This window comes from Salvelinus namaycush, chromosome 31 (genome assembly GCF_016432855.1).
Source record: "Salvelinus namaycush isolate Seneca chromosome 31, SaNama_1.0, whole genome shotgun sequence".
In the NCBI taxonomy this organism is placed as follows: domain Eukaryota; kingdom Metazoa; phylum Chordata; class Actinopteri; order Salmoniformes; family Salmonidae; genus Salvelinus; species Salvelinus namaycush.
In genome coordinates this window covers 9,445,293-9,589,471 of record NC_052337.1, presented here as the reverse complement: position 1 = coordinate 9,589,471, position 144,179 = coordinate 9,445,293, and the positions used below count along the sequence as shown (strand labels likewise).

The window sequence follows — 144,179 nt, the reverse complement described above, 5'->3', positions numbered from 1 at the left end:
GGTAGTTAATTTAAACCGTTTTATAGCAATTTATATCCGTTTAGTGCGATTTTGAGGCAGTTCTATGTGATGCTCTTTGAAGCTTTGGGCACGTTTCGGGGTCCCGGTCGAACGTTAGTGGGCATTTCGACGGACAGAGGACATCTTTCGACCAAAAGAAGATTAGACCCAAGAAAGGATACATTGCCCAAGATTCTGATGGAAGATCACCTCACAGTAAGAAATATTTAATATGATAAATCGTTGTTCTGTCGAAAAATTTTAAACGCATATTCCGCCATTTTGTTTGGTATAGCTTCGCTTGGCGAACCCTGTATTGCACAGTAAGGATAATTTTAGAAATGTAATTCAGCGATTGCATTAAGAACTAATTTGTCTTTCGATTCCTGTCAACCCTGTATTTTTTAGTCAAGTATATGATTAGCTATTGATTAAACTAGATCACTCTGAAAGATGGCGACTGACATTTTCAGACTTGTTTTGCTACTATTTTCATTGTATAACCACGTTTTTTTATGGCTAAATATGCACATTTTCGAACAAACTCTATATGTATGTTGTAATATGATGTTACAGGAGTGTCATCGGAAGAATTCTGAGAAGGTTAGTGAAAAAATTAATATATTTTGGCGATGATAACGATATCGCTCTCTTTGGCTTGAATTCATGCTGGGGTAACGTTTGCATATGTGGTATGCTAATATAACGATTTATTGTGTTTTCGCTGTAAAACACTTAGAACATCTGAAATATTGTCTGAATTCACAAGATCTGTGTCTTTCCATTGCTGTGAGCTGTATATTTTTATGAAATGTTTTATGATGAGTAAATTGGTAAAACACGTTGCTCTCTGTAGTAATTCTAGTCGAGTTGTGATGGTGGGTGCAATTGTAAACTATGATTTCTACCTGAAATATGCACATTTTTCTAACAAAACCTATCCTATACAATAAATATGTTATCAGACTGTCATCTGATGAGGTTTTTTCTTGGTTAGTGGCTATCAATATCTTTATTTGGCCGAATTGGTGATAGCTAGTGGTGGAGAGAAAAAATGGTGGACAAAGAAAAATGGTGTATTTTGCTAACGTGGTTAGCTAATAGATTTACATATTGTGTCTTCCCTGTAAAACATTTTAAAAAACAGAAATGATGGGTTTATTCACAAGATCTGTATCTTTCATCTGGTGTCTTGGACTTGTGATTTAATGATATTTAGATGCTACTATTTAATTGTGACGCTATGCTAGCGATGCTAATCAGTGTGGGGGGGGGGGGGTGGGGGGATGTTGTCATAGGTGTACCGATATCGGGCTTGCAGCCATAACAGGTTAACTTTCTTTGCTTTGGTTCCGTCCAGCCCCTTTTCGCCAAATTACCGTGTGAAGGAAATAAATTCCCTGTTAATGGTAAAATTCACCTTACCCGCACCTGCAGTCATATACCTCTTTCACTCCACGGGGAGTTGAGTGTAGCAGGGTGTTGCGTTCCCTCCTCCAAAAGGTGTGCGTAACAGGCTAGCTCATTTCAGTGAATTTCAAGTAACAGACACATCTCAACATCAGCTGTTCAGAGGAGACTGCGTGAATCAGGCCTTCTTGGTCAAATTGCTGCAAAGAAACCACTACTAAAGCACACCAATAATAAGAAGAGACTTGCTTGGGCCAAGAAATACGAGCAATGGACATTAAACTGCTGGAAAAGTCCACATTTTAGATTTTTGGTTCCAACCAAAAATCTTTGTGAGACGCAGATAGAACAGTCTATGACTTGGGTGGCTGGAGTCTTTGGGAAAAATGTAGGGCCTCTGACACCGCCTGATATAGAGGTCCTGGGTGGCAGGGAGCTTGGCCCCAGTAATGTACTGGGCTGTAGGCACTACCCTCATTAGCGCCTTGCGGTCAGATGCCAAGCAGTTGACATACCAAGTGGAGATGTAGCCAGTCAAATTGCTTTCAATGGTGCAGCTGTAGAACTTTTTGAGGATCTGACAGCCCATGACAAATCTTTTCAGCCTCCTGTGGGGGAAGAGGCGTTGTCGTGCCCTCTTCACTACTCTGTTGGTAACACCTGCAAATCTGTGTACGCAACCAATAAATGTTGATTTGATTTGTAATCAGTGATGACTGACCATCAAGTTGGTTAATTTAGATAAGGGTCTTCTCAACATGAAACATAGGCCTCCGAGTATCATGTATCACCGTCAAGTAGTACAGGCAGTAGATTCATGTGAGATGTTACAGAAATCAGCCAAAACATGGTCACTACTGTATCAGCAAGATATTTATGAGGCCATCAGACAATTATGAGGCCATCTCTCTGGTCATCCCCAAAACCAATTCCTCCTTTGGCCGCCTCTCCTTCCAGTTCTCTGCTGCCAATGACTGGAACGAACTACAAAAATCTCTGAAACTGGAAACGCTTATCTCCCTCACGAGCTCACTGCACCTGTACATAGCCCATCTATAATTTAGCCCAAACAACTACCTCTTTGTCACACCCTGGCCTTATCTTTGTTTTCATTATTATTTTAGTTAGGTCAGGGTGTGACATGGTGAAGTATGTGTTTTTGTATTGTCTAGGGTGTTGTTTGGTTTAGGGGGTTAAGTAGAGTAGATGGTTTAGTGTTCAGTGTAGGTGTCTAGGAAAGTCTATGGTTGCCTGAATTGGTTCTCAATTAGAGACAGCTGGTTATTGTTGTCTCTGATTGGGAGCCATATTTAAGGCAGCCATAGGCTTTAGCTGGTTGTGGGTAATTATCTATGTGTAGTGTTTGTGTCAGCACTATTTATATGTATAGCTTCACGGTCGTCAGTTTGTTATTTTGTTAGTTTTTGTATAGTTGTTCGTTTCTTGTTTTTTCTCTCTTCTTTAATAAAAGAAGATGTATTTTGCACACGCTGCGCCTTGGTCCTCTCTCTCACCCAAAGACGATCGTGACAGAATTACCCACCAAACCAGGACCAAGCAGCGTGAAAGGATGGAACAGCGCTTAGTGGAGGAATGGACCCGGGAAAAGGATGAGTGGAGAACAACCTGGGAAGAGATAGACAGGTGGGCGTGCGATCCAGAGAAAGTGCCGGAGCCTGCCTGGGATTCGCTGGAGCAGTGCGAGGAGGGTTACAGGATTATGGAGCTGGAGAAAGGAGCACGAAGGCGCGGTAGGAAGCCCTCGAGGAAACGCCAAATATTTCTTGGGGAGGGGCTCATGGGGAGTGTGGCGAGTCCAGATAGGAGATCTGCGTCAACTTCCCATGCTACCCGTGAGGACCCTAAGAGGGAACCTGAGCCAGTCGGGCTGATATTGGAGGTGAGCAATGGGAATGATACAGAGACTGTTAAGGATTTATTGGGGAGGTTGGAGGAGAGTGAAATGAGGGAGCTGCTGTGTTGGTGCGTGAGGCACAAAATCCACCCGACAGAGCGTGTGCGGGAAGTGATGTTACCTGAGTCAGCTCTCCATGCTCGTCCTGAGGTGCGTGCTAACCGTCTGGGAATGACAGTCCCCCGAACCAGGCCTCCTGTACGCCTCCCTAGTCCTGCACCTCCTGTAGCAGTTCCACGTGCTAACTCTCCTGTGGCAGCCCCTCGTACCAGTCCTCCAGTTCCGGCACCACGCACCAAGCCTTTTGTGCGTCTCCAGAGTCCAGTACGTCTTGTTTCTCCTCCCCGCACTAGCCCTGAGATGCGTGTCCCCAGCCCGGTACCACCAGTTCCGGCACCACGCACTAGGCCTAATGTGCGTCTCCAGGGTCCAGTATGCCCTGTTCCTCCTCCCCGCACTAGCCCTGAGATGCGTGTCCCCAGCCCGGTACCACCAGTTCCGGCACCACGCACTAGGCCTAATGTGCGTCTCCAGGGTCCAGTATGCCCTGTTCCTCCTCCCCGCACTAGCCCTGAGATGCGTGTCCCCAGCCCGGTACCACCAGTTCCGGCACCACGCACTAGGCCAAATGTGCGTCTCCAGGGTCCAGTATGCACTGTTCCTTCTCCCCGTACTCGCCCTGATGTGAGTGCCCTCAGCCCGGTACCACCAGTGCCGGTACCACGCACCAGGCCTATAGTACGCTTTGAGAGTTCAGTGTGCCCTGTTGTTGTTCCCCGCACTAGCCTGAAGGTGCGTGTCCTTAGCCCGGTACCTCCAGTTCCGGCACCACGCACCAGGCCTACAGTGCGTCTCAGCCGGCCAGAGTCTGCCGTCTGCCCAGCGGCGTCTGAACTGCCCGTCTGCCCAACGGCGCCTGAACTGCCCGTCTGCCCAACGGCGCCTGAACTGCCCGTCTGCCCAACGGCGCCTGAACTGCCCGTCTGCCAAGCGGCGCCTGAACTGCCCGTCTGCCAAGCGGCGCCTGAACTGCCCGTCTGCCAAGCGGCGCCTGAACTGCCCGTCTGCCAAGCGGCGCCTGAACTGCCCGTCTGCCAAGCGGCGCCTGAACTGCCCGTCTGCCCAACGCCGTCTGAACTGTCCGTCTGCCAAGCGCCGCATGAACTGCCCGTCTGTATTGAGCCTTCAAAGCCGCCCGTCTGCCATGAGCCTGCAAAGCCGCCCGTCTGCCATGAGCCTACAGAGCCGTCCGCCAGACAGGAGCCGCTAGAGCCTTCCGCCAGACAGGAGCCGCTAGAGCCTTCCGCCAGACAGGAGCCGCCAGAGCCTTCCGCCAGACCGGATCAGCCAGAGCCTTCCGCCAGACCGGATCAGCCAGAGCCTTCCGCCAGACCGGATCAGCCAGAGCCTTCCGCCAGACCGGATCAGCCAGATCCGTCAGCCAGCCATGAGCAGCCAGATCCGTCAGCCAGCCATGAGCAGCCAGATCCGTCAGCCAGCCATGAGCAGCCAGATCCGTCAGCCAGCCATGAGCAGCCAGATCCGTCAGCCAGCCATGAGCAGCCAGATCCGTCAGCCAGCCATGAGCAGCCAGATCCGTCAGCCAGCCATGAGCAGCCAGATCCGTCAGCCAGCCATGAGCAGCCAGATCCGTCAGCCAGCCAGGATCCGCCAGAGCCGTCCAGCCAGGATCCGCCAGAGCCGTCATCCAGCCAGGATCCGCCAGAGCCGTCATCCAGCCAGGATCCGCCAGAGCCAGCCAGCCAGGATCCGCCAGCCAGCCAGGATCTACCAGAGCCAGCCAGCCAGGATCCGCCATCCAACCAGGATCCGTCCCTCAGTCCGGAGCTGCCGTCCCTCAGTCCGGAGCTGCCCCTTATCCTGGTGCTGCCCCTTATCCTGGTGCTGCCCCTTATCCTGGTGCTGCCCCTTATCCTGGTGCTGCCCCTCAGTCCGGTGCTGCCCCTCAGTCCGGTGCTGCCCCTCAGTCCGGTGCTGCCCCTCAGTCCGGTGCTGCCCCTCAGTCCGGTGCTGCCCCTCAGTCCGGTGCTGCCCCTCAGTCCGGTGCTGCCCCTCAGTCCGGTGCTGCCCCTCAGTCCGGTGCTGCCCCTCAGTCCGGTGCTGCCCCTCAGTCCGGTGCTGCCCCTTAGTCCGGTGCTGCCCCTTAGTCCGGTGCTGCCCCTTAATCCAGTGGGGTTAAGTTGGAGGGTGGTCATTTGGAGGAGGCTACGAAAGCGGGTAGTGACTATGGTGGGGTGGGGACCACGACCAGTGCCAGAGCCGCCACCGTGGACAGACGCCCACCCAGACCCTCCCCTAGACTTTATGCTGGTGCGCCCGGAGTTCGCACCTTAAGGGGGGGGTTATGTCACACCCTGGCCTTAGTTATCTTTGTTTTCATTATTATTTTAGTTAGGTCAGGGTGTGACATGGTGAAGTATGTGTTTTTGTATTGTCTAGGGTGTTTGGTTTAGGGGGTTAAGTAGAGTAGATGGTTTAGTGTTCAGTGTAGGTGTCTAGGAAAGTCTATGGTTGCCTGAATTGGTTCTCAATTAGAGACAGCTGGTTATTGTTGTCTCTGATTGGGAGCCATATTTAAGGCAGCCATAGGCTTTAGCTGGTTGTGGGTAATTATCTATGTGTAGTGTTTGTGTCAGCACTATTTATATGTATAGCTTCACGGTCGTCAGTTTGTTATTTTGTTAGTTTTTGTATAGTTGTTCGTTTCTTGTTTTTTCTCTCTTCTTTAATAAAAGATGTATTTTGCACACGCTGTGCCTTGGTCCTCTCTCTCACCCAAAGACGATCGTGACACTCTTCCCCTACTGTATTTATTTATTTTGCTCCTTTGCACCCCATTATTTCGATTTCTACTTTGCACATTCTTCCACTGCAAATCTACCATTCCAGTGTTTTACTTGCTACATTGTATTTACTTTGCCACCATGGCCTTTTTTTGCCTTTACCTCCCTTATCTCACCTCATTTGCTCACATTGTATATAGACTTATTTTTCTACTGTATTATTGACTGTTTGTTTTACTCCATGTGTAACTCTTTGTTGTTGTATGTGTTGAACTGCTTTGCTTTATCTTGGCCAGGTCGCAATTGTAAATGAGAACTTGTTATCAACTTGCCTACCTGGTTAAATAAAGGTGAAATACATTTATTTTAAACAAGCAGCTTGTATTGATACACTTTTACTCTAATGGAGTAGACAAGATAGATTGGTACTTTCCATGTACCCTTTCCCCCCCCCTTCCCTCCAACAGTTAAACTTTACATATCTGGTGTTCTTTGCCTCTGTTTTCATATCTATCACTATTCACCTCTGTCCCTCTCTTCTTCTCATCTCTCCGGGAAAGGAATATAAATGTGCAAACTGTCCCACCGAGTAGATCCTATGTTTTATTGCTGTTCTTGAATTTCATTTTCTCCTTCATACATATAAAGTAAACATCTACAACACTTGCAAAATGTGTCCATATAAATAATGCATATGTTTGATGCCCCACAAGGTCTATTGTTAGTGTGGAGTGGCTGAAGAAAGAGCATGTAGGAAGTTAGCTACACCCCTTAGCAAAAGCAACAGATTTAACCCAAATAAAAGCCACCCCACGATGAAACAACATCTCTACATGGTTTCTTGAGACTGAGTCACAGTCACGCGTGATGATGACACAGTTACTGTAGTCTGTAACAACCAAGACAGACATCTTATCACTCCACTATTATTATCATCCTTCTCCTTAAAGGAAAAATCCACTCATAAACTCTTTTAGTATTTTTTTTCCATTAGTCCACTGTTGATAAAGTGTGGATTTTTTCTTTAAATGTGTAACCATGGCAACTCAGGCTTAAGCTCCCTCCCTTCTCTGCATGGTCTTTCTTCATGAGATAATGAAACCCCGATTAGAATTATTCTATGTGAATGCCCATATTAAATAGTTCAATGCTCTCCAATGGCAGAGCGGACACAGGAAGGCAACCCATCTGAGGTATTCAGACTAGTCGACCACTCAGGCAGACACATGCTCACATGTTGAGAGAACATATGTTCATGTTCATCTATAAAGGAATTGCAGTTGCGTCACAAATCACATAGCAACCGCACCAAGCGCCATGTTGGAAGACCAAACTCAGTCTGTTGGAAGTCCTCCAATTGTCCACATGGCGGGCTATGTTTTGCTACCACCGGAAACTTCGGGAAGATTGCCCATTATTTCGTTTTTCTAAGGACCCAGAAAAGTGAGAGAACCTATTTAACTTCTTATGGCTGGGGGCAGTATTGAGTAGCTTGGATGAATAAGGTGCCCAGAGTAAACTGCCTGTTACTCAGGCCCAGTTGCTAATATATGCATATATATGCGTATTAGTAGATTTGGATAGAAAACACTCTGAAGTTTCTTAAACTGTTTGAATGATGTCTGTGAGTATAACAGAACTCATATGGCAGGCAAAAACCTGAGAAGAAATCCAACCAGGAAGTGGGAAATCTGAGGTTTGTAGTTTCTCAACTCATCGCCTATCGAATATACAGTGGGATATTGGTCATATTGCTCTTCCTACGGCTTCCACTAGATGTCAACAGTCTTTAGAACCTTGTTTGATGCTTCTACTGTGAAGGAGGGTGGAATGAGGGCTCTTTGTGTCATGGGTCTGGCAGAGTGCCATGAGCTGACCACGCGCGTTCACGTGAGAGTTAAGTGTTTAAACATGTTTTAATTGTTAACTTAACTATTATTCAAGATTAACTAGTGTTGATGTTGATTAATTACAGATCACAATCCTGCAATAAAGAGGGGAAGGGAATCTGAAGGGAATGTTTGTGTTGTATTCTCAAATGAACTGGCCTATAGTATGATGGCATTAGCCTTATGTGCAATTGTAATGCACCCCTTGACATTGTGGTGGCAGTTAGCCTAGTGGTTGGAGCGTTGGGCCAGTAACCAAAAGGTTGCTTGATCGAATCCCCGAGCTGACAAGGTACAAATATGTCATTCTGCCCCTGAACAAGGCAGTTAACCCACTGATCCTAGGCTGTCATTGTAATTAAGAATTTGTTCATAACTGACTTGCCTAGTTAAATTTAAAAAAGTTGTGCATCTGAAGCAGAGAATAGCTTAACTTACATGTTGTTCAGCTATATGTTCTCAATTTAAAAACAATACCAGTAGACAATGTATATGAGGCTAATCATTATGTTGTACATGCCTTGTGCTGACATTAAATTTTTTGGTGCAAATCCATCCCTTGTAATCTAGGTGGTGAAATGTCTGAAAGTAGGAGATGGGATCTTTCCTTTAAAACATACACACATCTAGTACTATCAAGTTCAATGCCAGATACTTTTCTCCAAGAAGGTCTGAGTGGCACTTGGAGGTGCCACTGTGATAATGAAAATAGTTTGCTTAAGACTACCACAAACAATAGTCTTTTACATGTTCCAAATGACATTTTCTATATTTATACAGTTTAAAGGGGCACTTTTGTCATCACGACAAAGCGAAGGTGCTCTTCTCAAATGGCACAACAGAATCGTTCAGACTGCACATCATATAATAACAAACTCATTTAATTGAGGGATTCTGTAATGTCCATACATTTTTCTCTCCTCTTATGAATAAAGTATTCAACAAATTATCATTGGGTTGATAACCATTGGAGTTTTTTGGGACAATAATGTCCTCTAGGCTGTATGGACTTCATATTGTACAATTTTCATCTCCCCTTTTCATGGTCATGGCTAGAAGGGATCCAGCTTTTGTCAAATTAACATCATATTTGACATTTCATAACAGATTAGGAGAATTAGCTTCAGGTTAGGAAAAGGATTAGGGTTAACTAAAATGCATTTTTTTATATATTTTTTTTTAAAACTTTTGACAAAAGATGGGTCCCATTTAGCCAGGACCCCTTTTGCATAGGACTAGATTACATGGTTGCATTCAAGAAAAGGCTGTTTTTATTGATCTGTTGTCAGTGTCAGTAGAGTAGGCCTAGGCTACCCCCGTATTAAAACATATTCTGCTAATTTATCCAGTCATATAAAATGTCGTTGAAATGCATGAAATGTTTATCAAAGGCCACATTTTTCCTGTGCAAAGGAAACGTTATAGCCTAAATTATCACTATCCAATCTACTCATCACATTAGGAATAGAAGCTTACATTTGTCTGCAAATGCGATGATAGAGGCATGCAATCCTCTGTTTTAAAGGTGCATTTTTATGGTGAAAAATAGCTTCCCCAAAACTCACGTGACATATGCTAATTGCTAGACAACAAGCTATCTAGCTAGCTAATATAGCCTAACTTAGTGTTGCTGTTAACACCTGTTTGGCATAACATCGAAACTAAACTCGAAATCGATCACACTTAACTTACCAGTGATGAAATGATCGTAGCAGACCCGTTACTGACAGCTGTCTGGGCTCAGGTCTTAACGGGCAAAAACGTTTCTTCGCTTTTCTGCCAGTTCTTGAGTCTTACCTTGGTGTCACCAATGGTGTGTCATGATTGCAGGAAATCTGTAAACATATTTTTTTCCAGTTGTCTTTCCTTGTTAGAGCAGCCAAATACTCTACAGAAAATGACCGTGGTGATCAATCAACTATTTGTATGCACTTATCATGCAGTTTGGGGGTAGGCACCTGGCTGTTGTTGTCAGAAGAATTCATGTGGTGGTCTTCCAACATGGCCGTTAGAAGGCGTCGTTCGTCAACTGCAAGTCCTCTATAGGCACGGCTGGGTTCTAATTTTCATCACCACCATCCGGAGCAAAGTGCTGTCTGACATTTAGAACGACAACCTCACACTGGAATCGTGTGTGTGTGTGTGTGTGTGTGTGTGTGTGTGTGTGTGTGTGTGTGTGTGTGTGTGTGTGTGTGTGTGTGTGTGTGTGTGTGTGTGAGTGATGGATTAATGGATGTCTAACATAGAAAACCCAGCAAAAACACATGAGAAAGAATAACATGTCAGCATGTCAGCAACTAGGTTACACAGTTATAGTCTACAGATTGAGAAAACAAGCATTAGTGTTGCAACCAAATGTATTGGATGTAAACCTTGATTTTAAAAGCAGCATGCGCAGTCATTTTGGACTTTGGATCCAAGATTTTGGAAAACATTTGCCATAAGAAATAAGCAATAAAGCTTAAAGCCAACAGCCAGAAAGCTTGAGAATAACAAGCATTGTTGTTGCATCCAAATGTTTAAGTAATGTAAGCCGTTTTAGTCTAAACATTTTGCCCAAGGTTTTTGCTCATCCTCTTGAACGTCAAATAAAGTAATATCAGTAAGAGACCACAATTAAAACTCACTGCTTTAGGTTACCAAGGGTGAGTCACAATTTTTCTTTCTTTTCACTACTTCCCAATAATCTAAATGCATTGATTGGTGGAGACGGGCTAAAGCGAGTTTCCACCATATTTCTTATACCAAACATTTTCTTTCAAATCACTGGAGGGAAGTCAACAAGTTCACACTTTGGGAGGAGGAGAAATACAGTATTTTGGCTGTAGCCTTGGTAACCTGAAGCAGTGCATTTGGAGAAAGACTTTAACAACAAGAAGTGAAGTAGTAGAGAGTTCCTTGAAAACAAACATATTCCCTCTGCTGATTAATCCCACAAATGTACATGCATCCCTGGATCTGTGTCCTTATGAATCTAATTTCTTAAAGTCGCTAAAGCTTTTTCCTGAGGATGTGACTCATGTGATCCCTGCTTAGTGAACAGGACTAATTTGTTGCATCCCAAATGGCACCAGTCTGGTCAAAAGTAGTCCACTATGTAGATAATAGGGCATCATTTGGGATGCTGCCACTGTCAAGTAGTTGTGATTTCAAGGGTTGTCTTCAGCACAAGGGTTGTCTTCAGCACACATGTTTATGTCGGTAGGCCTATAGGTTTTAATCCGGCCTACTGCCCTTTGACACAATCTCTATATATCTTTCTCCACTGTCATGCTCTCTCTCTATTGGTTCAATATATACAGTGGGGAGAACAAGTATTTGATACACTGCCGATTTTGCAGGTTTTCCTACTTACAAAGCATGTAGAGGTCTGTAATTTTTATCATAGGTACACTTCAACTGTGAGACGGAATCTAAAACAAAAATCCAGAAAATCACATTGTATGATTTTTTAGTAATTAATTTGCATTCACACTTGCCAGTTGGTCAGCGCATGCTCGGAGTACACATCCTGGTAATCCGTCTGGTCCTGCGGCCTTGTGAATGTTGACCTATTTAAAGGTCTTACTCATATCGGCTGCGGAGAACGTGATCACACAGTTGTCCGGAACAGCTGGTGCTCTCATGCATGTTTCAGTGTTATTTGCCTCGAAGCGAGCATAGAAGTAGTTTAGCTCGTCTGGTAGGCTCGTGCCACTGGGCAGCTCTCGGCTGTGCTTTCGTTTGTAGTTTGTAATGGTTTGCAAGCCCTCCCACATCCGATGAGCGTCGGAGCCGGTGTAGTACGATTCGATCTTAGTCCTGTATTGACGCTTTTCCTGTTTGATGGTTCGTCGGAGGGCATAGGAGGATTTCTTATAAGCTTCTACGTTAACTTCTTGACGCTAGGAGGCAGAATTTTTATGTTTGGAAAAATAACATTCCCAATGTAAACGGCCTATTTCTCAGGCCCAGATGCTAGAATATGCATATAATTGACAGATTAGGATAGAAAACACTCTAAAGTTTCCAAAACTGTCAAAATATTGTCTGTGAGTATAACAGAACTGATTTTGCAGGCGAAAACCTGAGGAAATCCAACCCGGAAGTGCCTCTTATTTTGAAAAATCCCTGTTCCATTGCCTGCCTATCATCCATTTAAAGGGATATCAACCAGATTTCTTTTCCAATGGCTTCCACAGGTTGTGAACAGGCTTTAGACATAGTTTCAAGCTTTTATTCTGAAAAATGAGCGAGATTTATCAAAACGCGTCAGTGGATGGCCAGGTGTCCTTTGATTAGTTCATGCGCGCGAAAGTTGTATCTCAACATTTTATTTCTCTCTAGTATTGAATAGTTTACCGTCCGGTTGAAATATGATCGATTATTTATGTTAAAACAACCTGAGGATTGATTATAAAAAACGTTTGACATGTTTCTAAGAACTTTACGGATACTATTTGGAATTTTCGTCTTCCCTTCATGACTGCTGGAGCCTGTTGATTTCTGAACATAACGCACCAACCAAATGGAGGTTTTTGGATATAAAAATAATATTTATCGAACAAAAGGAACATTTATTGTGTAACTGGGAGTCTCGCAAACATCCGAAGATCATCAAAGGTAAGCGATTAATTTTATTGCTTTTCGGACTTTTGTGACCAATCTACATTGCTGCTAGCTGTTCGTAATGTTTTGTCTAGTGATCGATAAACTCACAAACGCTTGGATTGCTTTCGCTGTAAAGCATATTTTCAACATCTGACACGATAGGTGGATTAACATCAAGCTAAGCTGTGTTTTGGTATATTTCACTTGTGATTTCATGAAAATAAATATATATATTTTTTTTAATTTGGCGCTCTGCAATTCAGCAGAGCAGAGTCATCATTCAGAGGTTAACTTCTCTAGGATAGGGGGCAGCATTTTCACGTTTGGATGAAAAGCATACCCAAATTCAACTGCCAGCTACTCATCCGCAGAAGATAAGATATGCATATTATTAGTAGATGTGGATAGAAAACACTATAACAGAACTTATTTAGCAGGCGAAACCCCCGAGGACAAACCATTCAGATTATTTTTTTTTGAGGTCACTCTCTTTTCAATGTGTTTTCATTGGGAATCCAGATTTCTAATTGACCTTCTTGCAGTTCCTACCACTTCCACTGGATGTCAACAGTCTTTACAAATTGATTGAGGTTTTTTCCTTTGTGTAATGAAGAAGTACGGCCATCTTGAACGAGAGTCACTTGAAGTGTACTGTTAGATAGAGGCGCGTTACCAGAAAGCTAGCTACAGTTTGTATTAATCCTGTATTGAACACAGATCATCCCATCTTCAATTTTATCGATTATTTACGTTAAAAAATACCTAAATCAAATCAAATTTATTTATATAGCCCTTCGTACATCAGCTGATATCTCAAAGTGCTGTACAGAAACCCAGCCTAAAACCCCAAACAGCAAGCAATGCAGGTGTAGAAGCACGGTGGCTAGGAAAAACTCCCTAGAAAGGCCAAAACCTAGGAAGAAACCTAGAGAGGAACCAGGCTATGAGGGTGGCCAGTCCTCTTCTGGCTGTGCCGGGTGGAGATTATAACAGAACATGGCCAAGATGTTCAAATGTTCATAAATGACCAGCATGGCCAAATAATAATAACCACAGTAGTTGTCGAGGGTGCAGCAAGTCAGCACCTCAGTAGTAAATGTCAGTTGGCTTTTCATAGCCAATCATTAAGAGTATCTCTACCGCTCCTGCGGTCTCTAGAGAGTTGAAAACAGCAGCTCTGGGACAGGTAGCACATCCGGTGAACAGGTCAGGGTTCCATAGCCGCAGGCAGAACAGTTGAAACTGGATCAGCAGCATGGCCAGGTGGACTGGGGACAGCAAGGAGTCATCATGCCAGGTCGTCCTGAGCCATGGTCCTAGGGCTCGGGTCCTCCGAGAGAGAGAAAGCGAGAAAGAGAGAATTAGAGACAGCATACTTAAATTCACACAGGACACCGGATAAGACAGGAGAAGTACTCCAGATATAACAAACTGACCCTAGCCCCCCGACACATAAACTACTGCAGCATAAATACTGGATGTTGAGACAGGAGGGGTCAGGAGACACTGTGGCCCCATCCCATGATACCCCCGGACAGGGCCAAACAGGAAGGATATAACCCCACCCACTTTGCCAAAGCACAGCCCCCACACCACAAGAGGGATATCTTCAACCACCAACTTACCATCCTGAGACAAGGCAGAGTATAGCCCACAAAGATCTCCGCCACGGCACAACCCAAGGGGGGGCGCCAACCCAGGATCTACAACAACCTAAAGTTGTATTACAAAAGTAGTTTGAAATGTTTTGGCAAAGTTTACAGGTAACTTTTGAGATATTTTGTAGTCACGTTGCACAAGTTGGAACCGGTGTTTTTCTGTATCAAACGCGCCAAATAAATGGACATTTTGGATATACACTGCTCAAAAAAATAAAGGGAACACTTAAACAACACAATGTAACTCCAAGTCAATCACACTTCTGTGAAATCAAACTGTCCACTTAGGAAGCAACACTGATTGACAATAAATTTCACATGCTGTTGTGCAAATGGAATAGACAAAAGGTGGAAATGATAGGCAATTAGCAAGACACGCCCAATAAAGGAGTGATTCTGCAGGTGGTGACCACAGACCACTTCTCAGTTCCTATGCTTCCTGGCTGATGTTTTGGTCACTTTTGAATGCTGGCGGTGCTCTCACTCTAGTGGTAGCATGAGACGGAGTCTACAACCCACACAAGTGGCTCAGGTAGTGCAGCTCATCCAGGATGGCACATTAATGCGAGCTGTGGCAAGAAGGTTTGCAGTGTCTGTCAGCGTAGTGTCCAGAGCATGGAGGCGCTACCAGGAGACAGGCCAGTACATCAGGAGACGTGGAGGAGGCCGTAGGAGGGCAACAACCCAGCAGCAGGACCGCTACCTCCGCCTTTGTGCAAGGAGGATTAGGAGGAGCACTGCCAGAGCCCTGCAAAATGACCTCCAGCAGGCCACAAATGTGCATGTGTCTGCTCAAACGGTCAGAAACAGACTCCATGAGGGTGGTATGAGGGCCCGACGTTCACAGGTGAGGGTTGTGCTTACAGCCCAACACCGTCCAAGACGTTTGGCATTTGCCAGAGAACACCAAGATTGGCAAATAAATCCATTAAATTATTAAAGTGGCAAGAGATTTTAGTCTGTATGTTGGCAGCATTCACTATATGTTAGTGATAGCTGTTTAACAGTCTGATGGCCTTGAGATAGAAGCTGTTTTTCAGTCTCTTGCTCCAAGCTTTGATGCACCTGTACTGACCTTTCCTTCTGGATGATAATGGGGTGAACAGGCAGTGGTTCGGTGGTTGTTGTCCTTGATGATCTTTTTGGCCTTCCTGTGACATCGGGTGCTGTAGGTGTCCTGGAGGGCATGTAGTTTACCCTCTGGAGAGCCTTGCGGTTGTGGGCGGAGCAATTGCCGTACCAGGCGGTGATACAGCCCAACAGGACGCTCTCGATTGTGCGTCTGTAAAAGTTTGTGAGTGAGGATGTTCTCGATTGTGCATCTGTAAAAGTTTGTGAGTGCATTAGTTTCCATGCATTAAAGTCCCTGGCCACTAGGAGTGCCGCCTCTGGATGAATGTTTTCCTGTTTGCTTATGGCGGAATACAGCTCATTGAGTCAGGTCTTAGTGCCAGCATCGGTCTGTGGTGGTATGTAGACAGCTACAAAAAAATGCAGATGAAAACTCTCTAGATAGATAGCGTGGTCTACAGCTTATCATGAGATACTCCTGAAGACTTCCTTAGATATAGTGCACCAGCTGTTGTTTACAAATATGCATAAGCCGCCCCCTTGTCTTACCAGACGCCGCTGTTCTATCCTGCCGATACAGCGTATAAACAGCCAGCTGTATGTTGATAATGATGTCGTTCAGCCACGACTCCGTGAAGCATAAGATATTACCGTTTTTAATGTCCCGTTGGTAGTTTAATCTTCATGTTCTTGCATGTTGCAGGTAATCGTGCATGTTAGCTAGTATAACTGAAACCAGTGGGTTTTATTTCGATCGCCTACGAATTCTCAGAAGGCAGCCTGACCGCCGTCTTCTTTTTCTCCATCTTCTCTTCACACAAATGGTGGGGATTTGGGTGGGTTCCCAGGAAAGCAGTATGTATTTCACGTCGGGCTCATCGGACTCGTTAAAGGAAAAAAAAGATTCTGCCAGTTCGTGGTGAGTAATCTCTGTTCTGATGCCCAGAAGTTATTTTCGGTCATAAGAGACTGTAGCAGCAACATTATGTAAAGTATAAGTTAAAAAAACAAGTTACAAACAACGCAATTTTTTTTACAAAAACACATTCGGTTAGGAGCAGGTAAAACGTCAGCCATCTTCTCCGGCGCCATGATACAGTTTCTTTATCTATCCTAGATTTAGGGCAGACACTTCCAAGCATTATTTCTCATTATTTATTTTTTACTGTCTTTTTTGCCATTAATTAATGTGATATTCAATGCGTGTCTATGGGCTTTAGTAGTAAAGGCCAAAATCAATATTTATAAAAAATATATACAGTACCAGTCAAAAGCTTGGACACACCTACTCATTCCAGGGTTTTTCTTTATTTTTACTATTTTCTACATTGTAGAATAATAGTGAAGACATCAAAACTATTAAGTAATGATGTAGTAACCAAAAAAGTGTTCAACAAATCAAAATATATTTTATATTTGAGATTCTTCAAAGTAGCCACCCTTTGCCTTGATGACAGCTTTGCACAGTCTTGGCATTCTCTCAACAAGCTTCATGAGGTAGTCACCTGGAATGCATTTCAATTAACAGGTGTGCCTTGTTAAAAGTACATTTGTGGAATTTCTTTCCTTCTTAATGTGTTTGAGGAAATCAGTTGTGTTGTGACAAGGTAGGGGTGGTACACAAGTCCATATTATGGCAAGAACAGCTCAAATAACCAAAGAGAAACGACAGTCCATCATTACTTTAAGACATGAAAGTCAGTCAATCCGGAAAATGTCAAGAGCTTTAAAAGTTTCTTTAAGTGCAGTCGCAAAACCATCAAGCGCTATGATGAAACTGGCTCTCATGAGGACCGCTACAGGAATGGAAAACAGAGTTACCTCTGCTCCAGAGGATAAGTTCATTAGAGTTAACAGCCTCGGAAATTGCAACCCCAAAAAATGCTTCACAGAGTTTAAGTAACAGACACATCTCAACATCAACTGTTCAGAGGAGACTGTGTGAATCCAACCTTCATGGTTGAATTTCTGTAAAGAAACCACTACTAAAGGACACCAATAAGAAGAGACTTGCTTGGGCCAAGAAACACAAGCAATGGACATTAGACCGGTGGAGATCTGTCCTTTGGTCTGATGAGTCCAAATTTGTCATTTTTGGTTCCAAGCGCTGTGTCTTTGTGAGACGCAGAGTAGGTGAATGGATGATTGTCACGATCGTCTTGAGGACAATGAGTGGACCAAGACGCAGCGTGTGAAAAATACATCTTCTTTTATTGGAAGACGAAAACGAACGAAAACAAAACAACAAACAGACGAACGTGAAGCTATAAAAGACTAAGTGCTAACATGCAACATAGACATAGACAACTACCCACAAAAGCCTACTGCCTATGGCTGCCTTAAATATGGCTCCCAATCAGAGACAATGAATGACAGCTGTCTCTGATTGAGAACCATTCAGGCAACCATAGACATACCTAGACACCTACACTCAAACACAAACCCATCTACTCTACCTAAACCCCCTATACCATACAACCACCCAAGACGAGACAAAAACACACAAACATCCCCCCTGTCACACCCTGACCTAACCAAACTATTACAGAAAACAAAGATAACAAAGGCCAGGGCGTGACAATGATCTCCGCATGTGTGGTTCCCACCGTGAAGCATGGAGGAGGTATCATGGTGTGGGGGTGCTCTGCTAGTGACACTGTCTGTGATTTATTTAGAAGGCACACTAAAGCAGCATGACTACCACAGCATTCTGCAGCGATACTCCATCCCATCTGGTTTGCACTTAGTGGTTTGCACTATCATTTGTTTTCAACAGGACAATGACCCAACACACCTCATGGCTGTGTAAGGGCTATTTGACTAAGAAGGAGAGTGATGGAGTGATGCATCAGATGACCTGGCCTCCACAATCACCCGACCTCAACCCAAATGAGATGGTTTGGGATGAGTTGGACCGCAGTGAAGGAAAAGCAGCCAACAAGTGCTCAGAATATGTGGGAACTCATTCAAGACTGTTGGAAAAGCATTCGAGGGGAAGCTGGTTGAGAGAATACCAAGAGTGTGCAAAGCTGTCATCAAGGCAAAGGGTGGCTACTTTGAAGAATCTCAAATATAAAATATATTTTGATTTCTTTAACACTTTTTTGGTTACTACATGATTCCTTATGTGTTATTTCATCGTTTTGATGTCTTCACTATTATTCTACAAATAGTAAAAATTAAGACAAACCCTTGAATGAGTAGGCGTGTCCAAACTTTTGACTGGTACTGTGTATATAGTTGGGCTGGCAGGTAGCCTAGTGGTTAGCGCGTTGGTCCATTAACCGAAAGGTTGCTAGATCAAATCCCCGAGCTAACAAGGTAAGAATCTGTCGTTCTGCACCTGAGCAAGGCAGTTAACTCACTGTTCCTAGGCTATCATTGTAAATAAGAATTTGTTCTTAACTGACTTGCCTAGTTAAAAAAAAAAATGTATATTTGTTTTTGGATTCCTAAAGGGGTCCTGAAATCAAAACTCAAATTGATAAATGATCCATAGTATGATCATCTTAAAACAATCCCCCCTCCCCCAACATCTTAGATTGAAGAATTTGTTACGTTTTTTAATTGTATAGAACAGTGGCGGTCAGTGCTGTTTAAGATGAGGGAGGGCCATTTTTTTTACGAGCATGGTCTTATTTGTATTACAGCATATTGGTTGACTGTCATTCATATTCCATTCACCCAGCTCAATGTAACATCGATAGGTTTAGGCTACTACATGATGATATTCATGAGGTTGCTACAACCTAGCCTACGAATGAAAGTTTACAACGTAGGTGCACAGGTCGAGAGAATTTTTTTTAGTAATCAACGTGACAGACAGTGACATATTCAATACCGCCTTTCACACTCTTGCCTGCATCTGTCTGATCTAGGGTGTAAACATTAGTCCAACATTTGCAAACAAGAGTTTCAATTGGACAAATTCATGTATGTTTATCCCCGTTTCATTCAGTTTTTCTTTTTAATGTTTTTCAACAGAATCGGCAGAATGAATTCACCCCTGATCAAACACAGTTCACTTTCTTAGCAGCCACATACAAACAGAATTATAATTTGCTTGTTGTATAATTCCTTCTCGCAGTGCCAGCTTGCTGTAGCTTATGCATTCAGTGCTAGATTCATTCATGGGTCGATAACATATCAATTCATACTGCAAGAGCTCTGATAGGTTGGAGGACATCCTCCGGAAGTTGTCATAATTACTGTGTAAGTCTATAGAAGGGGGTGAGAACCACGAGCCTCCTAGGTTTTGTATTGAAGTCAATGTACCCAGAGGAGGACGGAAACTAGCTGTTCATACACCATAGTGCTACCCCAGAGATTGCTGTTGAGGGTACTGTAGACCTTCATTGCAAAACAGTGTGTTTTAATCAATTATTTGGTGATGTGAATATATTTAGTATAGTTTAATCTAAAAAGCATAACTTTTTTATCTTTTCAATATTTATATTTTTATGAAGGTCACTGAGGAGGATGGTCCTCCCCTTCCTCCTCTAAGGAGCTGCCACTGGATAGAAATGCAGTAAATTAACTACTACTTCTTTTTTTTTATCCCCCCAAGATTTTCATAAAACAGCCACGCATGTGGTTTCTTGTTTCTACATCAACACATTTTGCACGAGGCAAATGAGTAGGCTAGGTGCGCTTCAGTTAGCTCACTTGGTGCAGCGGGAGGGTGATATTTGTGGTGTGGGGGGAGGTGCTGCCCCCAAAAATTATTCATGTAGGCTACACTGTTCTGCAAAATCATCCTATTGTCCCGTATTTGGATATTTTAAATGTTTTCATCCTAGCTGTCCTAGCTGTCATTCCAAGTGTTGTCCATTCCTTCAAAAACAGGTCAGAGATGTTTTCCATGAAGTGAAAATGAGGGTTAGGCTTATTCATGCTTTTTTCTGACAACTGTGATCTCTTTTCCCTCCTTCTCTGTAGATAGGACTGAATAATGGTTCACAGCTGCCTTTTCCACAGACTGTAAGTTGCAATTATTGCCTTTCAGTTGGCAATTAGAGGTTTTAGTGTTGAGTTGCGTGTGTTGAGAGTGGTAATAAAGGTATGTCTTTGCTTCCTCCTGGGTAGAGAGAGTTCTATGAATAGAGCAGAAGAGAACAGAACATATATAACATAACATTCTCTCAGTAATTACACTCAAATACCTCCCTAACTTTCATCCAGTGGAGCACAGAGAAAACATCAAAACAGACATGCCGTACCTATAGAAAATGGACCCATCCGAAAGTGAAGTGAATTAACTGAAAAATAAGTGTTGCATGTGCATAAGGTAGATGGAGCAAAGAGAAAAGAGATACTTACTGAGAAAGCTTTCATCCAAAGGAGCACAGAGAAAATATCAAAACAGACATGCTATACCTATTGAAAATGGGCTCAACCAAAAGTGACCCGAATGAACCAAAGTGTTGCATGTGCATACTGTAGATGGAGGGCAGAAAAAAGAGCTACTGAGAAAAAAGCAATACTGAACATAGATACTGAAACAAAAATGAACCGAATGAACCGACAGTGTTACATATATGTTAGAGAAAGTTTCAGGCTGTGTAATGGCTATTTGACCAATAAGGAGAGTAATGGAGTGCTGCATCAGATGACCTGGCCTCCACAATCACCCGACCTCAACCCAATTGAGCTGGTTTTGTATTTTGTATTTGTATTTATTATGGATCCCCATTAGCTCTTCCTGGATCCAGCAAAATTTAGACAGTTATTCATTTTAAAAACATTACAATACATTCATAACAGATTTCACAACATCTTAATTAAGAGTGTGCCCAGTCTACTACCACATTTCTTTAACACAAAATCCATGTCTTCATGTGTGTATAGTGCATATGTTACCGTGTGTTTGTATGCATGTGTCTATGTTTGTGTTGCTTCACAGTCCCCGCTGTTCCAGAAGGTGTATTTTTATCCTTTCTTTTAATCAAATTTTACTGCTGAAAACATAGAAAACATAGAAATGAAGAAACTAGAATGCCCACCCTAGTCACGCCCTGGCCATAGAGAGGATTTTATTCTCTATTTTGGTTAGGCCAGGGTGTGACTAGGGTGGGCATTCTATTTTCTTCATTTCTATGTTTTCTGTTTCTATGTTTCGGCCGGGTATGGTTCTCAATCAGGGACAGCTGTCTATCGTTGTCTCTGATTGGGAATCATACTTAGGCAGCCTGTTTTTCCACCTTAGTTGTGGGTAGTTGTCTGTGTTAGTGGCCTGTATAGCCCTAGTCAGCTTCACGGTAGTTTTGTTGTTGTTTCTTGTTTTTGTTGGCAACATTCATAAATAAAGAGAAATGTACGCTTACCACGCTGCACCTTGGTCCGGTCATTAGGCTTAAATTGAAGATATGGCAAAAGGAGTGACAATATTGTCCACTATTATCCTCAGTCCTTTTGAATCCAAGTTGTCAGACTCCGGTGGCTTGTCATTTGGGATGAGTTGGACCGCAGAGTGAAGGAAAAGCAGCCAACAAGTGCTCAGCATATGTGGGAACTCCTGCAAGACGGTTGGAAAAGCATTCCAGATTAAGCTGGTTGAGAGAATGTCAAGAGTGTGCTAAGATGTCATCAAGGCAAAGGGTGGCTACTTTGAAGAATCTCAAATATAAAATATATTTTGATTTGTTTAACACTTTTTTGGTTACTACATAAATCCTATATGTGTTATTTCATAGTTGTGATGTCTTCACTATTATTCTACAATGTAGAAAATAGTACAAATTAAGAAAAACCCCGGAATGAGAAGGTGTGTCCAAACTTTTGACTGGTACTATATGTCCAGAATACAGTTATGAAATCTAGAACTTAAGCACATCATAGAATATGTATGTAGCATATATAGCAGATATATATGTATATATTGTCGCTGCACAGCTATTTTCAGGTCTCTCCAGAGATGTTCGACTGGGGCGAAGGTTCACCTTCCAACAGGACAACGACCCTAAGCAAACAGCCAAGAAAACGCAAGGATTGGCTTGTTGGGTTCTTGGTCACCTCCCTGACCAAGACCCTTCTCCCCCGATGGCTCAGTTTGGTTGAGCGGCCAGCTCTAGGAAGAGTATTGGTGGTTCCAAACTTCTTTAATTTAAGAATGATGGAGGCCACTGTCTTCTTTGGGACTTTTGCTCTGGCATGCACTGTCAACTGTGGGACCTTATATAGACAGGTGTGTGCCTTTCCAAATCATGTCCAATCAATTTAATTTACCATCTTAAGGATAATCAATTGAAACAGGATGCACCTGAGCTCAATTTCAAGTCTCATAGCAAAGGGTCTGAATACTTATGCAAGTAAGTTTTTTTAATTTTCAATCAATTTGATTTCTAAAAACCTGTTTTAGATTTGTCATTATGGGGTATGGTGTGTAGATGGATGAGGGGAAAACATGATTTAATCAATTTTAGAATAAGGCTGTAACGTAACAAAATGTGGGAAAAGTTAAGGAGTGCACTGTATGTGGCCTATTATTATAGGAAGACTTAGGAGAATGATCTGCAACAGACAGCGCATTTCAGTATCAGAAGTAGAAATACAGCCAGACTGGCCTGCTACAGTGCCTTTCTAGACCGTATAAACTGTCCAGAGTAGACCCACCACTGATCCAAATGGAATGAAACATTCTTTATCACAGGGCTTTTGCGCAGTTTTTCAAATTACATTTTCCCTGCAGTCCAGAGTAGAATTGTGTACTCACTTGAAAACAATAATGCAATTATTCATTGCATTGAGGTGTTGTAGGCTACTATAGTCTAGAGATGGATAATTGTATTGTCCCTAAACAAGCTCAATAGGGGAGCTTTTGACCTGTGTGTCTGTCTTTTTCAAGTTTAATTTTTTTATGTCACATGCACAAGTACAGTAAAATGGCTTTCTTGCAAACTCAAAACCCAACAATGCAATAATCAGTAGCAATGTATTACTAGAAAAAAACACACACAAGAAATAAGAATAGGAAATATGAATACACAATAAAGTAAGTAAGTAAGTAAGCAAACTATATACAGGAAATATTTAAAAAGTCAGTTCCAATGCCATATTTACATGTGCAGGGATACTGGAGTGATGGAGGTAGATAGGTACAGGGGTAAGGTGACCAATCAACAGGATCTAAGATAAAACAGAGTAGCAGCAGCTTGTACGTGGTTGTGTAGAGTCAATATAAATGTATGTGCATATTATGTGTGAGTGAGCAAAAGATGGGTTGAGTGTTTGTGTGTGTGTGTGTGTGTGTGTGTGTGTGTGTGTGTGTGTGTGTGTGTGTGTGTGTGTGTGTGTGTGTGTGTGTGTGTGTGTGTGTGTGTGTGTGTGTGTGTGTGTGTGTGTGTGTGTGTGGGGCCCTGTGAGTATGCATAGAGACGAGTCCGTGTAGCTATTTTGTTAGCTATTTATCAGTCGTATTGCTTGGGGATAGAAGCTGTTCTAGAGCCTGTTAGTGTCAGACTTGATGCACCGGTACCAATTGCCGTGCAGCAGCAGAGAAAATAGTATATGGTTTGGGTGGTTGGAGTCTTTGACGATTTTCCGGGCCTTCTTTTCACACCGCCTGATTTAGAGGTAATGGATGCCAGAGAGCTCGGCCCCAGTGATGTACTGGGCTGTCCACACAACCTGCTTGGTATGTTATTGCCATACCAGGCAGTGTTGCAGTGAGTCAATATGCTCTCAATGGTAAAGCTGTACAAACTTTTCAGGATTTGAGGGCACATGCCAAACCTTTTCAACCTCCTGAGGGGGAAGAGGCACTGTTGCGCCTTCTTCACAACTGTACGTGTGTGTTTCGACCATTTTAAGTCTTTCAGTCTTTAGTGATTTCTGTATAAATTGGTCATAGAATTTCCTCTGATCTTAATCTAAGTCAACAATAGACAAACAAAGTTTGCTTAAACTAATAACACTCCAATTATTGCATTTTTCTTGTCTATGTTGAATACATCATTTAAACATTCACAGTGTAGGTTGGAAAAAGTATTTGAACCCCTAGGCCAATGACTCCAAAAGCTAATTGGAGTCAGGCGTCAGCTAACCTGGAGTCCAATCAATGAGACAAGATTGGAGATGTTGGTTAGAGCTGCCCTGCCCTATAAAAAACACTCACAAAATTTGCGTTTGCTATTCACAAGAAGCATTTCCTGATGTGAACCATGCCTCAAACAAAAGAGATCTCAGAAGACCTAAAATTACGAATTGTTGACTTTCATAAAGCCGGAAAGGGTTACAAAAGTATCTCAGTCCACGGTAAGACAAATTGTCACTGTTGCTACTCTCCCTAGGAGTGGCCATCCTGAACAGATGACTGCAAGAGCACAAACGCAGAACGCTCAATGAGGTTAAGAAGAATCCAGGAGTGTCAGCTACAGACCTACAGAAATCTCTGGAACATGATAACATCTCTGTTGACGAGTCTAAGATATGTAAAACACTAAACAAGAATGGTGCTCATGGGAGGACACTACGGAAGAAGCCACTGCTGTCCAAAAAAACATGCTGGACATTTGAAGTTCACAAAAGAGCACCTGGATGTTCCACAGCGCTATTGGCAAAATATTCTGTGGAGAGATGAAACTAAAGTTGAGTTGTTTGGAAAGAACACACAACACTGTGTGTCCAGAAAAAAAAGGCACAGCACACTAACATCAAAACCTCATCCCAACTATAAAGTATGGTGGAGGGAGCATCATGGTTTGGGGCTGCTTTGCTGCCTCAGGGCCTGGACAGCTTGCTATCATTGACAGAAATGAATTCCCATGTTTATCAATACATTTTGCAGGAGAATGTAAGACTGTCTGTCCGCCAATTGAATCTCAACAGAAATTGGGTGATGCAACAGGACAACGACCCAAAACACAGAAGTAAATCAACAACAGAATGGCATCAACAGAAGAAAATACACCTTCTGGAGTGGTACAGTCAGTCCTGACTTCAAACCGATTGAGATGCTGTGGCATGACCTCAAGAGATAGGTTCACACCAGACATCCCAAGAATATTGTTGAACTGAAACAGTTTTGTAAAGAGGAATGGTCCAAAATGCTTCCTGACCGTTGTGCAGGTCTGATCCGCAACTATAGAAAACGTTTGGTTGAGGTGATTGCTGCCAAAGGAGGGTCAACCACTTATTAAATCTAAGGGTTCACATACTTTTTCCACCCTGCACTGTGAATGGTTCCACTGTGTGTTCAATAAAGACATGAAAACATATACTTGTTAGTGTGTTATTAGTTTAAGCAGACTGTGTTCTTCTATTGTTGTGACTTAGATGAAGATCAGATCAAGTTATATGACCAATTTATGCAGAAATCCAGGTAATTCCAAAGGGTTCACATACTTTTTCTTGCCACTGTAGGTATTCATCTTATCTACGTGGGCGAGGGCAGTGTGGAGAGCAATTGAGATTGTGTGCCATAACCAGCCTCTCAAGCACTTCATGATTACAGAAGTGAGTGCTACAGGGCGGTAGACATTGTGGCATGAAGGCTTAGAGTTCTCAGGAACAGGAATAATTGTGGTCATCTTAAAACATCTGGGGATTACAGACTGTGACAAGGAGAGGTTGAAAATTTAATATGCCTGCCAGCTGTCCTGCACATGCTCTGAGAATGCGCCCTGGAATACAGTCAGGGCCCGCGGCCTTGCGGGTGTTGACCTGATTAAAGACCCTTCTCACGTAGGCCTCGGAGAGCGAGATCACCCAATCCTCTGGGTCGGTGACGGCCCTCACACCCAGCACGATGTTGTTGTTGTCAAAGCGTGCATAAAATGCATTGAGTTCGTCTGGTAGAGATGCATCGTTGGGCAGATTATGGTTAGGTCTTCCCTTGTTATTCGTAATAGACTGTAGCCCCTGTGTCACGCCCTGACCGTAGAGATCCTTTTTATGTCTCTATTTTGGTTGGTCAGGGCGTGAGTTTGGGTGGGCATTCTATGTCTGGTGTTCTATGTTGTCCTTGTTTTGTATTTCTGTGTGTTTGGCCTGGTATGGTTCTCAATCAGAGGCAGCTGTCTATCGTTGTCTCTGATTGAGAATCATACTTAGGTAGCCTGTTCCCACCTGTGTTTGTGGGTGGTTGTTTTCTGTTTAGTGTATGTTCACCTGGCAGAACTGTTTCATTTTCGTTTTTCCTCGTTGTTGTTTTGTGTAGTGTTCAGTTTTAATTAAATATGACGAACACTTACCACGCTGCATTTTGGTCCTCCTCTCCTTCCACCAACGAGAATCGTTACACCCTGCCCATGCAGCGGGCGTCGGAGCATGTGTAATATGTCGTGACGTTGCTATCGTTAATGTGATGACATGCTATTTATCGAATAATTAACTTTGTTAATTATTACGTAATTAAATGTATCATGTAACAATTAACTCAGTAACCTGGATCACCACGGGAAAAGTTTGTTTAATTTCCCGAATGAACTCAAGAATAAATCAGAATCTCAATATCATAGCAGTCAAGGTCTCTGATGGGTATCTCTTTGTGGGCCGAGTTCCACTTAGTGGGATTTGTTCGGTTAACGCCTTGTTCTTTCGATGGCCGTCTCCTTCGTTATGGGGTGTAAGTTTCTGATTGTCCACAAGATGCAACAATGTCCTTTCTCTTAGTTGTCTGTTTCCTTGCACTCGTTCTGTGAGTGGTCTTCTGAGGAGGCTAATCAGCTGTGTCGACGTTCCCAGCGTGGGTAGGAGGGCTGTGTAGACAACCGGTGACTTGAAAAGAATAACCGGTTGGTCCTGCTTGAATTCACCATCTTAGATACAGTACTCAACCGTAGCATTGATTGTTAAGAGGTTTCTTTGTACTCTTCAACCTCATGTTGTGTTATAGGGTCATGACTAATCGTGGACCCTGGCTGCAGCGCGTGGTCCTCTAGTCTAGTATGTTAATCCTTAACTCACATGCTTAATACCCTCGGGTCAAAAGGGGGCATTTCTGTCTTTATAAGACGCTCTCTGTGTTCCCTGGGGCGTAGCTCGTTACGAGGCAAGGTATTAGAATTTACTATGATCTCGTTTAGACAACTAAATTCACAATTCCCCCGTGACAGAAACATTCTCTTTAATCTGGATATTTTCTACACAACAAAAAGGATGTAAACATCATATGCACATTATGAAACTCTTTGAGTTAAATGTTTTTGTTATAACGTCTTCATTTCACTTTAATGACACCGCAAAGTCATCATTCAATTTCATATTCCATCTGTCATTGTTACCACCATTTTGGCTGATGAAATATAATGTCCCAAAGTCCATTTATTGCATGTTACAGTTCTGAGGTAGTCTCTCCGTAAAGCACACACAGACATTCCAATCCTCAATACTAAAGGAAAAAGGATTTGTCTGCTGCCTTAATATTAACAATAGGCGTGAGGTGTCATCAAATCAAATCAAATTTATTTATATAGCCCTTCTTACATCAGCTGATATATCAAAGTGCTGTACAGAAACCCAGCATAAAACCCCAAACAGCAAGCAATGCAGGTGTAGAAGCACGGTGGCTAGGAAAAACTCCCTAGAAAGGCCAAAACCTAGGAAGAAACCTAGAGAGGAACCAGGCTATGAGGGGGGGCCAGTCATAACCCCCCCCCCCCCCCCATCAATCCCTCTCCCACTCTGTGGGAGGGAGAGATCTCTGTAGAGCTGATCCACTGTAAGCTGATCCTCACAGGCCAGTCATAACAAATATGATTCCACCTTATTCCTATATTGTCTTTTTGCTTGTTTCATGACTCTGCAGAGGTCATAGCGGGTCTTCTTGTACTTATTCCTGTCTTCGGCCATAGCCTCAGTGTTGTCTACGAAAGTTCTACGTGCGGTAGCCTTGTTCTTTAGTTTAGTGCCAACCTTGGTGTTAATCCAAGGCTTTTGGTTGGGGAAGCAGCGAACCGTGGGTACAATGTTGCTGATACATTTTCTAATGAAGCCAGTGACAGAGGTGGTCACTGTTTTTTAAATATTTTAATATATTTTTTTAGGGGGTACATCAGCTTTAATATTAGAGAGTGTATCTTCCATCAACGTAATTGTAATTGTGTGCATAATTTCCAGTCCCCCATATATATTTTTTGTAAATATACAGTACCAGTCAAAGGTTTGGACATATCTACTCATTCAAGGGTTTTTCTTTATTTTCACTATTTTGTATATTGTAGAATAATAGTGAAGACATCAAAACGATAAAATAAAATTTTATTGAGATTCTTTGCCTTGATGATAGCTTTGCACACTCTTGGCATTCTTCCAACCAGCTTCACGAGGAATGCTTTTCAAACAGTCTTGAATGAGTTCCCACATATGCTGAGCACTTGTTGGCTGATTTTCCTTCACTCTGCGGTCCAACTCATCCAAAACCATCTCAATTGGGTTGAAGTCGGGTGATTGTGGAGGCCAGGTCATCTGATGCATCACTCCATCACTCTCCTTGGTCAAATAGGCCTTACACAGCCTGGAGGTGTGTTTTGGGTCATTGTCCTGTTGAAAAACAAATGATAGTCCCACTAAGTGCAAACCAGATGGGATGGCGTATCGCTGCAGAATGCTATCGTAGTCATGCTGGCTAAGTGTGCCTTGAATTCTAAATAAATCACCGACAGTGTCACCAGCAGAGCACCCCCACACCATCACACCTCCTCCTCCATGCTTCACGGTGGGAACCACACATTCCACACGGAACCACACATTCCACACAGCGATTGAAACCAAAAATCTCAAATTTGGACTCATCAGACCAAAGGACAGATTTCCACTGGTCTAATTTCCATTGCTCGTGTTTCTTGTCCAAATCAAGTCTTTTCTTCTGATTGGTGTCCTTTAGTAGTGGTTTCTTTGCAGCAATTCGACCATGAAGGCCTGATTCACGCAGTCTCCTCTGAACAGTTTATGTTGAGATGTGTCTGTTACTTGAACTCTGTGAAGCATTTATTTGGGCTGCAATCTGAGGTGTAGTTAACTCTAATGAACATATCCTCTGCAGCAGAGGTAACTCTGGCTTTCCTTTCCTGTGACGGTCCTCATGAGAGACAGTTTCATTATAGCACTTGATGGTGTTTGCGACTGCACTTGAAGAAACTTTCAAAGTTCTTGAAATTTTCCAAATTGACTGACCTTCATGTCATAAAGTAATGATGGACTGTCATTTCTTTTTGCTTATTTGAGCTGTTCTTGCCATAATATGGACTTGGTATTTTACCAAATAGGGCTATCTTCTGTATACCACCCCTACCTTGTCACAACACAACTGATTGGCTCAAATGAATTAAGAAGGAAATAAATTCCACAAATTAACTTTTAACAAGGCACACCTGTTAATTCAAATTCATTCCTACGTGACTACCTCATGAAGCTGGTTGAGAGAATGCCAAGACTGTGCAAAGCTGTCATCAAGGCAAAGGGTGGCTACTTTGAAGAATCTAAAATATCAAATATATTTTGGTTACTACATGATTTCATGTGTTATTTCATAGTGTTGATGTCTTCACTATTATTATACAATGTAGAAGAACCCTGGAATGAGTAGGTGTGTACAAACTTTTGACTGGTACTATATACACAAACATATTTTTGAAATATATTTTCCGTTATTATTTTCCACTTACCCTACCACCCCTCCCCTAATTGGAGTAAACTAATGAACAACAACACTTAGGCTTATACTTCTAGCTTATACACACTATATACATTTTACGGACATAATCTATTTTAAAATAGTTATATTTTGCTTGTTTTTAGTCCTTTCCTTTCTCTACCCTCAACCTCTCCCATCTACTGTATATGTTATGTCCATCCAGTTTCTACAATCTGGACCCTCTCTTTCTAAAATGATCCGCCGCAATTGTTGCAACCCCTATTACTAGCCTGTTCAACCTCTCTTTCGTATCGTCTGCGATCCCCAAAGATTGGAAAGATTTGGTCATCCCCGTCTTCAAAGGGGGAGACACTCTAGACCCAAACTGTTACAGACCTATATCTATCCTACCCTGTCTTTCTAAGGTCTTCGAACGCCAAGTTAATAAACAGATCACCGACCATTTCGAATCCCACCGTACTATCTCCGCTATGCAATCTGGTTTCCGAGCTGGTCATGGGTGCACCTCCGCCACGCTCAAGGTCCTAAACGATATCCTAACCGCCATCGATAAAAGACAATACTGTGCAGCCGTATTCATCGACCTGGCCAAAGGCTTTCGACTCTGTCAATCACCACATTCTTATCGGTAGACTCAACAGCCTTGGTTTCTCAAATGACTGTCTCGCCTGGTTCACCAACTACTTCTCAGATAGAGTTCAGTGTGTCAAATCGGAGGGCCTGTTGTCCGGACCTCTGGCAGTCTCTATGGGGGAGCCACAGGGTTCAATTCTCGGGCTGTCTCTTCTCTGTATACATCAATGATGTCGCTCTTGCTGCTGGTGATTCTCTGAATCACCACCTTCGCAGACGACACCATTCTGTATACTTATGGCCCTTCTTTGGACACTGTGTTAACTGACCTCCACATGAGCTTCAATGCAATACAACTCCTTTCGTTGCCTCCAAATGCTCTTAAATGCTAGTAAAACTAAATGCATGCTCTTCAACCGATTTCTGCCCGCACCTGCCCGCTCGTCCAGCATCATTACTCTGGACGGTTCTGACTTAGAATATGTGGACAATTACAAATACCTAGGTGTCTGGTTAGACTGTAAACTCTCCTTCCAAACATACCCTCGTAAAACTGACTATCCTACCGATCCTTGACTTCGGCGATGTCATTTACAAAATAGCCTCCAACACTCTACTCAGCAAATTGGATGCAGTCTTTCACAGTGCCATCCATTTTGTCACTAAAGCCCCATATACTACCCACCACTGCAACCTGTATGCTCTCGTTGGCTGGCCCTCGCTTCATATGCATCGCAAAAACCCACTGGCTCCAGGTCATCTATAAGTCTTTGGTAGGTAAAGCCCCGCCTTATCTCAAGATCACTGGTCACCATAGCAGCACCCACCCATAGCACGCACTCCAGCAGGTATATTTCACTGGTCACCCCCAAAGCCTATTCCTCCTTTGGCCACCTTTCCTTCCAGTCCAAAATCACTGAAGCTGGAGCTTCACATCTCCCTCACTAGCTTTAAGCATCAGCTGTCAGAGCAGCTCACAGATCATTGCACCTGTACATAGCCCATCTGTACATACATAGCCCGTCCAACTACCCCATCCCCATATTGTTATTTCTTTTTTTGCTCCTTTGGACCCCTGTATCTCTACTTGCACATTCATCTTCTGCACATCTATCACTCCAGTGTTTAATTGCTAAAGTGTAATTACTTCGCCACCATGGCCTATTTCTTGCTTTACCTCCCTAATCGTACCTCATTTGCACACTGTATATAGATTTTTTATTTCGCGTTATTGACTGTACATTTGTTTATTCCATGTGTAACTCTGTGTTGTTGTTTGTGTCACACTGCTTTGCTTTATCTTGGACAGGTCACAGTTGTAAATGAGAACTTGCTCTCAACTGGCCTACCTGGTTAAATAAAGGTTAAAAAAAATATATATCTCTTCCCAACTATTTTGCAATCTATTTGGCACAGCTGGCAATATTTTGGTCCTTAAATGAAACTGGTATATTTTTTTTATTTTTTACAATTTTCTTTAACCAATTTTGGTCTTTAATGCAGGGCCGACAGACAAGTTCCTTACTTCTTCCCCCTTCCACTTGCGTCTTCCATTTTTGCTGTAATGCTGTCAATGTTAACTTGGGTAGCCCGAGTTCAAATAAAATCCAATAACATTTTATTGGTTGCATAGACATACAGTATTTAGCAGATGTTATAGCGGGTGTAGCAAAATCCTTGTGTTCTTAGCTCCAACAGTGCATAAATATCTAACAATTCACAACAACACACACAAATCTAAAAGTAAAAGAATGGATTTAAGAAATATAGAAATATTAGGATGAGCAATGTCGGAGTGCGGGGTATAAATATATACTGAACAAAAATATAAGCGGGACATGCAACAATTTCAATGATTTTAATAAGTTACAGTTCGTATAAAAACATCACTCAATTGAAATAAATGAATTAGGCCCTAATCTATGGATTTCACATGACTGGGCAGGAGCGCAGGCATGGGTGGGCCTGGCTCTCCAGTGGGTGGGTCTATGCCCTACCAGCCAATCAGAATGAATTTTTCCCCACAAAAGGGCTTTATTACAGACAGAAACACTCCTGTTTCATCCGTTGTTGGGTGGCTGGTCTCAGACGATCCCGCAGGTGAAGAAGCCGGACGTGGAGGTCCTGGGTTGGTGTGGTTACACGTGGTCTACGTTTGTGAGGCCGGTTGGACAGGGCGATAGTCATTTACTTCAGTTACCTTTACTTTCTGGGGTACAGGAACAATAGTGGACATCTTGAAGCAAGTGGGGACAGCAGACTGGAATAGAGAGAGATTGAATATGTATGTAAACACTCCAGCCATCTGGTCTGCGCATACTCTTTGGACACGGCTAGGGATGCCGTCTGGGCCGGCAGCCATGAGAGGGTTAACACGTTTAAATGTCTTACTCACGTCAGCCACGGAGAACGAGAGCCCACGGTCCTCGTGAGCGGCCTGCGTCGGTGGCACTGTGTTATCCTCAAAATGGGGCCGAAGAAGGTGTTTAGCTTGCCAGGGAGCAAGACGTCAGTGTCCGCTGGTTTTCCCTTTGTTTTTCCCTGGAGTCCCTGCCACATACGTCTCGTGTCTGAGCCGTTGAATTGCGACTCCACTTTTGCCTGTTTGATTTCCTTATGGAGGGCAAAACTGCACTGTTTGGATTCAACCATATTCCCAGTCACCTTACCATGGTTAAATGTGGTGGTTATCGATTTCAGTTTTGCACGAATGCTGCCACCTATCCACGTTTTTTGTTTTGGTAGGTTTTAATAGTCACAGTGGGAACAATTTCCCCCATACACTTCCTGATGAACTAAGTCACCATGTCAGTGTATACGTCAATGATATTCTCAGAGCCAACCCGGAACATATCCCAGTCCAAGAGATCAAACCAATCTTGAAGCATGGATTCCGATTGGTCTGACCGGCGTTGAATAGACCTTAGCACGGGTACTTTCTGTTGAGTTTCTGGCTATAGGAAGGGTGTAGCAGAATGGAGTTGTGATCTGATTTGCCGAAGCGAGGGCAGGAGAGGGCCTTGTAGCCATCCCGGAAGGGAGAGAAACAATGGTCGAGAGTTTTTGAAGGGCGAGTATGTGAGAGCAAAATTGCAAGATTATGTTATAATACTGTAATTGCATCAAATGGTTGTTTTATGTAACAGAATAGGGGGTTCTTATAACTCTATTGTGTCTGTGTGCACTGAAAGTGGGCCTCTGGGAGATTTAACACTGACAGGAGATTTACGATGTCTTTGGGTGATACCGCATTCCAGAGCATGAGTTAATGTTTCTGTTCTATAAGGTTCCAGGGAGAGATGGCTCGGGGCCAGAACCTGGTTTCTACACAATGAAAACAGTTTTTACAGCAGATACTGTCTGCTATCAATTATAAGTATATTTCATACAAATCTTAATCTTGTGACCCATTCCATGCATCTGTTGTTTGTCATGTAAACTGAAGGGGGTGTATCTTGGCTATAAAAGACCTTTGTACCTTTGTCTCGGGACTCTCAACGAATCATCTGAGGCTGATTCGTCGACCAGCCATCATTATTGTAGAGCGCTCAATCGATTCACTTTATATGTGTGTGTTGTATTGACCTGCTCCCTTATTAATAAGTGAATAAAGATTTAGTTTAAGTATAACTCAAACTTGTGTGATAAGTTTGTCTCTCCTCATTTGATAGTAAAGAAATTAACCACCACAAGTACTACAGGCAATGTGTTGATAGAACTTCAGTAGTTTTCCTCAGATTTGCTTTGTTAAACTGCAGCTACAATAAAGGCAGCCTCAGCATATGTGGTTTCCAGTTTGCACAAAGTCCAGTGAAGTTCTTTGAGGGCCTTTGTGGTATCGGCTTGAGTGGGAATATACACGGCTGTGACTGTAACCGAAGAGAATTCTCTTGGGAGGTATTACGGTCGACATTTGATTGTGAGGTATTTTAGGTTGGGTGAACAAAAGGATTTGAGTTCCTGTACGTTATCACAATCACACCACGAGTAGTTTATCATGAAACATACACCTCTGCCTTTCTTCTTTATTCCTGTCTGTGCAATGTACTGAGAAGCCAGCTGGCTGTATGGACGGGAACAGTACATCTGGAGAGAGGCATGATTCCGTGAAACAGAGTATGCTATAGTCTCTGATATCTCTCTGGAAGGAGATCCAGAGAGGAGATCCTAGCCCTGACCTTGTCTACTAAGTCGTATTTCTGGTCGGAATGCTGGTGAGTTACCGGCGCTCTTTCTGGCTGTATGTACAGTGTCTTGCAAAAGTATTCATCCCCCTTGGCATTTTTCCTATTTTGTTGCATTACAACCTGTAATTTAAATGGATTTTTATTTGGATTTCATGTAACTGACATACACAAAATAGTCCAAATTGGTGAAGTGAAATTTAAAAAAGGACTTGTTTCAAAAAATACTAAAACATTTAAAACGGAAAAGTGGTGCGTGCATATGTATTCACCCCCTTTGTTATGAAGCCCCTAAATAAGATCTGGTGCAACCAATTACCTTCAGAAGTCACATAATTGATTTAAATAAAGTCCACCTGTGTACAATCTAAGTGTCACATGATCTGTCACATGATCTCAGTATATATACACCTGTTCTGAAAGGCCCCATAGTCTGCAACACCACTAAGCAAGCGGTACCATGAAGACCAAGGAACTCTCCAAACAGGTCAGGGACAAAGTTGTTGAGAAGTACAGATCAGGGTTGGGTTATAAAACAATATCCAAAACTTTGAACATACCACTGAGCACCATTAAATCCATTATTAAAAAATGGAAAGAATATGAAACCACAACAAACCTGCCAAGAGAGTGCCACCCACCAAAACTCACAGACCAGGCAAGGAGGGCATTAATCAGAGAAGCAACAAAGAGACCAAAGATAACCCTGAAGGAGCTGCAATGCTCTTTGGAGTATCTGTCCATAGGACCACTTTAAGCCGTATACTCCACAGAGCTGGGCTTTACGGAAGAGTGGCCAGAAAAAAGCCATTGCTTAAAGAAAAAAATAAGTAAACATGTTCGGTGTTAGCTTAATGGCATGTGAGAGACTCCCCAGACATATGGAAGAATGTACTCTGGTGAGATGAGACAAAAATGTTGCTTTTTGGCCATCAAGGAAAACGCTATCTCTGGCGCAAACCCAACACCTTTCATCACCCCGAGAACACCATCTCCATAGTGAAGCATGGTGGTGGCAGCATCATGCGGTGGGGATGTTTTTCATCGTTAGGGACTGGGCAACTGGTCAGAATTGAAGGAATGATGGGTGGCGCTAAATACAGGGAAATTCCTGAGGGAAACCTGTTTCAGTCTTCCAGAGATTTGAGACTGGGATGGAGGTTCATCTTCCAGCAGGACAATGACCCTAAGCATACTGCTAAAGCAACACTCGAGTGGTTTACGGGGAAACATTTAAATGTCTTGGAATGGCCTAGTCAAAGCCCAGACCTCAATCCAATTGAGAATCTATGGTATGACTTAAAGATTGCTGTACACCAGCGGAACACATCCAAATTGAAGGAGCCGGAGCAGTTTTGCCTTGAAGAATGGGCATAGATCCCAGTGGCTAGATGTGCCAAGCTTATAGAGACATACCCCAAGAGACTTGCAGCTGTAATTGCTGCAGAAGGTGGCTCTACAAAGTATTGACTTTGGGGGGGGTGAATAGTTATGCACGCTCAAGTTTTCTGTTTTTTTGTCTTATTTCTTGTTTGTTTCACAATGAAAAGCATTTTGTATCTTAAAAGTGGTAGTCATGTTGTGTAAATCAAATGATACACACCTCCAAAAAAATCAATTTTAATTCCAGGTTGTAAGGCAACAAAATAGAAAAAAAGCCAAGGGGGGTGAATACTTTCGCAAGTCACTGTAATAACACAAAAAACGTTATGGGCTAATAATGTAAGAAATAAAAACACAAATATATAATAAATACTGCAAAGTTGTTTAGGAGCTAGAAGCAGAGCTGCCATGTCTGATCACGGCAGATGAGTCAAATTAGAAGCCAGAATTGGGGTAAGTAACTGCCGATCTGATGTTCAAGAGTTCTTGTCGGTTGTAAGAAATAATAGTGGATACATTTTGTGAAAATATAGTAAAAATAAACAAAAAAACAAAGTTGGGTCGGAGCTTGCAAAACGGCAGCCATCCAATACGGCGCCATCTTCACTGTTCTTTCATGCGCAATGATGCACCTGGTCTCTCCGCTGCCTATCAGCTATTCCTATTTGTTCTTGTGGACTCATATTGAAAATTGATGCAGCTTTGAATGCTTTTATGTGTGGTATGATTGACAGTTAGCTTATTGCAGATCTGGACAAACAATCCACCTACCACTATTGTCACAATGAATGGTGGATAGAGGGCAGGATTGACAGTTAGACTGGTAGATTATACTGACCTGTGGTATAGTAAATGTTAGTGCGCGGAAAAGTGTAGTGCGTAAGGAAAGTACCAAAACACCTTGATATAGGGAGTTGCATGCAAGCAGATGAGGAAATTTGGCTAGGATAGAAGAAATTATATAATAAAACCTGCAAAAAGCGAGTAATAACATTACCTTGTTACACAATCGCCTCCTCTGCAACTCTTTTAGGTCTATTATGCCTGAGTGAATGGTTGATCAATTCAGTGGTCTGCCTAAGTGCAGTTGAAAGGCCACTTGGCCCTGTTACTCTCCTGCACATTTTATAGGTCAGTTCTTTTCATTGTTATTCATATGTGTAATGGGCTTCTTTTCTGCCTTTCAAACTTTTTTTCTGGGCGTTCAAATGAAAGAAAAATTGGACTGCCAAAAAGCGCAGAAAATATTAATTCACACTACATATATTTTTATCTCAGTTCCAGTTTTATCTCAGGTTCTGAGGAGAGAGCTGTGAATGGTGAGGAACTTCAGGAAAATGACTAGCTTGTCAAAGTGACACAGCAGGTGGATTTTCAGCCAGTTTTGGCACTCACAATGGGACTGTCACTGTCCGACTGTGTTATCTACTCCCCTGCCAGTACAGAGGAATTAAGTTGTGAGTTGCTGTTTTACAGGGTCCAGATGGACATTGAGTAGGTAGTGAGTAACCTTGCATGCCAGGGGTCTTATACAGTATATCAATCATCTCAGCTTAGGAGGCAGGGCAGGGCTCACAGGTGTTTGGAGGGAGGTCAGAGTGTGTATTGAGGTTACAGAGATTGAAACTGAAAAGTTGATTTTCAGAAATGCCAAAGAGAATGTCAGAGTTGTAGAGAGAGAGAGAAATAGAAAGAGTGAGTGTGTTTGTGTGCATGGGTGGATGGGTGGGTGCCTGCCTGCCTGCCTGCCTGCCTGCCTGCCTGCCTGCCTGCCTGCCTGCCTGCCTGCCTGCCTGCCTGCGAGCATGCGTGTGTGGTTGGCTGTGCCATGCAAAGAGGAAAAACCCAAATTACTTACAGTGCATTCGAAAAGTATTCAGACCTCTTTCCTTTTTCCACATTTTGTTACGTTACAGCCTTATTCTAAAATCGATTACAAAAAATTTTTCCTCATCAATCTACACATAATACCCGACCATAATGACAAAGAAAACAAATATATATTTTTTGCAAATGTTTAGAACAAAAAACTGAAATAACACATTTACATAAGTATTCAGGCCCTTTACTCAGTACTTTGTTGAAGCACCTTTGGAAGCGATTACAGCCTCGAGTCTTCTTGGGTATGACGCTAAAAACTTGGCACACCTGTATTTGGGGAGTTTCTCCCATTCTTCTCCGCTTGAGAGGATCAGGTCTCTCCAGAGATGTTAGATCGGGTTCAAGTCCAAGCTCTGGCTGGGCCACTCAAGGACATTCAGAGACTTGTCCCGAAGCCACTCCTGCATTGTCTTGGCTGTGTGCTTAGGGTCATTGTCCTGTTGGAAGGTGAACCTTCGCCCCAGTCTGAGGTCCTGTCACGTCCTGGCCATAGCGAGCCTTTATTTTCTATGGTGTAGTAGGTCAGGGTGTGACTGGGGGGTTAGTCTAGTTTATATTTTCTATGTGGGGTTCTAGGTTGTTTTTTCTATGTTGGGGTTTTGGTATGATTCCCAATTAGAGGCAGCTGGCTATCGTTGTCTCTAATTGGGGATCATACTTAAGTAGCATTTTTTCCACCTGTGGGTTGTGGGATATTGTTTATGTTTGGAGTTAGTGCACTTTGCACCTCTGTAGTCACGGTTTGTTCGTTTATTGTTTTTTGTTTTGTCTTTGCTATAGTTTCACTTCTTTAATAAATTATGTTGAACTCAACATACGCTGCGCCTTGGTCCGTTTCTACAAATGAACGTGATAGGTCCTGAGCCCTCTGGAGCAGGTTTTCATCAAGGATCTCTCTGTACTTTGCTCTGTTCATCTTTCTCTCTTACTAGTCTCCCAGTCCCTGTCGCTAAAGAACATCCCCACAGCATGATGATGCCACCACCATGCTTCACCGTAGGGATGGTGCCATGTTTCCTCCAGACGTGATGCTTTACATTCATGCAAAAGAGTTCCATTTTTGTTTCATCAGACTAGAGAATCTTGTTTCTCATGGTCTGAGAGTCCTTTAGGTGCCTTTTGGCAAACTCCAAGCGGGCTTATCATGTGCCTTTTACTGAGGAGTGGATTTCGTCTAGCCACTCCACCATAAAGGCCTGATTGGTGGAGTGCTGCGGAGATGGTTGTCCTGAGTTCCCGAGTCACATTATCCCAGAGCATGAATAAACGGCTGTGTGAACACACATTGCCCGAATACCATTAATTCAGATTTTGGATACCATACCTTAAACCCCTTTTTTATTATGATGTATATGACATTTCTATTTCAAACCAGAAAAGGATTCCTCAACAGGTAATACAATGAAGACCATTTTCTACCAACTGAAGTAGTGACATTTGTGGACTTCAGGTGAAAGAAGTAATAGGATGATTCTAGGAAAAATATATTCTTATATCTAGAGGTCATCGCTGAACATAGAAAGAGAACAGAAAGTAATGGCATCATCTGATATCTCATAACAACCTCCTACAAACTTTAGAAATGGTGTCTCTAAACCTATTCTGAGCATATATCCAGTACTGCGAAACATTGTCTTGGTCTCTCTAATGTAAACTGAAAACATTACAGAGATTACACAGACAGCTGCTACCAACAAAGAATGCAATTAGAGATTGATTAGTCAATAACTTGTCTGGCTAATCAAATTACGACATTGCATCTGAGCATCAAATATAACCATCAGCATTTAGATACTGAGCAAATAGGTATATTTACAACAGAGCAGTACATTGGGAAGTTGGGCAAAGTTATAAATCCTTTTAATGAATGAAAGAAACCAAAAGAATTGGGCTTATTAAAATGGGCCTCAATTCCATTGTTTATTAATGTAGCTCCTTCCTGGACAGTATGATTGTGCGTGTAGAAAAACAGATGCCTATTGAAATTCCTGCATTACAAATTAATAACTCATGAATCCCTTTTAGTATTTATGGCACAATTATATTTCACAACCACATGGATATCTGGCTGGCACCCCATCTGAAATCATTAGCATTTTAATATTATACATAGATACAGTATCACAGTATATATGTGAGTGGGGTTCATGTTGACCTGTTTTAGCACACAGAGCTGAAGTAAATCAAAGAAGCTGTGTGTGTGTGTGTGTGTGTGTGTGTGTGCGTGTGTGCGTGTGCGTGTGCGTGTGTGTGTGTGTGTGTGTGTGTGTGCATTAGAGTGAGAGAATGTGTGTGTTGTTTATGCATGTTAGGTTCTCTACTGGGGAAATTCTTTTAATGGCCTCACCTTCAGTGCTTGCATGGATATTTTTCTCCAGTTGCAGTTTGGTATCCAAGTAACATTATAGCTACTACAGCACAGCTGTTATTGTTCCCTGCCACACAAACACAGAGCCATCCATCAAGGTTATTTTTTGGAACTGGGTAGAGTTCTGCAGAATAAGGTGATATAAAATTAAAAGGGCCCTTTTGCTAATGAGTTTCACAGCATTTTTTTTGGTTTACTATGGTACACAATACATAGCCTACTTTGAGATGACAGTTTCTAGTTTGATTTAAGAGCACACTACTCCTTTCCCTGGAGACCACAGTCTCTGCTGTTATTCCTCCTTTCTTTTTCCTCTGAGACCTATAGGTCCCTCTCTCCAGCCAGTAAAGACAATTACTTACATTTATGTCATTCTTATCCAGAACAACAAGGGTTGAGTCACCTAGTCGGCACGGGGATTCGAACCAGAAACCTTTCAGTCACTACCTACTGAATTACTTAATTTGTTACTGTAGTCTCAGTGAGACAGGGTAACCAGCAGCAGCAGCAGATACAGCAGGCCCAGGGGACTGAAGTTGTGATTGTGTGATGATCTGAGAGGGACATGATTGTACTGAATGGCTCGATTGCACCACCTGCTGGTAAAGAGGGGAGGGGGGGGACACAGAGAGTATGGGTGATGCATGGTTACTTCTGGTCTTTCTATAGATCCTATCCAGAAACAACCCCTAGTCTAAGCCCAAGGCACCTAAGGCTCGTCCATAGAGAAGGATAGAGGCCTCTAGTGGCAAAAAGGCAGTATTAGCATGGGAAGTGCCGTTGAGAACTTCCACAATTTTTATGTAGTTAACTGGGTGTTCTTCCAAATTCATTGGCTGATCCCTCCTGGTGACCCTGTTTGAGTCATATTGATAAAACAATCGTGAAAAAAAACAGACTACTTCAAAATGTAGATAGCCTCAATGGCGCTGCCCATGCTGTCAAAGACACTATAATGGAACTAATATAAAGATGAGTTCTCTATCTATCTCTATGCTCCCAGCCAATCAGAAAGCAAGGTGAAGCAATAATCATGCTTATACCTATCCAATCCTCCTCAATAATATAAAATATGCCATTTAGCAGACATTTTTATCCAAAGCAACTTAAAATCATGCATATATACAATCTATGTACGGGTGGACACGGGAATCATAGTAATACAGGCTAGGGGTCGATTAGTAATTCAGAACTAGAGTTTTGGTACAAACCCATTTGTTTGATGGGGAAAAGGAATTTCCCAGCAGCCATTTAAAAAATTTTTTAAAAAAAAAACTATTTTCAGGTAAATTACTCACTAAACCCATTACTTACTCAGAGAGCTGTAGTACGTGCAAAGAAAATGTGGTTTAGGATATTGAAACAAAACCACTCACTCAAATTAAATGAATTATGAATAAGTTAATTTAAGACTGAATATGTTTTAGTCCTCTTCTGATTGATTCTATGTGTATTGTACTCTGTAAACGACATTGTTGTAAACAGACTTTCATATCACAAAACCGAACAGAATACAGTCATTCAGATTCAGATTTCATACCATGTCAAAATCTACTCCTTGCATAATGAATTCATCATTGTTTCAGAGAGAAAAAGTGATGCAAGCAATTCAGACACATTTTTCATCACGTCATAAGTGGTTCTGGGAGAGAGTGGCATATAATAGATACACTTCACTTACCTTTCTCCCTTCTCCTGGCTGAGACTATACAAGTGTAGCGGATGGCTAAGTGCATCGCTACAGCATTATCCTACTTTCAAAAGAGTGATAAGCACAATAATGAGTAATGAACAATGACCTCTTTCTCCTTGTGTCTCAGCAAACCTTTCGTGTATCTAAAAAGTAAAGTAAGTGTCCAGTGTTTCCAGATTTCTATGAAATATGACCTATGATTAATTACAATATGTGACTCGTTTCAGGAAACTAGGTACATGTCGCAGGTCACTACTTCACAGGAGAGCCATTTGAGCATAAACTTTTTTGTTTCTCAAAATGCGTTTTTTTGCAGAAATGCCTTCTGGAACATGTGAACTTTCATAATAACAAACTTCTATAGCATCTGTAATATGAATAAACCTGTTCAATTACGAGCCTAGTTGGTTTAGCCACAGAACAAGACAGCAACCTTCCCGCTAGCCTTGATTGGCTGAGATAATGAGGCTGGACATGCCGAGAAATTAGTTCGGATTGGCCTGCCATGTAACACGCTTCTGTCTATTTGAGTTGGTCAGAATGTGTAGGTAATCCTGTCTAACTCATCTTTTATTAATATATATATTGTGTAGTAGAACTGCATAAGTGTTGCTCTCCACTTTCTGTAGTTTTGAAATCAGTGGAATTAGAGTTTGATAACTAAGGAGATGGAGAAGACACCTGTCTCTAGATTATTGCTCATCCATGTATTTATAAGTATATATTCTTATTCCATCCCTTTCCTTAGATGTGTGTGTATTAGGTAGTTGTTGTGGAATTGTTAGATTACTTGTTAGATATTGGTATGCTGTCGGAATAAGAAACACAAGCATTTCGCTACACTCGCAATAACATCTGCTAACCATGTGTATGTGACCAATCAATTTTGATTTGATTTTATCTTCAAATTAGGGAAACCATGGCGTCCGTGACAGAGAGAAGCGTTCATCCATGATGTATACGGGTAAGATAGTCTAGCTAGCAACATTTTCAGATATTACACATTTCTAATTTTGACAGAAAGTCAATTTCATTTCAAGTTAAAGTGTACTGTTAGCAAGCTAGCTAATGTTCGCTGGCTGGCTCGCTAGCAAAAGTTATGTGTATGATCTTATTATTTGTATTTCAGAGCCATTTGCTTTGCTAGTTATAGCCTAATGTTAGCTAGATAACATTGAACCTGGTTGATTAGCTACCTGCATATTCATGCAGGGTAGTAACGTCATGAGTTGGGATTATGGTTAAATGTTTAGCTAGCTAGCTACATGTCTTAACAAAAGACTCCACTATGCATGTATTCATTTCAATAGGGCAAGTAAAATGGACAGTGAGCTGTTCTCTCATTTGTGTTTGGAAGTAGCTAGCAAGCTATCCAACGTTAGCCAGTTAGCTTGGCTGCTTGACTGCTGTTGTTAGGTCAGCTAGCTAACGTTACATGTATGATCTGTGTAGTAATATTATTTGTTTCTCAGAGCCATTTGCTTTGCTAATTATAGCCTAATGTTAGCTAGCAAACACTGAACCTGGTTGGTTAGCTACAGTTGAAGTCAGAAGTTTACATACACTTAGGTTGGGGTCATTAAAACTCGTTTTTCAACCACTCCACAAATTTCTTGTTAACAAACTATAGTTTTGGTAAGTCGGTTAGGACATCTACTTTGTGCATGACACAAGTCATTTTCCTAATAATTGTTAACAGACATATAATTTCAATTAAAATTCACTGTATCACAATTTCAGTGAGTCAGAGTTTTGCATGCATTAAGTTGACTGTGCCTTTAAACAGCTTGAAAGATTCCAGAAAATTATGTCATGGCTTTAGAAGCTTCTGATAGGCTAATTGACATAATTTGAGTCAATTGGAGGTGTACCTGTGGATGTATTTCAAGGCCTACCTTCAAACTCAGTGCCTCTTTGCTTGACACCATGGGAAAATCAAAAGAAATCAGCCAAGACCTCAGAAAAAAAATTGTAGACCTCCATAAGTCTGGTTCATCCTTGGGAGCAATTTCCAAACGCCTGAAGGTACCACGTTCATCTGTATAAACAATAGTACGCAAGTGTAAACACCATGGGACCATGCAGCCGTCATACCGCTCAGGAAGGAGACACGTTCTGCCTCCTAGAGATTAACGTACTTCAGTGCGAAAAGTGCAAATCAATCCCAGAACAACAGCAAAGGACCTTGTGAAGATGCTGGAGGAAACAGGTACAAAAGTATCTATATCCACAGTAAAACGAGTCCTATATCGACATAACCTGAAAGGCCGCTCAGCAAGTAAGAAGCCACTGCTCCAAAACCGCCATAAAAAGCCAGACTATGGTTTGCAACTGCACATGGGGACAAAGATCATACTTTTTGGAGAAATGTCCTCTGGTCTGATGAAACAAAAATAGAACTGTTTGGCCATAATGACCATCGTTATGTTTGGAGGGAAAAGGGGGAGGCTTGCAAGCCGAAGAACACCATCCCAACCGTGAAGCATGGGGGTAGCAGCATCATGTTGTGGGGTTGCTTTGCTGCAGGAGAGACTGGTGCACTTCACAAAATAGATGGCATCATGAGGGAAGAAAATTATATGGATATATTGAAGCAACATCTCAAGACATCAGTCAGGAAGTTAAAGCTTGGTCGCAAATGGGTCTTCCAAATGGACAATGACTCCAAGCATACTTCCAAAGTTGTGGCAAAATGGCTTAAGGACAACAAAGTCAAGGTATTGGAGTGGCCATCACAAAGCCCTGACCTCAATGCTATAGAAAACGTGTGGGCAGACCTGAAAAAGCATGTGCGACCAAGTAGGCCTACAAACCTGACTCAGTTACACTTCTCCCAACTTATTGTGGGAAGCTTGTGGAAGGCTACCCGAAACATTTGACCCAAGTTAAACAATTTAAAGGCAATGCTACCAAATATTAATTGAGTGTATGTAAACTTCTGACCCACTGGGAATGTGATCAAATAAATTAAAGCTGAAATAAATCCTTCTCTCTATTATTCTGGCATTTCACTTTCTTAAAATAAAGTGGTGATCCTAACTGACCTGAGAGAGAATGTTTACTAGGATTAAATGTCAGGAATTGTGAAAAACTGAGATTAAATGTATTTGGCCCAGCTGTATGTAAACTTCCGACTTCAACTGTACCTGCAGATTCATTTAGGGTAGTAATGTATTGAGTTGGGATGATGGTTCATTGTTTACCTAGCTACCATTTCAATAGAATGTCACTGCGGCAACTGTTGAAAGCTCTGGCTATCTATTCCGATTTCAGAGCACTCTCATCTGAGTGTGCCAGAGCGCTGAATAAGTGACGAATTTACAGTTGCAGCACAGTTGCAGTCACCAACGCTGTGGATAACATAAAACAGCCTGACTAGCTCTGCTAGGGAGAGTAAAATGGTCAGTGAGCTGTTCTCTCATTTGTGTCTGGAAGTAGCTAGCAAGCTAGCCAACGTTAGCCAGTTAGCTTGGGTGCTTGACTGCTGTTGTTAGGACAGAATGCTAGGATCAACCTTTAGAGACGGGTAGGGCTAAAGCTTAAGAGTGTGTGAACGATGTGGAGACAAAGAAGAGCTCTCCAGTAGGTACCAAAATATTCAAAGGCCATTATCTCAAAAGTGAGGTTACAAGTTTATCAACTTTCAAAGCAGAATTACTTTCCCATTGTTCCTCAAATGCAGTGTATGATATACCATTCTGTAGGTCTGTGTCTCTGCTTTTATCTATTGTCAAAAACACTATTTCAAATGTTGTTACACAAGAGAGAATGAAGGCGGTCAGTCACTTGTGAGTGAAATCGTTTTCCTTCCAAAAAACGGTATGTTAAAAAGCTGCTTTTCTGCATTGGAATAGTGTGGGTGTATATTGGTCATAAAAAATATTCATGAGAGTAGACCGCTGATTGGCCAGCTCATTCTCCTAAGGAGTATGAGACCGTATTCTACCCGGAAAGACCAAGCATTTTTTTGTACAGTCTGTTTGAGATACAAGTTTGAGGTGTGTTTTCTCTAATTTATGCTTTGGCCACCAATAGGAGTATAGGATGAGTCAACAACATAATTTGGGCATGACTTAATAACAAACTATGAACTTTTAAAAGGGAGATTTTCACTGGACAGTTACTTTAAACAATACAAGAATATCCATATAATCAGTCTGTGGGCTATAGAATATGTTTCTGCTGGCTACACTGACTGATGTATTGCTTTTTTTACACAACGCATGATTAGTATAGAAGAACTGTAGCAACTTGCACACAAACTTCTTGCCAGAATTGATCGTTGGTTGTTGAAATGTTCTGCCAAGGACCGACCGTCTTTATAGGAATAGGATGACAACTTTCAGTCTTGCCAAGAGAGAGAAACACAAAATACCTCAACACAAATCCCTACAGTCTCCAGCTGGAAGATCTATTTCCTCCTTGTTTGTCACCTGGGACTTGGCAGTTGCCACTCTAAACCAAACTGAAAAAGATGAAAAATAACACAAGAAGCCCATGAGTATACAAGATAAAACGTACAGCTGAAACAGTACAACTTTATCTGTTTACATCTGCTAACTAAGTATGAAATCAATGTTGGTGGTCAGGTCATTTAGAACACACAATATTGTTCAAATACAATTCTCCTATTTGGAGTTTTATTACAGAATCATATTTCATTTTAAATCCACACATTTTGAGATTTGAAACAATCCAGTAGTGTCCATCCTAGTCATATTGAAGAACTGACCAACCATTTTCTGCCATCTGCCACACCTGTAACACAACATATATTGATGTCATCAACATGCGCCACTCTCTGAGGGCGGTCTCCGTCTTAGCAGAAATACATCATCATGCTCCAAGACATATGAAGGCATTTCACACATACAGTAATAACATTTTCAAATACAAAAACAATTCATGAAAAAAGAGGGTGGAGATATCCTCTGGTTAAGCATTAAGGATACACACAATAGCTTCCATATGAGGACCAAGAGAGCAACACCATAAAATCCCAAAAAACAAAAAGGCAAAATAATAGTAAAGAGACAAGACATTTTAAGGCTGCATGAATTACTTGAGGACCAACATCATTAGGTATGTAAATTCCTTTCTTTGAGTAGCCTTCTTGACTTGAGATGAGACAAATCTTTATCAAGGTGAGAACTAATATGCTGCAGTGACAGCGGAGAGAAAGAAAGAGGATAAATTAACTAGCATTGGTCCTCCAGGTCAACCCTCATCTTTAGCTCTATTGTCCTCCAGATCCTCATCGCTGTCTACATCACTGTAGACTGTCTTCTTGACCTTCATCTTTCTGCTCCGCTCCTCTTTCTTCATCCTCTGTTTCACCTGCTTTGTCACCGTTTTCACTGAAAAGAGAGGATTGAGAAAGGAACAACATATCGCATATCCTTTTTATAATGACAACCATATAATAGTTTGTTCTGTCATTGCTCTTTGAGAAAATAAATCCTTTCAAGCTATTCAAAAATCTAAATAATTATAATGCTTCATAAGACTCACAATGGTTTGGGTGTGTAAAAGTGAAAATTATCTTCTCATTGTTAACTGAACTGCATCATCTTGATCTTCCTATTGGGTTTTTAAAAGAATGTGTCATTCAAACAGTTTATTTTGAGATCACAAAGGTTGGATCTCTCACCTTCTGATGAACCAAACTGATTGTCTCGACCTCCATCGTCACAGATGGCAGTGCTGTCCTTTTTCTCCTCATCGTCAATGACGATCCTCTGTCGTGCACTCTCAAACACAGACTTGAGAACGATTGAGTCCTCAAATATCTAAAGCAAACACACACATATAACATAACATGAACCAAATTAGCCACCGAATCAAGAGCTGGGGGCATCATGGCATGTGGATTTCATGTAGAAACGGTAGGCAGTGGTGTGAACTCCAGCGGGCCTAGATCACATCCCCGAGGCATACCTGAGATCCCTCCAAGTTGAAGGTCTGGGCATTGTGACACAGTAGTATGATGTCCTTCTCCAGATCTCCCACACCCCGGTACTTGTGATTGCGCACACGCTCCTACAAAAAAACACACATGGACAGAAAACATGTACTCTCACATAAATACAATGCATATTATACTGAACAAAATATAAATGCAACATGCAACAATTTCTAAGATGTTACTGAGTTACAGTTCGTATAAGGAAATCAGTCAATTGAAATAAATGCATTAGGCCCTAATCTACGGATTTCAGATGACTGGGAATACAGATATGCATCTGTTGGTTACAGGTAGGGGCGTGGATCAGAAAACCAGTCAGTATCTGGTGTGACCACCATTTGCATCATGCAGCGCAACACATCTCCTTCACATAGAGTTGATCAGGCTGTTGATTGTGACCTGTGGAATGGTGTCCCTCTCTTCTTCAGTGGCTGTGCGATGCTGCTGGGTATTGGCGGGAACTGGAACACGCTGTCGTACACGTCGATCCAGAGCGTCCCAAACATGCTCAATGGGTGACATGTCTGGTGAGTATGCACGCCATTTTCAGCTTCCAGGAGTTGTGTACAGATACTTGCAACATGGGGCCGTACATTATCATGCTGAAACATGAGGTGATGGTGGCGGATGAATGGCACGACAATGGACCTCAGAATCTCGTCATGGTATTGCATTCAATTTGTCATTGATAACATGCAATTGTGTTCGTTGTCTGTAGCTTATGCCTGCACATACCATAACCCCACCGTCACCATGGGGCACTCTGTTCACAACGTTGACATTAGCAAACCACTCGCCCACACAACTCTATACACTGGTTTGTAGTAGTGAGGCCGGTTGGACGTACTGCAAAATTCTCTAAAACGAGGTTGGAGGCAGCTTATGTTAGAGAAATTAACATTAAATTCTCTGGCAACAGCTCTGGTGGTCATTCCTGCAGTTAGCATGCCAATTGCACGCTCTCTCAAAACTTAAGACATCGGTGGCATTGTGTACATTTTATAGTGGCCTTTTATTGTCCCAAGCATAAGGTGCACCTTCATACTGATCGTGCTGTTTAATCAGCTTCTTGATATGCCACTCCTGTCAGATTATCTTGGAAAATGAGAACTGTTCACTAATAAGGAAATAAACAAATTTGTGCACCAAATTTGAGAGAAATAAGCTTTTTGTGAGTATGGAACATTTTTGGGATATTTTATATCAGCTCATGATACATGGGACCAACACTTTACATATTGTGTTTCTATTTTTGTTCAGTAAAGTACCTGAAGTCAACATCAACAGAAAGGTTTGCTCAGATGCTGTATATTAATTTGTTAATGACAACCACAGGGTTGTGGAAGGACAGTTAGACAGACGAAAGGTTAATGCTGCTATCTATGACTGCGAGCCTGGGTCCAGTTGGTATGTGGGAAGATTTGGGGGAAGAGCAGATCAGTTGGTGGGTTAGTGGTGAGCCACCAGTAGGCTGAAAGGCTGAGGGTTGGTGCTGAGCTGAATCGGTATGTGGGAAGATTTGGGTGGGTTGGTGCTGTGCCTATAGATGTAGTGTAGATGGTCCGCAGAGCCTACCCTGATCCTCCTGAAGTCCACAGGCTTGCGGATCAACTCGTAGTACTCTGGCACCTCCTTCCTGGAAGGCAGCTGAACGAAGCCTTTGCTGATCTGACGGCCCAACCTGGAATTAGTATGCACAGGCACTGTTACCAACAAACAATAGTATTTATTTTGTTTCAAATGCTTCGAGCGTTTGATTGAGACTCCCTGGAGTGGCATATTGGCCAGATTTAGTTCCATTGTTCCAGGCAAGACTAATCAAGTGCAACTAAACAATTTGAAAGAAAACATGCTATTTTAGAAGTCAGGGCCAGTCCTATCTGTCTCATCATTTCTGCAACACAATGCTCACACTGTGAAATAGAGGCACAAAATATAAGTAATTCATGTCTAACCATTCCCTGCATGGTCTGACATCAAACACCATTGCCCTTCATATCTACACATCGGTAATAAGTAGTTAATTAATACTGTGTGGATATAATTGCATTACCCATTAATACATAATTACCACAGCGCCCCCAATTCTCCCTGGTAATCTCACCCGTCTCTGTAGTTGATAACCATGTCCACCAGTGTGTTAAGCTGCTTGGTGAGCTCGGGAGGGTTGGGGGGCAGTTTCTCTGCCGGAGGTCTACCTCGGCGTTTCTTGACCTTTTCACCTCCAGCCTCCTGGCCGGAGTCTCGGGACTCAGAGTCTTTGTCGCCATGGTGATCACCTTTCCGTTTCTTTAGGCTGATGTCCTCCTCCATGTCCTCCAAGGCCCCGTTCTCCTCCACATGTGGGGAGGTCAAGGAGGAGGAAGAAAAGAACGGGAGTGGATTTGTTTGTTTATTTGGATCTCAATTAGCTGTTACTTGGAACATCTACACTTCCTGGGAACCACAGAAAACAAAGGATGGATATAGGAATGCACAAGCTGCTGGAAGTGGGAAAGGGGATACCTAATCAGTTGCACTACTGAATGCATTTAACTGAAATGTTATTCCGCATTTAACCCAACCCGTCTGAATCAAACAGGTGCAGGGGGCAGCCTTAATCGATGTCATCAGTGCCCGGGGAGCTGCTGTTGTTGGGGGTTAATTGGGCAGAACAGCAGATTTCTCCACATTGCCGGCACCGGGATTTGAACCAGCAACCTTCCGGTTACTGGCCCAACGCTCTTAAGCGCTAGGCTACCTGCCGCCCACATCTAGGCTACCTGCCGCCCGGAATATACAGTACATTAACAAATATTTGAGTGGAGAGAGAATTTACACACATTAATCAGTGTTGTGTACAAGTTCTCTTCTTATTCAAGAGGAGAAAGATTGGCCCAATAAATTGTAAATGCGATAGGACCAAAGAGGGATTTGGAAATAAGTTTGGGGATGGGATAAGAAACAACTGTGCTCTTGACAGTGATTTGACCCCTGTAACTCCTGACAGCTTAGTGGTTCTTAAATAGCTGTTCAATTGATCTCCTCTCTGAAGAAAGTCTAGCAGTTAGATGACTTAACGATTTAGACAGTCAAAGTTTGACCTTGAAAAACAATTCAACAGCCTCTTCCAAAAACTACTTCAAAGAATGAACTAAATGTGCATAGATTATTGATTTCACTATTAAATTATTCATTAACCTAGAGTCGATGTCTGCACCCCACAGAAATCCCATTAGCATAATTGAAAAATCCCCATAGAACTCAATCTGTTTACGCTAGAGATATGTTTTTTTTGCATGTGCTCTTCCCCTTCAGCATTTTGCTGTGATTATTATACCAGGAGACATCCCGAAAATCGGTCTTCTCACGAAAATGTCTGTAGCCTCTGAACGGTTTGGCCTAAAAAAATATGACCCCTCTATGGAAAGATAGGACCCTTACAAGTCATTACCGAAGATCTGCTCATTTCTGTCTGGAGCGTCCGAACAGTTTGGTCTATACACTAATATGACCCAACCATGGAAAGGTGGGACTCAAACGAACACGTACATATTTTGCTCTAGGACACCCACAAGCCTCACAAGACTTGTCTGAAGGCAGCCTGGTACCAGTTTTAAAAAATTTAAGTATATATGGAAGTACTTTAGTGCCTAAAAAAAAGGGTTAAATACAGATCAATTGCTTTGTGAGAAGGTGTTAACTGTGGAAGGTGTAAACCCATGTTCGCAGTTAGCCAATGTTATGTAAATGCTGCCCGAAAAGCCCCAGCGGCCTTGCCTTGGTCCCAAGTCAAAGCAGGTCCACTGAGGCCATGGCCCAGGAACCAGGCCGTGGAGGTGGAAACACTAAAGTCTGAGGCAAAACAATGGGGTAAATCCTCAGTGGAAATGCACCGTGGTGGTGTCTATCTTATTTTAATCTCTCATAGCTGCAAATGTCTGCAGCAAGCAACTGCTGTATTTTACACAAAGGCAATTAAAACGTAGACGTATGCATGCAGTATTACTTGTCCAGGCTGGCAGGGAGAGGGAGAGAGAGAGGGAGGGAGAGAGAGAGGGAGACAGAAAGGGGGAGAGAAAGAGAGAGAGGGTGTGAATATGTGTTCACATTCAGCAGAGACTGAGGAATGCACTCCAATCTGAACGGAATATTGATGTATGAACCATACAGAAATGCAGCCAAAATAGTGCACACCCACGTCATATTATATTGTATTAGAATGTGAAAATCTACAAGGAAACAGAGATGAAAGTGCATGTAACTGTATATTTAAACAAATATGTCATCTGTGCTTATGAATGCATATACGATCAGTCAACCCCCTCCCTCTCACCATAAGCACAGACACACACAGACAAACACACCCTGGGGGACCATATCGAAAGTGGCCTAATAACCATCATCAATGACGAAGGATCTGTATGACATTACCAACGGTGGAATATGCATGTACACTTCCACACACGTACACTAATAAACACATGTACACACACACACACACACACACACACACACACACACACACGCGAGAGCGAGAAAAGCATGAACAAAAGAGAATGATCGAGCGCAACAAGAACAGTAAAAAGGACAACAAAAGACATCATGCGGATAATCGGTCAGCTTTAAGGTTATCATTATAAAGCCTTCTCTACACGGCTACAGTGGAATGCAATGGTATACAGAGTAATCCTAAAAGACGGACAAAACAGCTAAACACCCTGTGTGTGTGTGTGTGTGTGTGTGTGTGTGTGTGTGTGTGTGTGTGTGTGTGTGTGTGTGTGTGTGTGTGTGTGTGTGTGTGTGTGTGTGTGTGTGTGTGTGTGTGTGTGTGTGTGTGTGTGTGTTGCTCTATGCTTGTACCATCATCACCAAACAAGCCTGCCTCTTCCTTCCCCTCCTCGACTGGCAGACGATACCCCCTCATCTGTTACAGCTCACACCTACACACTCACTTCCTCTCCCGCTCACACAGACACTGCACACACTTACACAGACAGACAGACACTCACGCACACGCTCTCTCTCCTGTCTCCCTCTCTCCCTCTGTGCCGGTCTGTGCGATGCAGCCTGGCTGAATCCTATCCTCAGAATAAAGAGAGGAAGCGAGGGCGAATGAAGGAAGACAATGAAAGAAGGAAGGACAAAATATTTACCTGGCTGCAGTCTGCAGTCTGACTCTGTGGATCAGAATGGGTTGTAGCTGGATGGGCTGCGGCTGCAGCTGGAGGGGAGAGAATTAGCAAGCCAGCATAGCGGCGAGCTGCTAGCCTCTTCATCAGCTGATCACTCGAAAAGCAGAAACCCAGAAGGGGGGCAAGCATGCAGGAGTAAAAGAAAAGCGCTAGGTTTTCATACACAAATCAACGGGTAGCTGAGCGGGGGAAAATAACATGTGATAATAGTAGTAGTCATCTGTCTCTGACTCTGTGTGGCAGGCAGGCTGCAGTAGGCAGCTCTCCCTCTCCTCTCCCCTCTGCTGCAGTCTCATTCCTCTCAGTAAGGCCCCAAGCTCGTCTGCCTCTGCATGTTTTAATATCGACTGTTGCCAGACGCTTTTTTTCCCCCGATCCTGTTAAAGTTATCGGGCCCATTTTTTTTTCATGAACGATTTTTGCATTACGTTTCAGCATGTGGGGATTAGACTCTGTGTGGAGGCTGAGTGTGTGGTCGGGGGAGGGGTGGTCTATAATATGCATGTTACACACACACGGCTCAGTCTGAACACAAATTATTCAAGCTCAGTGCTGCCACGATGATGTCATGCTGGTGGTAATTCAAGGTTTTAGGTCATGTCGTGTGTGTGTGTGTGTGTGTAGACACAATTCATTCCAGACATTCTGAAGCTCTGATTCCTCTGCGAGACTCCACTAGGAAACCTGATGCCAACCAGAGATGGGCAGTATTTATGTTACATGTATTTCAATATGTATTTCAATTACGTCTGAGTATTTTGTAATTTGTATTGCACTGGGCTGAACTACACTCCAATGTATTTTCTAACAAGATACATTCGAGAGCTGTAATTAGTATTTTTTAAATACAAATTACTTTTCTGTAATAGATATATATATTTTTTTTGTGTGTTTCACAATTTTGTGGCCCCTTTTCACCCTTTATTGGTATCAAAAGTATGATTGAACTATGGTGTGATAAGAGCATCTGCTAAATAAACTAATATAAATGTAAACTCAGCAAAAAAAGAAACGTCCCTTGTTCAGGACCCTGTCTTTCAAAGATAATTCGTAAAAATCCCCAAAACTTCACAGACCTTCATTGTAAAGGGTTTAAACACTGTTTCTCATGCTTGTTCAATAAACCATAAACAATTAATGAACATGCACCCGTGGAACGGTCATTAAGACATGAACAGCTTACAGACGGTAGGCAATTAAGGTCACAGTTATGAAAACTTAGGACACTAAAGAGGCCTTTCTACTGACTCTAAATTACACAAAAAGAAAGATGCCCAGGGTCCCTGCTCATCTGCGTGAACGTGCCTTAGGCATGCTGCAAGGAGGCATGAAGACTGCAGATGTGGCCAGGGCAATAAATTGCCATGTCCGTACTGTGAGACGCCTAAGACAGCGCTACAGGGAGACAGGACAGACAGCTGATCGTCCTCGCAGTGGCAGACCACTTGTAACAACACCTGCACAGGATCGGTACATCTGAACATCACACCTGTGGGACAGGTACAGGATGGTAACAACAACTTCCCATGGTTGCACCAGAAACGCACAATCCCTTCATCAGTGCTCAGACTGTCCACAATAGGCTGAGAGAGGCTGGACTGAGGGCTTGTAGGCCTGTTGTAAGGCAGGTCCTCACCAGACATCACCGGCAACAGCATCGCCTATGTGCACAAACCCACCGTCGCTGGATCAGACAGGACTGGCAAAAAGTGCTCTTCACTGACGAGTCGCGGTTTTGTCTCACCAGGGGTGATGGTCGGATTTGCGTTTTTTGTCGAAGGAATGATCGTTACACCGAGGCCTGTACTCTGGAGCGGGATCAATTTAGAGGAGGAGGGTCTGTCATGGTCTGGGGCGGTGTGTCACAGCATCATCGGAATGAGCTTGTTGTAATTGCAGGCAATCTCAACACTGTGCGTTACAGGCAAGACATCCTCCTCCCTCATGTGGTACCCTTCCTGCAGGCTCATCCTGACATGACCCTCCTGCATGACAATGCCACCAGCCATACTGCTCGTTCTGTGCATGATTTCCTGCAAGACAGGAATGTCAGTGTTTTGCCATGGCCAGCGAAGAGCCCGGATCTCAATCCCATTGAGCACGTCTGGGACCTGTTGGATCGGAGGGTGAGGGCTAGGGCCATTCCCCCCAGAAATATCCAGGAACTTGCAGGTGCCTTGGTGGAAGAGTGGAGTAACATCTCACAGCAAGAACTGGCAAATCTGGTGCAGTCCATGAGGAGGAGATGCACTGCAGTACTTAATGCAGCTGGTGGCCACACCACATACTGACTGTTACTTTTTATTTTGACCCCCGTTTGTTCAGGGACACATTATTCAATTTCTGTTAGTCACATGTCTGTGGAACTTGTTCAGTTTATGTCTCAGTTGTTGAATCTTGTGTTCATACAAATATTTACACATGTTAAGTTAGCTGAAAATAAACGCAGTTGACATTAATTTTTTTGCTGAGTTTATAAGTAAAAATGGACAAATGCAAAGCATTCTGAGTATTATTGTAATGAGCTCTACACCGTAACACGGCCAATTATAATACCCAGTGTGCTTTGTGGTTCATTTTGGTATGTCCACTTTCACATTTCGGTCATTCAACTGATGTAGCTAAACAACAACATATCACAGTTATAGCACGTAAGAAGTTTTTGTAACCGTTGATGAGAATGTTGTTGCTGTTCGGGCAGACTACTTGCAAATTAATTTCTGTATTTTAAAATGCAAAATACAGTACATGCATTTTGAAATGTATTTAATTAAAATAAAATGATTTTGTAGTTTATTTTTTTAAACATTGATCTTTATGGTATTATTATATTGTAGGTTGTAATTTCTGCCCATCCTTGATGCAAAAGTATCAACAAAAAAAAAGAAAACTGGGGTTGGTGAACCATTTACATAAAACTGAAATTACCTTGTGGCCATTGGCGTAATGCTCGCAAGGTAGTAATTGATCAGAGGCTGTCCGAACAGAGGCTATGAAGCATTCTGAAAGACCTTGACCAGGGACCTGTTTATATGAATTCAGCAAAGTATTTCAGACATGTTCTAATGGAAAAATTAGTATTTGAATTGGACTTGTTTGATTACATTTTTACTTACATTTTTCAGCATGATCTTCATCCTACTCATTGTCCTCGAGTCTCCCGTCCCAGGTATTATCTGCTATTCCAGCCATGTTCAGGCATACTGTCTGTGTCTGTCCTGCATAGAACATGACATCATTCGGCCAATACGCCACTTCAGGCTAATGGTCTTATTATTGCTCCATCTTGAAATTACATTTTTTGTGGTAATAATCCCTCATGGTCCTGCCCTCACCATGGCAACAGGGGCGATTAAATAGGAAAAAGAAAAACCTCTTGGTTGGACCTTTGATGTGAGCGAGACGATCGATATCAAATCAATGTTGTGAAGAGTTGATTTTATTTGCAAATATTGATTTGGATGTATGAGTAACAGTGTCTAGACATGTTCATTCCATTGAGACAGAAATATAATTTTATTTTCATCTCCCCCAAGAACACTACTTGCTCAAAACATAATTTCTGCTGCTGTTTGTTACCATAGCAACAGCACATTTTGATGGTGGACCTCAAAGGCAGTTATGCTTCTGTATTCCATCACTGACTTGGGGAATCACACAAAAATCTAATCATCAAATCTAATTATATTTGTCACATGCGCCAAATACAACGGGTATAGACTTTACTGCTTGCTTACAAGCGTTTCCCAATGATGCAGAGTTAAAAAAATCTAATAAAAATAGCAACATGAGAGGAATAAAATACATAAGAATGGAGTTATATCCCAGTTGGCATACAATGTGAAAAATACGTATTTTACTGGTTGAAATCTGGTCGGAACGTTTTACAACCAGATTGTGGATTAAAGATGGCGCCGGAGGGGATGGCTGGCATCTTATCGGCTCTTAACCAACCATGCTATTTTGTTAGTTTTTTTCGCATTGTTCGCAACTTGTTTTGTACATAATGTTGCTGCTACTGTCTCTTATGACCGAAAACAGCTTCTGGACATCAGAACTGCGATTGCTCACCTCAGATTAGACAAAAAGTTTTCCTTCAATGAGTTGGAAGGGAGGGATATACTACAGACACCCGACCAAACCCAGATCCCCGTCATTCGCTGGAGAAGAAAACGGAGATTTGGCGGAAAAAGAACAGGGTGCCTTGTTAGGATCAGGTGACGAGTGGCTAATCTGCCTTTGCCTTCCATCCTGCTAGCTAACATTCAATCGCTGTAAAATAAATGGGACGAACTGAAAGCACCTATATCCTACCTACGGGACATTAAAAACTGTAAAATCTTATGTTTCACCGAGTCGTGGCTGAACGATGACATTAAGAACATACAGCTGGCGGGTAATGCACTCTATCGGCAGGATAGAACAGCAGCCTCTGGTAAGACACAGGGCGGGGGCCTATGCATATATGTAAACAACAGCTGGTGTACGATATCTAAGGAATTCTCTAGGTTTTGCTCGCCTGAGGTAGAGTATCTCATGATAAGCTGTAGACCACACTATCTACCTAGAGAGTTTTCATCTGTATTTTTCGTAGCTGTCTACATACCACCAAGGACCAATGCTGGCACTAAAACCACACTCAATGAGCTGTATACCGCCATAAGCAAACAGGAAAACGCTCATCCAGAGGTGGCACTCCTAGTGGCCGGGACTTTAATGCAGGGAAAGTTTAACCAGTTTTCCAAATTTCAATCAGCATGTTAATGTGCAACCAGAGGGAAAACAATTCTAGACCACCTTTACTCCACACACAGAGACATGTACAAAGCTCTTCCTCGCCCTCCATTTGGCAAATCTGACCATAATTATATCCTTCTGATTCCTGCTTACAAGCAAATATTAAAGCAGGAAGCACCAGTGACTCGGTCTATAAAAGATGGTCAGATGAAGATAATTGTAACGGTCGTCATAGTCGTTCTCCTCCTCAGACGAGGAGGAGCATGGATCGGACCAACACGCAGAGTGGGTAGTGCTCATGATAATTTATTAAATCGAAACTGAACACTAACATGAAACAAAATAACAAAATGAAACAACCGACAACAGTCCCGTGTGGCACGAATACAAACACGGAAACAAACACCCACAACACACACGTGAAACCCAGGCTGCCTAAGTATGATTCTCAATCAGGGACAACGATTGACAGCTGCCTCTGATTGAGAATCATACCCGGCCGAACAGAAACATCCCAACATAGAAAATCACACATAGAAATCACACATAGACAAACCCACCCAACTCACGCCCTGACCAACTAAATAAATACAAGACAAAAGAAAACAGGTCAGGAACGTGACAATAATGCTAAACTACAGGACTGTTTTGCTAGTACAGACTGGAATATGTTCCGGGATTCTTCCGATGGCATTGAGGAGAACACCACATCAGTCACTGGCTTTATCAATAAGTGCATTGAGGGCGTCGTCCCCACAGCGACTGTACATACAGTGGGGAGAACAAGTATTTGAAACACTGCCGATATTGCAGGTTTTCCTACTTACAAAGCATGTAGAGGTCTGTAATTTTTATCATAGGTACACTTCAACCGTGAGAGACGGAATCCATACATTTGTCTGTACATTATGCCTTGAATCTATTTTTCCACGCCCAGAAATCTGCTCCCTTTACTCTCTGTTCCCGAATGCACTAGACAACCAGTTCTTATAGCCTTTAGCCGTACCCTTATCCTACTCATCCTCTGTTTCTCTGGTGATGTATAGGTTAACCCAGGCCCTGCAGCCCCAGCACCACTCCCATTCCCCAGCCGCTCTCATTTGTTGACTTCTGTCACCGTAAAAGCCTTGGTTTCATGCATGTTAACATTAGAAGCCTCCTCCCTAAGTGTGTTTTATTCACTGCTTTAGCACACTCCGCCAACCCGGATGTCTTAGCCGTGTCTGAATCCTGGCTTAGGAATGCCAGGATTCATTTCCATCCCCAACTGCAACATTTTCCGACAAGATAGAACTGCCAAAGGGGGCGGAGTTGCAATCTACTGCAGAGATAGCTTGCAGAGTTCTGTCATACTATCCAGGTCTGTGCCCAAACAATTCGAGCTTCTACTTTTAATAATCCACCTATCGTGTGAGATCCCCAAAGATTGTAAAGCTGCCGCAGTCATCCCCCTTTTCAAAGGGGGAGACACTCTAGACTCAAACTGTTATAGACCTCTATCCATCTATCCATTTCTAAAATCTTTGAAAGCCAAGTTAACAGATCACCGACCATTTCGAATCACACCGTATCTTCTCCACTATGCATGGGTGCACCTCAGCCACGCTCAAGGTCCTAAACGATATCATAACTGCCATCGATAAAATACAATACTGTGCAGCCGTATTTATCAACCTGGCCAAGGCTTTCGACTCTGTCAATCAGCGCATTCTTATCGGCAGACTCCATAGCCTTGGTTTCTCAAATGACTGCCTCGCCTGGTTCATCAACTACTTCTCAGATAGAGTTCAGTGTGTCAAATCGGAGGGCCTGTTGTCTGGACCTCTGGCAGTCTCTATGGGGGTGCCACAGGGTTCAATTCTCTGGCCGACACTTTTCTCTGTATATATCAATGTTGTTGCTCTTGCTGCTGGTGATTCTCTGATCCACCTCTACGCAGACGACACCATTCTGTATACATCTGGCCCTTCTTTGGACACTGTGTTAACAAACCTCCAAACGAGCTTCAATGCCATACAACACTCCTTCCGTGGCCTCCAACTGCTTTTAAATGCTAGTAAAACTAAGTGCATGCTCTTCAACCGATTGCTGCCCGCACCCGCCCGCCCGACTAGCATTACTACTCTGGACAGTTCTGACTTAGAATATGTAGACAACTACAAATACCTAGGTGTCTGGTTAGACTGTAAACTCTCCTTCCAGACTCACATTAAGCATCTCCAATCCCAAATTAAATCTAGAATTGGCTTCCTATTTCGCAACAAAGCCTCTTCACTCATGCTGCCAAACATACCCTCGTAAAACTGACTATCCTACCGATCCTTGACTTCGGAGATGCCATTTACAAAATAGCCTCCAACACTCTACTCAGCAAATTGGATGTAGTCTAATTGGATGTGCCATCCTTTTTGTCACCAAAGCCCCATATACTACCCACCACTGCGACCTGTATGCTCTCATTTGCTGGCCCTTGCTACACATTCGTCGCCAAACCCACTGGCTCCTGGTCATCTACAAGTCTTTGCTAGGTAAAGCCCCTCCTTATCTCAGCTCACTGGTCACCATAGCAACACCCACCCGTAGCACACGCTCCAGCAGGTATATTTCACTGGTCATCCCCAAAGCCAACACTTCCTTTGGCCGCCTTTCCTTCCAGTTCTCTGCTGCCAATGACTGGAACGAATTGCAAAAATCACTGAAGCTGGAGACTTATATCTCCTTCTCTAACTTTAAGCATCAGCTGTCAGAGCAGCTTACTGTACCTGTACACAGCCAATCTGTAAATAGCACACCCAACTACCTCATCCCCATATTGTTATTTATTTTGTTGCTCTTTTGCACCCCAGTATCTCTACTTGCACATCATCATCTTCACATCTATCACTAGAGTGTTAATGCTAAATTGTAATTATTTCACCTTTATGGCCTTACCTCCCTACTCTTCTACATTTGCACACACTACATAGATTTTTTATATTGTGTTATTGACTGTACGTTTGTTTATGTGTAACTCTGTGTTGTTGTTTTTGTCGCACTGGTTTGCTTTATCTTGGCCAGGTCGCAGTTGTAAATGAGAACTTGTTCTCAGCTGGTCTACCTGGTTAAATAAAGGTGAAGCAAATAAAAATAGTCACTTTAATAACTCTACCTACATGTACCTCAATTACCTCGACACCGGTGCCCCCCTGCTTTTTATATAAACTGCATTGTTGGTTAAGGGCTTGTTAGTAAGAATTTCACTGTAAGGTCTACACCTGTCTACACCTGTATTAGGCGCATGTGACAAGTACAATTTGATTTGATTTTATTAAAATACGGATTTTTCATTAAGTCTTTTGACATCATGAAAAATACATCTTATTTGGGTTGATATCTAGTTTTTGGTTTAAATCTGATTGAACTACTGACCAGTTATCGAAATGCTACTCAATTAATAAACACCAATCTATATAAACATGTGCATAGTGTTTGTGGGCCATGCATCCATTGCACATAAGACATCATTGCAGTTATTAAAATTGGAGTAATGTTCTTTTTTCAGCAGGTTTTGCATGGTTCAGCTTAGCACACTTGGCAAACAACAGCTGGTAGAGTGCACCAAAGCGGCTTTGAGTCTCGTGGCATACTGTACCCAGTCAACACGCTGGGCTCGGGCCTATTCCGTTTGAGACTCGGGGGACTCAGCATGGACTCGGACTCAGAGGGGCTTCATGCCGGCCGAGCTCTTCCCAAGTCCGGCAGAATCATATTACTATGGGCTTCGGCTAATGGTACTCGTGCTGAGTCAACTTCAGCTTATCTGTCCCGATTAACTTTTTCAGGAGTAGGGTCATTTGAGGTTTTTATTCAGCAGGTGATGTAATACCAAAGAGATTTGATATATTTCACTTCCAAGTCATCGAATTTGCTAGATCATTAAAAGCAAAAATGTGTGACAGTCTCTGCGGTCCTATAGCTATCAAAGACGGTCCCTAATTTAGAGAATCTCTGATGCTATAAATGCTTTCACTTTTACTACATCTTGCTGTGTGTGTCGGCTGCACATTTTGTATGTTCCACTGAATGTTGTTTCGATGTTTGATTATGACCAACTAAATTATGACTAACTAAATAACACGTAGGCCTGTCTTTCATTTCAAAATCCTACTATAATCCACCAGGATTTACAAAACCCTATTTTTATCACATTTATTTCCATCAATAATTAGTCCAAAATTATAGCACCTGAATTTGACCCTGAAAATATGACTATTATATTTTCCCTTAAAGATTTTAAGCAATACATTTTCTTTGTCCAAAGATTACAATTTATATTGCATTCAGAATTTGGGAGACAATTGGTAAGAAACATTTATTCCAGTTCAACACAAAACACACCGCATTTCATTAAATTTCTATATTTACATACTTTAAGATTTAATCAACATACAAAAACAGTATGTGAATGTCAGACACAGCATTCTTCCAGTTCAACACAAACCTCACACTCACTCAAGTAACTTCAAAAACTGTTATTGATGCCCACTCCAAAAATACCTTTGTTTTTAGCAGATGTGCGGTAATCTTATTTTAATTTCAGTATCTAAATAAGGAGGTAGGCATATCAGTTCCAGCTAAAACTAGGATTTGAATCTGTGCTTCAGACTCAGCAATAGAACTCTGTGCACAGGCAGTCTGCTTGCTCGAGCGCATCAGTCAACACTCCGTACTGCAGTTGGGACAGAGCAGTCAACACTCCATACTGCAGTTGGAACAGAGCAGTCAACACTCCATACTGCAGTTGGGACAGAGCAGTCAACACTCCATACTGCAGTTGGGACAGAGCGGTCAACACTCCATACTGCAGTTGGGACTCAGCGGTCAACACTCCATACTGCAGTTGGGACTCAGCGGTCAACACTCCATACTGCAGTTGGGACAGAGCAGTCAACACTCCATACTGCAGTTGGGACTGAGCGGTCAACACTCCATACTGCAGTTGGGACTGAGCGGTCAACACTCCATACTGCAGTTGGGACAGAGCAGTCAACACTCCATACTGCAGTTGGGACTGAGCGGTCAACACTCCATAATGCGTTTGGGACAGAGCGGTCAACATTCCATACTGCAGTTGGGACAGAGCACTGGGTATGCTACCCAACAACACAGCTGGAAAATGTCAGTTTCTCAAAATGTACACAAAACATTTGAAAAGATTTGACTGCTAAGTGGTAGTCAGTGTTCTCCTGCACTGTTTTACTTTTGTAAGTAAGGCAGCGGTTTGTTCGGTAGAAGAATGTCAAGGAAATATTTGCTAGCTAGCTAGCTAATGTAAGCTCTATGGCTAATCCTCCAAGGACATTGTAAGTTTTCATTTTTACCTGTTGTAGCCATTGGTTGTAGCTAGGTAGCTAAGGTTTTGACATTTGTTTAGTTAATGACAGTAAATGTGTGAGAGAGAGAGAGAGAGAGAGAGAGAGAGAGAGAGAGAGAGAGAGAGAGAGAGAGAGAGAGAGAGAGAGAGAGAGAGAGAGAGAGAGAGAGAGAGAGAGAGAGAGAGAGAGAGAGAGAATAAATACACATATAGGAAACATTAATATTGTTTGTGGGTGTGTGTTTAAGAGAGACATTGTGAGCTAGCCTAATTCTTGAAACGTGTAACCCCCCCCAACATGGGTGTGAATTTGTTCTTGATTCATCAGGGATCGTTGTATTTTTGTGTATTTTGTATTTGACAGTACGATACATTTTGCCTGTCCCTGCTCCCCCTCAACACTCATTCTAACGTTACAACTCTCAACCGCCTTACTCAATTCTTGATTCTCTTCTTTTGCAGGAATCTTCTAACTTGGATGGAAGGATGGAGGATGGAACAAAAGGGAAGGAGTACAGAAGTTATCCAGCCTGCTGACTAAGAAATGTAAATAGACAGCAAAACATAGGCTCTCTCTCTCTCTCTCTCTCCGTATGTCTGCCTGACTTCCAGATTGCTGAGGGACAACATAGTCAATGACATGTTTTCATATTCCACAGAAAACAGACCATTTCCAATGCATTTTTTTAGTTTTCTGGATATGCACGTCTTTCAGACATACACAGAGTGAACAAAACATTAAGAACACCTGCTCTTTCCATGACAAAGACAGACCAGGTGAGAGCGATGATCCCTTATTAAATCCACACTCCATGCACCAACGAATTCAGGCTGTTCAGATGTTTGGTATACTCAGTGTATATGATATTGGGATTACTCCGAATATCACACATGGACATTTCTAAGGCCGGATATGGACTCATTCAATATCCTAAGACATCCTATTTTTTCTCTTCATTTTGACAAATACTCTCTGTTTACAACATCGCATATCTGTGTTTTCTCAGTATTCAATATGTTAAGCTATATTAATTCCAGATAGGCCTATGTTTGTCTTGGCTGAGGTCCATATCAGGATCTTGATATGCTTTTGGATATGGTGAAAATAAGGACGATATCAGATGCATTTGAGTTTTCCGTACATGCTCAATAATTTGACAAATATGAAATACATATTTATTTTGTGCAAAAATCTTTCCCTCAGGATATCATACATGATATGGCCGGAAATTGACTCATTAGATATCTTGAGATAGAGAAAATATGATGTCCACATAGTCCTATGACAAATACAGTAGGCCTATATAGTGTATTTTCTCAGCACATACAATTCATATGCTCTTGCCTGAGGTCCATATCAGGATCTTGATTTGCTTTTTGATATGCTAAATAAGGACAGTTTCTGATGCTTATTTGAGGACATGCTCAATAATTTGACAAATATTAAATCCATGTCATTCTTTCATACACTAGTTATAATTTTTGTATTCACTCTGCATAAAGGTGCACACAAACTAAAATCACTGTAACTGGTAGCCTAGCAACAATAATCAAGTATTTTCTGCTGTTGAGTTCCAACTGTCATTTTTTTATTTGTGCGCCACAATGAGTGTGTAAATGGTGTGTGATCAAACTGACTACTGGAGTAACAAAGTGTGAAGCTGTTATAAAATACCTCAAGGAAGTTTATAGTAAGTAGCTAATTTGAGATGTTTTATTTATCTTAGTAACTAGAATCAAGAACGTTAGCTAATCAAAAATATGAAATAACATATATGGAATCATGTAGTAACCAAAAAATTGTTTAACAAATATATTTGATATTTGAGATTCTTCAAAGTAGCCACCCTTTGCCTTGACAGCTTTGCACACTCTTGGCATTCTCTCAACCAGCTTCACCTGGAATGCTTTTTCAACAGTCTTGAAGGAGTTCCCACATATGCTGAGCACTTCTTGGCTGCTTTTCCTTCCCTCTGTGGTCCAACTCCTTCCAAACCCTCTCAATTGAGTTGAGACCAGGTCATGTGATGCAGCACTCCATCACTCTCCTTCATGGTCAAATAGCCCTTGACACATCACTGAATACCGCTCTTCATATTTTCAAGCATGGTGGTAGCTGCATCATTTTATGTGTATGCTTGTCATCGGCAAGGACTATGGAGTTTTTTAGGATTAAAATAAAATGTAATACAGCTAAGCACAGTTAAAATCCTATAGGAAAACCTGGTTCATTCTACTTGCCAACAGACACTGGGAGACAAATGCACCTTTCAGCAGGACAATAAACCTAAATCACAAGACCAAATCTACACTGGAGTTGCTAACCAAGACGACATTGAATGTTCCCAAGTGCCCTAGTTATAGTTTTGACTTAAAATCGATGAGAAAATATATGGCAAGACTTGAAAATGTCTGTCTAGCAATGATCAACAACCACCTTGACAGAGTTTGAAGAATTTAGAAAATAATAAATGGGCAAATATTGTACAATCGCTAGAGGACTGTTTTGCTAGCACAGACTGGAATATGTTGCGGGACTCATCCAATGGCATTGAGGAATATACAACCTCAGTCACCGGCGTCATCAATAAGTACATCGGCAACGTTGTCACCACAGTGACCGTACGTACATATCTCAACCAGAAGCCATGGATTACAGGCAACATCCGCATTGAGCTAAAGGCTAGAGCTGCCGCTTTCAAGGAGCGGGACACTAATCCGGACACTTATAAGAATTCCCGCTATGCCCTTAGACGAACCATCAAACAGGCAAAGCGTCAACACAGGACTAAGATTGAATCCTACTACACCAGTTCTGACGTTCGTTAGATGTGGCAGGGCTTGCAAACTATTGTGGACTACAAAGGGAAACACAGCCGCGAGCTGCCCAGTGACGCGAGCCTACCAGACAGGCTAAATGCCTTTTATGCTCGTGTCGAGGCAAGCAACACCGAAGTATGCATGAGAGCACCAGCTGTTCCGGGTGACTGTGTGATCACGCTCTCCATAGCCAATGTGAGCAAGTTCTTTAAACAGGTCGACATTCACAAGACCGCGGTGCCAGACGGATTACCAGAACGTGGACTCAGAGCATACGCTGACCAACTTGCAAGTGTCTTCACTGACATTTTCAACCTCTTCCTGACGGAGTCTGTAATACCTACATGTTTCAAGCAGACCACCATAGTCCCTGTGCCCGAGAAAGCGAAGGTAACCTGCCTAAATGATTACCGCCCCGTAGCACTTACGTCGGTAGCCATGAAGTGCTTTGAAAGGCTGGTTACGGCTCACATAATCCCGGAAACCCTAGACCCACTCCAATTAACATACCCCCCCCCCAAAAGATCCACAGAAGACGCAATCTCAATCGCACTCCACACTGCCCTTTCCCACCTGGACAAAAGGAACTCCTATGTGAGAATGCTGTTCATTGACTACAGCTCAGCGTTCAACACCATAGTGCCCACAAAGCTCATCACTAAGCTAAGGGCCCTGGGACTAAACACCTCCCTCTGCAACTGGATCATGGACTTCCTGATGGGCTGCCCCAAGGTGGTAAGGGTAGGCAACAACACATCTGCCTCACTGATCCTCAACACGGGGGCCCCCTCAGGGGTGCGGGCTTAGTCCCCTCCTGTACACCGTTCACCCATCAACTCCAACGTTAAGTTTGCTGATGACACAACGGTGGTAGGTCTGATCACCAGCAACAATGAGACAGCCTACAGTTGTGGCCAAAAGTTGAGAATGACACATATTAATTTTCAAAGTTTGCTGCTTCGGTGTCTTTAGATATTTTTGTCAGATGTTACCATGAAATACTGAAGTATAATTACAAGAATTTCATAAGTGTCAAAGGCTTTTATTGACAATTACATGAAGTTGATGCAAAGAGTCAATATTTGCAGTGTTGACCCTTCTTTTTCAAGACCTCTGCAATCCGCCCTGGCATGCTGTCAATTAACTTCTGGGCCACATCCTAACTGATGGCAGCCCATTCTTGCATAATCAATGCTTGGAGTTTGTCAGAATTTGTGGGTTTTTATTTGTCCACCCGCCTCTTTAGGATTGACCACGAGTTCTCAATGGGATTAAGGTCTGGGGAGTTTCCTGGCCATGGACCCAAAATGTCGATGTTTTGTTCCCCGAGCCACTTAGTTATCACTTTTGCCTTATGGCAAGGTGCTCCATCATGCTGAAAAAGGCATTGTTTGTCACCAAACTATTCCTGGATGGTTGGGAGAAGTTGCTCTCGGAGGATGTGTTGGTACCATTCTTTATTCATGGCTGTGTTCTTAGGCAGAATTGTGAGTGAGCCCACTCCCTTGGCTGAGAAGCAACCCCACACATGAATGGTCTCAGGCTGCTTTACTGTTGGCATGACACAGGACTGATGGTAGCGCTCACCTTGTCTTCTCCGGACAAGCTTTTTTCCGGATGCCCCAAACAATCGGAAAGGGGATTCACCAGAGAAAATGACTTTACCTCAGTCCTCAGCAGTCCAATCCCTGTACCTTTTGCAGAATATCAGTCTGTCCCTGATGTTTTTCCTGGAGAGAAGTGGCTTCTTTATACTGCCCTTCTTGACACCAGGCCATCCTCCAAAAGTCTTCGCCTCACTGTGCGTGCAGATGCACTCACACCTGCCTGCTGCCATTCCTGAGCAAGCTCTGTACTGGTGGTGCCCCGATCCCTCAGGCTGAATCAACTTTAGGAGACGGTCCTGGCGCTTGCTGGACTTTCTTGGGCGCCCTGAAGCCTTCTTCACAACAATTGAACCGCTCTCCTTGAAGTTCTTGATGATCCGATAAATGGTTGATTTAGGTGCAATCTTACTGGCAGCAATATCCTTGCCTGTGAAGCCCTTTTTGTGCACAGCAATGATGACAGCACATGTTTCCTTGCAGGTAACCATGGTTGACAGAGGAAGAACAATGATTCCAAGCACCACCCTCCTTTTGAGGCTTCCAGTCTGTTAAACGAACTAAATCAGCATGACAGAGTGATCTCCAGCCTTGTCCTTGTCAACACTCACACCTGTGTTAACGAGAGAGGGAGGTCAGAAACCTGGCAGTGTGGTGCCAGGACAACAACCTCTCCCTCAACATGAGCAAAACAAAAGAAGAAACCCGTGGACTACAGGAAAAGGAGGGTCAAACACTCCCCCATTCACCAACAATCAATCATGGTCCAAACACACCAAGAAAGTAATTAGGAGGGCATGACAACGCCTTTTCCCCCTCGGGACACTGAAAAGATTTGGCATGAGTCCCCAGATCCTCAATAGGTTCTACAGCTACACCATCAAGAGTATCCTGACCGGTTGCATCACCGCCTGGTGTGGCAACTTATCGCATCATACCATAAGGCGCCCAGTACATCACTGAGGCCAAGCTTCCTGCCATCCTGGACCTATATACTATGCAGAGTCAGAGGAAGACCCAAAACAATTGTCCAAGAGTCCAGTCACCCAAGTCATAGACTGTTCTCTTTGCTACCGCAAGACAAGCGGTACCGGAGTGCCAAGTCTAGGTCCAAAAGGTTCCTTAACTGCTTCTTCACCAAAGCCATAAGACTGCTGAACAATTAATCAAATGGCCACCCGGACTATTTGTATTGACCCCCCTCCTTTGTTTTTACACTGCTGCTACGCGCTGTTTATTATCAAAGCATAGTCACTTTACCACTACCTACATGTACAAATTACCTCAACTAACCTGTACCCCCGCACACTGACTCAGTAGCAGTACCCCTATATATAGCCTCGTTATTGTGTTACTTTTCTTTTTTACTGTAGTTAATTTCGTAAAATATTTTCTTAACCAACAATGCAGGTTTACAAAAAATAAAGTTAAGGGCTTGTAAGTAAGCATTTCAAGGTAAGGTCTGACAAATACAATTTGATTTGATCAAGGTGTGCAAAGCTCTTAGAGACTTACCCAAAAAGACTCCAAGCTGTAATCGCTGCCAATGGTGTTTCTAACATGTATCGACTCGCTAATCAAGACATTAGTCTTTTATTTTTCATTCATTTTTAATGCTCACATTTTTCTTTGACAGAGTATTTTGTGTAGATGGATAATTTAAAATTAAATCCATTTTAATCCCACTTTATAACACAACAAAATGTAGCAAAAGTCAAGGGGTGTGAATACTCACTGAAGGCACTGTACGTCCATGAAGACAGGGTAAAGTGACTAGGCATCAGGATATAATAATAGTGGTACAATAAAGACCAGAGTAGCATCATCATATGATTAGTGTACAAGTGTGTGTGTTTGTGTCAGTATGCGTTTGTGCATATGAATGTGAAGATGGAATTGAGGGACATGCTCAAGCACGCTCTCTCAAACACACACACACACACAAATGTAGTGCACTTCTTTTGACCAGAAAGCTATGGGCTATATAGTTTCCTACTATAAAGGGAATAGGATGCCATTTGGGACACAGCCTAGGATGGAGATGAATGAGGGGAAGTATCTGCTTCATCTCATTTAATCCCTCAGTTTTAACGAGGGGGAACTGCTAATCACCTTCACTCACTTCCAAATATTCAGACACATTTCACTGTTAGAAGGTGACATTTCTCAGCATTTGGAGAACAGTAAGAACAGAACATAAGTTCTAATGGGGGCAGGCTGTCAATTCTGGAGGTGGGAGGGAGGGAGATGGGGTTTGCGCTAAAGTTAGACTTGCATCCTCTTACCTCAAGTAAAATTTCTACAATTGGAGTTGCCCTCGCTCTCTGTTAGCTTCTGAAGGAAAGAAAACGAACCAGACAACAACCGTTTAGAGGTGAGGGCCCCAGATGAATGGTTTGTTGCAGACAATAGTGCTGTAACTTTTGGAAAACTTCTGTGAGTGAGAGTCAAAGAAATACTGTGATGACATTCACAAATTAATCCTGTTGCTAGCACTACTTCCTCGCCCTCGGACCAAGGTGAACAGAAGAGCAAACAGAAGATAATAAAATATCCAGCCTCTCTAGGACAAAGGAAGCAGAATTTGAGAAGGCTTTTGTATTGCTAAAACTAAACCTTTCCGGCATGTAGAATTCACCTGATACTCCCCGGCATCAGCAGTATGTGTTGGTTTTTAACAATGTAGAAATATTTTCCTGTTGCGTTATCTCATGATAACCATTCACCACAGCACCACCAGGAGGAAACATTAGAGTTCTGTTTCTCACACAGTGATGTTCTGAAGCTGTTCAACCAGAAAGTCCCAGCAGGTGGCACCAGGTACAAATATCAACTGTCTTTCCTGTTGTTTATTTAGAAAGGGTAAAAATCACATGTAAGATATTGAGGTACTTCAGTTTATTGTATTATTTAAAAGCATAAGGCACAGAGCATTATACTAACAATGAAATATTTAACACTAATATACTAATTGTAAATAACTGTACTTCCAATGGGCTTAAATATATGATATATACAATGACAATCACATAAAAAATATCTTCCATATATTGATGTTTGAGGGCATAGAATGAAATTATCTGCATGTATATGCAATGTATTCAATCTAGAGACTAAAATGTCAGAAATTAAACTCCTACACAGAAAGGCCACAGGTCGTGGGGATATAATTACTGTAGGAGAGTGATTTGCCTAGCAACCTCTAATAAGTTTCAGGCTGTCAACCTGGACAAGAGAAGAGGCAGTCCATATAGGCTACATCATTCGTTGATTTCACTAGGCTAAGATTTACAATTGTGGTCTCAGATCGCTTGTTGAGTGCTTGGATACGAGGGCATCATCTTGGTCCCGCTTTAAAACGAACATCAACTTTGAAGCCTTCATAAACCCTTTATAAGGGCCACATAGAACCTTCACAAATTATTCCATACACTAAGCATACATCTATGTGTAGCAGCAAGGGTGGAGGTTTGAGGGGCTTGCAGGTAGTTTCATTCAAAGACGGCTCTTCCAGCGGAACTGGGGGGTGTATTTCTACCGAGACGAGGGGTTCCCTATGGAAAGAGGGTGGATGCACACACACCACATGCACACGATTAGTTGGTATGGAACAGATGTACATCATTTTATAGAATAGGTATATAAAAACAAACTGAGGGACCCGATCTATAGATATTGCGTGTTACCAACCCCGGCCTGGCTTTTGGAGAAGTTGACATGGGCATAGAGCAGCACTGCTATGTCTTTATGTCCAGCCTCAAGAGCTATGGACAGGGCCGTGCTCTCATCCTGCATACACACAGACAAACAGGGCACAAAGAGTGAATCAAACAAACAGAGACACTAACACAGTGATAGTCTGCTACGGTGAGTAACAAACACACACACAGTAACTCACGCTGTCACTCAGGGTGGCGTTACAGCCTGGCTTGGCCAGCAGCAGCCTGACTATCTCAGCGTGGCCGTGTTCGCTGGCACACATTAGAGCTGTAGAGCCCTCATCATCCTGAAGGTTGACCTCTGCCCCCTTGGCCAGCAGGGCACGCACCATGTCCATCCTGCCGTGGCTCACTGCCAGCATCAGGGCTGTCTGACCAGCCTGGGGGTCAAGGGTTAGAGGTCAGCAGTAAGAGGTCATAGACAAAAAGATGGACTCAAAGGGATGGCCACTCGGGAGCATGAAGACGACACACTCAGCCAGTGACCAGACAAGCTCTGACTTAACTTGTCAAAGCTTAACACCCCCCCCACATACCTGGCTGGCCTTGGCATTAACATCTCCTTTAATGAAGAGCTCCTCCACCACCTCCATGTCCTCTGGGGCCTCCACAGCAGCCAGGGCAGCCAGCATGATGGGGGTATATCCTGCCTTGTTCTGCTGGTTCACGTTACACACATCTTGAATGGAGGCCAAAGAGGAAAGGTGACAAAACAATGGCACAGAATTAAATATAACACTACGGGTAGCTCAGTTAAAACCCTGTGACCAGATTGCGGGGATACTCTGAAAGAAGTATAGAACAAGAAGGCCCGCACACTGTTAAAGCTCCCAATTCACTGCTTTGTCAGGTCAACCAAACCGAGTGCTCACATCCCAAAATATACACATTTCACCTCACATGACCACCACAAACTTTTCTATACTCTGAAAGAACACATTTTAGATGAATGTACTCAACAGAACATCATATGAGTGAGAGGTTCAAATGGAAGTCAGGTTCAGGTCTGAGTCAGAATCAGTACCTGCCAGCAGCATCCTCTTTACGACGGTGAAGTTGGAGTGGGACACGCTGTAGTGGAGTGCTGTGTTACCGTTACCGTCCGCCATGTTGGCTACGTGTCTCAGCACGGCTGGAGAAACTGACCGGAATGCCGTTAAATAGTCCTCCACCACAGCCGGAGCAGCTGACTTCTGACTGGACACACGGAACCACTCGTGCTGCAGCATGTTCAGACAAGACCGCTGAGGGTGGGACACAGGATAATACATTCTAAGCAGGACGTCAACCAACACATGTATGGGCACACAAACATTTATGACATACACACACTCCTAGTAGAGACCTACAGTGGGTAAATTTGTTCTAGCTCGCCTGGGCAGGCAGAGATTTCACTTAAGAACCAATGGCATGGTCTAAATGTCCAAACCCTGCACACCAGGGTGAGCTAAAACAAATGCAGCCAAACACAAAGCCACACTGTCAAGCCTTCCTGTTTTTAATTTGGAAAAAGCAAAAACAGGCGTTGTTGTCAGTCAGGACGAACACACAGTACTGTAATTTAGCAACGCTCCAACATGCAGTGTGTGCAGAGCAATTTGAACAGTGAATTACCAGAGACATGTTGTAATTATAGGGACATTACTGAATGAAAATAAACATAATCAGCCAATACTTCAGTTCCTTTGACCTCACCAAACCCTCTTCCTTAAGGGGAAGACTGACTGACTGCCGATGGCAGTTACAGATCATCCACAACTTCCCTCTCACCACAAAAATAACTACTACAGGGGACTAGTGGCCAGGGCATTTTGAGTGGTGTTCAGAACATTAGGTATGGTTAGGACTAGGAGAAGTGGTGAAGGGTATCACATGGTTGGTCTAGCACAGGGTAGTTCAATGTCGGTCCTGGAGGGCCGAAACACTTCTGGTTCTCATCCTGTTCTTGTAATATGGGAATAATTCAGACCTGGGACACCTGGTGAGTACAATTAACTACTAGGAAGAAACCAAAACCAGAAGTGTTTCGGCTCTTCAGGACCAGAATTGAACAGCCCTATGCTACCATATCAGAACACTGTGCGAATAAGATTCTCTCTCTCTCAGTCTCTCCATCCCTGCTCTTCTTTCTCCTCTGGGATGTATTCATTATACCAACTCTGTTGCAAAACGTTTCTTAAACGGAAGCAACCAGAACAAAATGGGGGAGGGACCTACAGTACATGAATTTGTCAAGTAGAAATTTTAGTTGCAAAACGTTCCATTTTGAAACTGTTTGGACTAATGATTACATCCCTGCTCTTCTTTCTCCTTCTGTTTTCTATCACTCAACCAGTCACTATGACAAGATAAAAAGCAGATGATGTTGAACACATATGGTGGCGTCAGAGTTAGTTAGGTTTCAGGAGGCGTAAAGGATGTAAACCAAGACAGAGCTAGATGTTGTTGTCTGGGTGGAACACAGAGAGAGAGGGTGTCTCTGTAACTCATACACAACCAGGCCTTGAAGTCCCTGCCCAGAAACACTACCAGAGGGCAGAAAATTACAGGAGTCGGCACATTCCTCAGTTATACATGTCACAAATGAAATATTTTTTAGTCTAGTTTAGATTCCAAGACATCGCGTTGACATTTATATGGTTTCATAAATTCTTATATGATGAATCAAAAGGGACACAGGCAATTAGATAGCTCCTAAAGTCACAATTGTAGTCATTAACCAGTAATGTTCATGACCATTCCCATACATTCTTGTTCACAGACAAACAAACACACATTCATACATACACACTTCCATTCAGTCTACTTGTGCCACTGGCCTCTGTTTAGCAGTACTCACCAGTTCTCTGCTGGATAAACTCTGGTCGTCACTCAGATGGGTCTTCAGTGCATGGCAAGCAGACAGCATCTTCTCACTCAACTGAAAACTGTAGGGAGAGTACCTAGTTATTTGATACACTAATTGCACAATAACTATATACCCTGAACAAGCTGGAGAATAATTCCCAGAGTGCGATGCAAAGTTATTGATGGCTGATGCTCCCTGAGGAGAGATGGGCCTAAGTGAAGTACATTCCCTAAAACCACTACCGTATTCACCTCTCCTGTATCTCCGTCCTCCCATGGCCACTACATTCTCTGTTGGCCACCCCTTTGTTCCCGCCCGTTCGGCTCCGATCCTGGAGGCCACAGACCTCCCTCCACCTCCCGTTCCCATTCTTCTCCTCTTCTTCAGAGCTGGATGGTTCACTAGTGGACATGGACTCACACCTGCAGCCAACACACTCAGTTATTTCAAACTTTCCTCTACTAGGCCATAGCTTACAAACTAAATATGTTTAACCCATAATATGTAGACTTGAACCTGCAGCCAACACACAGAACTGAGATGATTTTAACCAGTGAAACATGATATCAAAGTCTGATCAGAGTCAAAATAAAATATACATACATACATACATACATACATGTCAAAAGTTTGGACACACCTGCTTATTCAAGGGTATTTCTTTATTTTTACTATTTTCTACATAGTAGAATAATAGTGAAGACATCAACACTATGAAATAACACATATTGAATCATGTAATAACCAAAAAGTGTTAAACAAATCAAAATATATTTTAGATGTTTGATTCTTCAAATAAGCCACCCTTTGCCTTGACAGCTTTGCACACTCTTTGCATTCTCTCCACCAGCTTCATAAGGTAGTCACCTGGAATGCATTTGAATTAACAGGTGTGCCTTGTTAAAAGTTCATTTGTGGAATTTTTTTCCTTCTTAATGTGTTTGAGCCAATCAGTTGTGTTTTGACAAGGTAGGGTTGGTATACAAAAGATAGCCCTATTTGGCAAAAGACCAAGTCCATATTATGGCAAGAACAGCTCAAATAAGCAAAGAGAAATGACAGTCCATCATTATTTCAAGACATGAAAGTCAGTCAATACGGAATATTTCAAGTTTCTTAAAGTGCAGTCGCAAAAACCATCAAGTGCTATAATGAAACTGGCTCTCATGAGGACCGCCACAGGAAAGGAAGACCCAGAGTTACCTCTGCTGCAGAGGATAAGTTCATTAGAGTTAACTACACCTCAGATTGCAGCACAAATAAATGCTTCACAGAGTTCGAGTAACAGACACATCGCAACATCAACTGTTCAGAGGAGACTGCCTGAATCAGGCCTTCATGGTCAAATTGCTGCAAAGAAGCCACTACTAAAGCACATCAATAAGAAGAGACTTGCTTGGGCCAAGAAACATGAGCAATGGACATTAGACTGGTGGAAATCTGTCCTTTGGTCTGATGAGTCCAAATTTGAGATTTTTGGTTCCAACCGCCGTGTCTTTGTGAGACACAGAGTAGGTGAACGGATGACCTTTGCATGTGTGGTTCCCACCGTGAAGCATGGAGGTGGTGGTGTTATGGTGCTTTGCTGGTGACACTTGTTGATTTACTTCGAATTCAAGGTACACTTAACCAGCATGGCTACCACAGCATTCTGCTGTGATATGCCATTCCATCTGGTTTGCGCTTAATGGGACTATCATTTATTTTTCAACAGGACAATGACCCATAACACACCTCCAGGCTGTGTAAGGGCTATTTGACCAAGAAGGAGAGTGATGAAGTGCTGCATCAGATGACCTGGCCTCCACAATCACCCGACCTGAACCCAATTGAGATGGTTTGGGATGAGTTGGACCGCAGAGTGAAGGAAAAGCCAAGTGTGGCATATGTGGGAACTCATTCAAGACTGTTGGAAAAGCATTCCAGGTGAAGCTGGTTGAGATAATCCCAAATGTGTGCAAAGCTGTCAATGCAAAGGGTGGCTACTTTGAAGATTCAAAAATATATTCATTTTATTTAACAATTGTTTGGTTACTACATGATTCCATATGTGTTATTTCATAGTTTTGATGTCTTCACTATTATTCTACAATGTAGAAAATAGTCAAAATAAAGAAAAAAACCTTGAATGAGTAGGTGTGTCCAAACTTTTGACTGGTACTGTTTACCAGACCCTCACCCTGTGGTCACGCCCACAAACTTCAGGCTCTTCCTGGTTCCAGTGTAGCCTCGGTCACCATCTTGTTTCTTCATGATGGACCTCAGCATGTTGGCGTTCGTGGCCTGACCTGGAGGGTTAATGTTTCCCAATGAATTCTAATTTGATTGTTGTGAACCACTTGTTGTAAAGTTCTGAGAATTTTGTTACATAGACATACAATTTCAGCTCCAGCCTGTCAGCCACAGACCGCTGCGTAGTGAGAGATGTGTGCTTTCCCAAACCCAGCATCAGCCCAAATATTTCAATAGTAGGTCTTCCAGAGCCAATGCCAAACCAGAGAAAGAGCTATTTCCTCCTCCATGGTTCTACTGGTTCAAAGAGGCCAGGCTTCTTCTAGGGAGCGGTCTGCCAGCAGAATGCTCCTTTAGTTTCTATTTTTCTCCCGCTCTCACCCCATCAACATTATGGAACTATTTAAAGGCACCACTGGGATACAACTGCATTCAGCCCCTTGCATGCACACACAAACAAACTGACACATACCAAAAAAACAAACACACACCGTGCAATGCAGAGGAAGTTTGGTGTTCTATGCGTAGTATCTTTTGCTTGACCTCTGACTCCTTAGTGACACGCTGGCTGACCCCTGACCTTTCTGTGTTTCTCTGAGGTGAGGTGTTAGTGAACTGGCCGGCCCCTGCGATGGACTGGTACTGTACACAATCTGTACAAGGGCGACAGAGAGAAGGGAGAGAGGAAGAAATCACTCACTGGATTATTGTGTATAAAGAAAAATGTCCATGATACAATACAATTATCCCTAGTAAATACCCACCGCAGACGCAAACTGTGAGTATAAAGGCTAGACAGACTATATCCATACCTGTGGATTGTGAGGGTATTGGCCTGTCCTCCGTGCCTCCCTGTGTCATGGCAGAGTTGACGGGTGACATGATGAGAGTGGTGGTGTCTGACGCCGACTGGATGAACACCTCTCCCAGCTCACTGTAGCTCTCAGTCAGCAGGCCCTGCTGCTCCCTTAGCAGACACTGCATCTTCTCTATGTAGTGGTCCAGACCAGGCTCTAACTGGGATTGCCCCTGGGCCTGGTGAGAGTGGGATATCTGTGTCAGTGATGGTGGTCCTGCAAGGTCCCGTATGCGCCCCTCACCCACCCCGATCCCAATACTCCTGGTCTTGGTGGGGTCAGGGAGACAGGAAGGACCACAGGCGATGTTCCGGGTCTTCAGTCCAACCAGGAAGTTGTCATTCACGTTAGTCATCCCGACCCCAGCGTCTCTGGTCGTTGCCTTGGCGACAGCCGCATTGGTTTGGGTTGGTTGTTCTGCGTTTCCTCCCCATGGCACGGTCGTTCCAATGCCGATGGAGCGGGTCTTAGCAACAGTCTGGATTAGCTCTAGGACCCTGCTGTTGCCAACAGCGATGTTCCGGGTGACGGTGTGCGCGGTGTTGGTGTGTTTCTCCTGGGTGTTGAGCACGGTGTTGGTGCTGGAGGTGGTGTTGAACGAGCGGCAGGTGTTTGTGAAACGGGAGACCGAGCTGAGTGTTGGTGATGTGTTGGTGCGCTGGGAGACTGTCTGAGGTGACACCATGACACCTGAATCCACCCCTCTGACTGGAGGGTCGGTTGCCATGCCGACCTCCTTTACAGCACTCATCACGTCGTCGACCGTACAGTCCCCGCTCCCCACCGAAACCAACTGACACTCCCCCATCCCCCATCCCCTCGCTGCAGCCAAACTCTCCATGGTCAGATCTGTGTTGACTCCTGCCTCACACACCCTCACCCCTGTCCCCACACCTTGGGTGACCATCACCACCTGTCTCCCAACACATTGGTCCCGGGTCACTCTCTCTCTGACCACCCACCAAGTCATCGGTACCTCTGGTCCTGAGCTCACACTCTTCAGCTCCGGCCTACAGGACACTCCAACACTACAGCCCCACCCCTCCACCTCCAGCCTACCTCCAGCGGAGGCGTCCTGGACCTCTGTGTGGTTGCCCTCCCCCAGGCTCCTGGTCTGGGCCTTGGGCCTGGCCTCCGGGGCCTCCGTGGCTGTGGAGGTGCTGTGGGTGGATGGCCTGGCGTTGGAGCCTTTATCAGCCTTGTTCCTGGCCCCGGCAGCCTGTAGCTCCAGCTTCAGCCTGCCCATCTCCGTCTGCAGGGTGGACTCCTTTACCTCTGCCTCCAACTGACACACCCTCTCCTTCAGGGCTTCTATGATTCTCTGCTGGGCATCTAGCTCCGATCCCTTATCTGCGGTGACAACGAGGTGGGCCTCAGTTACACCCGTTGCTATGCATCTTGTGTCTGTGGTCTTGGTCTTCACGGCCATGTCCCTGTGTTGTTTTGAGGACCTGACATCTAAGATGGCATCCAAGTCTTCATCAGTGCCGATGGCTACTGATTTGTGAGCTCTGCAGTTGCTGCGTAATGTGTTCTGGTTGAGGCCATGCCGTGCTTGCAGGCGACCGCCCTTGATGGTCCTCTCCAAAGCCTCCATCTCAGCAGTCAGCTGCTGGAACTCCTTCAGGCCAGAGGAGGCACTGTTGTGCTCTGCCTTGTTCTCCAGCCCATCTTCAGGTTTCCCTAGAAGTTCAGAGCCCTTCCCAAGCCGGAACCGACCGGCACTGCCCGTGCTGTGGGCTCTCTTCCGGAACACGTCACTCAGCTCTTCTTGGTCCTGGTTCTTCATCCGAGAGACCAGCTGTCTCTTCTCCTCCTGGAGGACAGAGATCTTCACCTGTAGAACAGGGATGCTCCTCACCTGCATAGAGATATATTAAAATCAGCTAACTAAAACTGACTAGCTAGCTAACTAACATAGTGTGCAAGTATATCTACAAAATCATTATACTGATATTTTTTAACATGTTTGTGAACAATTTCTTATTTAACATAAATGAATACTGGGATTGAAAACACACAACAGCTTTTTATACTTTATTTTACCACATTAAGTCAGTTTCTAGAATGAAAGATTCTCTGACCAAGATGGCTTACAGTTTACACCTGATGCCAATTCTAGTGTTCTATTTAATTCAATGCTGACCTGTTCCTCCAGCTCCTTCAGCCTCTGGATGGCCATCACCATCTGGTCCCTGACATGCTGCAGGTGCAGGGGGCTGAGACCCGTGACTGGGGTGTCCCTGCCAGAGCTCTGGGGGCTGGGTCTCAGGGACCCTCCGCTGCCCAGGGAAGAGCCGTGGTGGAGGGATAGGGGCAGGGAAAGCTCACCTTCAGCATGGGACTTGTTGACGTTTCCGCTGTTGTTCTGGTTGTAGGAACCCCAGCCGGTGAAGGCGGACAGGGAACCACTGGAGCCCACTCCCCCGAAGCTGGCTAGGCGTCGGCGGGGATGGGGCTCAGGGTGGGGCTGGGCTGGGGTGGTGCTGGAGGTTTTCTCCTGCTCTAGGCGCCTACGGGTCTCCACCAGGGTCTTCTCCACTAGAGGGTTGAACCTGGGGGTGTTCAGGGAGCGGCCGGCCGGCGCAGGCTTCCCCTCTTGGCGTTTCAGAGGGATGGAGGACCCCTCCTGACTAGACGGGGTGGTGTTGCTGGTGGTGGTAGAGGCACTGTGGGGTGGAGGAAGAGGGGGTCTTCCTCGGTTACCGGTCGACATGGCAGACTGACTCACCCGTGTGTCACCACTACTCGCCGAGGACAGGGATTCCGATGAGGTCCATGATTGGCTGGGTGTGGTGCCACTTTGCGCTTCTGCCCTGCTGTTGGTCGCCCCGAGGGGCTTCCTCCTCAGCCTATTAATGGTGGAGCCGTTCTGGATGTCGTCCACGTACTTGAGGAAGTCCAGGTCCAGCTGGTAGCCGTAAGGCGTCTCCAGACAGTAGGGGGTGGTCTCCTCAGTAGCACTGACTGACCTTCCTCTGTTACCTGGTAGAAGAGAGTTAAAGAAAATGACTATTGTTCAATTGTACATGTCCTACCATCAGGACCAGAGCAGAAGAAAGCAGGAAGTTATGTTATGCTCATGAATTTATGAATAAATATTAAACAAAACATTGGGTTGGTTGGTATGAGGAAATGAAAGACAGCAGGCAGGAATGTGGAAATGATCAGATTCCTGAGAGCTCTCCCTGGTATCAAACATAGGGTAGAAATCATGATTCAGTTAAACGTAGAAGACAAAGTTGTCAAACTGTATCATGTAGAACTACTGTTAGTTTGCAATAAAGATTTTGAATGCAATAGGCCTAGACATACCAGTATTTGATTTGTCGTCCGATGACCTAGAACTAAAAGCATTCAATTTGAATCAATTTATTTATGAATTAACTAATTGTCTGCATCAAGATTCTTTAGAGATATTTCTTTAGAATATAGATTAGACATATTTGGCTAACTCTAACCAAGAATATTTGCACGTATGTTTCTCAAATTTGTAAAGCAAATAAAGGAAGATACAAGTTCAAGTAATGACAAAGTATTTTTTCAAATTTAACAGTACCGAGTGGCATCAGCCTTACCTAAATGTTACACGTCATCCTCAATCCAGTAGGCCTACATGGTATTGTTGTCCATGTTCTCTCCTCCCTGTATTAAGATTGCTGCCTCTCCTAACTTTTCTGACAATACCCTATCCTCTCCAATGAGGCAAAATGAGATCGGCCAAGAGTAGACTATACCAACACAGAATGGAACGTCATTGGCTGACAGAACCCTCCAATCAGTAAGCCTCTCTACTTAGACTGGACCAACTGAACTCTATAATTACTGTGCAAGTAATTATATTGCCCAACCATTTTCTTGGCATTCATTCTAAAAACTCGCTCCTTTTACAAATATTTCAGCTGCTCACTTACATAAGGATATTGACTAACTATGCATAGCAGAATTCTGGTTATCAGTAGTTTACTGTCCTTCACAGGGTTACAACTCCTTCACAACCTCAGTGAATGACTATGACACCACTTAGGTAAGGACAGAAACAACAATTGTACAATACCTTGGCCATTTCTGTAAATGTGTGTGTCTTGAGACATTGGTACAGTTGATCCTTATGGCAAAGAAATGGTTCTGGGTCCATCCATGTGTGAAGTCCAGCTCAAGGCCTAATGTGCATCTTGAAGACTGTCGAATAGACAGAAATATCTTATAACATCTTGGAAGAATATAAAACATATCTTCTCCTTTTCTCACACACACACAGTCAATAACAGATAAACAGTGCTTACACATATGTAACTAAATACCAAATGAGACGTACTGTATGAGGGATAATTCTGCAGAGATAACAAAGCTCAACACCAATCCTTAGAATCAAACCGTTCTTACTGCACTAGTATGCTTTCGTCACCAGCATTATAATACTGTATCCCTTTTCCTGTAAGGAAGAAGCACCCAACAATCTGATTAAGACAGACCATTGTCTTCTTAGAGAGTAATGTCATTTCATTGAAGGAACATTTCTACTAGGAAGGGATTCGCTTATAAAAAGGCTGATCCTCATAGCAAGTCTCTATGCAGTGCACTCCTTTTGACCAGAGTACGTAGTGTACTATAGGGAATAGGGTGCTATTTGGGACACACCCCAAGAGTTCTATCCTATGAACCTGCTCTTTCTCACACCTTTCTAATCCAGCCAATTCCTACCGTTAACGTCTGACACTGTTCAGGTACATATGTAGTGCTGCAGACAACAGTAGTGTCAACTCAATACATAATGGTGTTCAAATTCTATTTCTATGGGTGGACTCTGAACACACACTGGCTAAGGACCGTGAGGAATGCATGCAGCCTAGCACTTAATCAGCACATGCCAATCTGAAGCAGGTAAGGAGGGACATGTTTGGCATTGGGACTTGTGAACTACACTTCACAACTCTAAAATGAAAAGTGTGACAAAAATTATGTCAGGCAGCTCGAAGTCATTATGATCCCATTCAAATCATTGCATCGTTTATGTATGGGGTGAAGCTGGCAGGGAGGGTTGATTTTGGTTGGAAACGCTCCACTCTGCCCCATAAAAAGCCCTCTATTTGAGGACCCTGGTTAGGACTGTTAGGTGGTGAGAAGCCACCATTGGCTCCAGCTCAGAGCCAAGGCAGAAAACAAATGCAGCAGCAGCCTGCCTCGACCCAACCTAACCCTGCACTGCACTGCCATCTGTAGGGCTTGGAGAAGATGTTTGGTAAGAGCTGAGCAGAATTGGCAACATTTGATTTGGCCAATCATGAAAATTAGAAAAAAAACATTCAAGCCCAAATCAGACTATTTTGTCACACAGAGTAGACAGATATGGAAATGAGTCCATGAGGCAGGGCCAAACTGAGAACATCCAGGACAGGGGCAGTCAGAGACTTGCTATGCTGAGCCAAGCCAACCCTTATTGACCCAGTCCAAGCCACCTGCATCAGGGCCAGGTGGCCTGAAGAACACACTCATCAACAGCTTATATTATATTTAGAGGTTCACACCATTGTTGGGTGAGGAGGCAGAATTTGGATACATGGCTGTTTGTACTGGGTCCATTACTTAAAGACATCCTCTTGGATGAAGTCAGTGAATGCAATTTGGTTCAGATTTTCCTCAGCAGACAACTGGGAGTTTGGGACATTTAACACTAAGTAGCCACAGAAAAACTCACAAGCATGCCAGAGGTCAATTATGGATTTGTCTGCTTGTGTGAGAAGGAAGCTGGCTATGTAACTTCAGAGAGAAGAAAGAACAAACTTGGTGTTCTATACTTCATTATAAACTGAGTAGTTTGGGTCCTGGATGCTGATTGGCTGAAACAGCATCAAATTTGATTTGTCACATGTGCCGAATACAACAGGTGTAGACCTCACCATGAAATTGTTACTTACAAGCCCTTATCCAACAATGCAGTTCAAAAAAATAGAGGTAAGAAAATATTTACAAAACAAACTAAAGTAAAAAATAATAATAAGGCTAAATACAGGGGGTACCGGTACTGAGTCAATGTGCTGGGGTAAAGGTTAGTCGAGGTCATTTGTACATGTAGGTAGGGGTAAAATGACTATCCATAGATAATAAACAGTTTAAAAACAAAGGCTCCGATACTGCTTGCCGTTTGGTAGCAGAGAGAACAGTCTATGACTTGGGTGACTGGAGTCTTTGACAATGTTTTGGGCCTTCCTCTGACATCGCCTAGTATATTAGGTACCGGATGAAAGGAAGCTTGGCCCCAGTGGTGTACTGGGCCGTACGCACTACCCTCTGTAGCGCCTTAAGTTCGGGTGCTGAGCAGTTGCCATACCAGGTGGTGTTGCAACCGGTCAGGATGATCTCGATGGTGAAGCTATATAACTTTGAGGATCTGGGGAACAATGCCAAATCTTTTCAGTCTCCTGAGAGGGAAAATGTGTTGTCCTGCCTTATTCAAGATTGTCTTGGTGTGTTTGGAAAATGATAGTTTGTTGGTGATGTGGACATCAAGGAACTGGAAATCTACTACAGCCCCGTCGATGTTAATAGGTTGCCTGTTCGGCCCTCCTTTTCTTGTCGTCCACGATTATCTCCTTTGTCTTGCTCATGTTGAGGGAGAGGTCTCTGACCTCCCTATAGGCTGTCTCATTGTCGGTGATCAGGCCTACCACTGTTGTGATGTCCGCAAACTTAATGATGGTGTTGGAGTTGTGCTTGGCCACGCAGTCGTGGGTGAACAGGGAGTACAGGAGGGGACTAAGCACGCACCCCTGATGGGCCCCAGTGTTGAGGATCAGCATGGCAGTTGTTGTTGCCTACCATTACCACCTGCGGGCGGCACATCAGTAAGTCCAGAAATCAGTTGCAGAGGGATGTGTTTAGTCCCAGGGTCCTCAGCTTAGTAATAAGCTTTGTGGGAAATATGGTGTTGAAAGCTGAGCATTTTATTAGTAGTATGTACGGGATACACATGGTATACACTGTCCAACGAAATGCTTACTTGCAGGTTCCTTCGACAATGGAACAATAAGAAATAATAAAAGATAAGAATACGAATTTAAGTAAACGGCTCAGAATAGAATATTTGATATATCTCACACACACAGTAACAGTCAAACGTTTGACATACCTACTGATTCAAGGGTTTTTCTTTATTTTTACTATTTTCTACATTGTAGAATAATAGTGAATACATCAAAACTATGAAATAACAAATGGAATCATGTAGTAACGAAAATCAACGTAAATCAAAAATATTTTAGATTTTAGATTCTTCAAAGTAGCCACCCTTTGCCTTGATGACAGCTTTGGACAAACTTGGCATTATCTCAACCAGCTTCACCTGGAATGCTTTTCCAACAGTCTTGAAGGAATTCCCACATACGCTGAGCACTTAGCTTTAAATTTACTCTGCGGTCCAACTCATCCCAAACCATCTCAATTGGGTTGAGGTCGGGTCATTGTGGAGGCCAGTTGATCTGATGCAGCACTTCATCACTCTCCTTCTTGGTCAAATAGCCCTTACACAGCCTGGAGGTGTGTTATGGGTCATTGTCCTGTTGAAAAACAAATGAGTCTCACTAAGCGCAAACCAGATGGGATGGCAGAATGCTGTGGTAGGCATGCCGTTTAAGTGTGCCTTGAATTCTAAATAAAATCACTGACAGTGTCACCAGCAAATCACCGACCCAAAAATAATCTCACATTTGGACTCATCAGACCAAAGGACAGATTTCCACCGGTCTAGTATCCATTGCTCGTGTTTCTTGGCCCAAGCAAGTCTCATCTTATTATTGGTTTCTTTGCAGCAATTCGACCATGAAGGCCTGATTCACGCAGTCTCCTCTGAACAGTTGATGTTGAGGTGTGTCTGTTACTTGAACTCTGTGAAGCATTTATTTGGCCTGCAATCTCAGGTGCAGTTAACTCTAATGAACCTATCCTCTTGCAGCAGAGGTAACTCTGGGTCTTCCTTTCCTGTGGTGGTCCTCAGGAGCCAGTTTCATTATAGCGCTCGATGGTTTTTGCGACTGCACTTGAAGAAACTTTCAAAGTTCTTGAAATGTTCCGTATTGACTGACCTTCATGTCTTAAAGTAATGGACTGTCATTTCTCTTTGGTCTTTTACCAAATAGGGCTATCTTCTGTATACCACCCCTATCTTGTCACAACACAACTGATTGGCTCAAATTCATTAAGAAGGAAAGAAATCCCACAAATTAACTTTTAAACAAGCCCCACCTGGTAATTGAAATGCATTCCAGGTGACTACCTCATGAAGCTGGTTGAGAGAATACCAAGAGTGTGCAAAGCCGTCATCAACGCAAAAGGTTGCTACTTAGTGTTAAACATATACTTTGATTTGTTTAACCCTTTTTCAGTTACTACATGATTCCATGTGTTATTTCAGGTAGAATGGCGCCGGAGGGGATGGTTTACGTTTTACGTGCTCCACTGTGCTATTTTGTTCGGTTTTTTTCGCGTTGTTTGTAACTTACTTTGAACATAATGTTGCTGTTACCGTCTCTTCTGACCGAAAATAACTTCTGGACATCAGAACAGCGATTACTCACCTCGAACTGGAAGAAGATTTGTACTTTAACGAGTTCAACGCGAAGGATATACTGCTTTCTCTGGAATGGGCCCAAATCCCTGTCATTTGCATTGCTGGGTTCTGAGAATATGAAATATACTTATTCATGTCACTGAAGGAGAGAGGGTAATGTATAACATTTACATTATGTCAGGATATGTTATTGTTAGCCATCAGGGATCCTATGGGAGGGATCCTCTGGGAGGAGAAGAGACACAGTCTGGTACCAGACACCATGACAGCCATGAGTTGGGGAGGAGTGAGCACTTTGGGGTAGAGGTCAGGTCAGATGATGTGAGGAAGAACAGATATCACTAAGGTTCTGTCTAGCAACAGAAATGCATTGGCTGTTCAGATGTGTAGGAGGAGACTCAGCCTAGGAGGAACAGTTAAATATCTGTGCTTGTGTAAAAATGTCTTTGTCTAATGCAGCTGTATTGATCCTCTCGGAAGAATAAACTTGGTTAAGCTTTCATAGTGTCCGTTGAGTTTTTTTACTCAGAATTAGAACCTAACAGCGTGAAGAAAAGACGGAGAAAAATGGGGCGGAGATCTAGCTGCCTTCTGAGAATTCGTAGGCGAGTGAGTAAACCCCCACTGCCATCCGTTCTATTGGCCAACGTGCAATCATTGGGGGGAAGAATGGATGACCTACGATCAAGATTATACTACCAACGGGACATTAAAAACTGTAATATCTTATGTTTCACCGAGTCGTAGCAGAAAGACGACATGGATAATATAGAGCTGGCGGGATTTTCCATGCACCGGCAGGACAGAGAAGCTACGTCTGGTAAGACGAGGGGCGGGGGTGTGTATCTATTTGTCAATAACAGCTGGTGCGCAATGTCTAATATTAATGAAGTATTGCTTCCCTGTGGTAGAGTACCTTATGATAAGCTGTAGACCACACTATCAAGAGAGTTCTCAGCTATATTATTCATAGCCGTCTATTTACCACCACAAACCGATGCTGGCACTAAGACCACACTCAACCAGCTGTATAAGGCCATAAGCAAACAAAAAAATGCTCATCCAGAAGCAGAGCTCCTAGTGGCCAGGGATATTAAATCCATTTTTCCCTAATTTCTACCTGCATGTCACATGTGCAACCAGAGGGGGGAAAACACTCTAGACCACCTTTACGCCACACACAGAGATGCATACAAAACGCTCTGCCGCTGTCCATTTGGCAAATTTGACCATAATTCTATCCTCCTGATTCCTGCTTACAAGAAAAAACTAAAGCAGGAAGTAGCAGTGACTCGCTCAATACGGAAGTGGTCAGAAGACGTGGATGCTACTCTACAGGACTGTTTTGCTAGCACAGACTGGAATATATTCCGGGATTCATCAAATCGCATTGAGGAATATACCACCTCAATCATCAGCAAGGGCATCGACGGCATCATCCCCACAGTGACCGTACATACATATCCCAACCAGAAGCCAGGGATTACAGGCAACATCCACATCGAGCTAAAGGCTAGAGCTTCCGCATTCAAGGAGTGAGACACTAATCCGGACGTTATAAGAAATCCTGCTATGCCCTCAGACAAACCATCAAACAAGCAGGACTTGAAAACTATTACGGGCTACAAAGGGAAACTCAGCCGCGAGCTGCCCAGTGACACGAGCCTACCAGATGAGCTAAATGCCTTTTTTGCTCGTTTCGAGGCAAGCAACACTGAAGCATGCATGAGAGCACCAGCTGTTCTGGACGCCTGTGTGATCACACTTTCCCTAGCCGATGTGAGCAAGTTCTTTAAACAGGTCAACATTCACAATGCTGCGGGACCAGGACGTGTACTCAAAGCATGCGCGGACCAACTTGCAAGTGTCTTCACTGACATTTTCAACCTCTCCCTGACCGAGTCTATAATACCTACATATTTCAAGCAGACCACCAAAGTCCCTCTGCCCAAGAAAGCGAAGGTAACCTGCCTATATGATTACCTCCCCATAGCACTCACGTCGGTAGCCAGGGCCATTAACTGTAAGGTTGCTGGATTGAATCCCCGAGCTGACAATGTAAAAATCTGTCATTCTGTCCCTGTTCCCCGGGTGCCGAAGACGTGGATGTCGATTAAGGCAGCCCCCCGCACCTCTATGATTCAGAGGGGTTTGGTTAAATGTGGAAGACACATTTAAGTTGGACAACTGACTAGGTATCTCCCTTTCCCATGAAGTGCTTTGAAAGGCTGGTCATGACTCACATCAACAGCATCCTCCCATATACGCCTAGACCCACTCCAATTCGCATACCACCCCAAAAGATCCACAGATGACGCAATATGAAATTGCACACCATACTGACCTTTCCCACCGGGGCAAAAGGAACCCCTATGTGAGTATGCTGTTCATTGACTACAGCTCAGCATTCAACACTATAATGCCCACTAAGCTAAGGACCCTGGGACTAAACACATCCCTCTGCAACTGGATCCTGGACTTCCTGACGGCCCACCCGCCAGTGGTAATGGTAGGCCACGCTGATCCTCAACACTGGGGCCCCTCACGGGTGTGTGCTTAGTCCCCTGGTTTACTCCCTGTTCACCCACGACTGCGTGGCCAAACAACTCCAACACCATCATTAAATTTGCTGATGACAACAGTGGTAGGCCTGATCACCAACAATGATGAGACAGCCTATAGAGAGGAGGTCAGAGACCTGGCAGTGTGGTGCCAGGAAAACAACCTCTCCCTCAATGTGAGCAAGACAAAAGAGCTGATCTTGGACTACAGCAAAATGCGGGCCGAACATCAACGGTGCTGTAGTGGAGCGGGTCGAGAGTTCCAGTTCCTTGGTGTCCACATCACCAATGAACTATCATCGTCCAAACACACCAAGACAGTCATGAAGAGGGCAACACAACAACTTTTCACACTTAGAAGACAAAAGATTTGGCATGGGTCCCCAGATCCTCAAAAGGTTCTACAGCTGCACCATCGAGAGCATCCTGACCGGTTGCATCACCGCCTGGTATGGCAACTGCTCGGCATCTGACCGTAAGGCGCTACAGAGGGTAGTGCGTACGGCCCAGTACATCACAGGGGCCAAGCTTCCTGCCATCCAGGACCTATATACACTATGCAGAGTCAGAGGAAGACCCAAAACAATTGTCCAAGAGTCCAGTCACCCAAGTCAGACTGTTCTCTCTGCTACCGCACGACAAGTGGTATCAGAGCGCTAAGTCTAGGACCAAATGGCTCCTTAACTGCTTCTACCCCCAACCCATAAGACTGCTGAACAATTAAACAAATGGCCACCGGACTATTTACATCACCCCCATTTAAAAAAATAAATACATTTACACTGCTGCTACACGCCATTTATTATCTATGCACTTCACCCATTACCTCGACTAACCTGTACTTCCGTACCGGTACCCCCTGTATATAGCCTCGTAATTGTTATTTTATTGAGTTAGTTTATTTGGTAAATATTTTAACTTTCTCTTGAACTGCACTGTTAAGGGCTTGTAAGTAAGCATTTCACAGTAATGTCTACACATGTTGTATTCGGCGCATGTGACAAATAAAGTTAGATTTAAGAACAGCCCTTAGCCATGCTATATTGGAAAATTTAGGCGAAACAAAGTTGAAAAGAAGTTATATGGAATGGGATGAAAAGAAGGACGAACAATCTGAAGGAGAGAGGGACAAATGACAGAGGAAAGAGGGGGAGGAAATGGAAGAGAACAAGGACAAGGCTTCATGCTGATATTGTCCTGAGAAAAGACCTCCAGCACCTATTTTATCTTGCTCTCCCTCAGCGAGGATGTTCCCATTCAGCACACTGGTCGACACGGAAGCCCTGTTGCCAAGGTGATCCCTCGCTGGCCCAGTCTCTGCTGTGAGGGCAGAAACCTGAGAGGGTCTGTCTCTGAGTGGGCCTTTATGAGAAACACTGAGCTGAGGAGGCTGAACAACCAACACCACACACACACACACCAAGTCTTTAGAACTCTACACAGCACTCTAAGACAGTGGATCCTGAATGTTTCTGAGCTGTGACCCATCTCCAAGTTCTTTTCATTTCCTTGTGACTGAAACAATGTTGAAACTTCCTCACTACAGTCTAATCTTTCACTGTGATCCAAAATGAACGAGTTCCTGACACAGATGGGAGACACTGTAAGGGAGACCTGGTTGTCAGAAAGTGTGTAACTATAAACCATGCATATGGTGACTGGATGTCAGTCCCAGCCCTGGAAGTAATCCCACCTAAACCTTGCTGAATGCAAAGAGGAATGCTTTCAGATTGTTTAAAAAAAAATACATTTCTCAAGACTAAATATCCAATCAAAGTCCTACAAAAAACTTCTACCCTATGGTTTCTCAGAAATCTCTAACCAGAACAGTGCATGAATGCTTTGATGTGTGAGATTATCTCTACTTGGTACAAGTTACAACCAGGAACAATTTTGCCAGATCTATGGATTACCTGGATTTGGGGGACTGGTACAGAATAGTCCTATTTCTTAACTTCTCCATCCATCCATCGATCAAACCTTTTTAGACCATAATAGCCCATCACATCCATCATGTTCAGCCGCTCAGTCCAAACACTAAATGAATATGCATGGTTTGCAGTGATGTAGATTGAGGCACGATTCATTGATCCAATAAAAAACAGAAATAGGCGAAGCGCATAATTGGGGAAGAAAACTTTTGTAAAGTTTCAGGACAAAGTAAAAAAATATATACACTGCTCAAAAAAATAAAGGGAACACTTAAACAACACAATGTAACTCCAAGTCAATCACACTTCTGTGAAATCAAACTGTCCACTTAGGAAGCAACACTGATTGACAATAAATTTCACATGCTGTTGTGCAAATGGAATAGACAAAAGGTGGAAATTATAGGCAATTAGTAAGACACCCTCAAAAAAGGAATGGTTCTGCAGGTGGTGACCACACACCACTTCTCAGTTCCTATGCTTCCTGGCTGATGTTTTGGTCACTTTTGAATGCTGGCGGTGCTTTCACTCTAGTGGTAGCATGAGACGGAGTCTACAACCCACACAAGTGGCTCAGGTAGTGCAGTTCATCCAGGATGGCACATCAATGCGAGCTGTGGCAAAAAGGTTTGTTGTGTCTGTCAGCGTAGTGTCCAGAGCATGGAGGCGCTACCAGGAGACAGGCCAGTACATCAGGAGACGTGGAGGAGGCCGTAGGAGGGCAACAACCCAGCAGCAGGACCGCTACCTCCGCCTTTGTGCAAGGAGGTGCACTGCCAGAGCCCTGCAAAATGACCTCCAGCAGGCCACAAATGTGCATGTGTCTGCTCAAACGGTCAGAAACAGACTCCATGAGGGTGGTATGAGGGCCCGACGTCCACAGGTGGGGGTTGTGCTTACAGCCCAACACCGTGCAGGACGTTTGGCATTTGCCAGAGAACACCAAGATTGGCAAATTCGCCACTGGCGCCCTGTGCTCTTCACAGATGAAAGCAGGTTCACACTGAGCACATGAGCACATGTGACAGACGTGACAGAGTCTGGAGACGCCGTGGAGAACGTTCTGCTGCCTGCAACATCCTCCAGCATGACCGGTTTGGCGGTGGGTCAGTAATGGTGTGGGGTGGCATTTCTTTGTGGGGCCGCACAGCCCTCCATGTGCTCGCTAGAGGTAGCCTGACTGCCATTAGGTACCGAGATGAGATCCTCAGACCCCTTGTGAGACCATATGCTGACACATGCACATTTGTGGCCTGCTGGAGGTCATTTTGCAGGGCTCTGGCAGTGCACCTCCTTGCACAAAGGCGGAGGTAGCGGTCCTGCTGCTGGGTTGTTGCCCTCCTACGGCCTCCTCCACATCTCCTGATGTACTGGCCTGTCTCCTGGTAGCGCCTCCATGCTCTGGACACTACGCTGACAGACACAACAAACCTTTTTGCCACAGCTCGCATTGATGTGCCATCCTGGATGAACTGCACTACCTGAGCCACTTGTGTGGGTTGTAGACTCCGTCTCATGCTACCACTAGAGTGAAAGCACCGCCAGCATTCAAAAGTGACCAAAACATCAGCCAGGAAGCATAGGAACTGAGAAGTGGTGTGTGGTCACCACCTGCAGAACCATTCCTTTTTGGGGGGTGTCTTACTAATTGCCTATAATTTCCACCTTTTGTCTATTCCATTTGCACAACAGCATGTGAAATTTATTGTCAATCAGTGTTGCTTCCTAAGTGGAAAGTTTGATTTCACAGAAGTGTGATTGACTTGGAGTTACATTGTGTTGTTTAAGTGTTCCCTTTATTTTTTTGAGCAGTGTATATATATTGGTTTGATATTCTGAGTTCTCTTCGACAGAAGGTCCTAGGATGATATAAACGCAGCAAAAAAAGAACCGTCCCTTTTTCAGGACCCTGTCTTTCAAAGATAATTCGTAAAAATCCAAATCACTTCAGATCTTCATTGTAAAGGGTTTAAACACGGTTTCCCATGCTTGTTCGATGAACCATAAACAATTAATGAACATGCACCTGTGGAACGGTCGTTAAGACACTAACAGCTTTCAACGGTAGGCAATTAAGGTCACAGTTATGAAAACTTAGGACACTAAAGAGGCCTTTCTACTGACTCTGAAAAATACAAAAAGAAAGATGCCCAGGGTCCCTGCTCATCTGCATGAACGTGCCTTAGGCATGCTGCAAGGAGGCACGAGGACTGCAGATGTGGCCAGGGAAATAAATTGCAATGTCCGTACTGTGAGACGCCTAAGACAGCGCTACAGGGAGACAGGACGGACAGCCGATCGTCCTCGCAGTGGACGACCACGTGTAACAACACCTGCACAGGATCGGTACATCCGAACATCACACCTGTGGGACAGGTACAGGATGGTAACAACAACTGCCCGAGTTACACCAGGAACGCACAATCCCTCCATCAGTGCTCAGACTGTCCACAATAGGCTGAGAGGAGCTGGACTGAGGGCTTGTAGGCCTGTTGTAAGGCAGGTCCTCACCAGACATCACCGGCAACAACGTCGCCTATGGGCACAAACCCACCGTCGCTGGACAAGACAGGACTGGCAAAAAGGGCTCTTCACTGACGAGTCGCGGTTTTGTCTCACCAGGAGTGATGGTCGGATTCGCGTTTATTGTCGAAGGAATGAGCGTTACACCGAGGCCTGTACTCTGGAGCGGGATTGATTTGGAGGTGGAGGGTCCGTCATGGTCTGGGGCGGTGTGTCACAGCATCATCGGACTGAGCTTTTTTGTCATTGCAGGCAATCGCAATGCTGTGCGTTACAGGGAAGACATCCTCCTCCCTCATGTGGTACCCTTCCTGCAGGCGCATCCTGACATGACACTCCAGCATGACAATGCCACCAGCCATACTGCTCGTTCTGTGTGTGATTTCCTGCAAGACAGGAATGTCAGTGTTCTGCCATGGCCAGTGAAGAGCCCAGATCTCAATCACATTGAGCACGTCTGGGACCTGTTGGATCGGAGGGTGAGGGCTAGGGCCATTCCCCTAAGAAATGTCCGGGAACTTGCAGGTGCCTTGGTGGAAGAGTGGGGTAACATCTCACAGCAAGAACTGGCAAAGCTGGTGCAGTCCATGAGGAGGAGATGCACTGCAGTACTTAATGCTGCTGGTGGCCACACCAGATACTGACTGTTACTTTTGACCCCCCGCCCTTTGTTCAGGGACACATCTTCAATTTCAATCACATGTCTGTGGAACTTGTTCAATTTATGTCTCAGTTGTTGAATCTAGTTATGTTCATAAAAATATTTACACATGTTAAGTTTGCTGAAAATAAACACAGTTGACATTGAGAGGACGTAATTTTTTTTGCTGAGTTTACCTAGAATCAGATAACGATAAAGAGCAAAGTACAAACGTTTCCCTCCCTTCCCCATATGTTTTCAAAAAGCGATTTTAGTTGGTTTCAATAGGTGAATATTATGCGCTCCAGGCTAAGGGACCTTCTTAAAAGTGCAATCAGCTAAACATTTTTATTTCTAACAATTCAAATTACCTAGAGATCTTAAACTAATTATGTTGTTTTCTCCCACAACAATTACATTTTAAAATGTGATCGTTTAATTTTAAAGGATTTTATGTAAAAATAGAGCTAAAAAAACACAGGCCTATGATATTTATGACTCACCACTTGGATTCGGTCTTATGTAGCAAATTTTTTTTTTACATTAGATAAAAGTAGAGACTCAGAGCTACAAAATGGTATATCATACACTGTGTATGTGTGAGGAACAATGGGAAAGTTTTGCTATCTAGTGAAGAGCTCTTCTTTGTCTACACCCATTCAGCATCGTTCACACCCTCTTAAGCTTTAGCCCTACACATCTTGTTCTGCTCTCAAAGCACACACTTGACGCTCTGGCTGATGATTTGGTTACCTCTGGATAACATGAAAACAGCCTAACCAGCTCTGCTGGCAACAATTACATTTTGCTTTTTTGCAGACGTTTACTGACACCGGCCATATTCAACGGGTGTTGTACACACGTCACTTTAGCAAACAAGCCAGCCAGCTAAATTTAGCTAGTTAAACAACAATGAACAGTGCCAACAATGCCACAGTGCTGGGAGCTAACCAAACATGTTTAATGTTAGTTAGCTAACATTAGGCTCTAACTAGAACAGCAAACGGCTCTGGGAAACAAATAATAATGTCAGCTAGGGAGCCAGCCAGCTAACGTTAGCTAGCTAACAGTACACTTCAGCTTGAAATGAAACAACTTTCTGTCAAAATTAGAAAACGCGTAATCTCACCTATATACATCATCGTGCATGGACACGTCTCCCTGTCAGGAATGCCATGCCACAGTTGCCCTTAGTTTGAATATGTAATCCGGAGACAGGTGTATTCTCCATCTCTTTAGCTATCATACATACTCATCTCAGACAATCATGGCTAGTGGGAAGGTTGCTAACTTTTTCTATGACTTAACCAACAAGGCTTGCAATTTAACAATTTTATTCATATTTACAGATGGCATGCAAGTTTGTTATTAAGGCACATGAACGTTCACATGTTCGAGAAGGCATTTCTGACAAAAAACGCAGTTGCTAATTAAATATTTTTTACATTCAAAAACGGCTCTCCTTTGAAGTCGTGACTTGCGACACACGCCTAGTTTCCTGAATTGGGTCACATTTCTAACTCATACACAACCTACTGTAGCCTACTTGCATGACCTAGATAGCTCAAATCACTTGTAGCAAAGTGACCGATGTCCCTAATCCATGATACTCCCATTAGAATTCACATTTTAAAGTTATATGGCTATAAGTAATTATAATGGCATTCGATCCACAGACAAATGTGTGTTCCCTGACCTTTATTATGAAAGCATTTTTTTCTTAGATTTTCTACAAATATTTCCCCTATTCATAGGTTGCACCTCCATCACTTGGTCGCGTCATGCCATTGTTATGAACGTGCTCAAGCCGCCCTCTATCGGCAGCACCATTGTGGTGCCCTAAAGTGGTAATAAGCCCAGTCATATCCAAACTGAAAACAAGTATTCTTCCCTGTTTAGTCTAAATATGATGGGAGTCAGTGGAGGTGACCTAGCATCAAGTTGTTCTAGTTGTACATGTCATTTGGACTGGAAGTTATTGAACATTTGATCTGTATGTCATTTTAATAACCACAGCTGTAATAGGATAAATATTTGTAGAAAATCAAAGGTGGGGAATTATGAATATAAAAAAAAAGGTGTACCTTCAATTTGAGATGTCAAGGAACACACTGCACCAGACCTACCCATCACAAGAAATATGCCTATAAAATCAGGTAAGTGGTGAACTGGAATTCTAATGAATGTACTGTAGAATGGTTGAGCGTTGTCAGTGACTTCATATTATGTGGTTTTACATCTCCATTTCACATGGATAGGAAGCTTTTGGGAAGCTTTTGAAAAGGAAGCTTTTGAAAAGTATCCTTGTAAATGGGTCAAATATCGGTCAAACAAGCACAGTAGTTAGAGGTTACTAATAAACATGTTAGTCCATTCAGCAACTGGAAGCAGTGTGTGTAATATTCATATCGGGCTACCCCGATGAGAATGCAAAAAAACTTTTTTTATTTTTGCTTTCGTGCAAACACCGGTATTGCACCTTTACGACGGTCCCTAAAACACATGAGCGCTAGAAGACAGTATATTGCCTCCTTCGGCTCTGTTATTAAGGTACTAGTCCTACTATAGGCAAATACAAAGGGTGTACCTTGCCCTCTAGAGTAATCTTATACTAGATATATCACTCATCATCCTAGGACCTCCCGCCGGAGAGCTATTGACGACCGAACTCAGAAAGTAAAAACAAAATGTACGTTACCATGAGTGTAGTGGTCGGTTAGGTGCAATAAAACGTTCACAGCATGTTGGCATAGATCTATATCGAAATCCTTAGCCTACAATACGTTTATATGGCAGACAAATGTTTATATATACAGACAAGAGGTAAAAGTTACTACGAACACTTAAGAACAAAAGTTACAATAATGCATGAAAGTTTAAATAATTAGCTAATTAATTCGACTCACCTGGATCAGAGAGTTGTGCAAACGTTTAAGCATGCCATTGTTGAATAAGTGTTTAAAGTAAAAAAATATATAAAAAATCGTGCATCCAAATCATTTTACAACTTCTCGTGAACATTCACGCTACATAATTTACTTTTCATCCAATTTCACTTCCTTTGGCCCTCAGTTTGGTGCGCCACTCATTTATTCTGTCCGACCCAATGTTTCACTATCCACCGGGACTTTCACTGCCCATGCGCAGAAAGTTGTCAACAAAGCACACCCGAGAGCTGAGCGACGCTCGTGAACGTCAGGTGCTTCTGTTGATGGTGAGAATGGGTTGATTCCAAATGGATGAAATATTGATGAAGCTTTTTCAAACGCTGACTCAAACCGCTGGGGAATGGTTCTGAAATGCAAAGTAGCCTACATCCTTTTGGTGTCTGTTTACAGATGCGTGGCACAATGTGGAACTGTGAGTGAGTTAGGACAACATAGTCTATCATTGTAGGGGCGGCACCTCGACACACACACACATCATTTAAACACAGGGCTTATCTTGTTTTCTAGATGTTACAACTATTCTACTTGACAACTTTAAACTTTTTTTGTTTGAGTAGGTGGCTGATGCTATGCTGAGTATCAAAACCTCACAGGTAAAGAATGTATTGATTCACATTGATTCATTAATCTGGCTTGCAAATTAGTCAAGAGGCTGAGACAAATCACTTGGAGAGGGACAAGATTTAAACATTCCAAATAATGTTGGCTGTTCTGCTCTGTCATTTTCATACCATGTGACACTGTTTCATGTGAATTAATTTCCTTATAGCATTTTTCTTTGTGCCTGTACTGTAAGTATGCTCAAGTATCAGTGTTTGTCTCCGCTGGATTCATGTAGCAGTGAAGCTGCGAGAAGTATCTTCCCTCAGCCAACAAGACAATTAAGGAACAGCAAAATCAGACAACCCCAAATGAAAAATAGTTTAGGTCAGCTTGTGTTATATGCGAGAGAAGAAAAAAAACATTAAAAAGTGCTGTTTGAATAGAAATAGTGCTACATAACATAGAACCATATAGCTCAAAACTTCTAACTTTTTTTGTTTTTCCACAACACTCTAGACTTTTTTGTTGTTGTTGCATCCATTCGGATAGCAAAGAACCTTCTCCAAGAAAAGGGTTATTTGTTTGAGTAGAACTAATGCTATATACCAGGAATGGGGTCAATTCCATTTCAATTCCAGTCAATTCAGGAAGTAGGCCTACACTGAAATATCCTAATTTTCTTCAAAGCTTTTAATTTAGGAAGATTTGGAATAGGATTTGGTTACTTCCTGAATTTAAACGGCATTGACCCCAACCCTGCTATAGAACACAGGTGGTTGGTGGTACCTTAATTGGGGAGGACGGGCTCGTGGTAATGACTGTAGAGGAAGCGGTGGAATGGAATCAATACATCAAACACATGGTTTCCATGTGTCTGATGCCATTCCATTCGCTACGTTCCAACCATTATTATGAGCCATCCTCCCCTCAGCAGCCTCCATTGCTATAGAACCATTAATCACTTCAAATAACCTCTCAAGAACCATGTTTTTAAGTGTATCCCAATCTCCAAGTCCAACAGCCAAAGTTGCTTCATTACCTTCACAATTTCTATATTTACACTCTTATAGGATAGTGTGGAGCACTTTAATGAAATAATATCAGGCTACCCTCGTTCATAAAGCGGACAAATGTAGGCCAATAACGAAACACAAAGGCAATAAATAGCACTACCACACAAAAGTTAAAGGCAAAGGTAACTAAATGGCGGCAATTGTAGATTTCAGCACCATGTACAGCTACAAAACCTGGATACCGAGATCTGACATTCCGTACCACATGGCAGTGGACAGTGCCGCGGCAGTCACAGGTGAAGCTGGGACTGGGGAAGACGCTTAGGAAGCAAAAATACAGAAGGGTTTTTATTGGCTATATCCACAGATTATCCATTATACTGACCAGATACTCTAGTGGCCACTAACAATGAAAATAAATGTCTTCAAAAATGGAAGGCAATCGGGAGGAGGCAACCACCATGACATCCTCTCCATAGATACTGTATGTAATTACGAGATGGTCTTGTCTCCGCCCTAACAATGGGAGACGTTGTCCCAAAGGCGTGAAGGCAGGCGATCCGCTTATCGGTCTGCTTATCTCTGTATTCCCGTGTGGACAGATTTTGACGGGAGTGGACCCTCTTCTTCTCTGCCCTCTCCCTCACTGTCATTACCAATTAATACTTTTTACACAGACTTATACACATCTTGGACATTTACTTTTGCTTTGTGAACATAAGGAATGGGAATTGCTTTTTGTGTCAGTGTCAAGAGTGAACCTCGTATTTGCGTTCACAAAGGGGAGAAAGCTTGCTAGCTAGCTACGTAGCTAGATTCAAAATCGACCTGCTGATAAGGTGAAATAGCTAATATATCTTGCTAGATATGAAGTGATATGTTGTGTTTGCTATTTAGTTGTAAATACGTATGCAAGTGTTATAGCTACTACTGTATGTATTACTTGTTTTGATTCATTGTTTTTAAGCCACGTTAGCATCTAGCTAGCTACTGATAGTGTAGCTGGCTGACTGCGCCATGCATTGGTTTGTTTCATTTGAATATAAATAAAATGTTTCTTCAAAATTTAAAGCAAACTATATGTATCCTTGACGTTGTTATATTGTGTTATATTTCTGATGTCTGTGATCTGAAAGCCACTTATCTGAATTATTCAGATGAAATGTGTCCATATAATGGTATTTTAGTGCCATCTAGTATCAGTTGTAACTGTGAATGCTACATCAGCCTATGGCTGAGCTCAGTTGAGAAGTGTGTCATTTTGTCGGATGATAGCTATGAAGTATGCCGCCATCAGAGGCTATCGCTTGTGTATCTTGGCTACATTAGTATTTACATTTGGTGAAAATTGTTAGTCAATTTCGGTTAATAACCTATGTCACTGGTTGTTGGAGTTATCTGTTGTATGTTGAACTTGGGCTTCATCAAGTTTTATTTGTGAATAAATCTGGCTTTGATAATAGCCAGTGCTTACCCAGCCACCAACCTCATTGTACCTGATTTTCTCAGAGGGATTCTGTGCAGGTTTGTAGAGAGGATGTATCCCGTCACCACAGCAGACATCCAGTTCCTCCCTCGCCCTAGCCGACCAGCTCAAGATCTTGGTCAAGAGCTGGGTGAAAGAGCTGGAGATCTTGTCTGCGCCCACGTAGGAGGCCACTAACGGTTGGGATACATGCTCTGTAGTGAGCATGAGGCCAATGACCGGTTGGGATACATTTTCTGTGGGGAGTACCAGCGGATGTTCTCTTTGGACTGTAGCTGGCCCCTCAAATTCTTCACTGAGAACCGGGAGAGGTATCTCCGGGTGGCAGACATGATCCTCGGGATGTTGCTGGGTCAGTTTAACCTCGGGCTAACCTGCTCCGCCAAACACCAACGTCAAGCTCCATAACGTCAACCTGGACACTGAGGCTGATGAGTAACTCTGACAGAGAGCACTCTGACAGATGCCTTCATCTGTCATATCTTGGTGCCTTGTAGTAGAGGCATTCAACTGGCCAGTGTTTAGAACCTAAGCTTTGCATTTGTTTACCTTCTGTGAGACTGTGTCCCTCTCCTTAGTCTTTCCAGAGACTGTTGCTGTGGTTGCTGTCGCCGCCCACTTAAAGTATCAGGATGTCACCTCAGTGGTTACCCAGCAGGTCACAGCAGACTTTACCTCCCCAACATCCTTCCGGATGCAGAGGCTGGTGACCTCCCGGGTGGCGCAGTGGTCTAGGGCACTGCATCGCAGTGCTAGCTGCGCCACCAGAGTCTCTGGGTTCGCGCCCAGGCTGGGCTGGGTTCGCGCCCAGGCTCTGTCGCAGCCGGCCGCAACCGGGAGGTCCGTGGGGCGACGCACAATTGTCATAGCGTCGTCCGGGTTAGGGAGGGTTTGGCCGGTAGGGATATCCTTGTCTCAGTATGTAAAATGTAATAAAAAATGTATGCACTCTACTGTAAGTCGCTCTGGATAAGAGCGTCTGCTAAATGACTAAAATGTAAAAATGTGCTGTAGTTGTGGTGCCCTTCGTCTCTGTTGACACAGAGGCTGCTGAGTAATACTGCCATGTCTTTTGTCAGGATATATTGGTGTCTTTCAACTGGCTCGTGTTTAGAACCTAAGTTTAGAATTTTTTTACATTCTGTGAGACTCTCTCTCCTTGGTCTTTCCGGAAGATCCTCCGAACCGAGCGAAGAAAGGGGCAGTCCAACGATTTTTAAGCAGACTTTGGAGGGCAGTTTTCTGATGCGCCCGGCAGGAAGAGAATGAGTAGCTTAAATGCCGTACTCATCACACTCACCTGCTCCGCCCATTCAGTATTCAATTTAACGCTAGGACCACAATTGAATTAAATTCATTCTTTGCATATGGTTGCCTTCAATCTTCTTTTTTTCCTGCTCACTTTGCCAAAGTGCCATACAATACCAGAAATAGTCCAGAACATCCACGGTATAGCGCTATTGAAATTTAAAGCCAATTTTCCCGCGTTCGTGGAGACTGCATTCATGGTAAACACTGCATATTTTGACTCCTGGTGTCCATGTGTCTGATACCATTCCGGCCATTACTATGAGTAGTCCTCCCATCACAAGCCTCATGTGGCCAGGTGCTACCATACAGTTTGAGATGAATGCATGTAACAGTAACCACGTTTCCTTTCCACAGTTTTATGCGAGTAAAGTCATACCGTATTAAAAAAAAAACATGACAGCTGTGATGGAAACAGGGTTTTGTTCCAATTTTATAAATGCCGACAGATAGTTTGTTTGTTAGACATGGTTGTAGTGTTTGAAAGATAAGCAGAATGTTATTATGCAGACCAGAGCTGTGTTCGAATACTCGTACTAACCATACTATTTGTGACGTGAATTGAGTACATAGTATGCTTATTGGTCATAGTATGGATATAAACTCAGCAAAAAAAGAAAAATCCCTTTTTCAGGACCCTGTCTTTCAAAGATAATTTGTAAAAATCCAAATCACTTCACAGACCTTCATTGTAAAGGGTTTAAACACTGTTTTCCATGCTTGTTCAATGAACCATAAACAATTAATGAACATGCACCTGTGGAACGGTCGTTAAGACACTAACAGCTTACAGACAGTAGGCAATTAAGGTCACAGTTATGAAAACTTAGGACACTAAAGAGGCCTTTCTACTGACTCTGAAAAACAAAAACAAAAATATGCCCAGGGTCCCTGCTCATCTGCATGAACGTGCCTTAGGCATGCTGCAAGGAGGCATGAGGACTACAGATGTGGCCAGGGCAATACATTGCAATGTCCGTACTGTGAGACGCACAGGATCTGTACATCCGAACATCACACCTGCGGGACAGGTACAGGATGGCAACAACAACTGCCCGAGTTACACCAGGAACGCACAATCCCTCCATCAGTGCTCAGACTGTCCACAATAGGCTGAAAGAAGCTGGACTGAGGGCTAGTAGGCCTGTTGTAAGGCAAGTCCTCACCATCACCGGCAACAACGTCGCCTATGGCCACAAACCCACCGTTGCTGGATCAGACAGGACTAGCAAAAAGTGCTCTTCACTGACGAGTTGCGGTTTTGTCTCACCAGGGGTGATGGTCGGATTCGCGTTTATCGATGAAGGAATGAGCATTACACCGAGGCCTGTACTCTGGAGCGGGATCGATTTGGAGGTGGAGGGTCCGTCATGGTCTGGGGCGGTGTGTTACAGCGTCATCGGACTGAGCTTGTTGTCATTGCAGGCAATCTCAACGCTGTGCGTTACAGGGAAGACATCCTCCTCCCTCATGTGGTACCCTTCCTGCAGGCTCATCCTGACATGACACTCCAGCACGACAATGCCACCAGCCATACTGCTCGTTCTGTGCGTGATTTCCTGCAAGACAGGAATGTCAGTGTTCTGCCATGGCCAGCAAAGAGCCCAGATCTCAATCGCATTGAGCACGTCTGGGACCTGTTGGATCGGAGGGTGAGGGCTAGGGCCATTCCCCTCAGAAATGACCGGGAACTTGCAGGTGCCAGGAACTTGCAGGTGCCTTAATACAATTTGTTAGCTACGCTATCCTTACGAATTGCATAGCATTACAGCAGTAGGTACCGGTATGTTAGCTAGCTACCTAACGTTATTTGGCTACTAATACATCGAATTTGCCAGGCAGTATTATTAACTATCTGCTATCTAACTAACTACCCAAAGTTTATTGACTTGATTATTCACATCATTCTTAGCTAAGTGGTATAGTTGTTGTGAGTTTCAATGGACATTTTTCATTCTGGCTATCTGCTTCGATTTCAGAGCGCTCTCGCGCAGAATAACTGTTGAATTTACGAATGCTCAACACCTGTTGAATATGGCCGGTGTCAGTAAATGTCGTAAAAAAAAACGTAATTAAATTTTTGCGAGCAGCACATTTACAGTCACCAATGCTCTGGATAACATGAAAACAGCCTAACCAGCTCTGCTAGGGCGAGTAAAATGGTGAGGTATCTGTCATTTGTGTCTGGAAGTAGCTAGCCAATGTTAGCCAGTTAGTTCTTCCGTTGAAGGCCCTCATTGGTTGTTGGCAAGGGTATTCAAGTGTGCTACCTTTGAGCGTGTGCAGATGGACTTAGCTTGGAACCAGCTAGGTTGTATCCACTGTCATGTTGGAAATAAACCGTCTTCATGATGTTAATGCTTTGTTCTGTCGAGTTTCTCTTTGCAATAACTAAAAAGAACCCGCTTCCTTTAACCCTTGATGCAACAATGGTGGGATCTTTTTGTGTCTGTAAAATGTATTATGCAAGAAAAGGCGCTGGTAACGCATTTATGTGCAAATATATTGATATAATAACCATCATATTAAAGTAAACTTGGAGTCATGCGAAGATATGGTGTTGGTGTGTGGTCCTCCCACTACGACTTGGGAAAGCATGCAGTTTATTAGGCTACAGATGAAATAAATTATGAATATCACATGGTGGGGAAAGTGCACAGTGATGAGCTTGATGCTGCTTTCCAATAAGTACTGTGGGTCATGGTGACATGATGATTGACACTTGACTGCCATTTGGCATATACAAATATTCTTGCTCTTATCCAAAATAATCTCATAATGTAGATTAGCCTACCTGCACTGTATTTGGGCTCCCGAGTGACGCAGCGGTCTAAGGCACTGCATCTCAGTGCTAGAGGCATCACTACAGACCCTGGTTCGATTCCAGGCTGTGTCACAACCGGCCGTGATTGGGGGTCCCATAGGGCGGCACACAACTGGCCCAGTGTCGTTCGGGTTAGGGTTTGGCCGGGGTAGGCTGTCATTGTAATTAAGAATTTGTTCTTAACTGACTTGCCTACTTAAATAAAGGTTAAAAAAATATATAATAACTCTGTGAACTGTTGGCTAGAGTGCATGTGACAAGACCAGAGTAGGCACATTTAATACAATAGTTTTTGTAACAAAACTATCCATATGCTTTAAAATGCGATGGAAACACATTGGACTTTATATTTTTGGGGGGTAAATGAAACCTGAAGTGAAAGTACATGTGCACTGTAATCATGCAATGATTTCTGAGAGAACCAATCAAAGCTCAAGCCAATTGTTGCTGGAATATAGCACCAACAAACTGACTCATGTCCAGATTAGTGTGTCACAACTCTCCCTCAAGGTGTACCACGTGAGTCGCATCAGCCCGGCTACCGGTCTTGGCCCAGGGACCTCAATCCTCACCTGAGGCCAATGGAGATGCTTGACTTCATAAATTATTCCCAAATAAACTCTACTCCCCTGCCTAGTTTCAGTCTTAGACATACAGTAGGTGTTTACAGTGCATTCAGAAAGTATTCAGACCCCTTTACTTTTTCCACATTTTGTTACATTAGTCTTATTCTAAAATGTATAAAATTGTATTTTTTTTTCATCAATGTACGCACATGCAAATGTATTAAAAATAAAATAAACTGAAATATCACATTTTATTTAAAAAAATATTTCACCTTTATTTAACCAGGTATGCCAGTTGAGAACAAGTTCTCATTTACAACTGCGACCTGGCCAAGATATAGCAAAGCAGTGCGACACAAACAACAACACAGAGTTACACATAAATAAACGTACAGTCGTTAACACAAAAGAAAAATAGAAAAATCTATGTACAGCATGTGCAAATCTAAAAGAGTAGGGAGGTAGGCAATAAATAGACCCTAGAGGTGAAAATAATTACAATTTAGCATTAATACTGGAGTGATAGATGTGCAGATGATGATGATGTGCAAGTAGAGATACTGGGGTGCAAAAGAGCAAGAGGGTAAGTAATAATATGGGGATGAGGTAGTCGGGTGTGCTATTTACAGATTGGCTGTGTACAGGTACAGCGATCGGTTAGCTGCTCAGATAGCTGATGCTTAAAGTTAGAGATGGAGATATAAGACTTCAGCTTCAGTGATTTTTGCAATTCGTTCCAGTCATTGGCAGCCGAGAACTGTAAGGAAAGGCGGCCAAAAGAAGTGTTGGCTTTGGGGATGACCAGTGCAATATACCTGCTGGAGCACGTGCTACGGGTGGGTGTTGCTATTGTGACCAGTGAGCTGAGATAAGGTGGGGCTTTACCTAGCAAAGACTTATAGATGACCTGGAGCCAGTGGGTTTGGTGACGATATGTAGTGAGGGCCAGCCAATGAGAGCATACAGGTCGCAGTGGTGGGTAATATATGGGGCTTTGGTGACAAAACGGATGGCACTGTGATAGACTATTGCCAGTTTGCTGAGTAGAGTGTTGGAGGCTATTTTGTAAATGCCACCGCCAAAGTCGAGGATCGGAAGGATAGTCAGTTTTACAAGGGTATGTTTGGTGGCATGAGTGAAGGAGGCTTTGTTGCGAAATAGGAAGCCGATTCTAGATTTAATTTTGGATTGGAGATGCTTAATGTGAGTCTGGAAGGAGAGTTTACAGTCTAACCAGACACCTATGTATTTATAGTTGTTCACATATTCTAGGTCAAAACCGTCCAGAGTAGTGATGCTAGTCGGACAGGAGGGTGCGGGCAGCAATCGGTTGAAGAGCATGCACTTAGTTTTACTAGCATTAAAAGCAGTTGGAGGCCACGAAAGGAGTGTTTTGTATGTTGTTGATGCTCGTTTGGAGGTTTGTTAACCTCTCTTGGGTACGTGAGACGTTAGCGTCCCACCTCTTCAACAGCCAGTGAAACTGCTGGGCGCCAAATTCAAATACAGAAATACTCATTATAAAAATTCAGAAAACAAAACATATTTTACATAGGTTTAAAGATGAACTTCTTGTGAATCCAACCACGGTGTCAGATTTTAAAAAAGCTTTACGGCGAAAGCATACCTTACGATTATTTGAGAACATAGCCCACTAGACAAATCATTACAAACAGTAACCAGCCAAGTAGAACAGTTACACAAGTCAGAAATAGAGATAAAATTAATCCCTTACCTTTGATGATCTTCATATGGTTGCACTCAGCAGACATTCATTTACTCAATAAATGTTCATTTTGTTCGATAAAGTCTCTTTATATCCAAAAACCTCCGTTTTGTTCGGCGTTTTCTTCAGTAATCCACAGGCTCAAACGCAGTCAAAACAGGAAGACAAAAAAATCCAAATTGTATCCGTAAAGTTCATAGAAACATGTCAAACGATGTTTATATTCAATCCTCAGGATGTTTTTAGCCTAAATAATCGATAATATTTCAACCGGACAATAACGTTGTCAATTTAAAAGGTAAACAAGAAACGCACTCTCTCGGCCTCGCGCATGAAAAAGATCTGTGACACTTTACGGTCCACTCATTCAGACTGGTCTTCTTCATTTTTCAGAATACAAGCCTGAAACAATTTCTAAAGACTGTTGACATCTAGTGGAAGGCATAGAAACTGCAATTTGAGTCCTAAGTCAATGTAATGGCATTGAATAGAAAACTACAAAACCAAACAAATAACTACTTCCTGAATGGATTTTCTCAGGTTTTCGCCTGCCAAATCAGTTCTGTTATACTCACAGACACTATTTTAACAGTTTTGGAAACTTTAGAGTGTTTTCTATCCACATCTATCAGTTATATGCATATCATATCTTCTGGGCCCGAGAAGCAGGCAGTTTAATTTGGGCATGCATTTCATCCAAAATTCCAAATGCTGCCCCCTACCCTAGAGAAGTTAACACAGTGTCCAAAGAAGGGCCAGACATATACAGAATGGTGTCGTCTGCGTAGAGGTGGATCAGAGAATCACCAGCAGCAAGAGCGACATCATTGATATATATAGAGAAAATAGTCTGCCCAAGAATTGAACCCTGTGGCACCCCCATAGAGACTGCCAGAGGTCCGGACAACAGGCCCTCCGATTTGACACACTGAACTCTATCTGAGAAGTAGTTGGTGAACCAGGCGAGGCAGTCATTTGAGAAACCAAGGCTATTGAGTCTGCCGATAAGAATGCAGTGATTGACCAGAGTCGAAAGCCTTGGCCAGGTCGATGAAGACGGCTGCACAGTACTGTCTTTTATCGATGGCGGTTATGATATCTTTTATGACCTTAAGCGTGGCTGAGGTGCACCCATGACCAGCTCTGAAACCAGATTGCATAGTGGAGAAGGTACGTGGGATTCGAAATGGTCGGTGATTTGTTTATTAACTTAGCTTTCTAATATTTTAGAAAGGCAGGGCAGGATGGATATAGGTCTATAACAGTTTGGGTCTAGAGTGTCTCCCCCTTTGAAGAGGGGGATGACCGCGCCAGCTTTCCAATCTTTGGGGATCTCAGACAATACGAACGAGAGGTTGAATAGGCTAGTAATAGGGGTTGCAACAATTTCGGCGGATAATTTTAGAAAGATTGTCTAGCCCAGCTGATTTGTAGGGATCCAGATTTTGCAGGTCTTTCAGAACATCAGCTGTCAGGAGGAGAAGCGGGGGGGGGGGGGGGGGTTGGACAAGTTGCTGCAGGGGGTGCTGAGATGTTGACCGGGGTAGGGGTAGCCAGGTGGAAAGCATGGCCAGCCGTGGAAAAATGCTTATTGAAATGATTGATTATCGTAGATTTATCGGTGGTGACAGTGTTTCCTATCCTCAGTGCAGTGGGCAGCTGGGAGGAGGTGCTCTTATCCTCCATGGACTTTACAGTGTCACTTATTAAGTATTCAGACCCTTTACTCAGTACTTTGTTGAAGCCCCTTTGGCAGCGATTACAGCCTTGAGTCTTCTTGGGTATGAAGCTACAAGCTTGGCACACCTGTATTTGGGGAGTTTCTCCCATTCTTCTCTGCAGATCTTTTCCAGCTCTGTCAGGTTGGATGGGGAGCATTGCTGCACAGCTATTTTCAGGTCTCTCCAGAGATGTTAGATCAGGTTCAAGTCCGCGTTCTGGCTGGGCCACTCAAGGACATTCATAAGCCACTGCGTTGTCTTGGCTCTGTGCTTAGGCTCGTTTTCCTGTTGGAATGAGAACCTTCTCCCCAGTCTGAGGTCCTGAGCACTCTGGAGCAGGTTTTCATCAAGGATCTCTCTGTACTTTGCTCCGATCATCTTTCCCTCACCCCTGACTAGTCTCCCTGCCGCAGAAAAACATCCCCACAGTATGATGCTGCCACCGCCATGCTTCACCGTAGGGGTGGTGCCAGGTTTCCTCCAGACATGATACTTGGCATTCAGGCCAAAGAGTTCAATCTTGGTTTCATCAGACCAGAGAATCTTGTTTCTCATGGCTTAAGCCTGATGAATTTACTGTGTTAAATGAGGCCTCACCTCCTGGTTACACTAGTGACCACGCAAAGGTGGAGGTGTTGCTAATATTTACGATAGCAAATTTCAATTTACCAAAAAAAAACGATGTTTTCGTCTTTTGAGCTTCTAGTCATGAAATCTACACAGCCTACTCAATCACTTTTTATAGCTACTGTTTACAGGCCTCCTGGGCGATATACAGCGTTCCTCACTGAGTTCCCTGAATTTCTATCAGACCTAGCAGATAATATTCAAATTTTTGGTGACTTTAATATTCACATGGAAAAGTCCACAGACCCACTCCAAAGGGCTTTCGGAGCCATCATCGACTCAATGGGTTTTGTACAACATGTCTCCGGACCTACTCACTGCCACAATCATACTCTGGACCTAGTTTTGTCCCATGGAATAAATGTTGTGGATCTTAATGTTTTCCCTTATAATCCTGGACTATCGGACCACCATTTTATTACGTTTGCAATCACAACAAATAATCTGCTCAGACCCCAACCAAGGATCATCAAAAGTTGTGCTATAAATTCTCAGACAACCCAAAGATTCCTTGATGCCCTTCCAGACTCCCTCTGCCTACCCAAGGATGTCAGAGGACAAAATCAGTTAACCACCTAACTGAGAAACTCAATTTAACCTTGCGCAATACCCTAGATGCAGTCGCACCCCTAAAAACTAAAAACATTTGTCATAAGAAACTAGCTCCCTGGTATACAGAAAATACCCGAGCTCTGAAGCAAGCTTCCAGAAAATTGGAACGGAAATGGCGCCACACCAAACTGGACGTCTTTCGACTAGCTTGGAAAGACAGTACCGTGCAGTATCGAAGAGCCCTCACTGCTGCTGGATCATCCTATTTTTCCAACTTAATTGAGGAAAATAAGAACAATACTGTCGCAAAGTTAACTAAAAAGCCGCATTCCCCAAGAGAGGATGGCTTTCACTTCAGCAGTGATAAATTCATGAACTTCTTTGAGGAAAAGATCATGATCATTAGAAAGCAAATTACGGACTCCTCTTTAAATCTGCATATTCCTCCAAAGCTCAGTTGTCCTGAGTCTGCACAACTCTGCCAGGACCTAGGATCAAGGGAGACACTCAAGTGTTTTAGTACTATATCTCTTGACACAATGATGAAAATAATCATGGCCTCTAAACCTTCAAGCTGCATACTGGACCTTATTCCAACAAAACTACTGAAAGAGCTGCTTCCTGTGCTTGGCCCTCCTATGTTGAACATAATAAAGGACTCTCTATCCACCGGATGTGTACAAAACTCACTGAAAGTGGCAGGAATAAAGCCTCTCTTGAAAAAGCCAAACCTTGACCCAGAAAATATAAAAAACTATCGGCCTATATCGAATCTCCCATTCCTCAAAAAAAAAATGGAAAAAGCTGTTGCACAGCAACTCACTGCCTTCCTGAAGACAAACAATGTATACGAAATGCTTCAGTCTGGTTTTAGACCCCATCATAGCACTGAGACTGCACTTGTGAAGGTGGTAAATGACCTTTTAATGGCGTCAGACCGAGGATCTGCATCTGTCCTCGTGCTCCTAGACCTTAGTGCTGCTTTTGATACCATCGGTCACCACATTCTTTTGGAGAGATTGTAAACTCAAATTGGTCTACACGGACAAGTTCTGGCCTGGTTTAGATCTTATCTGTCGGAAAGATATCAGTTTGTCTCTGTGGATGGTTTGTCCTCTGACAAATCAACTGTAAGTTTCGGTGTTCCTCAAGGTTCCGTTTTAGGACCACTATTGTTTTCACTATATATTTTACCTCTTGGGGATGTAATTCGAAAACATAATGTTAACTTTCACTGCTATGCGGATGACACACAGCTGTACATTTCGATGAAACATGGTGAAGCCCCAAATTGCCCTCGCTGGATACCTGTGTTTCAGACATAAGGAAGTGGATGGCTGCAAATGTTCTACTTTTAAACTCGGACAAAACAGAGATGCTTGTTCTAGGTCCCAAGAAACAAAGAGATCTGTTGAATCTGACAATTAATCTTGATGGTTGTACAGTCGTCTCGAATAAAACTGTGAAGGACCTCAGCGTTACTCTGGACCCTGATCTCTCTTTTGATGAACATATCAATACTGTTTCAAGGACAGCTTTTTTCCATCTATGTAACATTGCAAAAATCTGAAATTTTCTGTCCAAAAATGATGCAGAAAAATGAATCCATGCTTTTGTCACTTCTAGGTTAGACTACTGCAATGCTCTACTTTCCGGCTACCCGGATAAAGCACTAAATAAACTTCAGTTAGTGCAAAATACGGCAGCTAGAATCCTGACTAGAACCCAAAAATTTGATCATATCACTCCAGTGCTAGCCTCCCTACACTGGCTTCCTGTTAAGGCAAGGGCTGATTTCAAGGTTTTACTGCTAACCTACAAAGCATTACATGGGCTTGCTCCTACCTATCTTTCCGTTTTGGTCCTGCCGTACATACCTACACGTACGCTACGGTCACAAGACGCAGGCCTCCTAATTGTCCCTAGAATTTCTAAGCAAACAGCTGGAGGCAGGGCTTTCTCCTATAGAGCTCCATTTTTATGGAATGGTCTGCCTACCCATGTGAGAGACGCAGCCTCGGTCTCAACCTTTAAGTCTCTATTGAAGACTCATCTCTTCGGTAGGTCCTATGATTGAGTGTAGTCTGGCCCAGGAGTGTGAAGGTGAACGGAAAGGCACTGGAGCAACGAACCACCCTTGCTGTCTCTGCTTGGCCGGTTCCCCTCTCTCCACTGGGATTCTCTGCCTCTAACCCTATTACAGGGGCTGAGTCACTGGCTTACTGGTGCTCTTTCATGCCGTCCCTAGGAGGGGTGCGTCGCTTGAATGGGTTGAGTCACTGACGTGGTCTTCCTGTCTGGGTTGGCGCCCCCCCTTGGGTTGTGCCGTGGCGGAGATCTTTGTGGGCTATACTCTGCCTTGTCTCAGGATGGTAAGTTGGTGGTTGAAGATATCCCTCTAGTGGTGTGGGGGCTGTGCTTTGGCAAAGTATTATATCCTGCATGTTTGGCCCTGTCCGGGGGTATCACCGGATGGTGCCACAGTGTCTCCTGACCCCTCCTGTCTCAGCCTCCAGTATTTATGCTGCAGTAGTTTATGTGTCGGGGGGCTAGGGTCAGTCTGTTATATCTGGAGTATTTCTCCTGTCTTATCTGGTGTCCTGTGTGAATTTAAGTATGCTCTCTTAAGTATGGGTACTTCCGGCGCCGACCGAGATGGCCGCCTCGCTTCGCGTTCCTAGGAAACTATGCAGTATTTTTTTTTTTTATGTGTTATTCCTTACATTGGTACCCCAGGTAATCTTAGGTTTCATTACATACAGTCGGGAGGAACTACTGAATATAAGAGCAACGTCAACCATCGTTACAACCAGGAATATGACTCTCCCGAAGCGGATCCTGTGTTTTGCCTTCCACCCAATACAATGGATCTGATCCCAGCCGGCGACCCTAAACAACGACGCCGTAAAAGGGGCAAACGAAGCGGTCTCCTGGTCAGGCTTCGGAGACGGGCACATCGCGCTCCACTCCCTAGCATACTACTCGCCAATGTCCAGTCTCTTGACAATAAGGTTGATGAAATCCGAGCAAGGGTAACATTCCAAAGAGACATCAGGGATTGTAACGTTCTTTGCTTCACGGAAACATGGCTCACTCGAGAGACGCTAACGGAGTCGGTGCAGCCAGCTGGTTTCTTCACGCATTGCGCCGACAGAAACAAACATCTTTCTGGTAAGAAGAGGGGCGGGGGTGTATGCCTTATGATCAACGAGACGTGGTGTGATCATAACAACATACAAGAACTCAAGTCATTCTGTTCACCAGATTTAGAATTCCTCACAATCAAATGTCGACCGCATTATCTACCAAGGGAATTCTCTTCGATTATAATCACAGCCGTGTATATTCCCCCCAAGCAGACACATCGATGGCCCTGAACGAACTTTATCTGACTCTTTGTAAACTGGAAACCACACACCCTGAGGCTGCATTCATCGTAGCTGGGGATTTTAACAAGGCTAATCTGAAAACAAAACTCCCTAAATTCTATCAGCATATCGATTGTGCTACCAGGGCTGGTAAAACCTTGGATCATTGTTATACTAACTTCCGCGACGCATATAAGGCCCTCCCCCGCCTCCTTTCGGAAAAGCTGACCACGACTCCATTTTGTTGCTTCCAGCCTACAAACAGAAATTAAACAGCAAACTTCCGCGCTCAGGTCTGTTCAACGCTGGTCCGACCAATCTGATTCCACGCTTCAAGACTGCTTCGATCACGTGGATTGGGATATGTTCCGCATTGCGTCCAACAACAACATTGACGAATACGCTGATTCGGTGAGCGAGTTCATTAGAAAGTGCATTGACGATGTCGTACCCACAGCAACGATTAAAACATTCCCAAACCAGAAACCGTGGATTGATGGCAGCATTTGCGTGAAACTGAAAGTGCGAACCACTGCTTTTAACCAGGGCAAGGTGACCGGAAACATGACCGAATACAAACAGTGTAGCTATTCCCTCCGCAAGGCAATCAAACAAGCTAAGTCCCAGTATAGAGACAAAGTAGAGACGCAATTCAACAGCTCAGACACAAGAGGTATGTGGCAGGGTCTACAGTCAATCACGGATTACAAAAAGAAAACCAGCCCCGTCGCGGACCAGGATGTCTTGCTCCCAGACAGACTAAATAACTTTTTTGCTCGCTTTGAGGACAATACAGTGCCACTGACACGGCCCGCTACCAAAACCTGCGGGCTCTCCTTCACTGCAGCCGAGGTGAGTAAAACATTTAAACGTGTTAACCCTCGCAAGGTTGCAGGCCCAGACGGCATTCCCAGCCGCGTCCTCAGAGCATGCGCAGACCAGCTGGCTGGTGTGTTTAAGGACATATTCAATCAATCCTTATCCCAGTCTGCTGTTCCCACATGCTTCAAGAGGGCCACCATTGTTCCTGTTCCCAAGAAAGCTAAGGTAACTGAGCTAAACGACTACCGCCCCGTAGCACTCACTTCCGTCATCATGAAGTGCTTTGAGAGACTAGTCAAGGACCATATCACCTCCACCCTACCTGACACCCTAGACCCACTCCAATTTGCTTACCGACCCAATAGGTCCACAGACGACGCAATGGCAACCACACTGCACACTGCCCTAACCCATCTGGACAAGAGGAATACCTATGTGAGAATGCTGTTCATCGACTACAGCTTAGCATTTAACACCATAGTACCCTCCAAACTCGTCATCAAGCTCGAGACCCTGGGTCTCGACCCCGCCCTGTGCAACTGGGTCCTGGACTTCCTGACGGGCCGCCCCCAGGTGTTTGCGGACGACACTACAGTGGTAGGCTTGATTACCAACAACGACGAGACGGCCTACAGGGAGGAGGTGAGGGCCCTCGGAGTGTGGTGTCAGGAAAATAACCTCACACTCAACGTTAACAAAACAAAGGAGATGATTGTGGACTTCAGGAAACAGCAGAGGGAGCACCCCCCTATCCACATTGACGGGACAGTAGTGGAGAAGGTGGAAAGTTTTAAGTTCCTCGGTGTACACATCACGGACAAACTGAATTGGTCCACCCACACAGACAGCGTTGTGAAGAACCTCAGGAGGCTGAAGAAATTCGGCTTGTCACCAAAAGCACTCACAAACTTCTACAGATGCACAATTGAGAGCATCCTGTCGGGCTGTATCACCGCCTGGTACGGCAACTGCTCCGCCCACAACCGTAAGGCTCTCCAGAGGGTAGTGAGGTCTGCACAACGCATCACCGGGGGCAAACTACCTGCCCTCCAGGACACCTACACCACCCGATGTCACAGGAAGGCCATAAAGGTCATCAAGGACAACAACCACCCGAGCCACTGCCTGTTCACCCCGCTATCATCCAGAAGGCGAGGTCAGTACAGGTGCATCAAAGCAGGGACCGAGAGACTGAAAAACAGCTTCTATCTCAAGGCCATCAGACTGTTAAACAGCCACCACTAACATTTAGTGGCCGCTGCCAACATACTGACTCAACTCCAGCCACTTTAATAATGGGAATTGATGGAAATTATGTAAAAATGTATCACTAGCCACTTTAAACAATGCCACTTAATATAATGTTTACATACCCTACATTACTCATCTCATATGTATATGTATATACTGTACTGTATATCATCCACTGCATCTTGCCATCTTTATGTAATACATGTATCACTAGCCACTTTAAACTATGCCACTTTATGTTTACATACCCTACATTACTCATCTCATATGTATAGACTGTACACTATACCATCTACTGCATCTTGCCTATGCCGTTCTGTACCATCACTCATTCATATATCTTTATGTACATATTCTTTATCCCTTTACACTTGTGTGTATAAGGTAGTAGTTGTGGAATTGTTAGGTTAGATTACTTGTTTGTTATTACTGCATTGTCGGAACTAGAAGCACAAGCATTTCGCTACACTCGCATTAACATCTGCTAACCATGTGTATGTGACAAATAAAATTTTATTTGATTTCTAATTCTCTCTTTCTTTCTTTCTCTCTCTCTCTCTGAGGACCTGACCCCTAGGACCATGCCCCAGGACTACCTGGCATGATGACTCCTTGCTGTCCCCAGTCCACCTGGCTGTGCTGCTGCTCCAGTTTCAACTGTTCTTCCTGCGGCTATGGAACCCTGACCTGTTCACCGGACGTGCTACCTGTCCCAGTTCTGCTGTTTTCAACTCTCTAGAGACAGCAGGAGCGGTAGAGCTACTCTGAATGATCGGCTATGGAAAGCCAACTGACATTTACTCCTGAGGCGCTGACCTGTTGCACCCTCGACAACCACTGTGATTATTATTATTTGACCATGTTGGTCATTTATGAACATTTGAACATCTTGGCCATGTTCTGTTACAATCTCCACCCGGCACAGCCAGAAGAGGACTGGCCACCCCTCATAGCCTGGTTCCTCTCTAGGTTACTTCCTAGGTTCTGGCCTTTCTAGGGAGTTTTTCCTAGCCACCGTGCCTGCATTGCTTGCTGTTTGGAGTTTTAGGCTGGGTTTTTGTACAGCACTTTAAGATATCAGCTGATGTAAGAAGGGCTATATAAATACATTTGATTTGATTTGAGAGTCTTTAGGTGCCTTTTGGCAAACTCCAAGCGGGCTGTTATGTGCATTTTACTGAGAAGTGGCTTCCGTCTAGCCACGCTACCATAAAGGCCTGATTGGTTGTGTGCTGCAGAGATGGTTGTCCTTGTGGATGATCCTCACATCTCCACAGAGGAACTCTAGAGCTATGTCAGAATGACCAGTGGGTTGTTGGTCACCTCCCTGACCAAGGCCCTTCTCCCCTGATTGCTCAGTGTGGCCGGGTAGCCAGCTCTAGGAAGAGTCTTGGTGGTTCCAAACTTCTTCCATTTAAGAATGATTGAGGCCACCGTCATCTTGGGGACCTTCAATGTTGAAGAAATGTTTTGGTACCCTTCCCCAGATCTGTGTATCGACACTATCCTGTTTCGGCGCACTACGGACAATTCCTTCAACCTCGTGCCTTAGTTTTTGCTCTGACATGCACTGTCAACTGTGGGACCTTATATAGACAGGTGTGTGCCTTTCCAAATCATGTCCAATCAGTTGAATTTACCACAGGTGGACTCCAAACAATTTGTAGAAGCAAGGATGATCAATGAAAACAGGATACATCTGATCTCAATTTCGAGTCTCATAGCAAAGGGTCTGAATACTTATGTAAATAAGGTATTTCTGTTTTAGTTGTTTTGTAAATTTGCCAAAAAATCTAAAAACCTGTTTTCACTTTGTTATTATGGGTTATTGTGTGTAGATTAGTGAAGATTTTGTTTTATTTAATCCATTTTAGATTCATGTAAAAAAAAAAATGGGAAAAGTCAAGGGGTCTGAATACTTTCCGAGTACACTGTATATATTTGAAATTCATGTTGATTCTTTAATGTTATCGACTAGAGAATTTGAAATTAAAAATGTAACAAGTTTTTTCTTGCTTATCAGCCTTACTGTAAGAACAGAGAGTCCATGTGTTTCTCAAGAATTTCATCGACCAGTCTCTCAGTTCATGTGGCCAAATTTGTTTTTATTTGACCACGTTGTTGTATATTTAGAGAAGTAAGGAAACAAGGGTTTTGACCTGTTAACCTAGTATTATTGACCATGTGGCACAGGCATGTGGTAGCCACACTACCGCATGGCAAGCGGTACCGGAGTGCCAAGTCTAGGGCAAAAAGGCTTCTCAACAGTTTTTACCCCCAAGCCATAAGACTCCTGAACAGGTAATCAAATGGCTACCCGGACTATTTGCATTGTGTGCCCCCCCAACCCCTCTTTTTATGCTGCTGCTACTCTCTGTTTATCATATATGCATAGTCACTTTAACTGTACATTCATGTACATATTACCTCAATTGAGGCTGACCAACCAGTGCTCCCGCACATTGGCTAACCGGGCTATCTGCATTGTGTCCCACCACCCGCCAACGCCTCTTTTACGCTACTGCTACTCTCTGTTCATCATATATGCATAGTCACTTTAACCATATCTACATGTACATACTACCTCAGTCAGCCTGACTAACCGGTGTCTGTATGTAGCCTCGCTACTTTTATAGCCTCGCTACTGTATATAGCCTGTCTTTTTACTGTTGTTTTATTTCTTTACTTACCTATTGTTCACCTAATACCTTTTTTTGCACTATTGGTTAGAGCCTGTAAGTAAGCATTTCACTGTAAAGTCTACACCTGTTGTATTCGGCGCACGTGACAAATAAACTTTGATTTGATTCATAAAGTCTGCTAATACATAAAATATACAACAAATGTTTAAAGGCCCAATGCAGCTGTTTTTATCGCATTATTTATCGCATTTATGGGTAATAATTAAGTACCTTACTGTGATTGTTTTCAATTAAAGTGGTCAAAATAAACAAAAATCACTTCTTAGCAAAGAACAACTTCTCCAGCAATAATTTTGCTAGGACTGTCTGGGAGTGGTCTGAGTGGGGAGGGGAAACTGAAAACTAGGATGTAATTGCCAGACTATTTCTTATTGGTCTATTAACACACCACCTAACAGGTCTAGACGTCACAGGGCAGGCCAAAACTCCATCCTACCAAAACAGGCTGAAATTCCAGGCAGTGTTTTCAAACAGTTCCTACACTAAAACAGCATGATCATAATTTTCACAATTTCACAGTATTTTTCCAACCTCATAGTGTGGAAATATATATATAACAAAAATAATAAATAAAAATAAAAATGTTGACTGCACTTGGCCTTTAGTGAGCAAAAACATCATAGTATTAGGAATTTCATAGTAAGTCATATCAATGAGTCAGACAAATTTGTTTTGTTTAATAAGTCAATAATAAATTATAATCACTACCTGAAAAATTCAATTCACCGTTCTATTTATACCGGAGTCCAGAGATGTCCTTGGTCAGGTCACATGTACAGGAAAAAACCTGACCGGCCTTAACCAAAGATGGTGGTAAATACCTCATCTCTATACTGTAATTATGTTAAACTCTTTGGGATTCGGCTATTGAAAGTGTTAAGAAGGAAAGCCCACCACACTGGGGTAGTAATAAACCGGAGGTGATTTAGAACAATTCTGGATTCTGATCCCTGATTAGCTGCTTGGAAGGAAAGTCTCCCAAATGCAGGGTAAAGGTAAGGAGAGAAGGTGGTGAGAGACAGGGGAGAGAATGTAGAGAAACAAGGGACAGGGAGAGGGGAGAGGACAGTGAGAGGGGAGAGGACAGTGAGAGGGGAGAGGACAGCGAGTGGGAAGAGGGGAGAGGACAGCGAGAGGGGGAAAGAGAATGGCATGAGAGTGGAGAGAGAGGGAGAGCAGGGCATATAATTGAATAAGATTCCTAGAGGATCTGAACGGGAGAGTAGGCTACTAGTCCCTGATTTAAACAGGACACTCAGAAGAGTAGTGGGACGCTGAGTTAATGGATCTTTCTTGAGGCGTTGAATACTTACGGTAACTGGATTTATGTTCAAGAGTCTCTGAGTGGATTATGAGAATAATTAGATTACATGTTATTTTCCTATATGCAGGGTATCGCAAATAAAAACAAATCCAACCAAATTGCTGGATTTCTAGGTTTTCTGTTTTCCCTGATGGATTGGCTTTAAATATGATCTTGACTCGTTTTTGTCAGATCCTTGACTAGGTGAGAATGCATGTTACTGTATGAACCGATAATATAATAATGATATCATAATTGGGCTGTTTTATGTGTTTTACCTCTAGATTATCATAGGTGTGAGTTGGGGAGAACTATTTCCATTTCCTATTGTTGTGTAATGAATGAATAACTTTGTTTAAACTATGTCTGTTTATGTGCTGAATAACCTTACTGTACCTTACATACTGTAACTGGAGGGGTTGGTTTCCTTGAGGAGGGGTTAACATAATGATTCGCTTAATTTGGGTTTGAGTTCAGTAATACTTGCTAAGTAATACTTGCTAAGTCATGCCCCCCTTTTAAAGTTTTGCCACACTAGGATATATGCCCCCCTTTTAAAGCTTTGCCACACTAGGATATATTGCTTGTGGAAAGTGTTTTTCACTGTACATATGTTTTTATGTGCAAAGCATTTGATAATGCAACTTATAGTAAATTGGGCAGTATTAGTTATGGGCATGACCTGCAATGGCACCAGACGGAGTGGGAACGGGGTCAAACCTCTGATTTAACCTTTGACTGAGGACCTAAAAAAGAATTATGCTAATTTAAGATCCAGCAGGAATAAAACTGACCTCAACGTGGAATAACAGGACATAGCTGTGTGTGTGTGTGTGTGTGTGTGTGTGTGTGTGTGTGTGTGTGTGTGTGTGTGTGTGTGTGTGTGTGTGTGTGTGTGTGTGTGTGTGTGTGTGTGTGTGCGTGCGTGTGTTAGTGTGTTAGTGTTAGGTGGTGTGTTATTTTTATTTCTTTTGTGAATAGCACATGTGAGGGAGGGTAGAGGGGAGGAGTTGTTGACACACGACTGTCTCTAAAGTAAACTACGGGTATTACAGTGTCGCTGTTCATGGAGATCTGGACACTTCTATTCCTGGCTCATATATCACAGGTAACACTGATTTATCATTAAAAACAACATACCCATAACTATTATGTATGTCAGCGTTTTCCAAAATTTGTCCTGGGAACCCCAAAGGGAGCACATTTTAGTTTTTGCCCTAGCACTACACAGCTGATGCAAATGGTCAACTCATCATTAAGCTTTGATTATTTGAATCACCTGTGTAGTGCTAGGACAAAAACATTAGAGAGTTTGGGAAACGCTGCTGTATGTGTAGTTCTTTATGTGTTTACTATTTTCTGTCTAACTAGCTAATCTAGTTTATGGAGTTCATGGGACTTTTCAAAACGTCATTTGCTTTTACGTATATGGAATGCTGATTCTAATAATAGTCTTTTGACGGTAATAGAGGTGAGAGAGATATTTTGTGTAACTTGTGTAGTGATCAATGCATCTGGTAAATGCTATGTTAAAAGGTTAGCCCATCTATATCAAAGACTCCTCATCTTATGGAAACATAGAACACGGGTGGCCAACTCTTGACTAGATTGTACCATGATTAGCTGCTTATTTGACTTGGGTGTGTTAGTTCAGGGTTTCACATTCCTGACCCTGAATGTAGTTTATGGACCCAGAGAGCCAATGACCCAAACTGTGGATTTGCAGTATCTATTGAATAGCATTAGCTAGCATTGTTGAGGTCAAGCAGTGGGAGTGGTAGGTAGGACCCCTGTTAGCATGCTCCAGATATCCAGCCAAAACCAAATAATTTACTGCAAACCAGATGGTATAGCAGCACAGTATCTTAAAAACATTTCTGTCCAAAGGTATCACATTGCAATTGTTTGGAATTTATCTTTTATTGCTCCACTGTGGAGTTAGTAAATCAACAATATGGTCATGACAGCATATCCAGATAACTTAGAACATTGTTTTGGAACATTCTGAACCTCAGTCTGGGCCTAGGCCAGATACTGTAATTATATAATACATTTAATTATTGAATGTTATCTACTGTGTATTATTATAGCTGCCCTGCAGGAATTGAAGCCACTAATGACGACCCCAGCGATGGAGAAGGAGGCGAGGCCTGTAGAGAAAGGGGCTACTCTTACATCCCATCTCTCCAGAGCACTTAATCTGCTTACTGGGGACATGCGTGTGTATGGAGAATGGATAAAAAGTAAGACATGTTCAATATATGATAAAGGAAATACACTGCTCAAAAAAATAAAGGGAACACTTAAACAACACAATGTAACTCCAAGTCAATCACACTTCTGTGAAATCAAACTGTCCACTTAGGAAGCAACACTGATTGACAATACATTTCACATGCTGTTGTGCAAATGGAATAGACAACAGGTGGAAATTATAGGCAATTAGCAAGACACCCCCAAAAAAGGAGTGGTTCTGCAGGTGGTGACCACAGACCACTTCTCAGTTCCTATGCTTCCTGGCTGATGTTTTGGTCACTTTTGAATGCTGGCGGTGCTTTCACTCTAGTGGTAGCATGAGACGGAGTCTACAACCCACACAAGTGGCTCAGGTAGTGCAGCTCATCCAGGATGGCACATCAATGCGAGCTGTGGCAAGAAGGTTTGCTGTGTCTGTCAGTGTAGTGTCCAGAGCATGGAGGCGCTACCAGGAGACAGGCCAGTACATCAGGAGACGTGGAGGAGGCCGTAGGAGGGCAACAACCCAGCAGCAGGACCGCTACCTCCGCCTTTGTGCAAGGAGGAGCAGGAGGAGCACTGCCAGTGCCCTGCCAAATGACCTCCAGCAGGCCACAAATGTGCATGTGTCTGCTCAAACGGTCAGAAACAGACTCCATGAGGGTGGTATGAGGGCCCGACGTCCACAGGTGGGGGTTGTGCTTACAGCCCAACACCGTGCAGGACGTTTGGCATTTGCCAGAGAACACCAAGATTGGCAAATTCGCCACTGGCGCCCTGTGCTCTTCACAGATGAAAGCAGGTTCACACTGAGCACATGTGACAGACGTGACAGAGTCTGGAGACGCCGTGGAGAACGTTCTGCTGCCTGCAACATCCTCCAGCATGACCGGTTTGGCGGTGGGTCAGTCATGGTGTGGGGTGGCATTTCTTTGGGGGCCGCACAGCCCTCCATGTGCTCGCCAGAGGTAGCCTGACTGCCATTAGGTACCGAGATGAGATCCTCAGACCCCTTGTGAGACCATATGCTGGTGCGGTTGGCCCTGGGTTCCTCCTAATGCAAGACAATGCTAGACCTCATGTGGCTGGAGTGTGTCAGCAGTTCCTGCAAGAGGAAGGCATTGATGCTATGGACTGGCCCGCCCGTTCCCCAGACCTGAATCCAATTGAGCACATCTGGGACATCATGTCTCGCTCCATCCACCAACGCCACGTTGCACCACAGACTGTCCAGGAGTTGGCGGATGCTTTAGTCCAGGTCTGGGAGGAGATCCCTCAGGAGACCATCCGCCACCTCATCAGGAGCATGCCCAGGCGTTGTAGGGAGGTCATACAGGCACGTGGAGGCCACACACACCACTGAGCCTCATTTTGACTTGTTTTAAGGACATTACATCAAAGTTGGATCAGCCTGTAGTGTGGTTTCCCACTTTAATTTTGAGTGTGACTCCAAATCCAGACCTCCATGCGTTGATAAATTTGATTTCCATTGATAATTTTTGTGTGATTTTGTTGTCAGCACATTCAACTATGTAAAGAAAAAAGTATTTAATAAGAATATTTCATTCATTCAGATCTAGGATGTGTTATTTTAGTGTTCCCTTTATTTTTTTGAGCAGTGTATATAAAAATCCGGGCCTTAAAGTCCCCTGCACTGCTGGGTCATGTTAAAGGCACACTGTAGCAAAAACTTTTGCAGAGGGAAATGTAAATCTGTGTTCTTATTAGACACGTTTAGGTAGTCCCTCCCTGTTTTACGCTGTTTCAAACATTTACTCCTCACTGAACGTGAGCCAGGTTTTCATCCTTACCCTCTAATCAGAGACTGATTCAGAGAGTGGATAAAATGGTCAATCAATGACTGCCTGTCTGCCTTTCTCTGTTGCTCTCCTGCAGGGCAGATTGTGGTGGTCCAGGTGGTGGACTGGGTCCTACGTGGGGTGGCCCAGGTCATGTTTGTCAACAACCCCCTCAGTGGGCTGCTCATCACGTTTGGCCTGGTGCTGCAGAACCCCTGGTGGGGCCTGAACGGACTGCTAGGATCCCTCGCTTCCACACTGTCTGCACTCCTGATTAGACAAAACATGTAAGTCTATGGCGAGACCAGTAATCTACTTCCAATTAGGCCGAATATGAATATCCCTGGCAAAAGTCTCACACAGCCAGAGGGGTATGCTGCAAAGCAGGATCAATTAGTTAGTCTTTTGCTTTTTTAGAAGGATAAGCTTGAAATGGGCATGGTCTAATTAACACAACAACCAAAAAATATCTAAGTGTAGATTTCTTAATGAACCAGATGTTTATCAAAGTTACCTGGCTAACTCATAGATCCTGGTTTGTAGTATACCCCTCGGGAGTTGTAATCTTGAATATGCTCTGCAAACTGAGGTTGGCGTGGGGAAGTCTGCTTGTCTCAGTCTGAAACTCACACCAGATGTATCATTTCTCGCAATACCTTGCTTTCCCTCCCACTCACTTGGTCTTTTTTGCACCCAACATTTCTCAATATCATTGTATTTCTCTGTAGCTGTATCTTTTCTGATTTGTTTGTTTTCTGTGCTTCAGGGGGGCCATATCTGCTGGTTTATATGGCTACAATGGGACCCTGGTTGGAATGCTGATGTGTGTCTTCTCAGCCAAAGGGGACTGGTACTGGTGGCTTCTGCTCCCTAATATGTTCATGTCCATGTTATGGTATGTTACAGTAAGAATGTACTCAGTATTTTGATCAATGTAGGGGAGAGTGGGGCAAGTTGAGACATTTAATAAAATAAAAATATTCAGCATCACTCCATCAAGGGAAATATAGTATTCTAACAAAGATATCTACATATATTTCTGGATGTTGTTTATCCCTGGAAATAATCAGAATTCATGTAAACATTCCAGTTTTGAAAATGCAGCTTGTGCCAGGAGCCCACTTTTTTTGGACAACTTACCCCGGGTATGGGACAGGGTACTGTAAGTTAAGCCACCATTTCTATCTTTATTTACCAAACACAATTCAACGCTATATAGAGATATATAGATAGATAAAACATCACGAATCACCACCATAAATAAATCTTGAATCAATACTTTAAATTGCCTGAATGACACCGGAATATCAAGATGAAATGTATGTAGAATTTTGTTCCAGCAATATGGTGCATTTTAAAACTAAATGCAGGGCCTCCCGAGTGGCGCAGTAGTCTAAGACACTGCATCACAGTGCTAGCTGTGCCACTAGAGATCCTGGTTCAAGTCCAGGCTCTGTCACAGCCGGCCGTGACTGGGAGACCCATGGGGCAGGGCTCTATTGGCCCAGTGTCATCCAGATTAGGGGAGGGTTTGGCCCGGCCGGGATGTCCTTGTCCCATCGCGCTCTAGCGACTCCTGTGGCTGGCCGGGCGCATGCATGCTGACACGGTTGCCAGGTGTATGGTGTTTCCTCCGACACATTGGTGCAGCTGGCTTCCGGGTTAAGTGGGCATTGTGTCAAGAAGCAGTGCAGTTTCGCTGGGTTGTGTTTCGGAGGACGCACGGCTCCCGACCTTCGCCTCTCCCGAGTCCGTATGGGAGTTGCAGCGATGGGACAAGACTAACTACCAATTGAGGAGAAAAAAGGGTAATAACAAAAAAACGAAATGCAGATTTACTTAGCTCAGTGGAGACTCTAGGAACCTCAAGAGTTAACCAATCCTGTGAACGGGTTAGGCAACTCGGGTGTCTACACTTCAACAGCAAAGTTAGATAAGACGGAAGTTAATGAAGTAGGGCCAACAAGGAAGTAATGTAGAGATCTACAGGTCTTTAGCGAAGTCCAGCCAACCTTTTGATACAGGATGCAGTGATTAGTATCAGAACTGTCACCTGTAACAAAACGAAGATATGGTAGATGGCATCCAAAGGTTTAAGAGTAGTATCATAAATAATATCAAAATAATCAAGAACAAAGGTTTAAGAGTAGTAGAATAAATAATATCAAAATAATCAAGAACAAAGGTTGACTGAATCATTTACTTCCTACTGCTTAAAAAAAGGCACCATCTGATTCTGTAGAAAAAAAACAACTTTAAATCTTAGCTTCTTAACCAGCTCATCTAGGTTTTTTAAAAGTCACATTTTTAACAGATTGTCCAATGGTGTTTATATAAATAGTGAAGAGAACAGGTCGCTAAATTGATCCCTGTGGTACACCTTCTTGTACTTCAAAAATTCAGACAACCCCATCAATCACCATGGCCTGAGTTCTGGCACTAATATAACCATGAACAGTCAGAGTTCAGGCCTTGCATAGACAACTTATTCAATAAAAGAACATGAGCAACAGTATCAAACGCTTTAGACAGGTCCACAAACAAAGCTGCTCATTTAATTTGAGTGTCTAAAGCATTGACAAGATCATTAACAACTAAAGTTGTTGCTGTAATAGCACTATGCCCAGGCCTAAACCCGGATTGGTTTACATTCTAAATATATTTCTCAGATAAATAAAGAGCAAAGTTATACATTTACCAAGGATTCAGGAATCTTAGCTAGAAAAGGAAGCCTTGAAATGGTGTGATAATTATTAAGATCATGTTTAATAAATGTGGGTTATTGAGCCAACAATGATGGGCGCTGCACAGTTAAGTAGGCAGGATCCAATTGGTCAGCCCCTGTTGATTTCTTGTCTATTGCTAGCAAAGCATCCATTACTTATTTTTCTGTAAATAGCCTAAAAGAAAAGCTTTGACTATCATTTCTCTGATCATTCAGCAAGTTTCCCCAATCAGCATCCAGACCAATATCATTGTGAATAGGCTTAGAAGTTATTTCAATAACTGAAATAAAATGGTGATTAAATGCATCAATGATGTAATTTTTTCTGTAATGAGGCCAGTGTCTGAAGTAATTTGTTGTGGCAGAGAGGAGGAAGTAGTGGCGCAGCGGTCTAAGACACTGCGTCAGTGCAAGACGCTGGTACAAGACACTGCATCAGTGCAAGACGCTGGTACAAGACACTGCGTCAGTGCAAGACGCTGGTACAAGACACTGCATCAGTGCAAGACGCTGGTACAAGACACTGCATCAGTGCAAGACGCTGGTACAAGAGACTGCGTCAGTGCAAGACGCTGGTACAAGACACTGCATCAGTGCAAGACGCTGGTACAAGACACTGCGTCAGTGCAAGACGCTGGTACAAGACACTGCGTCAGTGCAAGACGCTGGTACAAGACACTGCATCAGTGCAAGACGCTGGTACAAGACACTGCATCAGTGCAAGACGCTGGTACAAGACACTGCATCAGTGCAAGACGCTGGTACAAGACACTGCGTCAGTGCAAGACGCTGGTACAAGACACTGCGTCAGTGCAAGACGCTGGTACAAGACACTGCATCAGTGCAAGACGCTGGTACAAGACACTGCGTCAGTGCAAGACGCTGGTACAAGACACTGCATCAGTGCAAGACGCTGGTACAAGAGACTGCATCAGTGCAAGACGCTGGTACAAGACACTGCATCAGTGCAAGACGCTGGTACAAGACACTGCATCAGTGCAAGACGCTGGTACAAGACACTGAAAGCCTGTGTTCCTGGCCTTGACCCAAGCATCATCTCTTTTATGAATGACTTCTGATCATTCCGGAGTGTACCAGGCATTCAATTTAACCCTTTAACCCTTCATGTTTTGAAGGGAGCATGATATTTGAAGACATCTGCTAAATGTCTCATAGCTAATTCAGGTTCAATGATAGCTGATTCAGCTGTTCACTGAAATTTTTCAAGTTCCTCTTTGTGATGAAATGAGGCTTAGATTTTTGTATTCTCACACCTTTAACACAAACAACTGGGCAATGGTTGCTAATGTCTTGGGCAAAGACACCCAGGATAATAACTTCTGATTTAATAAAATAAGACAAAAGACGGTAGACCCCTATAACAGTTACAGATACATTTTTCCCCACACAAAGCCTTAAAAATGGTAGCTAACATTTTTGGGCAAGGAAAATGGATTTCAGTTAGGAGACAGAGAAATAATTTTTAATAAGAATGGCCACTGACTCTACCCTGTCTGTCAGCTCTGAACATATTACAACTCTCAATATTATTATAGATCCAAGTTTCAGCCAATACCAGCATGTCTGGATTCGTCTGCATAGCCCAGATCATGATGTTGTCCAGTTTATGAAGTAAGCTGCTAATGTTCAAATGCATCAACCCAAGTAATTTACGATTTTTAAAGTCGCATTGAGTCTCCAACTCAAAGAAGCTACGTTCAATAGGCGGTTGCAGGCCCTGTCTTATGGTTGATATTGATTATAATTGATACGACTATAAGATTGCCTAGAACTCCATCATTTGGTCTATCCCTAGTAGTAATAGAGGAAGGAGTAGAAATTGTAATTACTTTTCTAAGGTTAGCACCATAGGGCCTAAGGCTGCATCCAATACCAGAGTAACCAATGATGGAATGTTATAAGCTGACTTTACATGGGATTTGGTTGCTATAGTGCAACAGCCCAAGCCCTCTGTGATTTGAAAACCTAGGGGGTATTCAAGTTTATGGAATTCATATTTGAACTAAAGGCACTGGGTGAGCAGACCAGTGGGCTTTCTCTTTTGAGCTAACAATAGCAGATCTAAGAGTGGAGTTCAAATGAATACACCCCTGGCAGTATAGACAAAAGTACGATGATAACGCTTAGAAAGGATGGGAGGTATTACCTGAGTGGGGCTTGGTCTGTCCCTGAGTTAATATCTTAACGCGGCCTTCAAATGTGAAGAGAGAGTCCGGGCTCTTAGATGGTTTGGATGGAGTCCATCATCTCTCGGTAGAGAAATTTTTTTGTTTCCAAAAAGTGTCGAAATTGTCAATAAAATGTATGCAAACAGTGGCAGTAGTTTTTAAGCCAGATATGAAGTGCTAAGAGCCTGCTGAACCAGCGATGGCACGGGACCACAGATAAACGGCTGCTTTTCAGAGCCTTTCAGGGTGCTGATTAGCTCAATAAAATCCTGTTTCATTAGCTCTCATTTACCCTTTTTTATATAATTTGAACACAAAATTGTATATTTACTAGTCTAGTAGGGGTCTCTGCAGTGTCGTGTCTTTGGCTATGCCGGATTAAGAATGACATGCTATTCTATAAAATCATTTCTCTGTAATTAATATTACCTGATTAAACTAATCAGGTAAATGTAATTAACTAGAAAGTCGGGGCACCACAAAATAATGTTTATAGAGCTGTTATCTTCCAAATAAACTCTTAAAGACCTGGTAATCTTTTACATCAGTAGCGGTTAATATTTAATCGTCACTTTATTCAGTCTCATCTGAAAGTTGTAAATTCTTGGTTATCGTCACGAACCCTGGCTAACAAGTTGAATCAGCAATACAAAATTTGGTTTAATTATTTATTTACTAAATACCTAAATAATCACACGGAATTACATCTACACAGAATGGATCATACATTGATTACAAATTATGTCATAAAGGAAAACGTCCCTAGCGGACGGAACAGATATGACGGCTGGTTACACAAAGAAAGGGGGTTGGGTTTTGAATGAAAGAGCGGGAAGACTAAGGAACAAAAATATTTTCTCTCTATCGGGCCGTAGGCAGCTATGCTATCGTAAATACAGTATCTTATGCATTCTAAATAACCGCCCATTTGAAAAAGGAAAATGCAATAAATATTTACTCTGAGTTGCGCTTCGGTAGATTGGTCGTAGGTAGAAGGCCGGGTTGTCCAGCATGGATCTCTTGTCCTCTGAAGAATGTCTAGTGGTGAACTGGAGCGTGGTAGAATGGATACTCTGTCTGTCCTCTCCTAGCTCACGTTTACAGCTGTGGTTGCTAACGCAACGGCTAGCAGGTATCACTTCTTTAGTGAATAAGAGTTCAAAGTTCATACCAAGTTGCCATACTTTAAGCTCATGCTATATTCTGGCTGGTATAGTCGAAATTCATCCTTTCGGCGTGTTGATCATCACCATGCTAATTTCGTTAGGTTCTTGTCGTTCAACCAGAGTTCACGCTGAGGTTGGCTTAGTTCTGTTGGTGATCTTGTCCTTTTAACGCAGGGACCGCAAGTCCTCACATCCTTCGAACAGAAAGATACATTTTCGTAAAGGGGCTTATATAGGGTTGGAAGAGAGGGCCGTGTTTCATAGTTTACAACCAATGTCTGTTCACATGGGCGGGGCCACTAAGTTCATGAAAACCAATTCTCTCATTTAGAAGCTAAAATTACATTTAATCTTTTCACAAATAGTTTCATATTTAAACATATAAATTGCGCAACAATTCCATGTGAATATGATGATAACTAGAATGTGTAGACTTTCCAAGATACAGTTTGTCGTCCTATCATCAGTAATAATGTCTCAGACGCCAACTGATCTGACATCATATTCATTAAGTACCAACACATATTTTCAACTGGTTGGATTACCGAAATAGGGTTCCGTTTCCCACCTTTTGATGTTCCCAGACTCTCTATTTTAACAAAGGGATTTTCAATAGTCACATCGGTAGAGTAGAGAGAGGAAAAAGGGGAAAGGTATTTATGGGGGTCATAAACCTCCCCCAACAGGCCAATGTCATGACAGCAGGGCAGTCCTGGCCAGTCAATCGGAGAGTGGCGACACATTGGCGAGGCAGTGGCACAACGACTAGGCTGAGGAGTAGAAAAGGTCTTAGTGGAACCTATCCAGGATATACTGCAATGACTCAATTTGCTTACTCTGGATGCCCAGCTCATACATATTCCTCAATAAGCCCACAGTTATCACATTGGGAATTTGTCCGGTCAATATTTTCCCAGAACAGTGTAAAATAGGTGCAGCTCCTACATGAGATGAAACGATCAATGTAGTCTCTGAAGGTGGTAACCGCCAATCTGGGAAAAGTCAGTTTCCCCAAATGGCGGAAAGTGGTAGATGCCATTTTGAAAAAGTCAGTTAAAATCCACACAAATAAAATAGGTTGGCGAAGAATCAGCTAAAAGTCAATCCACACAGTGTAATAGTTAGATTGAATCACACAGTGTGTAGGATCACCACAGTTATAGGCAGCAAGCCAGAACCCAACCACAGACTAGAAACCATCCAGCACTAGCACCCACAATAAATACAACCAAGGCACAAAACTGGCCAGCATTACAACAGCAAGGAGAGAGCGGTAACTTAGTGCCTTGCAAAAGTATTCATCCCCCTTGGCGTTTTTCCTATTTTGTTGCATTACAACCTGTAATTTAAATTGATTTTTATTTGGATTTCATGTAATTGACATACACAAAATAGTCCCAATTGGTGAAGTGAAATGAAAAAAATTACTTGTTTAAAAAAATACAAAAAAATTGAAAAGTGGTGCTTGCATATGTATTCACCCCCTTTGCTATGAAGCCCCTAAATAAGATCTGGTGCAACCAATTACCTTCAGAAGTCACATAATTAGTTAAATAAAGTCCACCTGTGTGCAATCTAAATGCCACATGATCTGTCACATGATCTCAGTATATATACACACCTATTCTGAAAGGCCCCATAGTCTGCAACACCACTAGGCAAGGGGCCCCACCAAGACCAAGGAACTCTCCAAACAGGTCAGGGACAAAGTTGTGGAGAAGAACAGATCAAGGTTGGGTTATAAAAAAACATATCTGAAACTTTGAACATCGCACGGAGCACCATTAAATACATCTATAAAAAATGGAAAGAATATGGCACCACAACAAACCTGCCAAGAGAGGGCCGTCCACAAACTCATAGACCAGGCAAGGAGGGCGTTAATAAGAGAGGCAACAAAGAGACCAAAGATAACCCTGAAGGAGCTGCAAAGCTCCACAGTGGAGATTGATGTATCTGTCCACAGGACCACTTTAAGCTGTACACTCCACAGAGCTGGGCTTTACGAAAGAGTGGCCAGAAAAAAGCCATTGCTTAAAGAAAAAAATAAGCAAACACGTTTGGTGTTTGCCAAAAGGCATGTGGGAAACTCCCCAAACATATGGAAGAATGTACTCTGGTCAGACAAAATAAAAATGTTGCTTTTTGGTCATCAAGTAAAATGCTATGTCTGGCGCAAACCCAACACCTCTCATCACCCCGGGAACACCATATCCACAGTGAAGCATGGTGGTGGCAGCATCATGCTGTGGGGATGTTTTTCATCGGCAGGGACTGGGAAACTGTTCAGAATTGAAGGAATGATGGATGGCGCTAAATACAGGGAAATTCCTGAGGGAAACCTGTTTCAGTCTTCCAGAGGTTTTAGACTGGGACGGAGGTTCACCTTCCAGCAGGACAAGGACCCTAAGCATACTGCTAAAGCAACACTCGAGTGGTTTAAAAGGAAACATATTTTTAAATGTCTTGGAATGGCCTAGTCAAAGCCCAGACCTCAATCCATTTGAGAATCTGTGGTATGACTTAAAGATCGCTCTACACCAGCGGAACCCATCCAACTTGAACGAGCTGGAGCAGTTTTGCCTTGAAGAATGGGCAAAAATCCCAGTGGCTAGATGGACCAAGCTTATAGAGACCTACCCCAAGAGACTTGCAGCTGTAATTTCTGCAAAAGGTGGCTCTACAAAGTATTGACTTTGGGGGGTGAATAGTTATGCAAGCTCAAATTTTCTGTTTTTTTGTCTTATTTCTTGTTTGTTCACAATGAAAAATACTTTGCATCTTCAAAGTGGTAGTCATGTTGTGTAAATCAAATGATACACACCCCCCAAAAAATCCATTTTAATTCCAGGTTTTAAGGCAACAAAATAGGAAAAATGCCAAGGGGGTGAAAACTTTTGCAAGCCACTGTACTCAATTTAATTAAATGCTGGGGCCCATCAAAACAGTAACGCAACGGAGGACATGTTACCAGTATGATAGCCAGGAGAGAAGCACATTGGAGGGGATATACAGTCATGGCCAAAAGTTTTGAGAATGACACAAATATTAATTTCCACAAAGTTTGCTGTCTCAGTGTCTTTAGATGTTTTTGTCAGATGTTACTATGGAATACTGAAGTATAATTACAAGCATTTCATAAGTGTCAAAGGCTTTTATTGACATTTACATGAAGTTGATGCAAAGAGTCAATATTTGCAGTGTTGACCCTTCTTTTTCAAGACCTCTGCAATCTGCCCTGGCATGCTGTCAATTAACTTCTGGGCCACATCCTGACTGATGGCAGCCCATTCTTGCATAATCAATGCTTGGAGTTTGTCAGAATTTGTGGGTTTTTGTTTGTCCACCCACCTCTTGAGGATTGACCACAAGTTCTCAATGGGATTAAGGTCTGGGGAGTTTCCTGACCATAGACCCAAAATATCGATGTTATGTTCCCCGAGCCACTTAGTTATTACTTTTGCCTTATGGCAAGGTGCTCCATCATGCTGGAAAAGGCATTGTTCATCAGCAAACTGTTTCTGGATGGTTGGGAGAAGTTGCTCTCGGAGGATGTGTTGGTACCATTCTTTATTCATGGCTGTGTTCTTAGGCAAATTGTGAGTGAGCCCACTCCCTTGGCTGAGAAGCAACCCCACACATGAATGGTCTCAGGATGCTTTACTGTTGGCATGACACAGGACTGATGGTAGCGCTCACCTTGTCTTCTCCGGACAAGCTTTTTTCCGGATGCCCCAAACAATCGGAAAGGGGATTCATCAGGGAAAATGACTTTACCCCAGTCCTCAGCAGTCTAATCCCTGTACCTTTTGCAGAATATCAGTCTGTCCCTGATGTTTTTCCTGGAGAGAAGTGGCTTCTTTGCTGCCCTTCTTGACACCAGGCCATCCTCCAAAAGTCTTCGCCTCACTGTGCGTGCAGATGCACTCACACCTGCCTGCTGCCATTCCTGAGCAAGCTCTGTACTGGTGGTGTCCCGATCCCGCAGCTGAATCAACTTTAGGAGACGGTCCTGGCGCTTGCTGGACTTTCTTGGGCGGCCTGAAGCCTTCTTCACAACAATTGAACCGCTCTCCTTGAAGTTCTTGATGATCCGATAAATGGTTGATTTAGGTGCAATCTTACTGGCAGCAATATCCATGCCTGTGAAGACCTTTTTGTACAAAGCAATGATGACGGCACGTGTTTCCTTGCAGGTAACCATGGTTGACAGAGGAAGAACAATGATTCCAAGCCCCACCCTCCTTTTGAAGCTTCCAGTCTGTTAATCGAACTCACTCTGTCAGCATGACAGCCTTGTCCTCGTCAACACTCACACCTGTGTTAACGAGAGAATCACTGACATGATGTCAGCTGGTCCTTTTGTGGCAGGGCTGAAATGCAGTGGAAATGTTTTTGGGGGGATTCAGTTCATTTGCATGGCAAAGAGGAACTTTGCAATTAATTGCAATTCATCTGATCACTCTTCATAACATTCTGGATATATGCAAATTGCCATCATACAAACTGAGGCAGCAGACTTTGTGAAAATGTATATTTGTGTCATTCTCAACTTTTGGCCACGACTGTAGTTTCCAGTACAGGCCGGTGGAAGATGGGAGGGAGGCAAGCGCTACACCGGGCCACGGGAGAGTCAAAGAGAGTAAATCCAAGTAGGCTAAACCAAGTGGAGTTCAAGTTTGGCAGTAGTCTAAAAACATCCAAGACACAATGTCAAGTGGAAGTATGAAAGCAGCAGTAGGCAGGTGTCTGCTCAGATAATGCCCCAGTGCAGGCTCCAGTGCAGAGTATGGTAGCCAGGTATATCCATGTAGGCCTCAAAAGTTTCAGCAGACCTATTTTGTATGTCTCCTTAAAAACACCCTATGCAATATTGCACTATTGTACAATGTGTTCACAGCCAACTGAAACAAAGCTAAAATTGAATTCAACTGAAACACCCTAACTTCTAAATAATGATCCAACCCTCCATTTCCTTTTTTCCTCTACCTGATTATGATCATATTTCAAGCTTCTTGTTGTGTGTTCTTCACTTCCTGTTCCTGTTCCTGTGCAGTCCCATAGTCTCCAGTGCCCTGGGCTCAGTGTTCAGCAAATGGGACCTCCCTGTGTTCACTCTACCATTCAACATCCTTGTGTGTTTGCACATGGCTGCCATGGGGTCTAACCACCCCTACTTTCCAGAGGTAGGCCCAAAATATACTCACGTACACACAGAGGTACACTACCGTTCAAAAGTTTGCGGTCACTTACAAATGTCCTTGTTTTTGAAAGAAAATCAAAAAATAATTGTCTATTACAATAACATATAATTGATCAGAAATACAGTGTAGACATTGTTAATGTTGTAAATGACTATTGTAGCTGGAAACGGCAGATACATATTTTTTGAATATCTACATAGGCGTACAGAGGCCCATTATCAGCAACCATCACTCCTGTGTTCCAATGGCACGTTGTGTTAGCTAATCCAAGTTTATCATTTTAAAAGGCTAATTGATCATTAGAAAACCCTTTTGCAATTATGTTAGCACAGCTGAAAACTGTTGTCCTGATTAAAGAAACAATAAAACTGGCCTTCTTTAGACTAGTTGAGTATCTGGAGCATCAGCATTTGTGGGTTCGATTACAGACTCAAAATGGCTAGAAACAAAGACCTTTCTTCTGAAACTCGTCAGTCTATTCTTGTTCTGAGAAATGAAGGCTATTCCATGCGAGAAATTGTCAAGAAACTGAAGATCTTGTACAACCCTGTGTACTACTCCCTTCACAGAACAGCGCAAACTGTCTCTAACCAGAATAGAGAGAGTGGGAGGCCCCGGTGCACAACTGAGCAGGAGGACAAGTACATTAGAGTGTCTAGTTTGAGAAACAGATGCCTCACAAGTCCTCAACTGGCACCTTTATTAAATAGTACCTGAAAAAAAAACACCAGTCTCAACGCCAACAGTGAAGAGGCGACTCCAGGATGCTGGCATCTGTTTCTCAAACTAGACACTCTAATGTACTTGTCCTCCTGCTCAGTTGTGCACCGGGGCCTCCCACTCTCTCTATTCTGGTTAGAGACAGTTTGCGCTGTTCTGTGAAGGGAGTAGTACACAGGGTTGTACAAGATCTTCAGTTTCTTGACAATTTCTCGCATGGAATAGCCTTCATTTCTCAGAACAAGAATAGACTGACGAGTTTCAGAAGAAAGGTCTTTGTTTCTAGCCATTTTGAGTCTGTAATCGAACCCACAAATGCTGATGCTCCAGATACTCAACTAGTCTAAAGAAGGCCAGTTTTATTGTTTCTTTAATCAGGACAACAGTTTTCAGCTGTGCTAACATAATTGCAAAAGGGTTTTCTAATGATCAATTAGCCTTTTAAAATGATAAACTTGGATTAGCTAACACAACGTGCCATTGGAACACAGGAGTGATGGTTGCTGATAATGGGCCTCTGTATGCCTGCGTACATATTCCATTCTTTTTTTTTTATCTGCCGTTTCCAGCTACAATAGTCATTTACAACATTAACAATGTCTACACTGTATTTCTGATCAATTTTATGTTATTTTAATGGACAACATTTTTTTGATTTTCTTTCAAAAACAAGGACATTTGTAAGTGAACCCTAACTTTTGAACGGTAGTGTACATATGCACTCACACACACTTACATACCACACACACACACACACACACACCTCCCAATATCCTAATACCCCCAGTTTCTGCTTTCCCCAGGTGCTAATGCAGCCAAAGTCCTCCCTCCATCTGAACACCACCTTGGCAGAACGAAGCATACCTCAGGTAGGACAGTACCCTGTACGGTGTCCATATCAGGACAGCCTCCGACTCACAACACTGTAACCTTGTGTGTTTCTAAACGAATTCTCCAACATATTCTAGATGATTCTGTCACTTCAACAACTAAGAAACAAAAATAGGTCAAACACATAAGCCTCACAGATATAGTCCAAAGAAACAATTTCACTGAACTTTCCAAGAGCAGGAAATGTAGATTTCTAACAAAGTGTATTGAGTGGATGTAGGATTATGGTAGCTTGTGGTGTTAGCTACCATGAGGTAGAAGTGACTAGTAACCACAGATCTAGGATCAGATTACCTTACTCCCAATCCTAACCCAAAGTGAGGAAGGGAAATAGATCTTACCCAGGATCAGTGGTTGGTGATAGCCTGCTTGTTGGTTACTTCCTGGTGCAGCTCTTGATGGCGGTGCCAGTTGGCGTGGGTCAGGTGTACGGCTGTGACTGCCCCTGGACTGGAGGAATCTTCATCATAGCCCTGCTACTTTCCTCCCCAACCATCTGCATGCACGCTGTACTGGGCTCTATTGTTGGTGTAGTGTCCGGTAAGAGACTTGCTCTCAAATAATTGTGTACACCTGACCTCTAATCCCAGCACATACTGTGGAAATACTGATTGGGATACAAAACACGTTTGGTTTTAATGGCTATACTCATTAACAATACCAATGGACATGCTCTTTAGAGATATAACCGAGAGTGGTATAAGTTGCATCACAGAACACAATAGGAGCTGTACTTCTTTAAAAAACTGTCTTACATTAGCGTCTCAATAAATAACTGGGGAGCATAACAGTTGTGAACATGACTTTTTTTATGTACACCGAATTAGAAACATCGGAAGTATGCTATTGTTTTCGTGTTCATTAGTCAATTTTGAAGTTAAATTCAACATATCCCAAGCTGATTTGTTGTGCATCATCGTGAAGCAAAATAATGCAGATGTAAGCCATATATTGGCAATTCTTTAATCACAGGCTATAATTGGGGCCAGGAGTTTAACTAGGTACTAGGGCCCAGAGCTTTTCATGGTCAAATCACATGGGCAGGGAAATCTGGACCTAGCTGTATTGTATGTCCTGTTCGATGTAGGTCTTGTTCTGGCTGCTCCTCGTGAGGACATCTACTCAGGACTGTGGGGCTACAACAGTTGTCTGTCCTGCATCGCTATTGGAGGGGTGTTCTATGCATTGACATGGCAGAGTCATCTACTGGCTATTACCTGTGGTAGGTTCAGAAACAACACCTTCACCTTACTCAATGCTGTCAGACAAGCAGTCTACTTCATGACCACCCATTCAATGAAGCCAGTTGTTTTTTTTCTACTTTCAGCCTTTTTCTGTGCGTACATGAGTTTGGCCATTTCAAATCTGATGTCCATAGTAAGTTCTTACATTTTTATGTCATTCTTGGTCAACATCTAATGTACTGCTGCCACTAATTTGAATGCTCTGTACTTGTCTAATAAGTCAAACAAAAATTTATTTCAGCCTATAAAGAGTGCATATTTTTGATTGTTTAGTCTTCCGGTTCCTTTTATGTTGAGAGCTTTTGGTTACATAATGCAGTACAAGCAGCCGACCCTATACCATAATTAGCTGCAGTACTTCTGAATTAATGTATGAAACATTCTTACCTAACCAGGGCAATTTTCTGAAGTGTCAGTGAGTCTGTTACATCACCCAGTAGACAATCAACAATACCTAGGGTTGTACATATCAAGCATCTCAGAGTAGGAGTGCCAGGTAAAAGACAGAAATTATAGGTAAATAAGAATTATTATTCTGAGATGCTTGAAACAATCTCTTAACTCCACTTCTACCATATCACCTGTTGTTTTCAGTTTGGGCTACCAGCATGCACCTGGCCTTTCTGCCTGTCCGCCCTCACCTTCCTCCTCATCACCACTGAATCCAGAGCCATACACAGACTGCCTCTGTCGGCCGTGACGTACCCTGAGGAAAACAGGCGCTACAACAAAGAGAGGTCACCAGAAAATCACCAGGAGGATCAGCAGAACATCAGTAAAGAGGAGAAACTGCTGGAGAGAAGAGAAGAGATAAAGCCTCATATCAGCCTGTCAGTAGAGTAGTGTGTATTCTGAGGACACGAAGTGAATAGCCTATCTCTCCGTGAATGCTAGTAGCCCATGGAAAAATTCTAGGAAAATGTTAGCAAATTATAGTAAAGTCAACGCTGGAGTTAGAGACATTGAAAACATATTGGCTAGGATATCAATAGCTATTGTCTTACAGTCAAAGAAACCTCTGACTTAATTTCATCTTCCTCTACTGTTTTGAAAAGCACAGTTTTTCTATCCTGGAATCCACACTGAATATGATTCCGGGCTGGAGTTTCACTATATTCTACAAATACTTTTGCAATGAGCCTAATAATAGTCTCTGGACTACAACAACTTTAGCATCCTTACATTGGACTCAATATTTTATTGTAGAATTTATAGTTGTGTTTTGCTAGTACACCTTTTTACGTATGGGCTTTGATTCAGGCTGTACCACTAATTTGTCATAACTTTATTGCTCAGTAGAGGGCAGCACTCACCAAAGCAAGCCGATGCTTACTGCTGTGTCTGAAGGAGTCATTTTTGGAATCTCAAAATAAGCGCTGTTTATATGAAACAATTTTTGTTACAAGTTTTCTTATTCTATTTATTAGATTAGTAGAGAGGTGAGGGGGGGATACACCCGAACAGAAATACATTTCTTCTCTTTGGATGTAGAGAGGAATTTACAGTGCAGTAGATCATAAGAGCAGTTCAGCCACTGAGTTGTTAAAGGGCGCTCTCATTAAGTTCTCTTCCAGAAAAACCAGGCTATTTTCAGACAGGTACTGTACATCACCACCTCGCCTCGTCTGCACTCGGAGGTAGAGTCATATTATTGGAGAGCACAGTGATGGATGTAAAGAAGACACATTTGTGAGAGATATTCTCTGAAACGTGTCCACGATCCTCTCTTTGTTTCACCAGTCCCCTCCCAATATCAGGTGGGAAGTGACTGCATAAACTATACTGTGTGTGTGTGTGTGTTTGCGTGGGTACGTATGTATATCTGTATATATTTTCTCGGTGTGTCTGTGTTAAACCGTGACACACGTTCACACGGTCCAGCTGCAGTGACAGTCACACTCCCAGACATGTGAGAGTAAAAGCAGACAGGAGAGAGGGAGGGGAATAGAGCAGAAAAAAGAAGATGAGGGGTTGGGCGAGGAGATTGAAAAAAATTATTACTCGACTAAAAATGAACTGAATCACGTTCTTGATAGTCCTCTTCCTCACATCCTCCACACTCATTAAAACAGCTCTGGGAACTGGTTGTCACTAGTTACCACAGCCACATAGTCATAATCATGGCTAAACTCGCCTATTTCTACAATTTCTCTTCTTAAAATATGATTTTAAATCTAACCTTAACCACACTGCTAACCTTATGCCTAACCTTAAATTAAGACCAAAAAACTAGGCAATATTTTTTTCTCATGAATTTATACTACAGTGCCTTTGGAAAGTATTCAGACCCCATGACAGTTTCCACATTTTGTTAAGTTAGACATTCTAAAATTGATAAAATATCTATTTTTTCCTCAGCAATCTACACACAATACCCCATAATGACAAAGCCAAACAGGTTTTTAGAAAAAACAGAAATACCTTATTTACATAAGTATTCAGACCCTTTGTGATGAGACTTGATATTGAGCTCAGGTGCATCCTGTTTCCATTGATCATCCTTGTGATGTTTCTACAACTTGGAGTCCTCTGATTTTGAATTTGAGGCTGTGGTAACTAGTGACAACCCTGGGGACTATTCCAAACACACCATCACTGTAGCGATGGGTGATTCTGATCGAATTCCTCAGGGATTCCTGCTTTAACTTCTCACACGTGTGCCAACCTCAGCGACTGATTTAGACTCGGAAAACCAGACAAACTCTTAATCTACAAATCAAATGTATTTTATAAAGCCCTTTAATTTTTATTTTTTACATGAGCAGTTGTCACAAAGTGCTTTACAGATTACAGGCTAGGATAAACAAACCCAGTGACATTAACTGATGAACAGGTACTTCAGGATTAGAGTTGTCTAACCCTGCTCTATTCAGATCAACACACTACTGATCTACACTAAATTACACTGGGCTCTGTAACCTTTCAGTGACTGAATAGACTGTGACATACAGTGTGTGAGTGGGACGAAGAGGGATGAGGTGGGTTAGTGTCACTTACTTTGGGAATGCACTGTCCTTTGTGAATGCTGAGAGCACAATGTGACTCACCACCTCAAGGACTCAGCAGCACCTACTACTCCCACATGGGGGAAGGTGGTGGACTGGACTGTGAAGGATCGCACTTACCACACACACACTGCCACACACCCTAATCTGTTCATCTGTCATAGGTCAAACACTTTGATCAGAGGAAGAAAGATTAACTCATGGGATATTGTCATTCATATTCATGCTTTCAGTTTCTCATTAGCCATGGGTCATGATATGCAGTGCCTTCAGAAAGTATTCAGACCCCTTGACTTTTTCCACATTGTTACATTACAGCCTTATTCTAAAATGTATTTTTTTTTTATTATCCTCAGCAATCTATACCCCATAATGACAAAGCGAAAACAGTTTTTTTTTTAAATATATATATATATATATATATTTAATGTATTTAAAATAAAAAACTGTGCTTAAAAAAATCACCTGTGGTGAATTCAAATGATTGGACATGATTTGGAAAGGTACACAACTGTCTATATAAGGTCCCACAGTTGACAATGCAGGTCAGAGCAAAAACCAAGCCGTAAGGTTGAAGGAATTGTCCGTAGCGCTCCGAGACAGGATTGTGTCGAGGCACAGATCTGGGGAAGGGTACCAAACAATTTCTGCAGCATTGAAGGTCACCAAGAACACAGTGGCCTCCATCATTCTTAAATGGAAGAAGTTTGGAACCATCAAGACTCTTCCTAGAACTGGCTGCCCGGCCAAACTGAGCAATCGGGGGAGAAGGGCCTTGGTCAGGGAGGTGACCAAGAACCTGATGGTCACTCTGACAGAGCTCTAGAGTTCCTCTGTGGAGATGGGAGAAGCTTCCAGAAGGAAAACCATCTCTGCAGCACTCCACCAATTAGGCCTTTATGGTAGAGTGGTCAGACAGAAGCCACTCCTCAGTAAAATACACATGACAGCCTGCTTGGAGTTTGCCAAAAGGCACCTAAAGACTCTCAGACGGTGAGAAACAAGATTCTCTGGTCTGATGAAACCAAGATTGAACACTTTGGCCTGAATGCCAAGCCTCACGTCTGGAGGAAACCTGGCACCATCCCTACGGCGAAGCATGATGGTGGCAGCATCATACTGTGGGGATGTTTTTCAGCGGGAGGGACTGGGAGACTAGTCAGGAACAGGGCAAAGATGAACAGAGCAAAGTACAGAGAGATTCTTGATGAAAGCCTGCTCCAGAGCGCTCATGGCCTCAGACTGGGGCGAAGGTTCACCTTCCGACAGGACAACATCCCTAAGCACACAGCCAAGTTTGAACACTTATGTAAATGTAATATTTCAGTTGTTTTATATATACATTTTTTATTTAAATTTGCAAAATGTTTAAAAATAAAACTGTTTTTGCTTTATCATTATGGGGTATTGTGTGTAGATTGATGAGGAAAAAAACGATTTAATCAATTTTATAATAAGGCTGTAACTTAACAAAATGTGGAAAAGGTGAAGGGGTCTGAGTACTTTCTGAAGGCACTGTATAAGTTAGACATTTTAGAAAAATGTAATAGGAGTGATACATATCATTTTGGGTGCCACAGCAAAGAGTGCTGTAGTGACTCAGTCCACAACAACTCTGATGTAAACAACAGGCAAATAGCAGCAATCTGAGATTTAAGCACCACAGTGGTCGTGTCAAGTGAAGCTGAAATCACTGGGAAAAAACATTTATGCAAGAGGAGGCCTACACAGGAAGCAAAAACCCTGAAGAGCACCAACGCAATGCTTGACTATTTAGTCATATTGATTACAGTTGTTAAACATTTTGAATTGTAAATATAAGAGACTAAATCTGAAGATGGTGATTCTTTGAAACTGCTCATAGGTGCCATGCCTCAGTCGTATTTGAACACAATATACACCACATGGCCAAAAGTATGTGGACAGCTGCTTGTCGAGCATTTCATTCCAAACTCATGGGCATTAATAGGGAGTTGGTCCCCACTTTTCTGCTATAAAAGCCTCCACTCTTCTGGGAAGGCTTTTCACTAGATGTTGGAACATTGCTGCGGGGACTTACTTCCATTCAGACACAAGAACATTAGTGAGGTCGGGCACTGATGTTGGGAGATTAGGCCTGGCTCACAGTCGGTGTTCCAATTCATCCCAAATGTTTCGATGGGGTTGAGGTGAGGGCTCTGTGCAGGCCAGTCAAGTTCTTCCACACCGATCTCGACAAACCATTTCTTTATGGACCTCGCTTTGTGCACAGGGGCATTGTCATGCTGAAACAGGAAAGGGCCTTCCCCAAACTGTTGCCACAAAGTTGGAAGCAACAGAATTGTCTAGAATGTCATTGTATGCTGTAGCGTTAAGATTTCCCATCTCTGGAACTAAGGGTCCTAGCCGGAACCATGAAAAACAGCCCCAGACTATTATTCCTCCTCCACCAAACTTTACAGTTGACACTATGCATTCGGGCAGGTAGCGTTCTCCTGGCATCCTCCAAACTCAGATTCGTCTGTCTGACTGCCAGATGGTGAAGCATGATTCATCACTCCAGAGAACGCGTTTCCACTGCTCCAGAGTCCAATGGCAGTGAGCTTCACACCACTCCAGCCAACGCTTGGCATTGTGCATGGTGATCTTAGGCTTGTGTGCGACTGTTCGGCCATGGAAACCCATTTCATGAAGCTTCCAACAAACAGTTATTGTGCTGATGTTGCTTCCAGAGGCAGTTTGGAACTCGATAGAGTGTTGCAACCAAGGACAGACAATTTTTAGGATCTTCAGCACTCAGCGGTCCCATTCTCTGAGCTTGTGTGGCCTACCACTTCACGACTGAGCCGTTGTTGCTCCTAGACGTTTACACTTGACAATAACAGCACTTACAGTTGACCGAGGCAACTCTAGCAGGGCAGAAATTGGACCAACTGACTTGTTGGAAAGGTAGCATTCCTATGTCTGTGCCACATTGAAAGTCACTGAGCTCTTCAGTAAGGCTATTCTACAGCCAATGTTTGTTTATGGAGATTGCATGGCTGTATGCTCAATTTTCTACTCCTGTCAGCAACGGGTGTGGCTGAAATAGCAGAATCCACTAATTTGAATGGTTGTCCACATACTTTTGGACATGTAGTGTATCAGCTCTCAGACAAATCACATAGACAAGAATAAAGGTGTACAACAATTCTGTATTGTACAACAGTGTATGTTTGTGTGTGATAGCTTTTGTAGTCGGCTCCATAGTCCATAAATAGACCAGTGACAATACAGCCCCTAGCATGTGACAATGACAATGCTTAATTAGATTCAAATAAAGTACTGAAGTGTGACCGCATGCGAGTGTGCCCATTCTGCATGCTTGTCTGTGTGTATTATTGGTACACTTTGGCACGTGAACCGTCCCCCCTGCCGCCCCCTCCAGCCATAGTCTCAGTGTGACACGACACATTAATAACTGTGATTTTCTATTCGAGGAGAGAAAAAAAGGCGAGAGAGACAGCGAGCTCTGATTTCCACCAGTCCCAATGTTCCCGTGGGCGGATGGGAGAGTGAGAATACTGTGAATAGAACAGAATGTCCTAATTCATTACATTCTAGAACCATCCCTCTTTCTGCTGTAGAAGAGCTCCACTCCAGCCAGAGCCAGTGACGCTCCTGACTCCCCATGTTCAGACCAAATTTGTCTCCATTTCCTGTTGGAGTGAATGGGAGACTCCACTGGAAGATGGAGAATCCATCTCTCCCATTGGCTGTGGTGAGCATCATAGAAGAGGAAACATGGCCATGTATGTCCGCTTTTTGTTCCATAACCATAAACTGCTGTACACAACAACACAGGTCCTTACTTCAACTGTACTGGATGTCCACTTATACAATTCATACTGCTAGACAAAACAACACAAAATAAGTCTTGCAGGATACTCAAATGGTTTCTTTGAATCTATCATCAGTCCATTTCTATTCTATACTTTGTTCATATGAACACATCTAATCTAACCAGGTATCTAACAACCAGATGAGCATCCTAAAGAACCTAAAATAAACACTTTGTTATTATGAAGTAGATTGAGAATGCATGATGTCACCATACTGGGATCGTTTGTCCTTATCTGTTCCCCTATTAAATATAATAATATAAACTAGTAAGCAGACACTTTTATTTTAAGGGATTTACAGTCATGCATGCACACATTTTAAATAAGGGTGGTCCCGGGAGTCAAACCCACTATCCTGGTGTTGCAAGCGCAATCCTCTACCAACTGAGCTTCAGAGTATATATAGTCATATAAATTAGTACTTGACTAGAAAACAATCACGATGAATTTCTCTGATCACATAGCTTCAAGGGATTGTTCAATCCAATGGTCCATGTCAGGGGGATTAAATAGCCTCAAGGGATGTCTATCTGTCAGTCAGTCTTCAGTCGGCAACCCTCGACAGCTCTGAGGATTCACCTCACTGGTCGTGACTGTTCCATGAGCTTCTGCTCAGAATTCCGGAAACGAGCCTCAAGAAGGAGAAGGAGGCTGTTACATCCGCGTGATAATGCTGCGAACACCAATGGTCTCGAAGAGAAATCGGTAGGCACGGTATTCCCTCTTGTGCGTAGGAAAATGGGCGGGTTTTGGGAAAGCTCAGTCACGCTGCGTGGGTGGTGAGTGTATAGTAAAGGTCTGCCGCGGCAGTATATAGCACAGTCTGCAGTCAGCGGTTC

The 144,179-nt window shown here is 43.2% G+C and overlaps 3 protein-coding genes across 3 annotated transcripts; 1 reads left to right on the top strand and 2 right to left on the bottom strand.

The window, feature by feature from the left end:
- Positions 1–47,229: 47,229 nt before the first annotated feature.
- LOC120026193 (probable global transcription activator SNF2L2) lies at positions 47,230–53,235 on the bottom strand. The gene is made up of 6 exons (XM_038971018.1): positions 53,113–53,235; positions 50,082–50,311; positions 49,553–49,658; positions 47,950–48,051; positions 47,663–47,801; positions 47,230–47,369 (listed from the first exon to the last, which is right to left on the bottom strand). The coding sequence occupies exons 1-6, from the start codon at positions 53,233–53,235 to the stop codon at positions 47,230–47,232; spliced, it is 840 nt and encodes a 279-aa protein (XP_038826946.1).
- Positions 53,236–71,156: 17,921 nt separating this feature from the next.
- LOC120026192 (KN motif and ankyrin repeat domain-containing protein 1-like) lies at positions 71,157–99,864 on the bottom strand. Its single transcript, XM_038971017.1, has 13 exons — positions 99,711–99,864; positions 79,640–80,306; positions 79,468–79,603; positions 79,078–79,182; positions 77,277–79,020; positions 76,956–77,117; positions 76,412–76,520; positions 74,224–74,311; positions 72,409–72,628; positions 71,921–72,063; positions 71,564–71,764; positions 71,356–71,454; positions 71,157–71,219 (listed from the first exon to the last, which is right to left on the bottom strand). Exons 1-13 carry the CDS (start codon positions 99,862–99,864, stop codon positions 71,157–71,159), a joined length of 3,891 nt encoding a protein of 1,296 aa, XP_038826945.1.
- A 20,569-nt stretch (positions 99,865–120,433) lies between these two features.
- On the top strand, positions 120,434–137,318 carry LOC120026191 (urea transporter 2-like). The gene is made up of 9 exons (XM_038971016.1): positions 120,434–120,545; positions 122,434–122,623; positions 123,103–123,231; positions 133,473–133,602; positions 135,144–135,209; positions 135,624–135,771; positions 136,319–136,453; positions 136,559–136,608; positions 137,070–137,318. The coding sequence occupies exons 1-9, from the start codon at positions 120,434–120,436 to the stop codon at positions 137,316–137,318; spliced, it is 1,209 nt and encodes a 402-aa protein (XP_038826944.1).
- Positions 137,319–144,179: the final 6,861 nt, after the last annotated feature.

Coding starts and splice junctions, on each gene's coding strand:
- LOC120026193 (XM_038971018.1), bottom strand. CDS start 53,235: ATGAAGAGGCTAGCAGCTCGCCGCTATGCTGGCTTGCTAATTCTCTCC. Junction 48,052..49,552: donor TGGACTTCAGGAGGATCAGG/GTAGGCTCTGCG, acceptor GTTTTTTTGTAG/GAGCGTGTGCGCAATCACAA. Junction 47,370..47,662: donor TCAGTTTGGTTCATCAGAAG/GTGAGAGATCCA, acceptor CTCTCTTTTCAG/TGAAAACGGTGACAAAGCAG.
- LOC120026192 (XM_038971017.1), bottom strand. CDS start 99,864: ATGTCTGCCACCCGGAGATACCTCTCCCGGTTCTCAGTGAAGAATTTG. Junction 79,183..79,467: donor TGAAGGAGCTGGAGGAACAG/GTCAGCATTGAA, acceptor ATCTCTATGCAG/GTGAGGAGCATCCCTGTTCT. Junction 71,455..71,563: donor ACGCCACCCTGAGTGACAGC/GTGAGTTACTGT, acceptor GTGTGTATGCAG/GATGAGAGCACGGCCCTGTC.
- LOC120026191 (XM_038971016.1), top strand. CDS start 120,434: ATGGAGAAGGAGGCGAGGCCTGTAGAGAAAGGGGCTACTCTTACATCC. Junction 135,210..135,623: donor CAGAACGAAGCATACCTCAG/GTAGGACAGTAC, acceptor TTCCTGGTGCAG/CTCTTGATGGCGGTGCCAGT. Junction 136,454..136,558: donor TCTACTGGCTATTACCTGTG/GTAGGTTCAGAA, acceptor TTCTACTTTCAG/CCTTTTTCTGTGCGTACATG.